We start from the raw sequence: 106,816 nt of genomic DNA, 5'->3' as shown, positions 1-106,816 counted from the left end.
CTCGGGGGGTTACCGAGTTGCCGTCCCAGTCCCAGAGGGCTCGGACCCCCGCAGGATTTGGCCACGGCCCCCGCCCCCATCCCGCCCCGCCTCGGGGATGCCCGGCTCGGCCCCGCTGCGGGCGGAGAGGCCGGCGGTCCCTTTAAGAAAGTCGAAGCCCGAAAGTTCATCAAAGTTGAGAAAGTTTTTCGTGGAAAGGAGAGAGGGAAAAGAAAAAAAAATAAAATAATTGAAATAACTCGAGCCCAACAACAACAACAAAAAAGCAAGCCCCGCACCCCCGGGGGGCCGGGCCGGGCCGGGATTGGCGCGGGCGGCGCGGGGGCGGCCCCGGGCGGGCGGGGCGGGGGCGGGCGGGTCCCGGCCCCGCTGCTCGGTGCGCGGCGGCGGCGGCGGCACCGGGAGCGGCGGGGGCTGGGGCTGGGGCTGGGGCACGTCGGCCCCGCAGCTGCGGCTCGTTGAGCTCCGCTCCGCCCGGCCCGGCCTGGCCCGGCCCGGCCCTTAACAGCGGCGCGGTCCCGGGCCACCGCATGTGAGAGCCGGGAGGGCAACGCCGCCCTGCACCGCCCTGCACTGCCCCCGCGCACCGGCCCCGCCGAGCTCCGGAGCAGCCGGCACCACCTTCCGTCCTTCCCCACCCTCCTCCACCCCTTCCCAGCCCCCTCTGTCCCGGCACCCCACCATGAGCAACCTCAACAAGGACACCGAGCACACCAACGGCAGCGGCAACGTCGAGGAGGAGGTGGGCGACCGGGGCGTCAGGGAACCGGGGATGGAGCGCGGCGGCGTCGGGGAACCGAGGATGGGGCGTCGAGGATGGAGCGCCCGGGGTGTCAGGAACCGGGGATGGGGGACTGGGGCGTCGGGGGACCCAGGATGGAGCGCAGCGGCGTCGGGGAACCGGGGACGGGGCGGTGGGGACGGAGGACCGGGGCGTCGGGAGAGCGGGGCCGGAGCGCGGCGCGGTGGTCGGGGAACCGAGAACGCGGCGTCGAGGCTGGACCCTCGGGTCGTTTAGGGGACCGGGATACAGGCGGGAGCCGGGGTACAGAGCTGTTGGGGCCGGAGCCGCCCGGGCTGGGAGAGGCTCTCGGGGCTGGAGCCCCGCGGGTTGTCCCGGGATTGTGGCTGGGGGCCGGGTAGGGTGAGCCCATGCTACCAACTGGGAGTCCCCTCGTCAGCCCAGTGTCTCCTGTGTAGGGCAGGGGACTGGGAGGTCCCCACTCCCTCCAGCCTGGCCGTGGGGAGGGTGCCCTGTCCCCAAGCTGCTGTGGCTGGAGGGCACCAGGCTCCTACCCCCCGCAAGGCTCTGCCCACGCAGGCTACTGGGGCCGTGCTTGGCCCAGGGCAGTGGAGACCTTGCCCCGTTCCCTGTGTGCCGGTCAGCAGCCTGGCTGGGGCTGGAGGGCTGCGAGCTGCCCTGCCAGCCATCCCCTTCCCCTGGATGGCCAGCCAGAGCCCGGGTGCCACTGGACCCTGCGCTACAAGGGTTGTTTGCCCGTAGCTCCAAGCCGAAGCTGAGCTCACAGCTCTGCACGCTTGCCCTCCGGCTGCTGGAGCCACTGGCCGGGTGCTAGCATCGCTGCTGGTGTAGCGCCTCTCTCATCATACCCCTCAAGCAGGCGTTGGCGCAGTGGGTCACCAACCGCCCTCCATCTTGGAGAGGGCGTTGGAAAATGCCTGGCCTCAGTAGTGTTTTGCTGCAGTCCTCCGTGCTTGGCCCTTGGGACTGGGGAGGTGCTCTGCCCCCCTCCCCTTACTCTCCTCCAAAGCGCTGCCGTGCGCTCGCGCCGCCGCAACATGGCGCCTGGCTTGTTCCACCACCCACCGGGGCTGGACAGTCCCCGTGCACCAGCTGTCTGGGGGCCATCGCGCCCACTGGTCTTCAACCCTGGCGTGTGGGAACCCGGGTAATGGGGTGGAATGGATTGGCAGGCGGTGGCCATAGCGTTTCTTTCCTCTGACTGGAACAGGGCTTCAGTGATGCAATGGGACTTGGATGTGATGCTGCTGGTGACACTTCCCAGCCTCACTGGGTGGCACTGGTGTAGGTGGGTAGAGAGATGGAGCACCTGAGGCCCCCGTGCCGCTTCCCCAGTGCAGGGAGGCTCGGTACCAGGGGGTTTCATGGGCTGTGCACGCATGCGCAGAAGACTCAATGCGGCTCCTTGATCCAATTATTCACTGGCCTGCAAAGCTCCCAGAGGTCGATGCCGCTTGATGCATCCCAGCGGTGTTGCTCTGGCTGGTCTGGTGCTTGACTGGTGGTGGCCGGATGAGCCCTTGGTGCTGGGGCAGAGCTGGCCTGTTCCCTGCTGCTGGGTGGTGGTTTGGTGAAGTGGGTGCTGGAAGCTGTTGCTTTTTGGGAGCCTGGAAATCCTCGCCCTTTGGGGAAGCTGGTCTTCCCTGGAGTGATGCTGGGTGGCTGGAAAATCGAGTTTAAAGATTGGGTCCCTCGGGACCAGGGCAGGGATTGAACAGCAGCAGCCCCATCGTGAACAGCAGCAGCCTCCATCGTGCTGCCTCTGGGTGTGTGTGGGGAAGGGGATGGCATGGCCCACCCTGCTAGGTGGTCTGCAGCATTATAGGGTGTGTTTGTCACTCTGCACCCAGGGGTGCAGCAGAGGACCCACCACCATGGAGGTGGCTGAGGATGCTTGGGAGGTGGTGGGCTGGGACTGGTTGGGGGGGTGTCCCCATCCCTGGTGGAGCTGCTGTTGGAAAGCCCTCTCTGTGCCAGGATCCATCACAAATAACGCTACGGGTGGTGACCTGCTGGTTGGGCTCTGTGGTGGCTGTGCTGAGCTTGCGGGAGCCCTCGGGATGCTTGTTTTTCCTGTCTGTCCTCCTGGCTGACCAGGATCTGTTCCTCACTGCAGGAGAAGCTGATGGTGGCACAAGGAGCGACCTTGCGTTCAGGGTCCCGGCATGGTCTGGGGTCTTGATTCCCACATCCCACCCAAATTCTTGCCCTTGATATAGAGTGATAAATAAGTTCAGTGCAAAGTGGAATCCTTCAGTCCCAAAGCACGCGGGAGGCTGTGCTGGAATATCTTCCCACACTGCGTGGATAACGCCGCCAGATCCTGGCGCAGCGGACACTCCTCCATTTTCCACCCCCCTCCGTGAGTTTCCTTCGCTGCCTCCCCGAGCGTTTGCAGAAGGGTGCTGTGTGCCCCAGATACAGCGGGGCGAAGCTCCCAAATTCAGCCTTTCCCTTTATCTTATCTGCAAGCCCCTGGATCTCGCAGCCCCTTCCTGCCTGGTGACATGCGGAGGACAGGAATGCCTCTCGCTCCTCTCGAGGTCGTTAAGGGGAATGTTAAACAAACAGGGCCTAATGTCAGTCCCTGCTGTTCCTCACCAGACACCTCCCCAAACCCGATCCCTCCCCGCTTGCTGCTATCTTCTGTTTAGTTTTCCAGGCAGCTGCCAATCTGCATGACAGCATATGTCCCGGTGCTCCTGAGGGGTGGTGCGGGGCGGGCAGCTGCCTAGGTGCTGCGCACCCCCGTCGCGGGCAGAGCTTTTTCCGGCAGCCAGAGGAACTTGCTTACCGTCAACACTGTGTGTTGTGTTCGTGGCTGTATTGCAATAAGGAACCCGTGCGCTCACCCCGCTGTCTTCGGTGTCTGATGCAGAAGTGTTACTTGTACTCTGGAAGTCCATCCTTGCTCTCCTAGAAGGTCACTGGGAAGTTGTAGGTCCGTGGGGAGCGGGAGGAGATCTGGAGCTGGCTGTTTAGGTCCCCCAAGCAGGTGTCTGAAGTTGTGGTTATCCCGTGTGTCCTCTTGGCCCCTTCACTCTAGATGACAGCGACCGGTCTCAAAGGCTTGCTTGCAGCTCCATGGGTGGTGGCTACTGCTGTCGTGGTAGAGCTTGGATGTCGTGGACTGCTGAACATGGAAAGATTCAAATGTGAGGCTGTGCTGGCTGGGCAGAGCCCAGATGAGGACCAGGAGAAGCTACGTGGCAAAGCTCTGCTTGGAGAGGATCATCCTCCCTGTTGGGCCATGGCAAGGCTGCAGTATTGCACATTAGGGTTAGAAAATCCCTGTCAGGGGTGTGGAAGGCTCTCTGCCCCCAGCCAGCCTCCCCGATAGCCAGTGCTTCATCCCTGGCCATTCTTAGCTGCTGCACGCCAGGGCTGCCAGAACCACCCGGGAATGCCGCTGGTGAGCAGCCTGTGTTACGTGCTGGGTGCCTGTAGCACTTCATGGACTAGTGCCAGGCATCTCTTGACTTCTGTAATCTCTGCTTGAGTAGACCTAGATACCTCTTGCATGCATGGATTTTAGCTCTCTGACTTGAAACAAATAAGGTTAGTGTAATTGCTGAAGTCAAATGACTCTGCGGTGCTGCTCTTTGTAACAAAGAACTTGAGGGTGTAGTAGTTACGGTCACCACTTGCTAATCTTCTTGTACTTGGTCTGGCTGAACCAGGACGGTGCTTCAGAGCTGGTTTTATGTGTCATAAAAGTCCCCTCGATGTTAGATGCAGCTTTCTGTGAGCAGATACCCTGAAGTCACCACGCACACAGAGGTTCTGGGAACTGGTGTGTTCCCAGACCTCCTCTTGGTCTAGCAATGAATTGCTGTTACTGGGGGAGGGATGTGGGAATCTCCCCATTATCTCCTCATGTCCTGGTGCCTTTGTAAATACCCTGTAAAGGACCTTCCTTCTTTCTTGCTCTTTCAAAGCTACGTTTCCTAGACATGAGTCTAAGTTGCTTTGAGCATAAATATCCCAACTACTCCCCGTGATGGGGTAACTGTTCTTCCTCCTGCTACCTGACTCTGTAGCTGGTCTAGGAAATGAGACCCAGCTTCAGAAATCAGTCTTCCTCCTTGGCTAATCTGAGGAGTTGCTGGGCAGAGCTTTCCCTACTTGGCCTCAAAATGAAGGGCTTTCTGGTGGTGTCTGCAGATGTTATAAGAGGCCAAACCCAAAGGCTCCCTTGCTAGCAATGGATGCTGCTTTCCCCTTGTCCAAGTAGGAAGGATGCCCTTGGAGATGTCTGGAAGGTAGCTAGAGTGGTTTGGGCGCTGCTGTCCTTCCTCATGCCTCTGCTAGGTGAACTGGCACTGTGGGAAGTCAGCTATGAGTCTTGTTGGAACTGGTACGGAAGACTTTTGGAGCAAAAAGATCCTTTGGGCTTGCTGGTCTTGGCCATGCCAAGTCATGAAGACTTTGCTACTTGGATTACGGAGCAACGCTTCTGCCTGTCTTCTGGCTGCAACGACAGCCACCATTACATGAGGACAGCTCATGCGGCAGAGGCTGTAAGCCCAACTGTTGTTCTGTGGTAGGGCAGGGTGGCAGAGCATAGATATGAGATCCTGCCTTCAGCCAGCCCAGCGGCTGATGGGCTGGGTTTCTCTAGAGGACAGTTGCATGGGACTGCATGTGCTGGCCTTCACATTGCTGTCCTTGATCACTGAGCCCAAGCTTACCTGTCTGCAGGCTGTGGTTGTTGGAAACCCAAGGACCTAGTAGGGCAGTCTTGCCCATGTGGGGGATCTCCAGCCCCACTGCATAGTCCAGAAGAGAGTATGGAAATGTTGCACCTCTTAGTTTTGAGTGCTACGTTCCCTCTTGTGCTGCAAAGGACGTGGTGATGGGTTCTTGCATTAGTGTGGGGTTGGGTCTTGCTACATGGCCATGTGTCAGAAGCTCTTGGGAGGGACATGCATCCCCAGGCCATCTGCTTTCAAGGGCAGGAGGCCAGCATTTGTCTGAAAGTGAGACTCCTCTGGCTCACCTGTAGCAGTGGCTTGAAGTGCAGAGCAAGCTATGGACTTGGAGGGAACACTCAGCTCCTCTGGAGGTATTGGAGAAGGGAAGGAAACTTCACCTCCTGGGGTTTCCCTGCTCACAGTAGGATGCTATGGACATGTGTCTGGGACACAACCTGTTTCTAGTGGGGGGCTTAAAACCTGGGCTGTGTGTCGTATCTGTTCTTGCTACGCACTCTGCCCTGCTCCCCATGCTCTCCTTCTGGATTGGTGGTCTTGTGGGGAGAGTGCCCTGTGGTGCAGAGGGAGGTCAGGGCATGATGCTGGTTAGGGTTGGCATTTCTGGTCCATTTTTGCGTAGTGCAGCCCCTCCCCACTGCCCAGTGGACCTGTCTCGCCAAGAGCTGGACTGATGAAATGGTTCTAAGTCCTGTGTCCCCAGAAAGGTCTCCCTGTGATTGGGAAGATGCTCCAATAAGCACTGTCAACAGTGGAGAGCTGCTGCAAACTTTCAGCTCACCATCACTGGGGTTTTGTGGAAGACGTGCTTGCTGTTGGGCCATGGAGAGAGCAGGTGTGCTCCATGGGGCTGTGGCATGGCCGTTAGTGTGCTGGCCCAAATCGGGTTGATTTGAGGAGACATGCATGTGCCTCTTTGGATGTGTCCTGGCCCTGTGGGAAGAGGAGGCATAGGACAGGAAAGTGCTTAGGAATCACCTTGTGATGGGATGAAGCAGAGACAAATGTAGTTGCTTAAGGACCTGAGGTGAGGATGTACCTTATGAGGGTCCTGCATCCAGGCCAATGTCCCCTGCCTGGGGCAGAGGCTGGCAGGAACTCGCCTTGCTTCTGTGTCTCGTGCCAGGAGAACAAATGCCTGAGTGCAGCCAGGAGGAGCTGGTCTGCAGCAGGTTCACCTGGTGTGAAAGCTGTCCCCATGGGCAAGGTCCATGGCTCCAGCTGCTGGTTAAAGATGTCTGTAGGTCCCTGAACATCAGAGGGTGGTGACAGATGTGCTGCTGGGTCTCTGGAGCCGGAGGCTTAGTGCAGTGGGCTGGGTAATGCAAGCATGGATGCGAGAATCCTTTGGCATGTTGGCTGTGATGTTTGAGTGTCTCCTCTAGCTTAGCAGACCTCCTGGCAAGGTGGAAGGCTGTGCTGGCATCCTGAGGGTGCTCAACCAGAATCTCCCTGCTTTGGGCTGGCCTCCCCAAATGTTTCAACAGCTTTGAGCTGCTGCTGTGGCCCAAGCCCTGCTGGGTGCCATCCTTTCCATGAGGTCCTGCAGAGGCACGGGGGACTCGATAGCAGGGAACAGGATGGACTCTCCATTGCAGAGCTGTACCAGCAGCGCTTCCTCCGTTGGGGCCACGGACTATTCTTGGGTGCTGCCCCGTTGTGCCTGGACTTATCGGCTCCCATGTGCTTCCTGCTCCCCCAGGGCAGGGGCTGGTGCCTCTCCCCATTTCCCCCTCGCTCGAACGCCTTCCTGCCCCGATCGCAGACGTGGCCGAGCCCCGTTGGCATCCCCCTGCCTGACACGGGGCAGGAGCGATGCTGGGGGGGCTGATCCAGCTATAAGCTGTATCAAGTGTGAAACGCCCCAGCCCTGGGGAGAAAATGCTCATGCACTTGGGCTTGTGGTCAGCCTGCCTTCCTCCTTTCTGGGGGAGCAGGATGTTGGTTCTTGGGTGCCTTTTGTGCAAAAGGCTGATTTTGGAGGGAAATTCCTGAAGCCCTCCTTGTTTCAAGTGCTGGGGGAGGCTCAAGGCCCCTTTTCCCTTCTGGGGATGGGTGAACATCTTTCTGATGGGGGGGGATGCCCTGTGGCTGCTTGGGACTTCCTGGCTGGAGCAGCTCCTGGTCTGATCCTGCGCTGGGGCTCAGCGCTACCCTGCCTGCCGGCCCTGTGAGCTGCACAAGGACGTCGGAGCTCTGCCAGTGCTGGAGTCACAAGCAGGCAGCCAGCTCCTGCAGCTTCTCGGGATGGAGGGGAAACTGAGGCATGGAGCAGGGAAGGAGCCTGTTAGCAAGCCTCTTCCCCTTGAGACGCACACTCCATGGCATGGAGGCTGCCCTGCTTCCTGCCGAGCTGTCCCTAGCACAAACCAGTCATCTCTCTCCCCCAGTTTTCCCCTCCCCTATGTTTTCCGGGGATTTGATGTGCTAAGGAGCAAAACTACCCAGGGCTGGGTCCACCTGGCGCGGTGGTGGAACCCTGCAGCCCCACATCCCATCCGGGGCAGTGAGATGAGGGTGCTGTCCTGTTTTCAAGCCCTGCGGCTGGGTGCCTGAGTGTTCCCCTCCCCGCAGCCCTGTTTTGTAAGCTCGCCTCCCTGCCTTTTGCTGCCGTGCCTTATAAGTCCTGGCTCTCAGGGCAGCCGGCAGCCTTGCTGCATTCCAGCGGCCTTGCGTCAAGTGGCCCTGGTTGCATCATGGTGGCCAAGACCGGGGCTATGTATCCCCCCCGCAGCTCTGCCAGCAGCCCTGGGTGCCTGAGAGGCACCGCACTCGGATGCTGTCCAATGGGAAGAGCTGTAGCCCATGTGCCTGAGCTGCTGGGACCTCGGGGTGGCTGCCTGGAGCAGGGAATTGCCTTTGGGATGCTGCGGCAGAGCTTGTCCCTGTCCTCGGCAGGATGGTGTGGAGCTTGCCCACGTCGTTCAGCATGCCCGCCTTCCACTGGTGGCACGGGAAGAAGGCTTGGTGGATGTACTGGTGTGAACAAGTGCGACATGGCTTGGCTCCAGGAGAGAACAGTGTGTAGCTGGAGGTGACCTCATGGAGAAGAGGGATGACCAGTGGCATGGTGTGGATGAGGCACTAGAGCACGTTCCTGCTGTAACTGTCCTCAGGTATCTCCTAACCACTGGTGGTACAGGCCTGTGCACTCCAGGAGCTGGGAGCGTGGCCCCGGGACCTGGACAGTTTCTCAGGGCTGGAGTGGCTGTGCAAAAGCAGGGCTGTGGGCAGTGGTCAGCCTAGCTGGCTGCTGGGGGGATCCGGCCAGTTTCAACAAAAACCCAGCGCTGGACACCTACCAGAGTGGCCTCACTGGAGATGGGTACTGGTGCCCTTGCGTCCAACGTTTCTGACATAGCGTGACCCTTGCTAGTCTGGCTCAGCTTGGACTCCCTTTTGGAGCTCTTAGTTAAAAGCAGACATGGCCAGGAGACGTGGATGCTGTAAGACCTGTGCTGCCCTCCTGGCAGTGCTGGAGCTGTGGTAGGAAGAGGCAGGTATTGCTGCTTGACTTCTTTAAAGCCTTGGGGCTGAGTACCTGGCCGTGCTTACACTGGATGTGTCTCTTCTGGGAGACGCAGCTGTGTAAGGGCCGCTTTAGAGCCACTGAGGACATAAGCGCTAAATGGATTTGTCCTTGTCCCTCCCTCCTCCTGTGTGGGAAGCTATGCTGGGATCCTCCCTCTCCATGAGATGGCCTAGATGGTCTTGTCCCTCCTGGCACAAATCCTGTTTTCCATGGCTCTCCTCCATCTCTGCCGGGTGTTTGGACTGGGGACATCCCCAGAGGGGGCAGGGATGGGAAAAGGAAAGCGATTTCTTCAGGGCCTCCAGCAGCATGACCCCGCTGGGCTGTCCGAGGCGAGAGCTGCTCCCTGCATCGCTTCTCTATGTGTGTGTGTGTCCAGTTAAGATCAGTCATCCTGGGTGAGATGGGGTTGCTCTCACCTGGTGTCTCATCTTGAGGGGCTGGTAGCGGAGTCCGAGCTTGGTTTTTTTTTAGTTTTGTTTTGTTGTGGTGTGTTTGTTTTTTTTTTTTTTTTTTTTTTCCTTGTGGCTCTTCCAGCTGCTCTGTGGGGAGGCTGAACATCTAGATAGATCTGGTGTCTGGTGGCAGGGAGTTGAAGCAGGGCAAATACATTTAAGCAGAAGCCCACCCTCTCTTGGCATGTTGAGTGCAAGGGCTGGAAGCCTGGATTCATCAGCCCTGGGTGGTCCTAGTGGCCCCTTGGAGCCCGTGGGACTTGGGTTGCAAAGGGGTGACTGGAGAGTCCCAGTTTTGTTAATCCACTGGAAGATGCTTGTCCAGACTCTTGTCCTCATAGACAGTTTCCTCTTTTTGGGAACAGGTGAGGAGGCTAGACCTCAGGGCTGCACGTGATGCTCAGACTGGCAAGTTACCTCCTGCTTTTCTCCTGTGGGATAACCCAGATCTTTGCTTTTTAATTGCTGCTGATCCCATGTCAACACCTGGTCTCAGAAGCAATCTCCCTCTGACTTACCTCACTCTGTCCCTCGAATGTATTGCTTGGGTCTCTCACCACCCTTGCCCTCCCTTCCTGAATTACTTGGTCTCACTTTCCCCTTACCCTTGTCTAGATCTCCTGTGGATGTGCTGAATTGCAGAGATCTCAGAAAACCAGCCACTTGGTCTCGTCGCTTCTAACAAGCTCTTGTGGGCAGGGACCTTCCTTAGTCTGTCTTGAGACCCCTGGTTGGACATGTTAGCTGGTGGCATTTGGGATTTTCTTTGGGGCGATGCCAGTTCTTGGTGGATGCTGTGGGTTGGCTGGGATCCCCCTTCCAATGCCGTGTATGGTGACAGACTGGACCTGGAGGCCAAGGAAAGCTTTTGGCCTGCGAGAGAAGGTCTCCTGCCATCCTTGGCAGCAACTTATGAGGCTGGCATTAGGAGCTTGTTACCTCTGACAAAGAGCTTTCCTAGGCACCTGCCTTGCTCTGCTCAGGCTGTTGTAAGGGCTCTCAGTAGCTGGCTTCCCCTTCCCTGAGCAACTGCACATCTTCCATTCTGTCACGCCTGTCGCAAGGACTTACCGAGCGATACATCACGGGACCACTTAGAGACCCAGCAGGGATGCAGATTTCTATCTGCTTGGAAGAAACATCCATTCTGGGGTCTGAGCACATTCAGATCCTGAAATATTGAAAAGGGATGGTGCTTTCACATGGCTGAGGCACATGTGAGCCACCATGCTCTGCACAGTGCAAGAGATGGCCGTGCATCTTCTGGGAATGCACCGCAAGCGCTTCATGTTGCTCATGCTGAAGTGCAAGCGCCAACGTCTTCAAGGCAGCCAGTGAGCCGAGAGGCAGTGCTGTCACCCGCTCTGCCTGGGCATGAAGTGACCCTGGAGTGATGCATCAAATGAGGGGCTGGGCAGGGTGGGGAGACTGTAGGACTGCGCTTGGGCGTGGAAAGCATTTCTGGAGTGCTCCTGCTTCCCTAGACAGGGCAAAGCAAAAGCTGGGGTGTGCGGTAGGGCCATCTGTACAGTGGGATCAGGGGAGAGGATGGGAAGGACACCAGTGTTGGAGGGAGGGATGCTTGGTGGTTGCATTCTGCAGCAGTCTGGAGCTACACCAGGCTGGAGAAGGGCTCTGCACACTAATGGGGGGTGGTAGCAGCAGCCCACTGGGGTGTTCACAGGCTGGTGTCAGCATGCGTGGAGAGCAAGAGGAGCAGAGGACCCCAGGACTTTCATGATCACTGTCCATCCTGGAGGGCTTAAGCTGCCCCCTGAGTTGATATGAAGGGTATCTCTCTGCCCTGGCATGCCTGTCTTGGGTGCATGAGAAGGAGGTGTGTGTTTCCCTCTGTAAATAGGAGAAACTTCCCTGCTTGGAGGAGTCTAAATCTGGCTGCCCCTAAAGAGTTACAGGGTGCAGAGGTTCTGCTGCATGCTCCTGCTTTTTCAGGTGTCTCCAGCTCAGGAGCAGGGCAAGTGTGTGCTGCTTGCTTTGGTGGCAAAAGAGGCTTAACGAGGTATCAGATACACAACCCACTTTGTCTGGGGAGGGGGAAATGGCTGAGCAAAAACTAAAATGTGGGAGTAGAGTGCTTCTTTCCTGCAAACATAATGGAGTCACTCCAGACTGGAAACAGGCCAGGAGATGGGCTCTGGCTTAAATCTCCTGGTCCTGATGTGTGTTTTGCAGCTCAAAAGCATCTGGCACTGTTTGGTGCCCTTCTGAGCATTTGGGCATCAGTGCTGTCCCATGACCTTCTCATGGCTTGTTTGGGACTGGCTCAGTGGGTGGCATCCCTAAGCAATGAAAGGCAGGGAACACAGAGCTCCGTCTCATTCCCGTAGTCTTCTGTCTTCCCTTGCCTATCTGCCAGTGCTGACTGAGCTGTGCTTGTGGTCTCCTGGCCCTTCTTAATGATGACCAGTGTCTTGGTGACCTCTGTGCATAACATCCTTTTCCAGCTCTGTGCTGGTTTACAAAAAGTCTTGGCAGCTTCATCATGCTGCTTCGTATGGAAATAGGCTGCTGACCAGCATCTCCCAGTGCAGGGAGAAGGTCTGACCATTGAGCAGCGTTCTCCGAGGCCATGAGCCTTCAGCACTGCTGCTTCTTCCTAGCTATTCACGTGAACTATTACAGATAATTTCAACACTGTCTACTGAAATCTTCCTCTGGCACTATATTTTTGCTTATTCATGCTGAGTGCATTTGGGTTTGGTATGCGACTTCTACAGCTTGGAAAGAGCAGCAGCCTCCATGGACGTGGTGCAGCACAGCAGGGCACAATAGAACACACACTGCAAGAGCTGCTTTGGGAGCAGCTTCTGAAGGGTCTGATGTGTGTTGATGGAAGTAGCTGGGATGGACCCAAAAATCACCTTCCCAGTTGATGTTTTGGGACTTTTGCAAAAGATGTCAAAAGATGCGAGTGTAGCAGTGAGGTATTTTTCAAAATTGAGGGCTGTCTTGAGTCGGTGGCTGGAGTAAAATACCAGGATAAGCTAAGGAAAGGAGATCTTGTGTATGATTTCCAGAAAGAGCTAGCTAGAACTGGGGTTTGTGCTGGTCTCTTCTGGGCCTTTGATATGAGTCAAACTCTGTTAGTGCTTTTGGCAGAATATGGTCTTTAGCAGTCTTTTCAGGTTTGTCATCAAGGTTGAGTCAGACTGTGGGACTGGTGTTCATGACCTAGTCAGCCCAGACTATTCTGCTAGAGACTGAATTTTTGTAAAGGCCCAAATCCTTTGCACAAGGAGGAAAGGACTAGGTGTATTTTACCCTGGACAATGCTCTCTAATGTAGGGAAGGGTTAGTGCCTGCAAGGCTATCTCTGGTGCAAGGTGTCCTACTCTTATTCCACCTAGCTTCTGAACTGTGCTCTGTACTCCTGCTTTGGCACTAAGCTTCTCCTTTCAGTAGACCTTGTTGACCTCTCTTCTAGGTACGGACACTGTTTGTCAGTGGCCTTCCTGTGGATATCAAGCCCAGAGAGCTCTACCTACTCTTCCGACCATTCAAGGTAAGAAAGTCTTCATATTTGGTCTTTGGGAAAGACCATAAAATCATATCATAGAATGGCTTGGGTTGGAAAGGACCTTAAAGATAATCTAGTTCCAACCTCCCTGCCCTGGGCATGCTGTCTTGTGGCCTACCTTGCAGCAAAGATCTCTGTCAGAGGGGAAGCAAGGATGAAATGGGAAGGTAGGCCTTCTGTGACAGCTTGGGGAACCTGGTATGAAACTGGTATGGTATCCCATGGCTAGCACTCAGCTGGGTAACCTCTCCTGGAGCCTGTTGTTGAAATCATGCTGTCTCCAATCTTGATGAAGGCTGCTTGGTCAGCCCTGCTGCCCCACTGGACCAGCCATTCTTTAAGGATGTGTCCTGATCCCCTGACTGCCCATCCTGCACTAGATCACCACATGGACTGTCCTTTGGGGAAATGGGGTTCCCTTGCTTGCACTCTTCTAGCACAGGGTGCTCTGTGCTCTCTAGGCACTAGCCAGTCAGGGTGCTTGTCTTAACAGCTTGATGAAGAGCTAGGAAATGGGATTTCTTCCCAAAGGTCTAGAATGGACCAGCTAAGATACCTTCTCTGCCGTTAGTCTAGTCTGTCTTTTCCTTTCATGGGAAAGATGAGAAGTGTTGATGTACCTACTCCTGCTGCAAACCCTGCCTTAGGAAGGGTTTGGTGCTACAGGAACTCTTGGAGCTGGTGCGTCATGTCTTGACTATAGCTTGGCTTCTTCAGGAACCTGACACTGACTTGCTTTCTTCCTGTCTGCAGGGTTATGAAGGGTCACTGATCAAGCTAACTTCAAAGCAGGTACCTCCTCCTTCCAGTGTGGGCATTTTTAGCTTTTGCTAGAAAAACAGATGTGCCAGGAGGGGAGGGGGGGCAGATACCACTTCACTATGTAAAGCATTATCTGTGTTAGCACCATGTATCCAGCCCACCTCCCTGTCCTGGTGGCCCCAAGCTCTTGGCATGTGCTGAATGGCTCAGTATCTTCTACTGCTGCCCAGAGCCATGGGGGCTGGGTGAGATCTGATGCTTCAGCCTCAAACCCTGTGCTGCCAGAAACCTGCCCCAGTCCCATCCTAATTAAGACAATAGTTCTGCTTGTGGGCAAGGGGTACCCTTGCTGGGGGCTACCAGGGTGAGCAGTGCTCCCACCTGTAGGAATAGCAAAGCATTTTGGTGTGGTGGGAGCAGATACAGAGCATGAATCTTGGGCTGATGACACAAGACCCTTCAAGCTCTGCTTGAAGGCTCTCTGCAGCTTTAGGTGGTCTCCTCTGCTTGCTGTAAGCTGCCTGTGGCAGAGGGGATGGCAGGGTGCTATGAGGAGCTGGAAGAGGCTTCCAAACTGAAATCAGCATTATTTCTTTTAGCCAGTTGGTTTTGTGACCTTTGACAGCCGGGCTGGTGCTGAAGCAGCAAAGAACGCCTTGAATGTGAGTACCTGATGTGCTGGGAGGGCTGAGGGCCACACACCCTGCTTTAGCTAGACCTGGAGCTGCTGGCCAGAGTGATGCTTTGCTTGTCCATAGCATAGGAAGGGTCAGGCTGTCTCCATTTGTGCCCTTGAGTATGGAAGCTAAATGGTCCTGCAGCATCCCACCAGGGAAGCAGGAAAGCTGTTTAAGGCTGACACCAGCCTGAGCAAATGAATGCACACTGTCCCACATGTAGTGTAGGTGTAGGTTCTGACCACTGGAAGACTGCTCTAGGGCCTCTGAAGGTCTCGGGGAAGAACAGCTACTTCTTTTCTTGAGTCGGCATGCAGCTCCTTTCTCTGCAGTTGGCCTCTAAGAGGATCCAGGCCGTGAATCCTGTTCTTTATCCGTTAAGTGCTCACCCCTGTATGGGGAAGAGCTGTGGGCTGGGAGACTCCCCCTTGTTCAAATGAGTGTGGATTACTGATGTGCGTCGATATGCAGCCAGAACTACTTACTCTTCAAGGAGCTCTTCTTCCTGCTGTCCGCACTGAGGTGGGGGCTCATCCTACCTTGACTTGAGCTTGGCTTGGAGTACCTGAAGCAGGCAGGTCTCCTCTGGGGAGCCAACCTGTAGTAAACAGAGAAGAGAGGTGTTGGGGGCATAGGTGGTTTCCAAGCTTATACAGGCATAGGACAATACCCAGTTGACACCTTGCAATGCTTTGAGGCATGTGGAGCTCAACTTGAGTTTAGCATTAGCTGGTTGAGGTCACCAGGGTATGTGTGTAGTGAAGCAGGCTCATTGCGAAGCTACTCTCATGTGGCTGTAGGATTTGCTTGGTGCTAGCGGCTTTGTTTAAGCCTCACTTACCAAATGCCCGATGAAAGCTCTGTGGCAATTCAATGGAGTGTGTCCTTGTCTGGGACTCTGGCCTGCCAGGACTTCTGCAGCCGGGAGGTACTTGCTTCAGAAAGGAAGGAAACCAGCCTTCCTATGCTGGTGTTTCTATGGCAGGGCACGAGGCAGGACCAAAGCTGTCTGGTACGCACTCCTTGGCACGTTCATAGCACTTCCAAACTGCTGCAACTCAAAGGAAAGACTTGAGGATGGCCAACATGGCAGGCACACCCAAAATTACCTCCATCCCATGTAGGCCTGCAGAAGTTAGTGAGGCTGTCAGAAGGCAGCAAGAGATGCTGACCTGGTTCTGCTCTTGCGTTGGGCACTGGGACATGTGCTAGTGTCTCTGCCTGGGCTGGCAGTAGATGCAGTAGCATCGCAGATAGGAGCTCCAGTATAGGTGGGGTTATCCCAGCTCCAGCAGACAGACCTTTCCTGACTGGTGTTGGTAGCCAACACTGCTGTGCTGGTTGGTGAACAGCATGTAAGGAGCAAAACTGTGTCCCTTGTGCTGGAAGCAGTGGTCGTAGGCCAGCTTGAGTGTTGCAGTGAGGTGACAAAGATCTGGGCATGTGACTGTGGCATGATGGCCTTGGTTCCTGGGTTGGGCTTTACTCCATGAATAGACACAGCCTGTGCTTGGACTGGAAGCTTCGCCTCTAAGATTCCTGTGCTTTCTTCTGTGACAGGGCATCCGCTTTGACCCAGAGAACCCCCAGACCTTACGGTTAGAGTTTGCTAAAGCCAACACAAAGATGGCCAAGAGCAAGCTGATGGCCACGCCAAACCCCACCAACATCCACCCTGCCTTGGGCGCACACTTCATTGCACGGGACCCCTGTGAGTATGCTGGGAGGGACTTTTGAGATGGTGGCTGATCCGACCTTAGAGATGCTCAACCCTGGGAACACTGTCAGGGTGGAAAAGAATCCGTACTCATGTATGCTCTGGCTGAGATCTTCCTGGTGCAGGAAGGCCAGCGTGTTAGGGTTGCAGGAGACTAATGGGCATCTGGCAAGGTTTCTGGACAGCACTAGAAGTGTGGGGAGAGCAGAGCTGGTTTTGGTAGCTCAAGTGGCCATGAGTCCTTTAAACCATCCCTAAGTGCGAAGCAGAAAGGACAAGTCCTGTGTCCTGCACCTTCTACATAGCCTGGTGGGGCAAGCAGCCCTGCTGAGGCTCACTGGGCAGCCTGTGATGCGGAGAGGAGAGCCCTGTCTCCTGTCTCACCATTCTATGGCACCAGCCCTGTGCTGTCTGTGTCAACCAGCCTGCCCAAATTGGGGGGAACATTAGGCAGTGAGGGAGTGTGTTCCTGGCCTCTCTTGGCAAGGCTGGAGCAGCTGGTCACAGAGGTGCTGCGGGGGTGCTGTATTTTATACCTCACAGATGGCAGCACAAAGCTTTAGTCTGGGGTTGGAAATCCAGAGCCTGTCCCTGAAGCAGGCTGTTGGGCCCAGCAACTGAGATCCTGTCGCCTTGTCTCCTCCTGCCTAGATGACCTGACTGGAGCGGCTCTTATTCCAGCGTCCCCAGAAGCATGGGCTCCCTACCCACTGTACACCACGGAGCTAACCCCTGCCATCCCCCACGCTGCCTTCACGTACCCGGCAGCTGCCGCAGCGGCGGCTGCTCTTCACGCTCAGGTGAGTCTCTGCTCGTGTCCCGTGCCAGGACCCGGGCTCTCGTCTCTCCCCTGCCCCGGTGCTCGCTCCTCTAGGTCTCTGCTTGGCTGGTTCGACCCTGGCCTCTGCACCTTGGCTCCTGGGCAAAGCCTCCTCCTGGCTGAAGTGCATGGGGGGGGCCCCCAGCCCTGAGCAAACTGCAGGGGAGAGGTCTACGTGGCCGAGAGCAGTTGGAGCTAGGTGGTGATTTCTGACCCTGCAGGTCCAGCCTGCGTCCCTGTGAGAGGCAGGCAGATGGGAGAAAGTCAGGGCTCCATTTCTGGCTGGCTTTGTTGGTCCCCAAGGCTGGAGAACAGTGTTAGCTCAGTGCTGAGGCTGAGGGGCTTAGCTGGAACCCTCTTGGGCCAAGCGACAAAAATAATTCTGAAGCTGGAGGGAGGTCTCCTGCAGGAGATGAGAGATCGGAACCTTGCTGCAGCAAGGAACTGTGATAGGATGCAGGCTAGAGAGGGCCACTCCATACAAGCCTATGGAAATGCTGGTGGTGGTGCAGCCAGCTGCCTGGTGTCCCAGGGTACGCTCGCAGGCAGCTGGAGGTGTAGGAATGCCTGTACTGGTCTGAAACTGGAATGCTTCAATGTGCTGAGACCAACAGCTCTGCTGAGCGTGAAGTTCCTGAAACCATGGAAATACAAAGAGCCAAAACAGGGAAGTGTCCTAATTCCAGGTTAAAGTGCTTGGTTAGGAGTACCTGGAGCCCCTGTCCCTGCCCTGCTTGGTGTTACCAGCCAGCTGTGCTCTGCCTGCTTTGGTCCCTGCTCCTGTACTAGTGCCATGGGGGCCCAGGGCAATGGGGGCCTGGGGCTTAGACCCCAGAGCATCGGGGCTTGACCTCTGCTCTTTCTGCCCTGCCAAGCAGGGTGTTTTGCTCTACTCTTCCTTGCTTAAATTGGAAGGAAGAGCAGCTGTGTCCCTTCACCTTGTCTACCTGCCCATTGATCGGCTCAGTTGGCCCTTTGGCATCCTCTTGCAAATGTCTTGACTGTAACTGCCCGGCTTCAACCCAAGCTTGTTTCCCAGATGCAGTATGGAGGAACTGGATGGATGCAAGCTCCTGGCCTATGTAGGCTTGTCCATCCTGCCCCTCACACGTTTGCAGGCCTCTGCTGCTTTTGCCCTTCTATTGGTGAGATAGTGTTGGGCTGAAGCTCTTGCAGAGTAAGCAAAAAGTATGTGGGACCCAGGTCAGGATCATGCACTGACTTATTCTTCCAAGGGCCCCCAGAGCCAGGCTGGTCCTTCACTGGGAGGGTTGTGCTCCCTGATGTTCTCCAAAAGTTATTGATGGTGCCCACAGCTACAGGAGCATCTGAGTGTGCTCTGGTCCTGGGCAGCCCAGGAGAGCAGATTTCTTTCCTTTCCTGCCCCTTGCATGGAGGATGGTGGAGCCAAGGGCTGTTGTCATTTGAATTGCCCCTGTCAGGGAGGACCAGGAAATAAAACCCCTCTGACGTGGCTGAGGGAGCCAAAGCCATTACTGCAGGTCCTTCAAAGATGATCACCAGTGACTGTATGGGGACCCTGACTGTAAGGGTTAAACACCAAAACTTTATGGTTTATGGTGGGGGAGAAAAACTCTGCTGTCCTAAAGCAGAAGGTATCAAGGAGGCCTTCAGCCTCTTCTACCCCTGGGGTCTTAGTTCCTGCCCTCCAGTTGGGAAGTGACTTGTTCTGTGCAGACAGCTTAGCTTTCAAAGAGGTCTTTTGGTCTGAAGAATGACCCTGAGGCTCCAGGGAGCTCCGTGTACAGGCAGAACTCCCTCCCCAAGGAGGTCCACAAGTGGTGACATGCCCCTATTTCTTAGAGAACCAGTGTAGCCCCTCCACGTTGTGGCCGTGGCCAGACCCAGCCCTCTTCTGAAGAAGAGCAGCCAGGCTGGCTGAGAAGTTACAGCTGCTCCTTGCTACATCATGCTTGAGTCGGTGCTGACCTCGCAGAGAGACATTCTGGCATGGTATATGTTACCAATAAAGTTTTATGGAGTTAAACATTACTCAGGCTGGCAGCTCTGAGCTGCCTGGCCTCTATGCTGGAGCCCTTTCCCTTGCAGAGCTGAGGCAGGGTGGAGCTGAGCCAGTGAGATGACTTTTGCTCACAAACTGGCCTAAAAGCTGCAACCTTGGTCTTGGTGTGCTGAGCCCTCTGCTCTTTCTGGTAGGGGCTGGCTCACCTTGCTGGTGGTGTGGTGGGCATGTGGGTTATTCTCCAGGACAGCTGCAGTTCTCCCTCCTGAGACTGGCGCTGGGCTGGAGGACGTTCATGGGGATGGCTGGAGCTGTAGCAGCTAAACTGAGAGCTTGTTGCAAAAGACTTAAACCTGAAGTGCTCATCCTCTTGCAGCTCTGTGTTCAAGACTGGTAGTGAGTGGAGGTGGCTGTCCTCTGCGATGCACCTTTGCAACCTCCTGAGGGGCTGGCAGGAGATGGCACAAGGCTGGCCTGGCCTCAGCTCGTGTGTTGGGAGCCATTGGTAAGCTGCTTGCAGACGAGACTGATGGCCGCTGCTCCTGGCACTGCCGAGCCATGGTGATGGTCCTGGCAGGCACCAGGCTGCTGTAGATGAGACCATGGCCTGACCCTGTGCTGTGAAGAGCCTCTACCTATGGGGACACCACTGACTTAAAGATTGTCCCATCTGCCTTTCCTCCCTCCCACCCTCTCTCAAATCCCTCCTTTGATGTCCCTAGTGAACTCCAGCCATGATGCCAGCGCAGGCTAGCCCTGAAGCTCAGAGCTGTCCCTGGAGATGGGACACCCTAGTGATGCCTTATTGCAGCTAGTGGAGTGGCTGTACTACAGCTCCATTCCTAGAAGTGTTAAGCATGATGGCAGCCACGTCTGGAAAGACTGGTAAGGTAACCATCTCTCCTCCAAGGTGCACCATGGAATTTGCAAGCTTCTGCCCATCTCTGTAGCCCATATCTCCTTGGCAACCCAGTGCATGGGCCTCACGCTACCCACCCACCAGAGCCTGGGGAATGAGATACCAGGCCTTCTTTCTAACCCACATCTCCAACTTGGCAGCACATGACATGGCGCACACAGCATGGCACCATCTTACATCAACTCCTCCCAGCTGAGCCAGGCTCAGCCAGGTCCTGCCGGTGGGAGGGGAGCAGCCCGGTTGAGCCGGGGCAGAGACAACCCTGCCACTTGGCGTGAAAGAAACCTGGTTTCTCCCCAACCACAACCCTTCGAGGGCAACCAGAAATACACCTTGACCTCACTCCTGGCACACGGTGGGGGAGGTGAGTGACGTGATAGCGATAGCACACAACTAAATTCTAGTGGGCACGTTAGACAACAGCACTTGCCGGTCACTTTGTTCCAGAATTGCATACCGGGACAGACCCTGCCCTTAATCATGGGTCTAATCTCACCTCTTTCCTCTCCAGTTACTGGAAATGGAGCAAGTTCCTACCTGGAGCTTGGCTTCTCTCTTGCAGCCTGAAATCACAGGCAGAACACAAGTCTTGTGAGCCGTAATGAAGGCAATCGGCAGCCTGGGAGAGATGGGAGCGGCGCAGGAAACTGGGAGCTTGGGAAGAGGGAAGATGGCCTGGCCTGGGGCTGGCTGGCAGGGAGGGTGGTTGCTGTGGTCAGCTCTAACTGAAGGAACTGAGTCCTGGCACGCTTCTTGCAGTGATTCTGAGCTGACCTGTTTTTTCCCTCTGTGCGGTAGTGATATTGAGGAAAGACGTCATCAAAGATGGGGACTCAGGTCTGCCTTTGCCCTCAGAAGACCGAGGTGCAAAGATGTGCAAAGTTGGTCTCCTGGGAAGGTGGGAAGAGCTTGACACAAGCACAAAGGCAATGATACGCCTTCTCTTGTTCTGCTTGGACCTGGTGAACAGTTTCATCTATTGCCTGTGTGATGGGGTGGAGCTGCATTGCGTCTCTGATGTGAAACCACTTGTTTTGGAGTGCCTCTAAGCAGGCTCTGAGTGGGTGGTAGGAGACACCAGGGGCTATCGATGCTCCTGGAGCTGTTCTGGCAAGAGAACAGCTTCCAGCTGTGGCAGCACTCCTGAGGGCAGGACTTGCCCTGGAAAGCAGGGGCTGGGTGCATGACATGGTTGAATGGTCGTGGTGGTGTTAGGTTGATGGTTGGACTTGATGATCTTTAAGTTTGAAAAGACCTCCAAGATTCTGTGATTCTAACATGGGTGAGGCTGGTGGTGGATCATCCCCCCCTGTATGTGGTGCTGGTGAGGCCGCACCTCAAGTATTGTGTTCAGTTTTGGGCCCCTCACTACAAGAAAGACATTGAAGCCCTGGAATGTGTCCAGAGAAGGGCAACAAAGCTGGTGAGGGGTCTGGAGCACAAGTCTTATGAGGAACAGCTGAGAGAGTTGAGATTCTTTAGTCTGGAGAAGAGGAGGCCCAGGGGAGATCTCATTGCACTCTATAGCTTCCTGAAGGCAGGTTGTGATGAGCAGGGGTTTGGCCTCTTCTCCCAGGCAACAAGCAGGACCCGAGGAAATGGCCACAAGTTGTACCAGAGGAGATTTAGATTGGATGTGAGGAAAAACTTTTTCTCCCAAAGAGTGGTCAGGCACTGGAATGGCCTGCCCAGGGAGGTGGTGGAGTCGCCGTCCCTGGCAGTGTTCAAGAGGCGGCTTGATGAGGAGCTACAAGATACAATTTAGTAGCTGCGATGGCAATGGTAGTGGGGAAAACAGTTGGACTAGATGATCTTACAGGTCCCATCCAACCATGTGATTCAATGATTCTGTGGATACCACATGGTGCTTGTAGGAGACTAGGCTGATGTGCTGGGTACCCAGAGTCCAGGAGACTGTCTGTGGTCTCTCTGAAGCTGAGACCTGTCCAAGCAAGTAGTGGGTGGAAGGAGCAGTTCTGGCTATGTGGTGGTGGTGCAAGAGCCCAGCAGGACCCTGAGGCTTCCCAGCATTGAGCTGAGGCAGAGCCCATTGATGGAAGGGGAGGTCAGTGCTTCAAAAAAAAAAAAAAAACCTTTGCCTCTTGTTTGCTGCCTGGGCTAGCTCAAACAAGCTGGATCTCTTGAGCGGTGGCTGCAGTTGTGGATGGACATGAGGCAGATCCCAGGGGCTGTGTCCTAGAGAACTGAGGATGTGGGAGGATCTGCTGGGGTGGGCTCAGGTGCTGTGCTCCTCCTGAAATACTGTCTCCTGTTGGGATGCTGCTGTTCGTTTGGGTGCGTCACCACCTGGGTGCCACCAGCCTGGGTGAGCCCTGGATCGCTGAGCAGTGACCAGTATGGAGATCTGCTAGATTGGGGAATCCTGCCTTTGTGCACCACTGACCCCTGGACGGACTTCATGGTCCCATCTTCAAAATCTCCTGGACTTCATGTTGTGGCAGCTGAGCTCTGATAGACCCTCCCTGGGATGGGAGGCTGGGGACAATGATGGATTTTCTGTCCCTAGTATCCTGTTGCCTGTTCATTGGGGTTGTTGTGTAGGACTTGCCAGGATTAATTTTTTCTGGGCAACCTCCAGACTTCCTGGAGGTGTGAAGCACTAAAGACCTTCATGGCTATGATGTTTTCCTGAACTCTAGTGACTTGTTGCTGGCACAGGCTGCCCAAGCAGCCCTAGCGAGCTCTCCCCAAACCAGTAATTTCCTTCTAGCCAGAAGGAAGCAGGCAGGAGATGCTTTTAGCTCTTCCAGGTACCTGCTGAGCAGCGATTCTTGCTAAATCACCCTTGATGAGTGAACTGGACCGAGATGATGCCAAAAGTGACTTCCCGACCTATGGCTGGCACTTGCTTTCCTTGACTAGCTCAAGCCAAATAAAAGCAGCACAATTCACTCTGGGAAAAGGAGAAATGCTTGGTTGTGGAGGTTTGTGAGATGGGTATGTCTCCACAAGCTGTAGCACAGGCTGCCTCAAGGCCCAGGGGGGTACAAGGCAAAGGATGGATGCCTGTTGAAATGCCCCTTCCAAGCAACAGGATGGATCGGTGCCTGTCATCTTCTGTGTGCTCATCGTACCATCGTGTGGTACGATGCGTTCATCCTCCAGCTCTCCCTCACCGTAGCTGCCTGGGGAGAGATGTGCTGCAGCAAGGGGAAGGTTCTTAACTTCTAGATGTTTCACCTGACTTCTGGAAGGTGACAGGCAGAGGCAAAAATTTCTCTTCTCCAGCTGTTTTGTGGGACAGATGTTGAATGCAGCAGCACAAGGCTGTAGTCAGCTGGCGGTGTCTGTCTCGTCTCTGTGGGCAGGCGAGCAGGAGATGTTTGCAGTGGTGTGGCCAGACTCCTTTCCAACTGTGAGCTAATGCTGCTCCAGAAACAACTGCGTCTCTTCCAGTAAAAGGCTCCCTTGCTCTGCTTTCTGTGCCCAGTGTTGCATGTGTTCATTCACTCTTTCTCAGCTTCCTCCTCGACAGATCTCGTATTTTGAGAGAGAACTGATCTTCCAAAAGCCCTCGGAGAAATTTGCTCCCTGAAGGGAAGTACTCTGACTTGGGCTGCTGGGTTGTGATCCCCTTGGGACAGCCCTATGCAGCCTCTTGCGGTGCTGGTCTCCTCTTCCAGATGGCTCTGGAAGCCCCTGTTTGCAGAGCCTCTCTGCCCCCTGGCCAAAGCAAGGTGCTGGAGATGCTCTGAGGGATGTGAAGAGAGAACTGCCTTGGCATGTGCCACTGTCCTAAAGAGCGCATCCTCTTGCCCACCTACTGCCTCTGATCTGGTTCTTCCAATGCTTTCTGCTGGTTTCAGAAACACTCCCCCGGTGAGGGGGTGTTCCTGCCTCATCCCATCATGCCCTTTAGTTCTTCTGTGGGCTGCAAGAACTGGGAGGTCATTCCCTCAGCATGGCAGAGCCTTGGCCTGTACCCAGGATCACAGCATCTGCGGGAGCTCCTGCAGGGCTGTGCGGCTGGCAGATGGGGCCACCACGAGCCAGGCTGGTCAGGTCTGTGCGTACGAGCATCGGAGACCTACAGGAGGAAGGCAAGGAGTGGCGGTCCATCAGAACGCGAGGTTTATTAGTGCCAGAGCTATGAACAGTGTACGTTTATGGAGAAAAGCAAGATTTGTTGAAACTGGAGGTGCTGGAGGCTCTGGGATGGGGTGAACGTGTGGGGCAGAAGCTGGCTCAGGCCCCTGAGGACGGGATGAAGAGCCACCAGGCTTGGGGAGCGAGCTGGGGGATGGCAGTCCTGCATGTGTGCAGCTGCCAGGCCTGTGCTTGTGTCCAGCCCGGGGTGGGATGGAGCAGCCCTTGGGGTTAAGCGCTCGCAGCCTTGTGAACGCAGGGGGAGTTTCCTGTTGCTGCTGGGCAGGAGGAAACTGCTTCCAGCTGTCGAGGGGAGGGGTGCTGGAGTGGGAGTCCCTGGCCAGGGAGGAGGACAGCTGGCTGCTGAGATGTGGCTCTGCTGAGCCAGCACCTCCCGGTGACAGGGCTGGCGGGGAGCACATAACCCTGCTTCTTACACTGGCAGCTGCTGTGGTGGCCCCGTAAGGTGTTGGCAATGCTGCTGCCGGGGCCGCAAGCCTTCCTGGCCCGCGTCACTGCAGGGAGACAGCCATGCTGCAGAGCAGTGTGGTGGCCCCAGGCTGGGGAACGAGGGCACACTGAGGATGCACCTGGCTCGGAATATAATCCAGGGGATGTCACTGAGACTCCATGTGTCCCAGTCTTCAGCTCTGTCTCTTCTGAAGACCTTTGTGCAGCTTCTGGAGGTCTCATGCAGCTGGGGCTGGGGACACAGGTCTGTATCTCCGCTCCTGGATAACTGACTCTGGTAGAGCCCTGTTAAAGAGGCTTGCAGAATTACCCTTGCTGGGCATAGTCGTGCAGGGTTCAGATGAGCTGTAAAGCCTCTGCCAAACCAGCCGCTTTGGCTGTGGCTGCAGCTCTTTGCCCAGCTGGGACCTTGCTTGGAGAAAGTGCACCTGTCCTCAACCAAGGGTTCCTGTAAGTGGGAGAGTGTGGTGTACAGGGGTTGGAGCTGGCCTGGGAAGCTAGTTGAGGTTTTTTTTTTTGTGTGTGTGCTTTGTGGGTTTTTGGTTTTTTTTGGTGTGGTGTTTTTCTTTCCCTTCTGCTTCTAGAGTGGTGCATGTGCTTGGGAGGGCAGCATCTAGCCAGACTTCTTCAGGAAAGGAGACATCCTTGCCAGGATGGTCTGGCAAGGGGAGCAGTTCACACTGGGCTCTAAGGGGTTTCCTGCCTCTCTTACACCCATCTTAAAGCAAAGCCCATCGCTCTTCTGGTACCCAGAGCCCTGAACATACCTGCTGCTCTTGATGCCTGTCCATGCTGAGGCTGTGCTCTCCTCCCACCAGCTGGGGAGGGAGGAGAAGGGAGATGGCTGCTGTGCATCAGCTCCCTTTGCCGACAGCAGCAGCATGGAGCTGCACTGGCTGCTCCCGCTGCTGGATCTGCGCTCAGTCGAGCGGCACAGACTCACCTCCCGCTGCTCTCAGGCATGGAGCCACTAACTTGGCCCAGCCTGACGTACTGGTCTTGCGGACCAAACGGGAGCATCTGGATGTCTGATGCCACTCTACTGGATGTTGCCAGCTTACTCCATCTACTGAGAGACTGGAAAGTGTCAGTTTAGGTATTGTTCTCATGCCTGCTTGTTGGGTCCACATCCAGCAGTCCTTGCTCAGCAAGGAGCAGGCATGAGCAGTAGATGTGGCAGCAACAACCTGCCAGGGAAGCCTCCAAATCTTGCTGGTTTGCAGCTCTACTGAGTTCTTTCCATGTTGTGGTCTGCCTGGAGCCTCTTCTGGGCTGTGGCTTAGAAAACTTCATGGGTCTCTTCTGTGGTGGATGAGCCAGTTCTTACCCCATGCTTGTCATGTAGAGGTTGTCTGGTTTAAATGTGTGGTCTTGAGATTCCTCCTTCTGCTGGCTGAGGGCAAAGCGGCCACCACCTTGGGGTGCCGCATGCTTAAAGTGAACCAAACCTGCTCTTCCCTGTCTGAGCCTGAAGGAAGGGTGTAAACTTGGGATGTGTGGGGGAGTGGGAGTGTGCTGGAGGGGGAATAGCCCCTCCTTGTGCACACTTCTGCAGTGGTGAACTTCATAGCTTGGAGGTGAGGAGCTTTCCTGGTTTGAAAGGTGGTGTTCTGTGTGTTGTAGTGAGCTGGGGCCAGGCATGGGGGTGAATTTGGGGGGCTGTCTTGTGGTTATACCAATATGTAGAAAGTACTTGAGATGCTGAGGCAAGCCCTGAGATGGGGTGCTACCTTCGTTCTTGGATGTATGAGATCCTGCTGTGCTCCTTAGGGAGGACCTGGCTGGGTCCCAGTGCCTGGTGAGCCTGAGCCTCTCCTTGCACGAGCTGGCCAATGCAGGGCTGGCACGCAGGGTAGCACCGGCACTGTGCAGCTGCAGGTTGGGATGCTACTCAAGTAGTACTTGGGGCTTACCCTGAAGCCTCCTTTCCCATGCTGGAGACATCTTTACTCAGTGGACCTTGTACATGGCCTGAAGGAGCTGGAGGTTTGGGCTCTGGCTGAGATAATCCTGGATCACAGACCTCTGGCGTGGCTTTCTTTTCCAGATGCGCTGGTATCCTCCCTCCGAAGCTACCCAGCAAGGATGGAAGTCTCGTCAGTTTTGTTAGTTCGTTAGTAAGTAATTCCTCTTGGAGCTGGGTCTTTGTCTTGCTTGTCCTTGGAGTCTTGTGGGGAGGAGGGATGGGAGCTTGGGCTCAGGCCCCCACATCCACCTAAGGATGTGGTTGGGTTACGCTGATGGATGATGGGGCCAAATCCACCCTGATGGGAGCAGGGAGACCCACCAAGCCCCGGGGTGGGGAAAGAGCTGCGGGTGCCGCTCAGGGAGCGAATCCAGCCAGCCCTGCTCACTGCTGCTCCTCTCCTGCAGTGTCTCTCCTCGGCTTGTGTTCCTCCTCCCTGCCTCTCCGCGGAGGGATGTGCCAGGGACGATCGCTCAGACTCCTCTCAGTTTGGTTTGTGGCCAGCGGACAAAGCGCCTGGCCCCAGCGTGCTCCCCCCGGGCTGCCAGCATCCCCCCTTCCCGGACTGTGAAGCTGCCGCGGCCCCCCGCCGCAGGCCGTGCGCCGCCTCCATCCCTCCCTCCCTCCATCCCCAGGACATCCTCCCCGACTGAGCTTTGCCATCTGGCTGTGCCGAAACCCAGCCGGGGGGGCTTGGTCCTGGGCTTCCCCGGGCTCGCCCTGCCCCGGCGGCTCGGCTGAAGGAAACGAAAGGCAATGGGTTTTGCATGTTTTCTGGCATGAATTAAAACACTTAACTTGTGTATGTGTGAGTGTAAGTTTGTTTGTTCTAGCGTTTGTGTAACCGTTAGCAACAGGTCTTGGCCCAACGGATTGATCCATCAAGGTTTTCATCTTGCTTCGGTGAAGACTTGGCTTTGAGAAATACTAACTGTCCTTGTCTCACCCCTTCTCCCACCTCCGCCCTCCCCTTCCCAGTATGACCAGAAAAATTTGAAAAATGCTTGGTTTTTTGTTTTGTTTTTTTTTTTTTTTCTTTTCCAAGTACGATGCACTGGGTTTCTGTTCTCATCCATTCTTTAGTTTTAAAGTCAGGGTCGTTATACTTTTTTTTTTCCTTCTTCAGACTTCTATATATAGAAAGGCTGTAAAATATCTAACCACTTTTTTTTTTGTCCACATCCTTCTGATTGGAGAGCATCCAGTCCTGCCAAATAATCAGCCATCCTTATGGGAATACCGAACAAAAAAAAAGTACGAGTATTTTTGTACCATGTGTAATAAGGAAATATTTATGCATCATAAAGAATTTCTTGTGTGTTTGTGTGCAATTAATTATTATTATTATTATTATTAAAGAGAAATTGTAATCCTGTAAGATAAGTTAATGTTTAGTTAAAAGCTTGAAAGAGAAGGGTTTTCTTCTGTAACAATGATTCAGTCAGGCATAGTAAACAAGAAATTGTGCAATTTTTGTTTTAGCATCTTATTGCTTGGTATTGAAGTGCTTTAAGTATTATACGACCATGGCTGTCTCGCTTGTATTAAAAGAGTTGAGAATAAGTTGCTATATAATTGCTGATCCTATGAGAATGTGAAACTGGATAATATATGAAATGCAACAAAAAAAAAATATACTCAGAGGCTGCTGTGACTCTCTTTCTGTGGTCTGTTTGTGTTTTCTTCTGGGGCTGGCTTGGGGTGCTGTGGGTGCAGTGTTACCTGTACCCCTTCCCCTCTCTGCCCTGAGTGGTGGGCTACTCTGGGATGCTGCTGAAGACCATGGATGGGGCTGGGGCATCTTCCCCCCCATAGGAGAAGAGCAAGTCCTTGCCTGCACAGGCATGGGTTGGAGGGGCAGGGGCTGTTGATGCTGAGCTCTTCTGAGAGGGCAACCGTGAGCTCTTTGGGGTGTTTTTGTTTCCCCCCCTCCCAGTGCCTGTGGAGGTTGAGGGCCTCTGGTCCCTGCCAGCGCTGTTCCTCCCAACAGCGGAGCAGCAAGGAGAGATGTCCATAGAAGGCAAACGTCCTCCGCAACTGCAGCATCGCCTCGCGCCTGCCCAGCTCCTCCTCTGGGGCTGCTGCCTCTTTTTGTGGCCTTATCTGTACCTGTTAGAGCAGGCGTGGGAACCACAGCCCTGGGATGGCGTGGCTGTGCTGGCGGGGTGGATGCTACAGCAGGAGCTGTGTGCGAGGCAGTGTCCCTACATCCCAGTGGGGTGGCCTGGGGGCTCTCCCCGCTTTGGCAAAGGGGTCTCTGGGGCTCGGCGCAGTGAGTCCCTGCCATGGGGTGCTCCTAGAGCCCTCCCACGCAGCTTCCCACCCCAGGGATCTGTGTTTTCCTCTCTTCCCCAGAGCTTCGAGGGCAGCACTGAGTGAAGGCGAGGAGGAGGAGAAAAAAAACTAAAAGAAAAAGCAAAATACAGGTCTAAAAATAGCCCAGCTGGCCACCGTGCATGGGAACGGGCTCGGCTGAGCTCTGCTGCTCCGGGAAGTGACTCGCTGCGGGGCCGAGGGCTGCCCCAGTCGGAGCAGCGCTGCCAGCCCCTTCCCCATGGGACCCCCCCCACCCGCGGTCCAAGCAAAGCTCGCTCCTGCCCAAATCCAGCTTCTGCCGAGCCAGATCTGCCCACACTTCGCAGCTCTGCTCACCTAAGCGGAAACATCCCGGAGAACAGTCGGGGCCCGGTGATGGGAGCGTGCAAGGCTTTAAATTATAGAGGAGATTTTTTTTAAAAAAAAAAAAAGCCTTTAGCACATGCATTAACATGGTCAGGCAATGAATAATTTACGCCCGACTCTATTAAGCTTTTACACTGGGACCCACGCAACGCGGCTTGCCTCGGAGCTAAAGTAGGTCATGCTTGCTCTGAGGGTCCCCGGGTGTCCCCCTCCCCGGCCGCTGCCAGCATGGCACAGGCGTGCACACACGTGTGCGCTTGCTGCCACGCTCCGCCCATGTCTGCTCGTGTGTGGGTGCAACGCCCCGGCCCTGGTGCATTTAAGGGGGTGGGAAGCTGTAGCTGTGGTTTTTACCCTGCCCCCCCCCCCCCCCCCTTCCAGGCTGCTCCCACTTGTGTCCCACTCAAGGGGCCACACTCTGGGCAGTGATGTGGGGACAGGGAATGGCCCCAGTCTGTGCGTGGGACGAAGCTCCAGGCTGCAGAGCAGCTCTGGATGTGGCACAGCCTGATGGTATCACCAGGAAAAAGAGCACAGGTTGCCGGCACCCAGGTCCTTCGGTCCCTTGTGCTGCCCAGACCTCTCGGGCAGTGGCTGTAGGAGAAAGCGGCCAGAGAAGAGGTGAGCGCACTGGGGCTGGGAAAAGAAGAAATAGAGGAAAAGGCTGGGTTTGGCACACTTTCATTCTACATTTTACTGGAAACCACCCCACTTCTTTTCCTCATTTTGAAGGTGGGACAATAAATCAATCGATCTGGGAGCTTTCAAACCATTTTCTCCTGAAAATGTTGTGCTCTGCCACACCGTGTGGCCCAGGTGCTGCAGCAAGGAGCACTTTGGAAACAGAAAATCCAGCTGCTCTGATGATAAAAGGCCTCTCCGCACAGCCGTGCTGGACAAGCTGGCTTGGGCCCCCATTTGAGCCGATTAGACACGCTTGCAGCTGGCCAGGGCATCTTCAGGGAGGCCGGTGGGAAGCCCAGATGCAAAACTCAGTCCCTGCTTGAAACCAGAGATGTAGGGAAGGAGACAGAGCATCTGACATCTGCATTCATCCAGGGACCACAGAGCTCCTGTCTCCGAGGTCAGGAGTGCCTAGCAGCGCTGATGCTCTCCTCATGGTCCCACATACCTGTGCTGATGGCTAAGGGTACCCAGATGCATTTCAGTCATGCAGGATGCACAATCTGGTGCCTTCAGCCTATTTGTGTGGCAAATGTGGATGAAGAGTGACTCAAACGGCTTCCGCAAAGGATCAAAATGGCTCCTGCAAACCCCAGCATCTTCCATCTGCTGGTCTGCACCGGCAGCGCAGAGAGAAGAGCCTCTGTCACTGTCTCCTTTCCCCTGCCTCTTTGCTCGGGCTGAAGCCTTTCGTGGTTGAAGAGCATTTTGACCTCAGGCTGGAGGACAACTCTCATGAGTCTCCAAGGACAGAAGCAGGGGTGTCTCCAAACCTGAGCTCTGCCTTCCGTGCTATTTCTCCATCTTTATTTCACGTCCTGTTGGTGGTCTCCTTCTGGCAGTTAAACTCCACTCAGCTGGTCAGAAAGCCAAACTCCATGGGACCACTGATGTCCTCCCAGTTGTTCACACGTTTGGCAGACATTAACAGCCACAACCACGTGGAGACATCTCAGATGGCCCCAGATCCAGGCTGCATCAGGAACTGCCAAAATTTCTGGCTTTAGCAGCTACTGCTCCCAGCTGACTTCCAAGAAGCTGCAGCTCATGTGATGCTGCTGGGATTTCCCTGGCAAATGTGTCTGCCCCCACCTCGTGGGGATGAGGGGCAAGTCTGCTGCAGCCAGGGAGCATCACACACTGGCTCTGTGGAGCCCCAGCCCGGCCACGGCACATGGCCAAATAAAATGAGTGGCCAAGCTGCTTGATTATGGATGAACTCGGTAGTGCATCTCTGGAAGAGGCCGGCTTGGCTGGCGGGTGTATGAGCAGACTTACCCAGGCCAGAAATGTCACTGCGAGGGCAGAAAGAGCTAGGAAATGATGGAGAAGAAGCAGGGAGGAGAGAGCACACTGTCTGCTCCTTATCTTGGGTTTCCTTACCACACAGTGCCCCCTCTCATGAGTTGTGCTCACCTGCCAGGCTCAGACATTGCCACATCGTCTTACAGCTCCAAAAATACCTTTGCTGTCCCCCTGCCAACCACCCACTTAAATTATTCCCCAACCCAGCAAGAAGTCTGTAGAGACTTGGAAGCAGCATCCCAAAACGCCAGCACGGAGACGCGGGTGATATGTAAGAGACTGCACGGGGGTTGTTGGGACAAAACACACCCTGCACAATACCTGCTGGTGAAAGGCAAGAGGGACCCAGCCCCAAATGATGGATCACAGCCCAGAGGGGCTTTGGGAGTCAAGGTGCTGCAGTGATGAGAGCACAAAAGACTGTAATATAGTAACGGTGAGTGGGCGGCTGGAGAGTTTTTGGTTAGAGGAGTTACCTCCATCCTGATTCAAAAATACGTGAGATCGGGTCAGCTCCTCAAAGAATCAAAGCTGCTCTGAACCAGCAAGGTTTTGCATGGCTTTGTTATTTCTGACAGTGTGATGGGAAAGGTCCTCCCGCTCTGCGTGGAGTCACAGCCCGTTAATGGAGATGCACAGTGCAGTGGGAGAGCCAGGAGGTGGCACACGAGACCTGAGCAGATGAAACCCAAGCAGGAGCTTAACAGGAGGCTGCAGCTGGGGACCGTGGAGAAAAGGTGCAAGGATTTCTGTCCTGCACCTCCCTCTCCCCCTTGGGCTGGTGTAGTATTTTAGACAAAGAATTTCCATATTATGTTAATACAGGAAAATATTTTTACTTTTCTGGTCAGCTATAGCACTGTTACAAAAAAACCCACTGAATCTCAGTGGGCTTGCTGGGGAGAGGGTGTCCATAGCCCAGCCTGGCTGTGGTGGGACGGTCACCAGCACTAAGTCAGGGCAGTGGTGGCTTGGTCCAGCTGAGCCTGGAGAACTCCCTCTTCTGGGTGGCTCTGCCAATGCATGGCTTCTGGTGCTACTCATTTAACTAAAAAAGAAGAAAACAGAACAGTCTTATCTGATGACACAGCGCTGAGACATTCAGCTCTTCATTGGGCATGGGGCAGAGGGACCACCAGGGCTTGGCAGTGGGTGGCTTGGTCCAGCTCTTCTTTTGGCTAGTGAGGTTGAGGATTGAGATGCTCAGGAGCATCACCACCACCCTCCAACAGTGTGGGGCCAGACAGCAGATGGCAATAGGAGATTAGCTCAGGAAGGACTGAGCAAGCCAGGATGCCTGGAGGGAACAGAGGCCACCGCTGGCCTGGCAGATCTCAGCCGGGCAGGGACTGTAGAGCTGCTGGGCAGGAGACCAAGAAGAAGGAAACAGCTGCAGCAACCCAGGCCCCTGGGACAAGGGAAAGCAGGGAAACACCAACCACTGCTAAAAACCTAGAAGTGTCTCCAAACACATCCGAAATATCCAGCTCCCTTGATCTGGGGCACTCAAAACAGAAGAAATTTCAGCTTTTCCTCTGTGATACAGATGGACTGGAATCTCCAGGGGGTTTGTCCTGCTACAGAAATCCACAGGTCTCCCCTTCCCAAGCTGTCTAGGCACAGCAGCCCATGCACACTTTGTCTGCTGGGCTTCATATGCTGGGCTTCATTGTGATTGACACACTCCTTTCATCCTCATCTGAGTCACAGGAGTGAGTGGGATCTCCTGAACATCTCTTGGGGGGCCAAATCTCCACGCTGCTCACCCAAAAGTTTCAACAGGCAAAGGGAGGATGCTAGCCTGTGCCAGCATGTCAAATCAAATTGCTGGTGCAGCAATTACTGACTTTCAGGACATGCTGGTACCATGACGAAGATATTTTCATTTGCCCTTTGACTTCTTGCTGTCCTTGGCATCCTGCTGAGGGCTGGGTTGGTTGCTGGGGGTCTGTTGGTGACAGCATGGGCTCCTTCCTGCTCTCTTGGCGAGGTAGGTACCTGCTGTCCTCCACAGAGGGAAACTTCTCTGCTGGCAAAGACAGCAAAGACAGTCTTCTGTCCACCACCAAGGGTGGGCTGAGCTCACACAGGGCGTGCTGGAGTTTCTCAGGAGATCTACCAGCTCCACCAGAAAGCAGACAGGGTCTGATCCAAGAGGTTCTCATGGAACCTGCCAGTGTTAGGGACTGGTGCTTGGGGGTCATGAACAAGGCCTCAGGCCATGCTACTGCCTGTTGAATGTTTCCAGCTTGAAAACCATGGATACTGATGACAAGCACTGGAAGTCCTCCTGCAACTGGCTTTTCTGGGTGTTTCCCCAAGGCAGCAGGGGAAAAGCTGTGCAGAGATCTGGACTGCAGTACTGGAGGTGGTACAGGGTTGACCTGCATGGAGAAAGCACTTACATCCTAGGGCTGTTATTGACTTTCAGGTTACTGTGTGTTCTCAGCACCAGCGGCAGTGGCCACGACTTGCATATGGCCTTCTGGGGCAGAAAGCTGAAGGGGACGAGTGAGCTTAGAGGGATTTTGGCAGAAGAGCCTGGACCTTGCAAACAGCTGGGAGAGGCTGCCAGCTCTGCTCTGTCCACAGCATCCCTGGTTCCAACCTGAGCTGGATCATGCCCTGCTTCCCCCAGCAACAAGCATCGTTGCTACCCAACTCCAGGAAGACCAAGCAGCTGCCACCTCCTCCCTGCCAGGGGCCAGGGGCTGGTGCATCTCTGCTGATGCCCCTAGAAGGACTCTGCGCTGGTGAGTGGCCATGAGTGGCATTTTACAAGGTGCCTGCTGGCACAGGTGGGTGCCAACTGATTCATGGGAACAGGTTCTGCTAATGCAGACAGTCTGAGCCATGGGTGTCTTTGTTGGCCAAAGTCAACAGCGTTCAGCACTGCTTCCGCGTGCTTGGCTCGATAGGGCGCCTGATGGGTTGATAGACAGACATTCTCGCATTGCAGGAAGCTTTGTGCCTTCATCTGCCTTCCTGCCAGTCACCTGCAGTCAGTGTTTTTGCTTTCCAAACCCAGACCTGACTGCCATGAGGAAATACGGCTTCTGTGCCAGAGCAACACTTCCTGAAAAACAGGGGTGAACAGTAGGCAGTGGGACCTGGGTGGAAAGGGCTCCCTGGGATTGGTCTTCCTTTCCAAGATGTGTGAGCATGTGTCCCTTGTGTTGTTTAGGAGATGCCCATGGGTTTGGGATGCAGGTGTCACCCCCAGCATCACCTCCACCTGCAGAAATGCACTCAGGCTCCCTGACTGGCTGTTGGGAACCCATCACCCCTGCATCTCCACTGCTTTGTTTGCAAGGCCAGACCACCTGATTAAAAAAACCCCTTTTGATTCTCATCCTCACTCTTGGATGACTGAAGACCAGTCATGATGAGGGCTTCACAGACGAAGCAGTTGATACCTTTAGGAACGGGAATCGCTACCTGGCCTAATTGCCAGCTGCTGTGCTCTCAGAAACACATCCCAGCCTCAGAAAGGGTCTGGATGCCACAATTTCAATAACTGACCATGCTGCTGCAGCTATAATGGTTTGGTGTGATTTTGGTTTTTTTCCCAGCTATGCTAACTGGTCTATTTGCATTTACCCACAAATGTATGTCTTTGAAAACAGAACAAGTTATTCCTCTAGAAATGAATGCTTTTATTAGCCTCACCACCACCAACCCCCCACGCCTCGCAGCTCAGTCTTTACAGGGATATTAATTAAGAAGAGCACCTCTGATCCCAGGGGCTCGTTTCTGCAAGAAAACCACTCCCGAACAAACCACTGACCGCAAGTCATGACTATCCTGCTCCTGAACCAGCCCCAGCATCTCTGTCCTGAGCACATCAAAATGCTGATGAGGACCAAATAGGGGAAAATTTGATTAAAGTTTAATTAAATATCCACATTTTTGGATTACCCCTCTGGTATAGGCACTCAGATGTGGGCTGAGTATCAGTAAGGAAATACAGCTTTTCCATAGAAGTTGCCACCTGTAAGTGTGTTGCCTCTTCCGGGGTGGTTTGGGGGAACTGGAGGGAAATAACTTCTCTTTTGTGGAGCTGCCTGGCTGTGCCAGTATCTTTCTGAAATGCAGTAACTGGATTTCAACAGATGCATCTTAAAATGACCCTTTCTTGGCTTGAACTGAGCACTTTGACATGGACCAAAAAAGGTGTACCTGGAAAACCCGGGGACCACTGGGCCTGTTGTCTTGGTTTCTTTTCTCAAAAACATGCTGGTTCTGAAAAATTTGCCCTTGTTACAGATTGAAAGGTTACAAGGGCATCCCTTGGGAAGATATGCTGAGTTCATGTGACGGATCTGGCTTTATTAAACAGACACAGGAAAGCTTCTATCCAATATATGTAACAATTTTGGTGGTGGAACCTTAAAAACTATTTTAGTATTTAACTAAGGCTAAAAATCCTTTCTGACCATTTAACAGTTTAAAATGATTATTTTTTACTTCTGATGGAGAGGTCCTGTGGCTGGGGAACAACCAACCAACCACCCTCCTTGGGAAAGGGGTGAATTCCAGTCAGATACAAGGGAAAAAGCCATCACATCCAATGCTTTTTGCCCTGGACTGTGGAAAATAATATTGTTATAACTACTTCCATGTAAATTCATCTTTCTTCCTCCCAGTATAACCTTCTTGCATGGACAAGGCAGGATGTGAGGCAGCATTTTGGGACAGTTACAGGAGAAAATCCAAGTGACAGAGCACTGCCAAGAACTAGCGAGGAACATCATCTCCGGAGCCTGCGATGAAGGAGAGCAGCTAGGAGAAAAGACATCGACCTTCCTGAGATAACGGAGCATGGATGCATGCCCTTCCTTGGACAAGATGGTCCATAAAACTGTCCCAGAAAGAACAGAGGAAACAACTGGGGGAAACCAGCTTCATATCAACCCAGCAAGCTATACGTAGCCTGGTTTTCACTTGATAACAGAACTCAAGGGCAGACACTGCTCAGAAATGCAACTGGCGTCAAGAAAGCATTTGACAGTCTTTGCTTCTCCTTACAGAGACGTACCTTGAGGAGTCCTGACTTGCCCACAGAAATCTCACTGCTGCTTAAAGCAGAGCCTTAGAGTAAACATGGGCAAACCCAATCTGTGAAGATTATGGGGCTAGAGAAATGTGCGCATTCATCTCCAGCACCTGAAAGTCCTGTTATGTGTCCCTTCCTCTGAACTTCTCCCTCCCATGGATTTTGGATAGATTTCCATACACCTTCCCTCTGTCAGCTGCATCCCACTCTTTTGTTCTTCTTCTAGGATCTCCTGCTACTGTGGATATTTCTGGTCACTATTAAAATGTGTATTAACTCTTTGCGGGGAAAACAGTGAGCTATTTTAAATAATTTTGAAAATGTTCTTTTAGGAAAAAGCAAATAGATACTTTATACCAGCACTGATGCTTGTGTGACTGAAGCCATTAGGAGCAAAGCTTGGTTAAAAAATGACAAAGTAAGTGTTGTGCAGGAAAACATGTATTTTGGCAGGGAAATGCTACAGGGACAATTTGGTTCTAAATAAGGTCATTGAAAATAATCTTATAAGAAGATGAATATAGAAAAGTAAAAACAAATACACAGAATGTATTTTCCTCATTTTAGGACAAAAACTCTTCTCTGTGCCATTGTGTGTTTAAATCAAACTCCTCTTAATAACTGCACAAAGATCTCCAGCGGAGAGCAGAAGCTGAGCTGGTGAGTCAGGCACTTGGCACAGGACCTAGGTCATGCTCAACTTAACGGAAGTGGCCACTTTAGATATTTTCCAGTGTAAAAAAAATTACAAAACTAAAGGACTGGGTTTCATTTGCCACAGCTGATCACTCTCAGGCTGCTGTGGGCACTTCAGTAGGTCTCTGTGACTCATACTGTTCTTGCCTTGCCCTCATTGCTCCTTGCTTGGCCCAGCAGATCAGAACCAACCCTTCTGGGTGAGCCTCAAGCACCAGAGTGAAAGCTCTGCCCTGGAGATGCTGATCTCGGTGCCAACGGTGGCAACCTGCAGGAGCAGGAGGTTTTAGAAGAGCTGTAGAGAGTAGAGGAGGTGGGATCTGACAGAGGCTGAGAGCTTGGATGGTGATGTGGAACAGCAGGTACTTGCTAGGTTGGTGCTGCCTCCCAGCCACTGCCTTGCCTGTTAGGTGGCTCAAAGCAACATTTCTGCTTCAGTCCAATGAAAACAACAGGCAACTCGGCTCAGCTCACAGTAGCAACAAAAAAATACCTCTGCTGCCTTCTTGGAGGGGAGCACCCTCCTCCACCCATGGAGCCACACAATGCCTTTCCCCTTGAGTCATCCTTGCCCGCAGCAAGACTGCGATCCTCTTGTCTTTCTCAGCCCAAGTCTTTTGGAGTATTGCAGCAGTGAGGGAGGACCCTGGCCTGATTCACAGATATAAGAAGCCTTCTTCTTCCAACCAGCAACTCTTCTGCATCCTGAGGTTCTTCACAGCCTTGCTCCTCCAAGACCACATGGTTCTCTTTCCCCATTGGCTGTTCCCCAGCTAAGAAACACCATCCTGGCTATGTCCATGTCAATGTGGACTTGATCTTTCACAGAGCTGCAGCTGCAGTGATGGGACAGGAGCTACCATGGGTGTCAGCAGTGCTTCCATGCTGCACCTGGGGCATGGAGTCTCCACATGTGCTAAGCACTCTAATCCTGCAGGAATTCTTGCTGGAGAAGTTGGTACAGCAGTAAATATCCAGTTCAAACAAACCGAAATTGCTCGTTTAACCGCTCTTGAAAAACCTGACAACCATAATGACAAAAATGTCAGAAAAATAAATTCTCTCCCTCTGAATTGTTGGCAGAGGCTGTCATGGCCAACATCATAAGAATACCTATGTGCAGCAATGAGCAGGTCTTGGGAAGGAGTGGAGTGGCCCTGCCAAAACGGGTTGGTGATGCAAACTGTAGGCAAAAGCTGAAGTCCTCTGTCAAGTTAGTTTTGCAGAGTAAGTGGTGAGCAGGTAAACAAAGACATCCAGCAGCTCAGCCTTTGCGTCAGCAGCCAACGTGTTAGCGATGATTAGCTTTTTAACAGCTGCGTCCACAAATATGCATGTGAGAAACAGGTAATGACTGCTAGTTGCTTTGCTGGGATATGCAGATGCGATGGCGATAAGCAGAAGCGATGGACTCAGCCGCAGGAGTGCACAATTTTGCAAGAGATGGGCTTACTCTTCAATTAGAAAACAGCTTCTCTGATAGGACCAGCAACTTCCAACTCAATCACTGCTTTGTAAGAGAAGAAAAGACAGGAGTGAGTCAACTCTGAAATCTCATGTGTAAGCCAACTGGTATGTTGGAAAGAAGAAGGGGATGAACAGCCTGTACTCAGCATCCTAAAGACCAATAAATTATCTATATCCTGCAAGTTAGGGCCAGACTTGACATCTTCCTCGCCTCTTTCCATCTTAGCTCAGGGATGTAAAGGATGGCCATCTGCCAAGGGTTAAAAGAGCAGCTGCCGTCCTGTGTCACCAATCCACCAAACAAGTCTGATGTAGCCTTTATGGGGTTTCTCAAGGCATCATCCTGTTTCTTTCTCGGCCCCAGGCTTCTACTTCTTGCCAGGGCGTGTTGCAACCCTGAGTCACCCAAACCCTTGTCATGCATCTCAGATTTCCCAACACCCCACAGAGAACGCTAGCCTAACAAATCCAGATATAAACTAGAATAGATCACTCTTCAGCTAAAGGGAACTCAAAGTAGCAAGGCTTGACTAGAAAACCAGTAAGTTTATAAAAATTTTCCTCCTGCATTGTGTCCTTACAGGTGTCCTGCTTGGGGCTTTGAGTTCAAGTCTACACGAGGCCATTGGTCCTTTCCCATCACCCCAGTGCCTGCTCTGTGTTCCTCCTTGCAGCTTCTTCTGAAGATGCAGCTTCTCATCTCCTTGTTGTGTGGATATTACTCCTGGGCTTTCTCCCCAGCCGGCTCTGCTGCTCCCCAGGGAAGGAGCCAACCAGTCACTGTTTTCCAAAAGGAACATAATGTGCAAAATTAGAACAAGCAAATTGCACAGGTTTGAGAGTTATTTGGGGGAAGCCTTGCAGATGAGCTGTTTGACTGCTCTCCAAAGCAAGTTTCAGAGTAGAATCTATCACCACGCATGTGCAGGTCAGTTCAGCCATGCAGCAGCCGAAAAGTTACAGCCCATGAGTGTCTTTTGCTACTGGTAGAAAGTCTGTAGCCCATATGCTGAAAAAAAGCTGAGTATTGATCAGTCGCACTCCCACCGGTCTTCAGGCAGGTGCAGAAGAGCCACCTTGTATTCCAGCTGGCAGCCCAACATCTGGCTTGCAGCTCAACAGGCTCCAGCCCACTCCCAGCGTTGGCAAGCTAGGCTTTCTCCCTAGCTCAACTCAAGCCAGCTTTCCATGCTCAGCTTCCTCCTTCAGTGGTTGCTTTTCCATTGCATTTCTGAAGAAATTAATTTTTATGTGGACAGTGGGCTGGTCATGCCAAGCCCAGCGTGCCTTTCCAAACACACCCAGCTTGTAGTTATTTGGCCCCAAAATGATGCTCCAGATCATTCCTGCTGCTCACAGTGTGAGGGTGAGTATGCAAATCCTACATACCTTTCGTAAAAGTAATGCACAGTCTCCTCTACCTCCTAATACAACACCTTATAAAAAAGTCAGCATTAGATGAAACAAATGCATAACAAAGCCAGTACGTGAGAGTTCAGCAGCTTCTCACCCCCAGAGGTGTCCAGAGAAGAACGTGGGAGCACTAGGAACGTCAGAACATCTCATCATGGTGGTTTCCAGACACTGGAGATACTCCAAGGCTATCTGAAATTACACCATTGAACAACTCTTGGATGGAGAAAATTTAATCAATGGTCCCTACAGACTGATAAAGTACCACCCAAGACTGAAACACTGTTGAGTAGCAGAAGAGCATAAAACTGGGGACTACCCTCCTCTTGCAGAGGAAACAGGAAGCCTGCCCAATGTCTGTAAGCGGCAAGACCAGGAGGAACCAAAAGGACAAGCCAAAGGAGACATCTGGCAGGAGTGGGGAGTGAAGGAGTGGGTGATTGCAAGGAGAGATGTTTACTGTGAGGGTGTTAGCCTTGAGCGCAAGGAACAGGGCTGCGTGTGACTCTGCACGAGACCCCAAAGGGGCCAAAGAGTTGAGAGGAAAGAGAAAAGGAGGCCTTGCAGGAGAAGAGGAGATTGCCAAGAAGGACATTTGGGGTTGACTGGAAAGGGGAAGAACTTCTCCAAGGGTGACATCTGGAAGGGTAGGATGTTCCTAGTGTTCCCACATTCTTCTATGGACACCTCTGGAGGTGAGAAATTGCTGAACTCTCACATACTGGCTTTGTTATGCACTTGTTCATTCTAATGCCAACTTTTTTTTTTTTTTTTAGGATGATTGCATTAGAAGGTGGCTGAGACTATACATTACTTTTACGAAAGGTATGTAGGACAGGCCATTCCTGTCCTTAGGATAGAATCCCAGGCTTATAAATGGGAATGGCCATTTAGCAATAGACAAGGCAGGGACTGAATGGGAACTGTGTTTCCTCTGTGGCTGAAGATTTCAGGGCGGGCAGTGATTTTGCGATGTCCCTTGGCAGCGGTGCCCCTCAAGCAGTCAGCAGTTTGGTCAGCAAGCAAGAACCATGTAAACATCTGTTATTAGAAGATCCATAGCCTTTGGAAAGGAGGAGTTTATTTGGCCCCAAATCCTGCTATTCTCATCAGTAAGAGAGGTTTCTCCGAGTCCTTCTGGTGTTTCGAGAACTGGAGTTTTGTGCAGCAATCATTGCGGCACCAGGGTTTGTCTATGTTTGTTTAATTTTAAAGTAATCTCTGGTTACTTTCTGCAGAAATTACGTCATTAAGCTCTCTTTGCCCTTGACATCCATCTGGCTTGGAGCACAGACTAGCATTGCCACAATCTACCCAGCTTGTTATTGTAGATGACATCTGGTTAATCTTTTCCCTCCTTGGGAGGAGAGCAGAGAAGGACAAGAGTGTCACACCTGTATGTACTTAGGATGTGTTTACAAGGAGGAAAACCCTCTTGGGTGACTTCACTGCTAGGCTTTCCATGTTTTTGGAAAGACCACTGAACAGGGGACTGCTGTGCTCTCTGAGGCCTTTTTGGTGACATTGGGAAAGCTCTCCAGGTGTCTGCTGGTGCCAGAAGAAGAAGCCTGGATGCTGCAGCTCCCCAGATTATCACTGGACTCACAACATGTCTTCTGCCTGTCTTTGGGTTTTAGTCTCCAACTAGTGCTCCTGCTGTCTGGGTAGATTTTTAGGTCAGTGGCACCCTAGCCTGCTAAAGTCCAAGACCCAGGAAGCAATCAAGAGCCTGTCCTTGCTCCTGGTGTATCCAAGTCCCTGCTCCTGGGGATAGGGATGTTCACAGCATCAACCACTTGCATTCTGCTCATGGTGCACAGCTTGTTTCTTCTCTCAGCATCTTCCCCCTGGACATTTATCCAGATACCCTAGATCATTTTTGTTAAAGTCTCAACCTCGTTTGCCTATAGGAGCTATTACCGCTACCCAAGGGCCGAGATAGGGAAATTCCACTGGGGCCAATACTTGGCCTCCTGCTCACACCTCTCTCAGCAATGGGGTCCGCGCCGCACTAGAAACAAAAGCTTCACCCTCTGCGAAGAGGAAGTTACCCAGTCCCCTGTGAGATCTAGCATTAATTTCTAGCCCTTGGGTGGTTGAATTTCCTGTAAATAGGTCACCTTGTTTAACAAGAAAGAACGTCAACACATTTTTAATAACTTCCCAAACAAACCTTGATGGGTAGGGCAACAAACTAGTACCTAGCTTCCTTGCTGCACTCGATGTTTTTGTTCCCCTGTGTTTCCTCGTCTGTCGAAGGAGTGTGGTTTGTGATTGACTCCATAGTGCTTAGTTACTTGAGATGTGTTTAAAGATGTGTGGGTTTTGGTTGTGGTTTTTTTTTTATAGTATTCCTTCATACTGCTGGCGTTGAACTTAGTGGTAGATGGTGCGGGTACGGATTAGATATGGCTACAAGCCAAAGCAAACAACTGCCTCCAGCCCTGTGCTGCTGGTGCTAAAAAAGGCCAGGCTCTTCCAGGAAACATACCCTGGGGAATGACCCAGCACAAGAGAGAGAGAAAGCGCAAAAATCTCCTATCACCCAGAGCCTATCTTGGAGTATTGATCCCTGCTGAGAAGTAGCTGGACATTCCGCATAGCCTGATTCCTGTGCTGAGAGTGCAGCAGTTTCCTGACGCATAATGCAAGCTCTGCGCTGCTCCTCATTACCCTCCCTGTCTCCATCACGCTGTGGTCCAGGGTCCCCTCTCTGCCTTCAAGCCTCCTTGCAGCTAATCCTTCTCCAGTTACTCTCAGCAAGCCCCGCTTGTTTTGTGCTCTGTTGTCCCGTTTCTCTGCTTCACTCACAAGGAGCTTTCTGCTCTTTCAGCCGGTGCCCCAGGTATGAAACTGCTGCCCCAAAACTGGCCTCACCTCTCTCACATCGATCTGCAAAGGCACAGCTGCCTTCAAGCCTCTTGGGTGACTCATGCTGCTGTGTATGTGGGCTCGGGATATTCCAGGGAAGGACACACCAAAAAAACAGGTGGACACATGCCCCAGCACCAGCCACACAACACACATCGCAGGTCCCTGGCTGCCATTGGGAGAAAGCTTGTTTGCAAAAGAGGTTGCTTGTAAGCACAATATTTCGGAGAATAAGGAAGCTGTGCAGACGGGCTGTTCAGACACTGGACCTCTGGTCCTGCCTCAGGCCTGGGGACAGGACAGACCCAGGTGGTTGACGTGCAGGGTACAGCCACCTCGTCCAGGAAGGAAGAATGCACATGCCTTCACGCTCTTAAAAAGCTGACACGTGATCACTAAACAATTGTCTCACAAGGACATTTCAAATGATTCCCTGAGCTGTACTCTTTGGGGAAAAATTACCTTAAATATTAATTGATGGGATGACATGAAGTATGAAGTCTTTTCAGCACACAAGGATGCAAACAGGTGTGGACAAGGAAGTCAGCGGCTGAGGCTGGCTTCTGTGGAAAGGATAAATCCGAGCTATGCAAATAACTGTGTGTTTAGGAAATATCTGGCTGATCAAATCGTGGCATCCATAGAAAAGACCAAGTGAGTGGTGGCATTTACGTGCAGGGATGGCTGAAGGTCTTGACCCAGAACAGAACAATGCTGTAAAAATGTATAACCAGAGCCACAAAAGTTCCCAGGATCTTCTCCTGCCCTTAACCAGCTGGCTTGGTGGTTGGAAATGTTGGATCCCAATATATTCATCTATCTATAGTCCCAGTGGAGCATCTTGTGAAGTGCTCAGAGGACAAAGAGCAGGGGCAAGCTCTGTGGTGGTGCACTCAAAAATCCAAGCGAGTAAACAAACTTTTTTTGGGAGGATAATAAATATTTAAAAATAAGGACTGCTGATAGGTATTTTGAGCTACAGCCCTGTTGGCATGTTCAACTCTGGGTTTTTTTGGAACAAATTCTCTCAAATTTTCTCTTCCCAGAAAGGTGGTGGGTGCCCCGTACCTGGAAACACTCAAGGCCAGGTTGGATGACACTCTGAGCAACCTGATCTGGTTGGAGATGTCCCTGCTCCTTGCCAGGGGGTTGGACTAGATGGCCTTTGAAGGTCCCTTCCCCACCCAAACTATTCTGTGATTCTAAGATAAAATTATCCGAGGGCTTGCCTCTGCAGGCAGTTAATATCTAAAAATACAACCTGGCTTTATTTCAGAATATAATTGGAGCTATTCCATACGATTATTGACCTTCATATACAGACTTAATCTGAACCTAGGTTCAGTGGCTGTGACCTACCATACGCAGCCCTAACAGTTGTGCTCACTTTGATTCATGTGCAGGTAAGGCTGTCACAAGATGGTGGCTTTATGGCTGAGGTGCCATTACATTTTGGACCAGGCAGAGGCTTGTACTGATATCTGATGCTTACAGCAGATATTTGCCTGCTCCACAACAGGGTCCCCAAGCCAACGCTTACACCCCAGGCTGCCCCACCACGTGGGGCTGCTGAAGGATCGCTGTAAGGAGCCTGGGGTCCAAAACACTGTCCTCATCCTCCATGGGGAACCAGCGAGTGTGTGACCCGTGACGCTGCCCTCTTCCAGGATGCGGAAATGAGTCCTCCTCATGTCATCTCACCCCTCTCCTCACCCAAGATGGTCCAGTGGGGTGTTTCCCAACTTGCAAACAAGGAAAATACACGCTGAGTTTGACTGCTATAAGTGGACTGAGTTGTAGTCATGTCAATAAAGCACCTACCTTCCTACCCAGCGAGGCAACAAGGATCCTGGTCATTGACTGAAAACGCAAATATATTTTTGCGGAGCTAACAAGAAGTGAAACTGATCTGGCAATAAAGATTGTTTTGCAAGGTCAAGTTATGATTATGACACAATTTTTATAGCACCGCTATTGTGTGCTTGAAGGACTGTGAATGACCTGGTCAGTAAAATCTGGATGCTGGTAAGTGAAAAAAAAAATGAATGTGCAACTAACTCTTAAGTGTGTTTTCTTTAGAGCTTTCTTTGGTTGGCAGTCAAAAAAGCTTGCCAGACAGTGTTGAAGGCAAACAAAGAGAAATGGACCATGGTAAGAGCTTCAGAATTTCTTTTAAATGAGGATCTTGGAGGACGTGTAGTGGCTGGCAAAGTCCTCATGATCTTGAAGCAAGAGCAGACCCAGTCTGCACACTAGAGCTAGCTGCCAGGCAGCAAATACTGGCAGAGAAAACACAGATGGAAAATGTGAAGTGGAGCTGATCCAGAAAGAAAGAGGGAAAGAGGAGGGAAGGAAACTGAAGACACAATGCTGACAGTCATGGCAGGGAGGAGTAGAGGAGCTCAAGGAATTCGTCCTCTTGCCCCAACAAAAAGCCACCTGTCTGCCCAAACGCTGGCAAGGAACCACCTTCCTCCCCATCTTGCTGCAGGGCAGGAGCAGAGGCTGTCTGGCCACATGTTGGCCAAGAGCATCACTGTGCCTTGAGAAGAAAAGCCAGCACCATCAGCTCCTCCGGGGAGAGAAGACGACAGAACCAAAGCACGTTAAATCTGCCACCCCACCCTATTGAGGCAGTGACACCCTGGGCACAGCAGCAGCCAGAGGCTAGGTTCTTCAAAGTACTCCCTGGTGTGCAAAAGCAGATCAAAGCTACTTTCAGAAGCCACTTTCACAGCAAGACAAAGCCCCTGGCAACTGAAACACACACTTTTTTGCCCCACACACCTGCCATTGGCCTGGTCTGTTTGATGCACACACAGAGAAAAATCTCGGTGTGTGCTGCAGCACTGCTTTTGCAACTGCAGCCTGCAACAGTAGCCCAGGGAACAGCGGTTGTTTTGAATGAAGAGAAATTATCTGGGGCAAACATTGAGCCTATGAGAAATTTCTCTTGAGAAAAGGAGGGGTAAGGCTGCATGGGAATCACCAGCTTCCCAGGCATCCCCAGATATGCTTAATTCTGGGCAACTCCACTTATTCAGGGTTATGTCTGAAAATTAGCAGTATTGGGGAAGAGAGTCCATCAGGAGAGTGAGATTTAGTGTTGTGGGAGCTGAAAACAACTCCTGTGACCCAAAGGACTTGTATTGTAGCAGGTGCCTCAGGTTCTCCTCTGAGCCCCAAGTACGTGCCTCCAGCGTTTCTTCAGATTTACGGAGCCAAAGGGCCAGGCTGCATGTTGCTGGTAGAGCTGTGGGATTTCACTGCAACTCCCAAGCTGGGATGCAGACAGAACAACGCAGACAATTTGCACAGTGTTTGGAGATTAGCTGCAAATATGTCCCAAAAAGGAGAGGTGCAAATGGGTGCCCTAAGAAAACGAGCGTGCCTAGGAAGAGACGGCTGTTCCTCACCTTTCCGTCATTTGCAGAAATGTAAATATTCCTGCTTCATCCACCGAAGCAGCGGATGCAGCAGGAATTGCATTGCTGTGTAAACACTACGGCGTTTTGTCATAGCTTCTCTTGCGCGCGCACTCCTTCCCCTGCCTTCAGAGCAACCACAGGGGCGGCTCACGGCCACTCATTTCATGCTTACTGACTCAGACAAACATTACGGGGAATGACACTGATAGGGAGAAAAGAAATGCAGCAGCCCTCCTCTGCGTCGAAGGTGAAACATTTTTTTTTGCAAGAAGGAAAGCAAATTCACAGATACTCCCATTCATGCAAGCAGGAGGAAGCAATTGATATCAGAAGTGCAGGCTATTTTTAGCTAGTTCTGGCAACTTTGCATGATATGTCCTGAACATTTTCTGTTTTTCCAAGGAAGTTAAGCTCAGAAAGCTTTCAGCTTCAGACTGCTCTTAGGCAGCGCTGGAGAGGATCACCTTCTTGAGATCTTTGCCAACTCCATCAGCCAAGGACCGTAGGCAGAGAACACCTTACCCCTGAAACCCAGAATCCCCATAATCTCAAGTTTTTTCCCAATAAGCCGTTCTCCCAGCTGAGATATCCACAGTCCAATGATGCTTGCAAGCACACGGGCCAGCGTTTTCCTGAATTTTAGCCAAAGCGCGCAGCGCCGCGTTGACGCCAGCTTCGCGCCAGTGGTGTGGGATGAACCAAGCCACTCCAATTACCACAGGAGCAGCAGGCACCTGGGCGGGCACGACGTGAGAGGGGACAGGGCCCGCTGGCACCCGGTTCCGCTCTGAAACACCGGGACCGCTGCACCTCTGCCCGCGCTGCCTCCAGCCGGGGCGGGGGTGCAGGGAGGGCGGCCAGCGGGCCCCCAGCTGAAGCTGCTCCCCAGGAGCTGCCGACCGAGGGGAGTCTGCAAGGCTGAGGAGGGGGCCCGGGCGCCCGCTGGGGGAGGCCCAGCCAGGCCGGGGCCGGGGTGTGGGGCGTGGGGCCTCCGCCTGGGGCCGGGGCCCGGACCTGTGGCCGGGCCTGCCCGCTCCGTTCCGCGGGGGCGGCGCCGGGCCTGGCGCGGAGAGCCGCCGGGGGCAGAGGGGCGGCCCCACGGCGGGAGGCCGCGCCGCCGGCCCTTGGACCCGGGCGCCGCGCCTTGCTCAGCCGCGCCGCTCCGAGCCGAGCTATGGCAGCGCCGGGGCAGAACCTGGCCGTGGTGGTGCACCGAGCCGGGGACCTGCGCCTGGTACGGGCCGGGGGGAGCGGGCTGCCCCGGGACCGCCGCGGCTTGGCTCGGCAGGGCCCGGGCAGGGCTGGCCGGGAGCACGGCGGCGCTCGGCGGCGCTGCGGGCCCGGGGCGGCCGGGCCGGATGGCGGCGGGGGCGGCCCCGCAGCCGGGCCCGGGCGGGGTGTGGGGGAGCCGAGCCGGGCCGGTCTGAGCCGCCCTGCAGCGGCGGCAGGCAGGTCCCACGGGGCCGGGGGGCTGAGCCCCTGGCACCGCGGGGTGGGGAGGGGGCCGCGTCCTTTCCCCCCGAACCCCCGACTGGTGCCGGGTCGGTGAGCTGAACTGGCCCCAGGCTGAGAGTGGGGAAGGGCAGCGAGCTTCCCCCGTCATCGGGGGAAAAAAGCCCAAAGTGTGGGGCTGCCCCATGGCTAAGGGCCGCCTGAGCCCCTCGTTTGGTCGCACGGGGGGACGGGGGGCAGGAGGGGACGGGGAGCGGGTGCTGTTCAGTAGACAGATCCGTGAAAAAAGCGTTCACAGAAAGCAGAGATGGAGGGTGAGGCGATGCTTGGTCAGGCTGCTGAGAGCCGAAGTGAGCAGCAGGAAGGAGGGTTCAAAGGGAGCAGCCCCATGGGTCACGCCTGTGCGGGTACCCTCGAGCAGAGCGGGGCCTTGATCTGTTTTCCGTCGGTGCTTCAAACGGGTTCTGCTTCTCTGGCTGCGGACGCTTGGATGTCCCAGGGTGCTGAATCGTTGCGGTGCTGCTGGAGATTTGTGTTTGCCAGTTTGGGGAGAGAATATTTACATGGGCAAACATTGACAGGCCGTTTTCTGTACAAACAGTTCTGGCAGGAGGGTTTAGGAACACACAGACTTTGAATACCTGCAGCAGCTCCTTTTGGGCGATGATTATCAGGGAAACAGTTGATTTTTTACCATTCCTGCACAGCTCAAGTGGCACGTGCCAAAGCCTAAGCGGTGTTGGTCTGCGTAATTCCTGTGTGGCTCCCAGCTGCCTTTGATACAGCTGCAGTTGCACTAGAGGCATGTGCAGCCTGACTTCTAGAATAAAATACCATTGCCACAGTGGGTGAGGATTGAAGTGGTCCCTCTGGTTCAAGAACGAGTTTCCAAAACCATGTGATTTAGAAAGATGTCTGAGACTTATGAGGGTGGATGCTGGCTCCATCCCATCTATGTTGCTAGTCTCTAAACTGGCTTACACCCAGGTGCACGAGTTTTCCTTGGCATGTTCATACTGATGTAGATATTGGAGGTGGTCATCAGTGCTCTCCTGGGTGTGATCCTCCCAGGCTCCTCTAAAATTTCTTTGCCACGATGTAACTGGCACTCATTACATTGCCCCACTGATCACATAAGGAGTCTAGTCAGTGAACTCTGAACTTGTTATCTGTGTTATTGATACCTTATTATAAAGCTAGGTGAGATCATCTTTCCCGTAATTCCCACACCTTCTTGATTCTTATGGACGTGCTGCCTGTGGGGAGAGTCACCGTGACTTCAATAGCTGACCTGCGTTATGTGAAAATGTGTTGGCTTCATTTTTGTTGACTCTCCTGTTGGATTTAGAGGGTTGACACAGGCTCACATTTTCTGCCACTTGAGGATGTATTGGTTTTTATGTATGTACCATGTCCTCTCTTTATATGTCTCCTTTCACAGAAAACATTTGCTGCATTTCCTTCCCATCCTCAGTTAACCAGTTGCTGTGTCTGGGCTTCTCAGTGATCGATGGCCAGTGAGCAGAACACACGTCCTGAAATTAGCTAAATGTCAAAACAGTGCTCCTTAAAGGCAGGAGGGGATACCCCACTTTCTCAGCAGTAGGGCAGCAGGAAATCTCACGTTCCTTGTTGTGTAGCAGCTTTTAACTGGTGCCACTAACATGTGGAGGACTGCTATAAAGCAATTGTTCATCTTTGAAATCCAGGGATCAATTTTCTTGCTAACTAGATACTGGAGATGCTTTTGCAAGGAGAAATAACTGACCATGGGCTCAGTAATGTATGTGTACCAAATCTTTGAAGAGGAACTGTGTGTGTAGGAGGTCTGCTCAAAGATCTTGTGCCCAGTTTTGGGTTGTAGGTAAAGGGGTCTAAGATGCATGAACGCTTGAGCACCAGATGGATTCTGGAGAGTTCCTTGTTGGCACTAACTACTATGGTGGGATCTTTCTTGCAGAGATCGTCCTAGAGGGGGGTGCTGGTTGGGTATCCTACTGTCCCGATATTGTATAATCCAACAAAATTATTCCTTTATCTTTTGAGGCAGCTGAGGCAGTTCAGTGAAGGCAAAGGCCTGCAGACTTGGGGCCAAGTGACTACTTTTATAATTCTGGTTGTATTGTTCATCCCATAAAGAGGTGTCATGCCAGTTCCAAGAAAATGTGACTTCACATGTGGTTTACAGTAATGTTTACAATTGATTTATACATGAAGTTATTATTAAGTGGTAAAAATATTTCCTGTTGTTTATAATAAGCAATATAAACACTGCAGTATTAGCACTTTATAGAAATAGGTGGTTCAGAATCTTCCTGGTTATAGAAGGTGAATTTTTTTTTGTCAGCCACTGGAATGAAGGATTCAGCTGAAACCTGAGGCTTTTCTGGGGCAGGAAAGTTTAGTATGTGGCTCTTGTCTGGGCAGGGAAGGGGAAATTACTGCAAAATAATTGGGAGAGTGGATTTACAAGCTGGCTGTGTGCTCACTCGTAACAGATGCCCGCATTACTCCACTATGCAAGCAAAATGAGGTGAGCTTAGGGAGGAAATGTGGACTGTGCGTTTATATCCCTCCGCGTTGCACAGCAGTGTCTTATTGAGCAGACAGAATCAAAAACCTGATCTGCTTACAGATTAAGCTGAGCTACCCTTGACTGACTTTCCATGAGATATTCCCATGGCTACGCACAAGCAATTGAATGCTGTTTTTTGGTTTTCTTTTTGTCCGTAGGAGAACCGTCCGATCCCAGAACCAGGTCCCAATGGTAAGTCTAGAGATGACTAGAGATGACTTCTCCTGTCTGCGTTCTTTACTAATGTCTTTCTTTTCTTGTTCTCACTTGTCACTCCTTGATATTATAAAGAGATAAAGTATTTCTGAGAAAGTGTAAAATAATCCAAAAAAGAATGTGTAACTGAAACAGATAATGCTGTGTTTCCACTTCAAAAGAAGAGCTGGAGCAGTGTCAGATACACCCCTTTATCTGGCTTTTTCTGCTTCCTGTTTCATCAGTTCATATATTTCACGTTAAACAGCTCTTGGGACATGTAAGATGATCTTATTGCAGGACTAAATATTAATAGGCTAGGCATATGGGCTGGTAGGAATTTGATTAACTAACTCTCCAGGGCTGAAATCGTAGCTTAGGGAGAAGGAAAGATTAAATGGTCTTGCTCTTTTATTCTTGCTCCAGTGATAGTCACACCCCCTCTTAGACTGTATTGACTTTTGTTGGCAGGAGTCTTACCATATTTTAAGCTTTCCTGATTTGTGAATCCTTGTATAGTTCTGTGTTTCAGCAGGTGTCTCATGAATATGCCAACCATCCTAATGTGTGCATGTGCGGTTCTGGTACATTTATTTAATGCCAGTAAATTCAGGTGTTCCAATGCTGGCTTGGCCTTTATTGTGGGGCACAGGGACAGCACACGTGTCACTCTCCCAGTGCCTGAGAAGGTAAGTTTTTCTACAAGGAACCTTTCTTCCTTTTCTGGCAGAGGTTCTCCTGCGGATGCATTCTGTTGGGATCTGCGGGTCTGACGTCCACTACTGGCAGCATGGTCGAATCGGGGATTTTGTCGTGAAGGCCCCCATGGTGTTAGGGCACGAATCTTCCGGGACTGTCGTCAAAGTGGGATCAGGAGTGACTCATCTGAAACCAGGTATTGGAATCAAAACTGTTTTCCTGCTAATCAGTTCCTGAGAATGTGTTGATAACAGGCAGTACTTTTTTGTTAGGTATATTTATCTGATGTTCTGAGCTGTGAATTGCACAGTGTGACCTTCTTCAAAGAGTGTCACTGTGCTGCTATTAATCACCCAGCTTGGCCACTGCAGTTCATGGTATTTTTTAGGTAGGCTTTATCCTGAGATATCTTGAATTTGTCTGACTTTATTTTAATTCAGAGCAAAGTGTATGGAGGTACAAGGCGTCTTTTGAAGAAGCTAGACAAAGCTTCAGAAACCATGTACATCACTCTTGCCAACAACCTGCTGTTCATGTTTCTTCACTGTGTGTGTTCTTGAGGGAGCAAATGGCCTCCTGCAATGGAGAGAGGTCACTGCAGCAACTGCACCAGGCCCCATGGTGTGACCTGTACGGTTTGCTATGCTCATGAATGCCTTAGCAAATGGGCTGAGCAGTGAATTTTGCAAAGTTTGCTGGTGATAGCGACTTAGGCAGGGTGAGAGGACTTGGGAGAGCTAGCAAGAGCTACAGAGAGACAAGGGTGCCTGGACGATGAGATGTAGATGAAATTCAATGCAGATAAACATAAAGTGGTTTCCACGGCAGAATAAACAAAACAAGCTTCATATCTAAAATGATGGGTTGACCATTACTGCTGTGGAGTGAGGCCTTTGGCTCTGACACAGTTCATGGGAATGTTGACTCAGTAATGCTGAAATATGTGTATCAGTGTTGGGAAAGGGACAGAGAGTCAGAGGACATCATTGCACATCTGGAGCTCTGCTTGCAGTTCTGTTCTCCTCCTTTCCAAGGAGATATAAAAGAAGTGAAGAAGTTTCAGAGGAGGACAAGGAGATGACAAGACATGTAGCAGTGTCTCTATGACTGAGCTAGGAACTTGAGCTAGAAGCTGGAGAGACAGCTCAAGGACATGTGACACAGGTTTGAAGACTCATGGAGTGCAGGGAGAGGGCACATAGAGGTTGCCTGGTTCTCTGGTTCCTCCAATACAAGAGCGAGGGACAGTGCGAGCCAGGTGCAGCATTCACCTAAGATGTAGCTTATCCGCAGGCCTCCTTGGCAGAGGATGATGTGGATGCTAAAGGTTTACATTGTGGAAGGTGGACGAGAAATTTTCGAGGGTTACTAAATACAAAGAAACCACATGCAGCTTATGAGGCCCCACAGCTGAACATAGTGAGAGGCTGGGAGAACATTCAGCATGTGCTTCTCCTGCTCCTCTCACCCGCAGACATCCCCTGTGGGCTGTATCGCAGGTGGTGTTGTGGGCTAGACAGCTCTTTATTTCCATCCGTGCTCGTGCTTGTCACTGTCTGACTGAAAGCCTGTTGGTGGAGATCTTCGTGAGAGATTTGGCTTTGATTGGTTTCCTCTGCCCAGTAAAAAGGGCTATCTTGTGTCCCTTGTGCACTTGCAAGTTGTACTGTGATCACACAGTTGTTTTCTTTAGTTCATCCTGCCTCGTGATGGCAAGTAAATAATTACTTTTTGTCCTGCAGCATGTGTCCTTCCAGCAGTCTGGGCTACTCCATCATAGCATCAAGATGTCTCTGTTCCCTGACAAGTCCTGCCCCGCTCCTGGCTGTGCTTGTGCACTGTGAGCTCCCTTCCCAAGGAACAGCACTTTTCATCTGGCAGCGCAGTGGCCAGCAGAGCTCACCTGCTTTGCCCTGATTATTTCCTCTTCCAGTTACTACAGATTCTGAAAAAAAAAATCTGTTCACCTTGCAATTGCCTGAGGTGAGGCTTGCCTTTTCATCTGCTGAGGCTGAGTGCAAGGCAGCTGGAGGGAAGTTTGGATGTGACTGAGGTTCCATCTGCTCTGCGTCTGTGCCTCTGAAACACTGGCTCTGAGGATCTTGGTGATGAGGCTGCCAGGAAGGAAGCGTTAGGAGCTTGCCTGGTGTGTGCAGTGTGATCCTTCTCAGTTAGCAGATGTCCCTCATGCCTCTCTTGTGCCAGGGTTTCATGCTGTCCTCTGTGGTTGTTTGGTGCTACTCATACCTGCATGCCCACCTTCTTCCTGAGTAACAGTCTGCTTTCACCCTGGCAGGTGATCGCGTGGCCATCGAGCCCGGCGTCCCAAGAGAAGTGGATGAATTCTGCAAAAGTGGCCGCTATAACCTGTCTCCAACCATCTTCTTCTGCGCCACGCCTCCTGATGATGGGAACTTGTGCCGCTACTACAAACACAGTGCCAGCTACTGCTACAAGTGAGTCGGTGCTCCCTCTGCAGAGAAATATATACTCCCTGGGGGGGATTAGCTGAAGCAATTGCCTCTTGGCCCTTTTGAGTATTGCAGTGAGCACTCTTTACTTGAACACAACAGGTTTTATTGCTTTCTGATCCGTAAATAACATGCATAGGGCTTGGATGGCAGCCACTTTGCAAAGGGTTTGTCAGGCAGGTGTATTTTATCCCCTCTGGTGCCAAATGTTTCTTGTACACTTCCTGAGATGTCACTGCTGCTTTACCCTTTAATTATTTTCCTTTTCCCGTTTTCTCCCTGCTCTTGGTTTCTTTTCTGCTGTCTCTTTTATATCCTTGCCTTCTTAGGATGGTGCCTGAAGGTCTTTGTCTGATTCTTTGAGCTGAGCTAGCTTTACTGCTGCTTTTCAGGAAGCACCACATCGACTGCTGACACCTTGCTCTGTCATTGAAACAAAGTCATCCTGCTTAGGGCAGAACAGGAACACAAAGCAGTATGCCTGCTAAGCTGCTTTTTTATATGGCCCCACTAAGCTGCCAGCATTACACATCTGTTTTCGTATCCAGTTCAGCAAACTTGAGTATTTCTTCTCACTCAGAAACTTCTTAATTGTGGCAGGACTGACACATTTGCTTAAAAGCAAGTCTGTGCTTCAGTATTCTGGCAAATAGGCTAGAAACCCAAATAAACCCCTGCAATGTTATACCCACATAAATGCATTTACACAAGAAGTTAAAAATAGTCTAAGGTAGCGGCTCCCTGAGAGCGGTCTACCTGTGGAGCTTGTCCTTTCTCAGTCTATGTGGAGCTGGTACTTCCTGGTAAGCAGGAATGTCCTCAGGATTTATCTTTGGTGTCTGCAGAGGAAGCGTTCGGGATCAGATCAGTCTGGAGGAGACACTTGAATGCTCTTCTCATGAGACTCCTCAGGAAGGAAGCTCCGTTTAAAGCGAATCCCAAGCAGCTGCTGTCAGGACGAGATGCTGGTCTGGATGGGACTGACTGCTCACTGTGCAGACCCGCTGTCGCTGATTTCCCCTGTGTTGTTAAAATAACATTTTCTGACAACATCACAAGTTTTTGCTTGGGAGGAAGCAACTGGTTTGTAGCTGTCTTCTTGCAGGGAGAGATTCTGCTTTTTTCTCTAATTTGAGTAAATATTACTTCAGCTAAATTTGTTTTTTCTTAAGCTGTGAAATGCAAAGCCTGGATCTGGTGTTTCCGGCTTGAAACCAGCAATGCCGTGGCTGTCTCATGCAGAGCAGTTTCCCTGCCATGAAGTCACTCTGCCAGCACAGATTTGCTAAGAGAAGATGATGGCTGAGCTCAGTGGGTTCTTGCATATTTGGGCAGGCAAACAGACTCTGTGTTGGGTACTCCAAGTAATTTGATGGAGATGGGATCATGCTGCAAAGCTGCCCTCCCTGTTGGCAAGGCAGCACCCAGACCCAATAGGAGCAAATATAACGCCAAACTCTCAGGCGACCGAACTTTTAGCGTCAGCCCTTCAGTGCCTCCTGGAGATAAGGGACATACAGACATCTTGCAGCTGCCTTTCCACAACTGTCGTTTCTATTGCATTTTCTCAGTGTTGGCCTGGCGGAGATCTGACCTCATGCTTCCCAGGGCTATCAGAAAGACTTGTCTCGCATACTTGGCTCCCAGCACCCGCTGTGCGAGAGCCCATGCTGGTGGCTTTCAGGAGGGCTGCATTGTGGGGCTGGATTTATTTCTCTCAGCAGTTCAGAAGGGTTTTGCCCTCCTCTGCTTTTTCTGTCACTTAAGCTAGCTGCACTACGGTGCTGTTCCTGTCCAAAAGGTGTTCAATACCCACTGTGCTCGTTGTCCCTGACTTCTGGGAGGGTGCGTGCTAGGACCAGTCCACTGGTTGAAGCACTTGGTGCGTCAGGGGAGGACATTCAGGGTGTGATGGGGAGACCTGCATCTGGCTGCCTTTGCTTTATGTGGTGTCACCACTGGCAGCAAGCTGTTTTCTGAAAGCATGGAATTGAATGACTCAGCCCAGATGAGGGGTCTGGGAGCTGATGGGTCCCAGCCATAGGGCAGCCTTCGAGGTGGTATATATGCAACTGTGGGGTTTATCCCAAAGGGAATGAGCGGCAAAGAGTTTTAGGGTTGACTCACCAAGTACTGGAGAGATGGTGTGGGGAAGTTTGTGGATCCCTGTGTTTGTTGCTTAGGCAAACCTCACTGGTAAACGGTTTAGGTGTAGTTGATGCTTCTTCAGAGGAGGGAAGGAGGCAACAAAACCTCTTGAAATGCCTTGCAGCCCTGCATTTCTCAGACCAAGGGTGAAAGTGTGTTTGCTACTGTGATTTAGACCCATGTTTGCTTTTCGGGTGTCATGGCTTTCCTCAGCAGCCTCATAAACCTGTTTGGTGACTGTTGCTTGTGCCTGGTTTTTGCAGGCTTCCAGATAATGTCACCTTTGAAGAAGGAGCCCTTATCGAGCCACTTTCGGTGGGAATCCACGCCTGCAAAAGGGCAGGAGTCACTCTGGGAAGCAAAGTCTTTGTGTCCGGCTCTGGTATGGTGAACATATTCAGTCCTTGCGTTCTCTGCCATGGAGGGGGCTGGACAGGGTGCAAGCTGTGCTTCTAGGCTCTGCTGTAAGCGTGGGCCGTGCCAGAGTTACAGGGATGCCAAGGGGGGCCTTGAGGCTGTCCTTGCCCGTGCTGCGCTACAGTGCTGCATTTTGAGCAGCCCAAAGTACCGTGTGTGGGCGTGCTGAGCCTACCAGCTTGAGGGAGTAGAGGAGCGGCTGGTGTTTTCCTTGGGGAGTCTCTTGTGTAGCAATAGCTGCTCTCTCAGCAGCTGATCTCACTGCGCTGGGATCACAATGATCCTGTCATCCCAGAGCTGCCCATCTGGAAACAGAGTTGAAGCCTACTTTAGCCTAGGAACATGCTGAGCTCTGGGCACATTCAGAGCCTGGCAGTCATATATGTTCTCTTTCTCCCCTTTGTACCCAGGACCAATTGGCCTTGTTAACGTACTTGTTGCTAAGATGATGGGTGCAGCAGCTGTGGTAATTACAGGTAAGTCCTTTTAACCCTTAAAAGTGTGCCTGTTTCCCGCAACACTTTGACTAGTTCTACGTTATTCTTTCACGGTAACTGCTGGGGGAGCACGATGGAAATTCTGTTCACGAATGGAGTAGTAGCTTGCCTGTCTGCAGGGAATCCTATTAAACACCTCGTTCTCAGGACAAGACTTTGATCTCTGCACTAATTGGGATCTGCAGGAAAGTGCAGGTTGCAGCTGGTGCTTCTCCGCTGGGTTAGCGGACTAGGGTAATAACTTCTGCTTTCCAGCACAGACTTTCTTTTTTTTCCATTTTGAGCTCTTCTGACCTCAGCTTTGTATATTCCCTTTGGCTCCCAGACCAAGCCTTGAGGATCAGGTTTCATCTTCCCTGTAGTGCTTATAGACCTTGATTATATCTGCTTCTAGTCTTTGCCTAGGCATGCAGACCAGGCAACACAGCATATTTTATACTCTGTTTGGAGCTATTCTTGGAGGTTTGCTCTGAGTAGGTTTTTTTTTCTTCCTCTTGTAGTGCTAGGTGATGACCTGGACACATGTTTTCACAGTCCTTTCTGTGTTTGGCCACATTGTCCCTCTCTAGTTCTCTTTTGCTGCCATTATTTCTGCAGTCCTGCTGGGGGGTTCCGTTTCCTCTGATTATCTGCAGCAACTGAAATGACCTTTTCAGGGTCCCTGCATTTCAGAAATGATCCTTCCTTGCATAACTGTGTCCTGGAGGTTTCTAGTCCACTGCTGCTTGCAGCCATGTTTTTGAGTAGCTGCGCCTGAAAAACTGCTGAGGATGGACATCACGCCTTTCTGGGTACCTGCTCCAGGATTGCACCACCTCCTAATGAAGAAGCTTTTTCTGGGGTCCACTCACAAACTGGCACTTGTGGGTGTTTCCTGCTACATTGTCTGCAACAGCTGAAATGAGTCTGTGTCGTCTTTGCGGCTGCCGTGCTGATTGTTCCAGACTGCTGTTCGATCCCCCCTTCTCTTTGCCCTGCTAACGCAGCCCAGCTTCTTGCGTCTCCTCAAAGGTCAGGCTCTTCTCTGTATAGCTTGCCCAGAAGAACTGAGAGCTGGAGTAACCTCAGGAGGTTGCCTGGTTGAAATTTCCACCTGGGGTTTTGACAGGGCATGTAAGTGGTGTTTCCACTGCTCTTTCGTCCCTCTGAGCAGTGGTGGATGGGAGGAGCGGTTGGTTACAGGTACAGCTAGACAACCAGCACACATTGCTGCAGCATTTTGTGGCCGAAGACCCACCATGCACCTTTCAGAAGGCTGTTACTCCACCTCCCACGCTTTGGGCTATATGTATTTTTGACCTCTCTGTTACTGTGTTTCTGTCTTTGGGTTGAGAGAGAAAATTAAGGTCCCACCCTCTTGCTTTTCCGGAAACATTCTTCAGTACTAGCTCATGTCAAAACCTAAGGTAGATTATTGCCTTCTCCTCCCTAAATCTTCTTGCTGCCAAGTCCAGGGCACTTTTTACTCTGCTGACCCCACCCTGCAGGTGTGTGCTTGGTGGACGTGATCAGTCCAGGCCTTAGATTTTGCAGAGTGGTGTCATTTGAGGATGCTGGTTGCTATAGCAGGAAAAGCAACTCTGCCTCATGAATCATGTCTGAGGAACCTTGTTGCCAAGCTCAGCTGGTGCAGGGGCTGGTGGGTGACCCGATCCTTGGGTGGGGAAGGGCTTGGTGATCTGGCAGGGGCTGGTGAGGCTGAGGCAGCTGGTTCAGCCTGCCACCTCATCCCAGGTCCTGCCTGAGTGTATTCTTCCGTGTGACCCTGGGAGCTGCCTGAAGGATACTCCTGGGGACCTTTGGCAAGCAGGTCTGTATAGCATGTGCCATAGGGCTTCAGATGGCCATAGGAAGTTCTTGGTGCCTGGTTTGTAGGATCAGCAAGCTCAGCTACATGGAATTTAACCCCTTCTTATCTTTACACCTTGGCCTAGGTAACGATCCTGACTGGTAGACATCTTCCACCTGAGAGGTGTTTGGCTGAGATGCTCAGAGACACTCATGGAGATGCTGTCCCTACTCAAATATTTGTACCTGACATGAACTGGGGAATGGGTTTAGTTTGGCTTGTTACCACTGGGGGTTTTGCTGCTCTCCTCAAGGAACTATTTTTTGTGTTGGCTTTAGGTACCAACAGCGCCTGTGAGGTGACTATCAGCCCAAAAAGGCCCTCTTGTACTTTGCTACCGGATGTTTTGAATTCATTGCCTGGAGTTTTTATGATGTGTTTGTCTGTGAAGAGCTTTGTCTGCACAGCACTTAAGGCTTTAAATGTTTGTGTTTGTTTTGACAAGCTGCACACACATACAGAAATACCTAGAAGAGCTTTTGCCTGACCTGGGGAGAACTCGCCTCCTACAGCTTCTGTAGTGAGTATCTTTGGCACATCTGGAGTGAACAAATTTTGGAAAGTCTCTGCCACAGGGTTGAGTCCCTTCTCTGGGACTCCCACAGAGGAGCAGGCACTGTAGTTAGAGTTGAGTGCACACTGTTGTGTGAGCCAAAACTTGCCTTTCCTCCCAAATAGCTTGCCTGCTAAAACGTATTGGTGCTTCTGGTAACCTTTGCTCTTCTCCCTGAACTGCTTTATTCCTGGCAGACCAGTGTTCTCCCTTTTGTGGAGGGCTGTTTGATGTGTTTAAAGAACTGCAGTTGCGTGCAGAAGATCGGTTTGTTTCATGCATCCTCATCTACTTTCCCTAAGGTCTGTGGCTTTCTCCCTTCTGCTGCTGAGTGAATGTGATCGGGATTTATGGGCAACCTTCTGTCCTTCTGCCTTGCTGTGGACATTGCTGTTGCTCTGAAAAACTGCTTTTCTGCTTAGAGGCATATAAAACAGCAGCCTTATTCCCCAGCAAGTGAAGTGACAGTTTGGGTGTTCATGTGGGAGTGTTGGGCTGCCTTGCCTTACTCTGTCTGTCACTAAAGGGACACTTAGTAATTCCTACTTAAGAGAAACTATTCCACCTCTGCTATCTAAATGTGAAGTCCTGGGTGTTGGTGCCTTCAGAAACCCTGGAAGTCAAGGTCAGGGAAGATGAATAACTGGACAGAGTTCAACTCCTTTGTGAAAGAAGATCAACACAGGAGGTGTGAGAACTTCAAGAATACTTACTTGCCTGTTAAGTTAGCTCATAAACATTCATGAGAAGCTTAAATATAATTTGATAACTTCCGTGGGAGTAGAAATACAAGAACAGGTTACTCTTAGTCTGGCAGCCAAAACTTTAATTACCTCCAACAGCCGGGAAGTGAAAACAAATTTCTGACTAGAGGCAAGATGCAACTCCTTAGTTGTATTAGTTGACCAGTTTCCCAAGAGCTGTGTGGGGTTCAGCCTCAGTAAGGTTTAAAATCTGAACAACTTGGTCCTGCTCAAGACTCACAAGTGTCTGAAGCTCTAAACAATATGACAGCCTTCTCATTTGATAACTTACAGATCTGTCGACTTTAGTACATGCTTAGTGGTGGTTCACTTAGGCCACATGTACCAAGATGTTGTCGCAGCCCTGACATGTCTGACAGTATTGCTGCTGCATCCTGTATCCCTCCGCAAAGTGAGGACTTCCTTCCCGAGCAGGTCAGCAAACCAGAGGGCAGCTATAGGAGAGGTGTGGGGTTTTGCTGCCCAAGGGAGACTTTAGTGGCCACTTTGAAATGCATTGGCTGACAGGACAGCCTGTTTCTCCTGTTGCTCCAGGATGCTGCCTCTGGATGTATTTCTACCAAAGAGACAGATCAAATAGATCAGTGAGTGGGCAGACACAACAAACAGGTGAGTCCAGCTGGATCTGCTGCGCACTCATGTTTTGAGCAGGGCACTTTGTGGCGAGTTTGGGCCATTGCTGGGAGGGCTGTTGAGCCCCCGTGGTCTCCTTGCTGTACATTGAGATTTGGAAGACACTAGCCATGCCAGGCAGAAGTACTTCTTAGCTCTTCAGGTGCCTCAAAAATAGTGGCTCTTGCCGTTTGGGAGGTCTCTTGAGCACAGCTCTGCTATCAGAGGGTCAAGCATGACCGTACCTGTGGCCCAAGGCCCAACAGTCGGAGCTTGGGAGGGACAGATTTGCCTCATGCCTCCTGCAGCCACAGAAAGGAGAGCCCATGTCGAGGCTTCCAGAGTGATGCTGCCCTTACTTTTCAGCCTTGGTTTTTCCTCCTTCGTTTGCATTTTATTACTCTTTGTTCTCGCTTCTTGGAACTCCCTTCCCAGATCTCCTGGGTGCTCATCTAGGTGGGTGTGCCTGCACCTGGCATCCCAAGCCCTCCTGCTGCTGGTGGGGGCATGCCCATCGCCTGCCCTGGCAGTAACTAACATCACATTCGCTGCATGGTGGGCAGGGCAGATCCTCTGGCCTGGCTTCCTCCCAGCACTGGGGCTGAGTCAGAGCGGCTTAGGTCAGAGCAGTGGCCTCATCGTCCTCTTTTCCCTTAATATTTCCCTTGTACCCCCATCTTTGACTTCTCTGAAGACAGCATCCTGTTGAGAGCAGTGTTTTCTTCTTTGTCAGGAGTAAGCTATGTGTGCTGGAGATGAGTGTGTCCCTGGCAAAGGCATGATTTTCTGAGTCTTCAAGCCTAGGTCCTCTGGCAGGAGACATTGCCCACCCCTCAATCTTGAGTCTAGGAAATCTTGGCTGTTAAATCCTTGTTCGATCCGGACGTATTTTCCAGTGTCAGGCCTCTGTAGACACTGCTTCAGTGCAAGGCAGAGAGGCTGTTTCTGCCTGGGGAGTGCCACTCTGCTGTCCACCTCCTCATCTCCAGAGATGTCCTGGTCACCAGTGGTGCCTGGAGGGGGGTGGGTGACTTCCTTCCAGGGGACTGGAGACACAAACAGGGCCCCACCAAGGCAGCTCGTTCCGTGGTACAAACCATTGTATGGATATTCAAAAGATATTTATAGCACTGTCCAGAGGTACTGGAATACAGCCTCACAGACGTTTTATCACCACCAGCTTTGTTGCTCTGTGTTGATAGGGTATCCAAGGTCCACCATATTATCAGCTCCACTCCCTTTTTCTTACAGGCTTGCCTGCTAATTCATCTGTGGTGGAACCTGCCTTCAGAGATGCTCGGCAGCTTCCAGTGCTGTTACAAGGAGGGTGAAAGGGTGGGAGAGGTCTGTAACAGCAGGGACGCACTTAGTGTTGCCAACTAATGCATTCTGCAGTGTGCTTGGCTGAAAGCATCTGCTGGTGGTCCATTGAGGAAACCCTCAGAGAGCTCATGATTGGCTCTTACCTGGTACCGTTAGAAGTGAAATGGCCGTGTTTATGATCCTCTGAGCCAAAAGTCTCCTTTCAGAAAGGCTTCTTGGTGCTGTGCTGTCCATAGCCAGGTGATTTCTGAGCCACTGGGGTGCAAGGTCAGAGCAACCTTGCCTGTGCCTGGTGCACTTTGAGAGATATCCTTGAGGGTGTAGCAATAGCAAATCATCCTGAGAGCCAGGGAAGGAAAATGCAAAAGCGAGTGGTGGTTTTTTCCCTCATTGTAGGCTCCTCCCTAGAATAAGTCCCTGAATGTGTGTATAATGTGTTTTTTTTCACAGTCCTTTTTCACTAGCAGAAGCCTTTGGCATCTCCTGAGTCTTCAAGTTGTCCCTATTGCTTGCCCTTCTCTGCCTGCCTAAAAAAGTGAGCACGTCTCCTCGCTGCCTCCTGGCTGCAGGCTACATGAATTTGAGAGAGGGAGCGTAGACCCTGTCCTCTCCGGGTTGTGTGCTACCTTGTGCATGCATGTTGAGACCCCAGATGAGTGTGCTTCCATCAGGTGGCCTACTTACATCCGGAGTGGGAAGCCTTTTGGTCTGAGTGGTCTACATAAATTCTTGAGAAGGTACTAGCGGGCTGGAGCTTTCCATCTTCTCCCACTATGTAACAAATACTCTTCTCTCCTGAGATAGTTGACAGCTGGTCACCAAAGAAGGTGGCTCTGTTGAGACATCACATGGGGGTAGGAAGCAGATTGCAGGCTCAAGTTCTTGCTCTCCTTCTGCTTCGTATAATGCTCCAATTCTTGATTTGTTTTGTCTTTCCCCAGATTTATCTGCCTCTCGCCTGCAAAAAGCCAAGGAGGTGGGGGCAGATTTCACCATTCAGGTAAAGGATGAGACCCCACAGGAGGTGGCCTCCAAAGTGGAAAGTCTGCTTGGCTGCATGCCCGAGATAACCGTGGAGTGTACGGGAGTGGAGGCCTGCATCCAGGCTGGCATTTATGTGAGTACCACTTGTCCCCAGGGTAAAGCAGTGATGGCATTGGCTTTCCTCTTCTGGGGATGACAGTTATTTCGCTCCCATAGTGTTTAATTTGGATGGGCTTGGTGTGAGGGAGAGAAGGTGCTCGTTAGACCACAAACTAAGAGGGACAATTAAAGAGCTGACATCTTTGCAGACAGCGTGGAGATAATTGTCTGGTTTGATGCTCAGGTGCTTTAGCAGTTACCAAAGAGACTACGGGCTCCTGACAGCATCCTGCCTCTCCCCTGGCTTCTCTGCTATGCCCTGGACAGTCCATTACAGCTACAAAGTGCGGCTTTATTTTTTTTTACAGACTTCTGTGTAGGCTCTGGTGACTGTTTTTTGCAAAATGTAACATATTTGTGGGTGTGTTCTCCAGGCCACTCGTTCTGGTGGGACCTTGATGCTGGTGGGGCTGGGGCCTGAGATGGTCACTGTGCCCATCTTGAATGCTGCCGTGCGGGAGGTGGATATCCGGGGGATCTTCCGCTACTGCAACACGTGAGTCTTGTGCAGGGTGGGCTGATGTTTCTCCAAGTCTATCTTAAGAAATTCTTGCTTTCCACAAGGAGAGAGACTGTGGAAAAGGCTGTTTTTCCGTACAGCTGGTTAAACCTCATGTCATTGAAATACCAGCACTGCAGTGCAGACAGTGTGACTGACGCGTCTTGCACTTTTTGCCTTGGTTCCTGGAAAAGCCCTATGCAGCAAACCTGACCACAACAAAGCAGCCCAGTTGGATTATCCCACTGTCCTATTTCCTGCAGCATTTGGTGCAAAGAAGGGAAAAGACCCAACAAATCCTTACTCTGCTGTAAGCAAGCAGGCCAAAATGAAAAAAAAAAAAAAACAAAAACCAAAACCAAAAACCTTAACATTTGTGCCTTCGGCTCGTGCCCTGTAGGAAGGGAAGGCCAGGTGCTGGGGGTGTTTTGGAGGAGACTGGCTTGTCCACAAGTGTGCTGACTCATGGCACGGCAGGGGAGAACACACAGCTTTTAGCTGCTTCAGCCCTTTGTGCTGGGAGATGTCTAAGCAGCAGCTTGGCCTGGCGCTGACCCCCGCCCCCACCACTGCTTTGTGAAAAGCTGTCTGCCTCCTGGCATCCACCTTCCTAACTGTTATGGTGTCAGTTTTCAGGTAGTTTTGGTTTTCTTTCGATGTGTAGTTGTTTCCTGTGATTTTCGCTTACTCAGCCTCTGGAGGGTGAAGCACCGCCAGCTGTCTGTGCACAGCAGGGCCTGCCTTCTCAGTGCTCAAAAGCCCAAAGCAGTTGGCAGTTGGCTTGTCCCATCTCCCGTGCCTGATGTGTGATGTTCCACCTCCGGAAGATTGTTTGTGGGCAAAACTCCTCTTGGTTGTCTGGGCTGAGGAAATTACTGTCATTAAACCGGTCTCCTCTGTGCTCTTCCCTTGGGGCTGCAAACTGGTGACTGTTGTCATCTACTGCTCTCCATGTCCCTTGCAGGTGGCCTGTGGCAATTTCTCTGCTCGCATCCAAGCAGATCAACGTCAAGCCCTTGGTTACGCACCGCTTCCCCCTGGAAAAGGCTCTTGAGGCATTCGAGATCACCAAGAGGGGCGAGGGGGTAAAAGTCATGTTGAAGTGTGACCCCACTGACCACAACCCCTGAGATGCCACGGTGCCCGGCCCGCTCCCCCTTTACACCGTCTCCCTGAGATGCGAAGCATGAGGCCATGGGTGGCTGATGTTTGGCTGTTGCACGGTTACACAGTCACCTTCTGCAGGCACTGCTTTGTAATAGAGCAAAAAAATCAAATGATAATGAGGGTGAATGGCACTGAGGGATGCACCATTAGAGTGTTAACAGGTCACTACAAATGAATCAAATGCTGCTGTTTCGTTAGAGACAACGGTTCGCACAGTTGGCTCTTCTCCAGCAGACCCCACACGCAGAAGAGCCTGAGTCTCTGCACATATCAGGCAGAGCTGCCCGACCAGCCGCGGAGTTTGTCTGTGGGGATGCACAGCGGGAGGGTGTCACCAGCCACGTGGGTGAAGTGAGGACACAGATGCCAGCGCTCCACCTTTCTGCCTCAGCACTGCCTTGGGGCTGTGCTTGCTGCGGCTCTTGCCCCAGATGAAGGAAAGCGGTACGTGAATACTCCACTTCCCAGCCATACCTTCCCCTGGGGACGCTCAGGGACCGTAACAGCCTGTGGAACAAAGCCTGGCCAGCCCGTCTCCATGGAAGACATCTGCACATTCAGGTCATTCTCTCCATGCTCTTTGCAAATAGCAAACTGGAGGCCCAAAGCCCAGAGCCTGGGGCTTTGTTGGAGAAGGTAGTTTGGAGGCCAGCTGGGACCGTATCTGCTGTGTAATCCCACCCCAGTAGCTCCCTGTGGGGCAGAGAGGACAGATGCCAAGCAGGCTGGAGTGTGTTTGCAGGTAAACTGCCCTGTCTCCAGCTGGAACTGTAGAGAGCCCTGGCCTTACGTGGCTCCAAGAGGGGCTGCAGTTGTGGGACATAGCTCACTTTTAGCATGGAGGGGAGCGCAGGTGAGAAGTAAGGGGACAGCATCCCTCAAAAGGTTTTACCAGTGCGAATGAATTTTAACTTTTTTGGGAGTGTCAGGCCTTCCTGCTGAGTTTATGAGCCATGAACGAGGTACTAGCGAGGTAGCAGGTTGCAGATAACAAAATCTAATCTTTAATTACAGTCATGTTAATTTTAATACTGGGAGATCAGTCCCTTTCTTGGGCCGGTACTGACCTTTCCTCAATAAATGCTACCTACCTGATGTCTCTGTGTCCGTTACAGTGTTGGGTGGGTGCTCTGAAGGGGGTCTCTGGGACTGTGCAGACCCCTGGGCGGTTGCACTGCTCGCTCACTGGGTTGCCCGCGAGCTCAGTGCTGGCAGGACCATGAAACCTGAAGTGACCCCACTGCTTGCAGGTCAAAGCTTGTGTTGTTGCAGTGGTGGTGAAGTTAATCGTGGCAGAGGTAGAAGCCCTTGCTGTGTTTTACAGGTTGAAGACATAACCCAGCGGAACTTCCCGTAGCCAGAGGGAGAAGCAGTCAAGAGTACTGCTCAGAGTAAACGGGGTTGTTAATGTGACAGTCTGAGCAGGTAACACCTACCCGGGAGCCTGGCCCCATAGTCAGGTGTGGCACTAACAGAGTCAGTCCAGGAATTGCTGGAGGGTGTGTGGTGGCCAGGGACACAGCCTATGGGGCTGTGCCTGGGCTCAAATCTGTATTCCCCCGCTCCACCCGGTGTACATCACCAGTGCAGGGGAAACTCACTCCTGTTTAACCCATTTCCCAGTGGGCTGGCGTAAATACTCTGTAACAGGGGCAAGGCCGGCACTGTGCCATACGTAGTGCAAGTCTCTGGGTGACTGAGACCCAACTGCAGGAGGCAAAAAGATGTTTTAAAACCCCAATCAGCTTTATTTAAGCTCAATCACAGCCTGCGAGAGCAGCAGCCCAGCGATGCACAGCCAGGCATTAGTTAAACAAGCACAAATGATCCCTGATCAAAGGATGGTGAAGCTGCTGAAAGAAGCCAATGCAAACACAGCTAAGGCCCTGTGCAAACCTAGGGAGGGCTCAGAGCGCTAAGGAGCGGGCACAAATGAGGGTGTTAGGAAAGCTGACCCTGCTTCAAGGAGAGGGATAGTGGGAAACTCTCTGGCTCCTCATCCCAAGTGCATGCCACCCAGGTCTTGGGGTGACGTGCTGGGTATTCAGGTTGTGCAGGCACCAAGCTGTTCCCCAAAGCTGTTCAGAGCCGTTCCCTGTGCAACCCAGCAGCACATGGGCTCTTCCTTGTGGATTTCAGGTGGCAAAGCCGGGCTTGACTCAAACACTGGATTTTCTGGATTGGGACACGCCAGCCTGACCCTGGGTAGGGCTGCAGGAGTGCGTGGATGGTAGCAGGATGCCCTGGACTCAGGGATTCACACCAGCGCTGTGTGGGGAGATGCTGGGATGGCAACGCTTTGCTGGTGCACCGCGTGCTGGTCTCAGCTCTGTGGGTTTCAGCATCCGTGCTCTCGGCCACAGGTGGCTTTCTCCTGCAGCTAGTGGCGAGTGGCAGCCCAGGGCTGTGACCACCCGAAGCATCACCACACGGGCGCTGGGGTTGAACACACGTTTCCAATGAAGATGGCAGCCTGAGGGTGAAACGTCATGCGGTAGGGTCAGAAATTCTCATAGTGATGCGCAAAGTAGGTCTGGTCCTTCTTGTTCAGCTGCCGACAGGCCTTTTCCACACTCTTTGTCATCCCGGGTGGGCCACAGCTGAACACCCCAATCTTCTGCACCTGGGAAAGGAAGGAGCCAAAGGGGTAAAACACAGCAGCACAAGCTCTCCCCTCAGCCCAGCCCTCCTTGGTCCCTTGCCCTCCAGCAGCTTTGGGCACAGACACCAGCCAAGCAGTCTGTCCCAGCCTGAGGAGGCTTTTGAGGAGGCGTTGTCACCTCCCTTTGGACCCACTGGGGCTGTGGAGGAATGACGGGATCCCCTGGGGCCTTTGGCAGTGGCTGGAGCTGGAGTCTCACCATAGCAGGGCATTGGTGACCCTCATGCAGGCTCCGGAGGGAAAGTGGGGTTTATGCCCTTTCTGCCCTCCTCTTGGTGTGGATGCCACCAAGGTCTTCAGGACCTTGGGGAAAGGCTGGGACTAGTCCTCCACACCGCCCAGTGGGTGTCCACTCCTGACCCAAGCCAGGCACTGACCTCAGGGTGCACCTCCTGCAATGAGTTGAAGAAGGGTACGAAGGGAGGGCGCCCGAAATGGGTGATGGAGCGCAGCCCCGTGAACAGGCTCTTGTTCAGCACCTTCTGGAAGTGCCGCTCACAAATGTACTGGAAGAGAGATCATTGCACATCAAATGGCCTAGCATGGCCCAGCACAGCATGGCATCCTCCCCGGCGAGTGGCCAGGCTCACCAGCATGGTGGTGCGCAGGTCGAACTTCTCGGCCAGCTGTGTGATGTAGATGTGCACGGACACCAGGTCATTCCCGTCTGCCTCCTCCACCTCACGGATGATGTCTGCCAGCCACTCAAACTGATGCTGCGTGCGTGTCACCCAGATGAAGTAGATCTGTGGCACACGGGGATGAGGCTTGGCATGGGGCTCCTTCCCAGTCAGGTTGGGGGGGATTTTGCCCCCAAAGAGGCCACCAGCAGCAGGAGGCAACTCAGGAGGGCTCTTGTCCTCCAGATGCTTCCTTTTACCTTCTTACACAGCAGCTTGGAGCTGATGGATGACTTGAAGACCAGGTCCTTGAGGATGGATGCGAAGGGCGTCACCCCAATGCCTCCTCCCACCAGCACCGACACCTCGAACTTGTTCCACTCCTGGTGGCCCTCCCCAAAGGGCCCGTCCAGATAGAGCTGGAAGGGAGCCAGCCATCAGCAGATCCATCTCCCTCCTCCACTTGCCCAGGGCTTGGCCGCCTCCAAGGCTAGAGAAGTGCCTCAGGCTAAGCTCAACCGATGGCCAAGGTGTTCTTGGGCTCGGATGTCCCTGTCTCCAGAGAAGCAGTGTGGGGCTCACCTTGGGCAGCTTGCCAATGAGGGCCAGGCTCTTGGGGGAGTAGAGCTCCCGCAGGCGGGTGGTCCAGGGCCCCACGGCCCGGATATGCAGGCTCAGCGTGTCCTCGTGCGGCGCTGAGGTCAGGGTGAAGGGGTGGTACTCGGTGGTGCCCAGGGCCACGCAGGCGATGCGCACCCACTGCCCGGACTTGTAGTCAAAGTCCTGCGGCCGCTGGAACCGGAGGTGGGTGACACCTGGCGGGGGACAGGGATGGGGACTTTGTTAAAGTCACCCATTGAGCACTGGAGTGGAAAAGTTGGGGGAAATGAGTGGGCTCAGGAAAAGATGGAGCATTAGAGCTGTGTGCAGGGTGGGTGGGAAGGGACTTGGGGACAAGCTGTGGAGCCAGGCACAGGGCTCAGGATGCTGGAGAGGCTGTGTCAGCCCTGGGGCCAAGCAGTTCCTCTTGGATAAAAAACTGACCCCAGGGTGTGATGGCCCAAGCTGTGTGCCTCAGTTTCCCTGCCTGTGTGAGGGCGGCACAGGAGACCCTTGCCATGCAGGGGTGCTGCAAAGGCATCAGGCAACCCGTGTCATGGGATGCAGGTAACTCTTGGGGGTGCCAGCCTGAGCCACCAGCACATGTGACAGCCAGCGGGACATTTCCTGCGGCCAAAGGCACCTATGTACCACCTGGGTTGAGAACTGCTGCCGTCTCAGTGCTGGTAGCTGCATTTCTTCCATCACTGTAGCCCTGGATGCATGGCCGAGGAGGATGTGGTACCTGAGGGCAGGAGCTCTGCTTTCACCACGCTGATCTCCACCTTCTTTCTGCTCAGGCTGAGCAGCTTGTCCGCACCGTAGATGAGAGCTGGGATGATGAAGTAGATGTGGAAGCGGGGCTGCTGGATCAGAGCGTAGCTGCCGTGGATGATGACCTGGGCAGGGAGCAGCCCCCATCAGCACGGGACTCAGCACAGCAAGCCATTGTCCCATGTCTGATTTCATGGCAGCTCAGCCAGGTCTGTGGCCACCAGCTCCCTTGGGACCTTCCCAGCTATTTCACCTTGTCAACCAGGCTGACCCATGGGCTTGTGATGCATCGGTACCACTCCACCCTCCCAGTCCAAATGCTTTACCAGGATATAGAGCAGCACATAGAGGTGGTGGGTGATCCAGAAGCCCTGGAAGCTGACACGTCGGAAGTGGTGGGTGGCGAATACATACATCACAGCCAGGATCACGAGCAGCAACACTCCTGTCATGCCTGTGAGAAAAGGGGTTGAGCGGTCCCAGGGAGGGGATCAGGGCAGCCCCACAGAATCTCCACTTGAGCTGGGCAGAAGGCTGCCCATCCTGGACATCCCTCACCTGGAATAGTCTGGAAGAACCACCAGTAATACTTCTGTGGGAGCTGTGAGCTGGAGACAGAGAGGAGATGCATCATGGAGTGGCCAGAGCAGACTCCTGGTCTCCACTTTCATTCCTGTCCATGCCCAGGACACTCTGTCTGGGCTGTACTTTAAATTTCACCTACCCATCGTCCATAAAGACACTGGAAAAGAGGCAGGACAACACGCTGAGAGGCATGACTGAGAAGATGTAGACATTCACTACATGACCTGCAGTGTGGAGCACTGTAAGAGACAGAAACCAGGACAGAAAAGCATCACTGTTGCTGTGGATGGAGATGCAGCAGACCCCGCTGATGTGCCCAGGGGCCCAGCGATTCCTCCTCTTCTCTGGTGCAAAGCTCCCATGTCTCTGCAGGCTCTATAGAGGTCTTCAAGCTCCTCCTGTGCCATGATGGGCTGGTCCTCCTGCTTCAGCTCAGTTTCTTGGGCAGCACATCCCCCAGCAGCCCACCTACCTGAGAAAATCAGGGCAGCCATGGCAACCCAGCGGTGGAAGTCCACGGCGGCGTCGAAGGGGATGTAGTGATTGAGGAAGGTCTCCCGCAGGACGGTGATGAGGTTGCGGCACATGGTGAGCAGGATGTAGGAGTACATGAAGGAGATGCAGGCAGCCGACCCCCGGGAGATGATGATCCCCACAAAGGTGGTCTGTGCGATTCCAGTGCTGGGGGATGCAAAGGCATAGTCTGGGGAGAGAGAGCAGAGGGGGCATCAACATGCCTGGTGCTGAGTGCCATGACCCTTCCTGCAACAAGGGGACAGCCGCCTGCGTGGCTCCAGCAAGAAAAGGTCACTAGAGATGGGGCTGTGTGGGGACAGGGGCACGATCCTCCTTGTCAGACCCCCACTCCCCCCAGAGCTACTGGGTGGCAGTGTCAAGGGGGTGGATTGTCCTCCTCTGCCAGGTGCTGTGAAACTCCATCTTGGTACTGTGTCCTCAGTTGGGGACCCCAATATGAGAGGTGTCATCAAACTGGAATGAGCTCAATGGAGGCCACTAGGATGGGTGGGAGCTGGAGGACGTCACGTAGGGAAAAGGCTGAGGGAAATGTTCTTGTTCAGGCTGGAGGAGATGGTTCAGGGATGATCTTGTGGCTGTCTGCAACCACTTAATGGGTGTTACAGAGGGGAGAGAGCCAAAACTCAAGAGATGCACAGTGAAAGGATGAGAGGCAACAGCATGAGTTTCACTGAAGGAAATACGTATTTGATGCAAAATAAAAACTTTTCACAGGGAGGATGGTAAAAAACTAGCACAGGTCCAATGAGGTGGTGGGATCTCCAACTTGGAGCTCTTCAAACCTTCTCTGGACAAGGCCTTTGTCAGCCTGATTCAGCTTTGAAATTGGCTTTGCTCTGAGCAGGGCGTTGGACCAGACCCCTCCAGAGGTCCCTTCCAACCCCAGTAATCCTTTGGACCACCATTATTGCTCAAGGCTATGCCAGGACCTTTCACACCCCAGGAAGCCCCATGCAACCAGCAGCTTTGAGGAGCCAAGCCCACGCACCCCTCCACATCTGGGGCAGTAAGGCTGGATGGGCACTCACAGTAGGCTCTCTCCACGAACACACCAGCAGTGATGGCAGAGAAGAGGACCACACAGATGATATGGCGCCGGTAATTCTCAACGAAGCGCTTGAACTCCTGGATCTTCTGCTGAACTTTGTTCCGCTCATATTTCTTCCGTCGCGCTTCAGTGTATAAATGCAGCTGGTACTGATTCACCCTGGCAAATACAAGAGGGCTGATGTCATTTTGAGGTTTAGGTGGCAAGGTATGACTCTGGGCCATGCTGTCCAGATCTGGGTCCTCCTCCTTGTGCAGCACTGCAACCACCTCTGCACACCAGTGACCCACAGGGCATAGTGTTGGCGGTTCATCGCAGGTCATCCTGCAGTCTGCATGCTTTTGAAAGCTGATAACAAATGTGATAGTGACTCCTAAGTGAAACAGGAGATAAGAACTGTAAAGATAATTTACATAATAATAATCAAACCTCCAAACCAATCCCGGGGTAGAGGGAGGTGACTGGAGCTATTAGGGCAAATGAGGATATTCCAGCCATGAGTAACAACCGCTTAACTTCTTCCTTGCAAAAATATTTGCTGCTGCCACAGCAGTGAGGAGCTGACTCTCTCCTGCAACTCTTGCAGGCAGCCCATGGGTGAACCAGCAGCGTCCCAAGGGGCAGAGCAGTGCGGGCAGGACCTGCCAGGCAAAGCCTCTCTCTGTGGGCAAGGCATACGCTCTACAAACCGCTGTCCAAGGGGGCTCTGGAGTTGGCCATTTCATTTTTTTTCAATAGAGGTGCATCAACCAGACTCAGCTACGACACCATCCCCACCAAGACGGGGCTGTTCCCCCCACCCCTCGGCCAGTGTGATGTGCCTGAGGGGCTGGGGCATCTCCTGTGGGGACAGTCTCACGTCCCCTCCATACATTGCACCACCATCACGGGGGAGCTGGCTCCTTGCAGCAGTGCAAGGACCAGAGGACTACCTGGTCTGACACAAAGATGTGAGAAACAGCAAACGGGTTGAACCCAAGCCTGAGGAGCACACCTGGCAAGGAGAGGGCATACTCACTTTCTGCCTGGTCTCTTCCTCAGCTCTTGCCCTTCTCGCTCTGTATAGTGCCTCATGGTGTCCGAGTTTGGGTCTTTCTCCTCCTCTGAGATGGTTCTGTTGGAAATAAAGCTCCAAAGGTGTACTTGCAGAAAGGGCTTGCCAAAATTTTCCGCATTTCTCCACTTGGGATCTCAGGCTCAGCTGAGAAGGTGTCTGGCTCTTTCCTGCAAGCCTGCTTGCATTTACTTTAATTGCATGGTACGTGGGCTGGATTCACTCTAAGACAACACACCCTTCTGAAGAGCAAGGTAGGACTCCCATCCCCATGTAGGGGATGCAATGGGGGCTCTGCAGGAGGCAGTTCCTCCCCTCTGCCTGCCTGGGTGCCACGGAAGGAGGATTGCAGCCCCACCACAGCATCTGGCCTGCTCACGGCGACAGTCGCCCTCCCTTCCCCAGCGTTGGGCGTGCAAATACCCGGTGGGAGCATTTGTTGCAGAGGCTGAGGTGAAGGATGGATGTGCATCAGGGCAGAAAGAGAAGAAGAAAGCAGAAATAGCAGTAGCAACAAGACTAAGGAGGAGAGCTTACCCTTTTGGCTCTTTCTTTTTTATGAAGGAGACACGGTTGTGTATGTTTTGCTTGAGCACCTCGGGGACACCTTTGAGGAGCCAAAAGGACAAACAGCCATTCAGAGTGTGCGAGATGTGGTGTACAAGGGCTAGGCACCTTCCATGGGCAGGAGTGTGGTTGGGAGAGGCTCTGAGCTGACCCAAATGTGTTGCACATGGAGCGACAGCTGATGCCCCGTTACTGTAGTTGGGTTGGAAAGATCGATGGGACAAGATTTGGGAGCTACTTGTTGGATGCTGCCCATTGCCTCCAGCCCTGCAGGGCCCAGGGTGACTCAGTGCTCCTGTCCGCTGACCTTTGATGCAGAGCTGGGTGAGACGAAGCTCACTGTCGTGGTCCCGCAGCATGTAGTGGAAATCCTCCCATGTCAGCTCATCCCTGTCCTGAAACCCTGAGGCCCGGAACATGGACTCAGTCACCTGCTCTGCCTGGTCTCTTGACAGGCAGTTGTTGGAGATCTCGATGAAGGACCTGGAGCAAGGAAGGGAGATGGGAACTTCAGAGGACCACAGCTTGAGTCCTTCAGATAACAGAGGGCAGAGCCTTAGACCAGTTTCATGGGAGAAATGGGCTCTTGGTTGTGAGTGTTGAGCCTATGGGCTCTCATGTAGCACCCTTGAGGAGTGAAGCACAGAAACTGGGAGCTGCTTTTGAGGACATCTATGTTTACAGACATTGTGAAAACATCTAGAGGGATGAGGAGAAGTACCTGAGCATCCTCAGAAACTCCTCCTTGGAGAGGAACCCGTTCTCATCAATGTCATACATCCTGAACATCACCTTGGATTTCTCCTCTGGGGACCCTGGTGGGGAGGAAGAGAGGTGAAGAACAAGATTCTATTTTCATCAACAAAGATGCTTTCAAACGTTGTCTTTGAGAGGCTGGACTTGCAGCAGTGAAGCCTCACCTAGCTCTGAAAAGACTGAAAGCCACACTGCTGATCACAGCTTGAATAATGACTGACTGTAAATAGGGTGCCGCCTTTCCACTTGACTTTCTCAAGTGCAAGGTGAAAAATCGAGTAGATGCACGTTCTTTCTTGTGCAGTATTTTGCAAACTCAAAATGTGCTCTTGCACAGCAATGATTTTTCTGGGAGCTGCTGTGACTGAATCTGGCATTCACCACCTCCCTCTATGAATTCACCTTTCCAGTGGTTATTTAGGGAGGATCAGGTATGATATCAGATACAGTTATCATTTCTCAAGGACAGGATGCATGGTCCGTTCAGGAGACAGAGCATACTGGTCTATGGTGGCGAAAGATAGCTCTCCTCATGAATAGTCTTTCTCAAAACAGAATTACATTGTCACTGCCCCATAACTCAAGCTGAAGCTGTCCTAAGTGAAGGGAATTTTAATCTGTAGGATCATCTACAGATTGACCTGCTGGATGGATCTTGTCCTTCACTCTACTGGTGGCATTGCCAGAGCCTAGAAACAGGACTGAGGGGAACAGGTGAAGACACTAACCAGCTCCAGCTCTCACCTTTCATGAAGACCACCAAGATGTCCAGGAATTCCCGGAAGGAGATGTAACCGTTGCCGTCTTTGTCGGCCAGGGAGAACATGGAGTCCACAAACATGGAGTGGGCTTTGAGCCCCAGGGCCTCGGCAAACTCAGCCCTGCTCAGCTCACACGTCAGAGACTCCTTTGCCTTCTGTGAAGATTCGAAGTCAAGCTCGCCAGCATCAGACCTGTCGATTTCCAGCACCTGCAGGTTGTGTTCCACAAAAGAAACCTCATGAGTGCTGGCAGAGCAGAAGGCTGGAGTTCACTTGCCTGACCTATTGCACAAAGGCTGGTGGTTCCCCTGGCACAAAACTCATGGCAGATACCATGGGGAAGTCCTGTGTCTCTCCCACACAACATGACTTTCACTCTAAAGACCTCTGACCATTATGGAGACCTCAGTTACACCACCCAAAAGCCTCTTTGCAACTTTAGACATTTGTATCACCACAGCAGAACTCCCTTTGTCTTCTGCAAGGGAAAATGTCCCTTGGTCCTGGAAGTATTGGCAGCTTCCTTGTGTGTGGCTTACCAGGTCTTTCAGAGAGCAACAGCAGCAACATTCATTGCTTAATCAATACAGAAATATCTTCCTTCATGCATCAGAGCCTGCCACACCTCTACACACCTGAGCAAACAGGTGCCTGAAGAAAGTCTCCAGAATTTGTTTTCTCTGCTCCTTGGTGACTGCCCGTTTCATCAGGCTCTGCTCCTTCATCTCAGACATACGCAAGTCTAGGCCACTCTCCTCCAAGTAGCCTCGCAACTTCCCCATGAAGCTGCTCCTCTCTGCCTCCTCGCTGAAAAGCAGCACCTGCAAAAGACCTCACCGAATGGCTGTGAGCTGCAGAGGCTTAGTTGGGGTGCGAGTGCTACTGCTCTTCACCACAGTGGTCGCTCCATGGTATGAGCTGAACCTGGTGGTTCTCAGGAGGCCATAGCCACCCTTCAGGGACCTACTTCGCTCCCAGTGCCCAGGACTGAGTGGTACAGGGTGTATGTGACCAGCAGCAGAGGACTTGGGAGGGTCCAGGGGAAGGTATCATACCCCAGGCATCATGGTACTCACCAGGTCGTACTCCTTGGGGCTCTTCAGGAGCAGAGCTCTGTTCCCTTTGTTGCTGGAAAGGATCACCTCCACCCTCTGAAGGGCTTTCAGGCTGATGCTCCGAAGCACAGACCCTCTCTCATCCAGCACTTTGAGCACTTTGTCAGCTTGGAGCTGAATGTAGATGGGAGAGCTGTCTGTCTTGGGACCGTGCCACTCCATGGCTGATGGGAGAGAGCACAGGACTCAGTTGGAAAGGCTTATCTGGGCTCCTATTCATCCCAACATCTCCTTTACCCAGATGCCATTTGGGAGTGATTGCCTGACCAGATACATGTTAAGGGAAAAATTATGATCTCCCAACTGCAGAGCTGAAGCACATGGATACAGGAGCAGAACAAACCATGGAGCAGGAAGGCAGGACTTTTCCAGTGTCCAGAGCAAGGAGATACAGTCCTTGTCCTGGAGCTACTGGTGCAATTACTCTACATAGGTTTCCTTCAAGTGAGGTGTGATCTGGAGAGGGTTGCAATTAGAGGGTTATAGGATGACTCAAGTTGGAAGGGTCTCTCACCCAACCTCCTGCCCAAAGTAGGACCAGCTACAGGGTCAGGCCAATCTATTCAAGGCTTTATCTGGTTAGATCTCATAGAGGATGGAGTCTGCACAACCCCTCTGGGCTGCCTGCTCTGCTGCTTGACTGTCCTCTTGGGGATACAGTTTCTCCTTACATCCAGTCTGGATATAAGCTCCAAGCCCAGCCCTGCCTCGGTTGTGCCCTGACTTCAGCAACATCACCATACACCGTCGTAGGATTGATAGTGCCACCTCACCCTGTATCTCCTCTCCGGTCACCTCCCTCCGCACACTGGAGGACTGCTTCTTCTGCAGCTTCTGGAAATCTCTCCTGCGGAAAACGGCCACAATCCAGGCAACAAACAGAGTCACTGGGGACATATGGGAGAAGGAGGCATGAGATACCACAAAGGTCCTTCCCACTTTGGCAGCATCACCTGTGCGACTGGGGCAGATGGGTTTATTTCTTCCCCATCCCCCCCAGTTCAATGCTGTTTGGATTTATTTCATGCAGGGCTGCTCCATGAAAGCCCTGCTTCCTCCTAGTGTCCAAGGACCCTACCACCTCAAGGGCCTCAGAAGTGACCAAGACTCAGCAGCTTCTGCTGGGAGGTGCTTGGTCCATGGGCACTCAGCCCCGTTCTCTGGTAGCAGAGGAGATGGGTAAAGAAATGGAGCAGCAAACCTAAAGGCAGACAGCAGAGCACAACGATGATGATCCCAAAGCCTGTGCCACTGCCTTCGAAGTAGTCCAGTACCATCATGGGTGTGCAGTTGGCCAGGTGTTCAGCTGTCAGCTGCTGGGGCTGGGGGCATGGGTCCCCTGTGTGGGGGGAAACAGGCTGTGAGTGTCATAGAATCACAGAAAAGTTTGGAAGGGACATTTAAAGGCCATCCAGTCCAACCTCCCCGCAAGGAGCAGGGACATCTTCAACCAGATCAGGTTGCTCAGAGCCCTGTCCAACCTGGCCTTCAACATTTCTGGGGATGGGACCCTGTCATGGACCTTTTAGCCATTTCACCTCCATCGTTCCCAGGAACCTCTGCCTTAAGATGCTGAGAGGGTTCTTGCTGAGTTTTAACCCCAGCACGACCTTCCAGGGCATCAATTGCATTTTTGTACCCAGAGATCCTTCCAGGACTCATGCAATGTCCATGCCTGAACTTCATCCACTTTCAACACCTTGCTACCCCCCTTACTTACAAGCAACCCTTGCATTTTGCATACATTTTGCTGGCATAGGAGCACAGCAGGTGTCAGGCTTGAGAAACTGCCAGCCCGATGCTTTCCCTGTGTCACTGAGTCACCGGCTGTGTTGTTGAGATGGGTCTGCTTTCCTCCCTAATTTGCTGGTGCCATTTGCTCCCTGCACCCTGCCGTTGCACGGAGCACTCACCCTCGCTCCAGATGAACACCTGGGGCTGGAAGGCTGTAGGTTCTGCGTTGGTGATGGCAGCCAGGACATCGTGGAAGGTGGTGTTACGGATCTCCCTGCTTTCCTCTTCTGTGAACAGCCTGGGGAAAAAGACATGGGGCCAAGTGGTGGCCCTGGGTGTCAGTGGCTGGCAGCAGGAGGGATTCACTCCCTCCACCATTTTAGGAACCAAGGAAGCTGGAGGATATTTTTTCCTCCAGCCCCAGTTTTTGTGTGTTGTTACTTGGTCTTGTAGAGCAGTGGGCAACCTGCCAGATCGGGAAGAGGTATTTACCCATTCTTGGTGTTTTCAAACCAAAACCTGTCACCATCACGCAGCCGCACAAACTGGTCCAGGATGATGGCACTGAAGAGGGAGCCATCAGCCTCCAGCATGCCTCCAGGGAGCAGCTCCAGCCCAGCCGTGTTGTTGGCATACAGGGCAGCAACCTTCTCCAGGACCTGTCCAGAAACCCCCACCATGCATATGTGAGCAGAAGGAATTCTGCCTGGACTGCCCCAATGTCCTTTGACCCACACACTTTCCGTGCCCAGAACTGCTCCCTCTTACCTGTTGCTCCAGGTGTGGGGTCAGGTCTGACCAGTTCTCGAGAGGCTCCAGCCCAAATCGCTCCCGGGCTTGGTTATAGGTGGGCAGGCCAAGGTCTCGCCCTCGCTGAAGCCAACTGGCCACATAGTCGGTGCGGGAGTACTTCAGGGGTCCATACCAGTAATCTGTGGGTGGATTGGAAGCCATGGTGATGGCAAGGCAGAGCTGGAGGGACAACCCCAGTTGCCATAGCTGCTGGGCTGGCCTCGTCCCTCTGCCATGGGCCATGTTAAAAGTGGAGATCATCTCCATGCCCCTGCCAGGACAGTCGCACGAATATGCTTAACATGCCCTTCTCTGCACTTGCATTAACAAGGATGAAGCTCATCTGAGTGTGTGGTTGAGTGCTGATGGTAGGGATGGGACCTGCACAGCCCCAGGAGAGAGGGTCCCCCACCGAGCAGCGCAGGGGAGTGCAGACCTTGGAGATCTTCCACTACAATGTTGTCTTCCCGCTCTGCGATCTGTGAGCTCATCCCCAGCAGGAGGTTGTCCACGTCCTGTGGCCTGGTACTCTGAGGGGAGATGGGAAGAGCAGGTGATTCCTCGCAGGACTGAGGACATGGGGCAGCCCAGCACCCCTGAACTAGTGCCCATAGGGATATAGACTCTGAGAATAGGGGAACCAGCATCTTCTTCCAGGCTTATTTTCTCCATGTTGGCTCAACCTTGAGGTCTGAGCCTGCCACCGCTGAAGGCAGCATCTGGGGATGTCTGGATGGGGAGGATCTCACACCCTTTGGTTGGCTGTCATGCTCTGCATCTGATTTATTTTTCAGATCACTGTGGGGTCTTCCATAATGCAAAGCAAAGAATGAACCTCTCCCCCCACCCCGCCTATCATGTCCTTAAGACCCCCATGCTCCCTTACTCATACCTCTCTGCTCCAGTAGCTGTTGCAGAGCCGCACTGCTGGGAATGAGCCACCAGGGCCAGGCACTTTCTGGAAGTTGCACATGGAGTCTCTGGAACAGCAGAGGAGGGCTGGACCCACAGCCCCCAGCTGGGGTTGCCCCGAGCTTACAGGGCTTGGTTATCCCAGTGAGGGGCAGGATGCAGAGAAGGGACAGGGACCATCCCCGGCTGGGGCATCCCCTTTCCTGGCACAGGCACCACTCTCCCTCTGCCTCGCTGGGCTGTTCCTACCTCTTGTAAACGCCTGGTGGCACCATGGTAGCCAGGAATTGCCCTGCAGCCACTACAAACTCCGGCGAGAGGCTGGGGTCCAGGTGCTGCTGGTAACCTGCAGGGCAGCAGCCACAGTCCAGCAGCCAGGCTGGAGGGAAAGGGGGCCAAGCTCCCTCTCCTGCCCCATCCCCTGGCTCCTCTGCTCCCCAGACAACCCCTGCTCCCCACACAACATCGCCCACCATGCCCTTCACCTTTGTACTCCGGGACGGGTCTCCCCAGCAGGGCTGGCAGCCACTCATGCAGCACGATGCTCTAGAGCACAGTGGAGCCAGGTCAGGGCCAGCACCAGGGAGGATGTCAAGGGTCCCAGCAGAGCTGGGAGGTCCCATCCCTCACCTGGAATGTGGCGATGACCCGCTTGCGAGCATGCTGGAAGAGGTCCTCATCAGACCAGGTGGGGTGTGCCTGGGCAAGCTTTGTGGCCAGGTGGTTGTGGTACCGAAACCAGGCGATGCTCTCAGCCTGCAGGAAGCTGTTCTCATTCCCCCAGGCGCTGCCCAGGTCTGCAAGAACCACCAGGACCATCAGTGGGGGATGCTGCCACTGGATCTAGCTTTGCCCGTGGCTGGAGGAGCACCTCCAGCAGACCCGCATCCCCTTGTCCCCTTGCCCTTCCTTCCTCCCCAGGGAGACAAGCAGCCTGAGCGAGTGAGAAGCAGCATCACACCCCCAGCATGGACAAAAGTTTGGGCAAGTGAGAAATTCAAAGCAAGCTGAGCAGGTTTTTATCAGCGGCAGCTGCTTTTCTCAGAGGAGATCACCTCGGATCAGAGGGACCAGCACCCGCCAGTCTCTGCAAGTTGGCTGGGAAATGCCCTGTTGTCTCCTGGAGATGTGGCACCTTAAGTCCACAGTGTGTCTTTGCTGAGAGGCCTTCAATGGGGCACACATCTTCCTCCCCCTCAGACTGGGAAACTGCCTACTTTCCCATGGGATTTCTGACCCACGTGTCCCAGCTCACTGCACCCCCTGCCCTTTCCCATACTCCCCTCTGTGTGTAGCTCCAGGGACCTCCTACTCCCCCTGCTCATGGTCAGAGATGGAGCCAAGCAGGTGAAAACCCATTGAAGATGCCACCATTACCGTAGATCCCCTGGGGACCGCCCTGTCCCGTGGATGGATCGAGAGCCTTCCACATGGGGATCCTCCCGTCCGTCTCTCTCGGGAGGCGCCCGCCAGGCCCCGATGCCAGGTGTCCCCCCGAGAAGCTCCTCAGAACATCGCTCCAGGAGTGCGAAGGGCCGTAGATGGAGCTGCCGTCCAGCCAGCCTGTCACCTCGTTGGTCTAGGGCAGGCACAGGGAACAGGCATTAACAGGAGCTGGGGTCTCGGCAGAAAGGTGCAAAAAAAATTAAAAATTAAAAAAAAAAGGTCTGAAAAGCCCCTACCCGGCCCTTCTGTTCTTGCAACGCAGTCACCCCATCCCGTATTTGTTAACAAGAGCTATTAGGATGCAAATACACACAGCGACAATCTCTATGCAAACTGCAGGAATTAGTGCCAGGTACAGGAAAAGACCAGGTACAGGTTTTTCAAAAGTAAATTTTAGATTTTTTTTTTCCCCAATTGTTTTTAGCTATGCCGAGAAGCAAACATCTGTGAATCCCTACCTAGGCAAGACCAAGCTGGAAGGGGACTAAACCCATCTCTGGGGAAACTGGAAACACTGGAGCTCCCCTCCAGGGAGCCCTGTCCTCGCAAGCAGGGAGTCCCACTGCCCTGGCAGCAGGTTGAATAACTCTACTGCCCAATATTTGCATGAAAACATCCTTTTTAGTCCAAAAATATGCTGGAGTTTTCATTTTCCTAAGGTTTGAAAAACTGCGAAAAACATGTCTTGCTAATCTGGTCTCATCATGGTTTGTCATGTGAAAGGTTCAGGAGGATATTTTGCTTCGGCGATTTTGATTGGGAAGCTTTCCAGCATGAAGGAACAAGCATATGGGCTTGGGAACACATCCAGCCTCAGCACAGCAAAATACGGAGAAACTGGGGGAAATCTGGGGTTTTTTTTCCACAATGACGGAAGTTCGGAAGTTCAGAGAAGTTTTACAACTTTATGACAGTACTGGCTCAGTTTAGTGATATGTTATTAAAAATAAGAGTTGGTGCCTGAAAAAATGTGTCATAATTACAGACCTAGAGCAGCACAAGTCTATAAATTGCTCAGGGAAGTTCATTACACTTGTACTACAAAAGTTCCAGTTATCGCTTGCTTCCCCCGATACAGACAGCCCTACCTTTGCTTGTTTTGACTGAGGTGATAAAACTTTGGCAGCCAAGGAAGACTGCGAATTGCTCCTGCTTTATCCTTTCCTCTTCTGCCCTCCACAGACCATGCAAGATACTCAAATTTATGTTTAAATAGATTACACAGGCAGATCTAGAGTAATTACGTTTTATTTGATCAATACAAGCACCGACCTTGATGAAGCACAAACATCACCCCATATGAACCAGTACCTTGGAGGTTGTGCTTTGGGTTCACTTGCAAATGGTTGGAACACTTGAGAGATGTATATTTTTAAGCAAACAGTGGTGCTCTCCTTCTATTTCTGCAAACACGATCTTGGCTGCTACAGCCTCCAATGTTGGGTGAAGAGGAATTTAGCCAAAAGGCAGAGATCAAAGAAAACACTACCTACCTGTTCCCGGGGGCTGTTGGGGCTCTGTCCCGTCTCCATTGCCCACTGGATGCGCTGGAAGGGCAAGACCACATCTCCAGTGCCTGCGGGGTCAAAAACGAGGTCTCCGGATGGGATGTGGATGTTCAGGAATTCAGCAGGGCAGCCAGGTTTCTCGGTCCCCAGGATGTCCGAGAGCACGTGGAAACCTGCCAGAGACCCAAGCATGATCAGCAGCTGGGAAGACTGCCACTAGCACCTGGAGTAGGATGTGATGGTGGGCAGCTGAGCCATAGGTGGGCTGATGGGACCACCCTGAGTGGCTTCCTTCCTGCCTTCACTGCTGGTTTGCTCCATGACTTTGAAAAAGACACTTTGGGCTGAATCCCAGATGTGCTGATCTCCAGTCCACAAGAACAGGGCTCCAGGTGCCCCTGGTCAGACGTCATGTGTAGGGTAGGGTCATTCCGAGACCAGGGTGAAGAAACTCAGCCAGTGTATGTTCAGAGACCACTGGCAGTGGGACCATCTGCTGGCCACCACTTCACCAGGAACAAGGCTCTGCATTTTGCCACTATTTCCCTGAGCTTCTCCTTGTCTGTGGCCTTCAAGGCCCAGGGCTGCAGCTGATGCTGAGCCCAGTGGCTGCTGTTGCTGTTGGCCCATTTAAGCTTTGATGTGATGGGAAAAATGGCCTCCAGGGAGAGGCTAAACAGTGTCTGCCCCTGCTGTGGCCCATCTTGGAGCAGAGCATCCCTGGCTTGGGTGTCTGGGGACTTGTATGAACCTTAAGCTGTATGTGGAGCTAATTGTCTCAACATCTTTGACAATCTCAGCCTGTTTTCTCAATGAGCTGAGAGTATTTCCCAGAGACAGGCATCCCTGGCCTTGGAGATCCAGGACCCCATTGAGCTCCTCAGCCACAGCCAACTTGCAGTGATTCTGCCCAGCAATCATTCACCGTGTAGCTCTTATCGCATCTGTAAGACGTTTTACAAGGAGGTAACTGTACTGCTAAAAGAAATAAGGAAGTTCCCAAATAACAAATATCAGCTTTTGGGATAACTGCCAAAGGTCAACGAAAATTCACGCAAACTCTCTTGGCTGGATAGTACTTTGGTATGGCAATACCCAAGGCTTTATCGTTTGGGTGTGGGTCTGCTCTGAAGCAGTGGGTGAGGAGTGCTCTGACGCACTGCCTTGGGGTATGAGAAACCAACATTTTTCCACCCAAACCAAAAATTTCCAGGCCTCAGCTCTTACCAAAGAAGACGGCCAGCACGGTTGTGTTCCTACGGGATGGCAGACCGGAGGGTCCCCGCGCCACCGCATTGCTGAGCTGGCGAGCGTTGGGCACACGGGGCTCCTGTAGTGCCTGGTAGACACCGTCCGCGTAGTTGGCTGGCAGGAGACGCAGCAGCCTGGCACCTGCGGCACCAAAGCAACACAGTGTGGGTCTGCCAACACCCAGCCGCTGGGAGATGCAGCAATAGTGGGGTACACTGGCGTGTGCAAGGGTCCCAGAAGAGAGCAAGAGGATGGCATAGACACTGACAGTGGCCAAGAACATGTAAGTTTTGGTACCAACACCCAAAAGTTCTTACAACACTGGGATCAGTCCTCTTAAAACTAGGAGAGATCCTCCATGGGTGTGTTCCCTTCCAGTTGTACTTCTGTAGTCCATGTGCATCCCCATTGCCTCCTGGAGGTCTGGGGTGGTGTGCTCCAGTGGGTAACTGGAGTGGTGTTAAGCTGCCCATGCTGGCTATGCAATCCTGCATAAACATGGTGATTGCTAGCACCGTAGGAAACAGGAGAGGGACCAGCCAAGGAGACAGGGAGACTCGGGAGAAAGTGAGAGAAACGCTTCGACTTTGCACCTGCTGCCTGTCCTGTAACTGAAAAGCTGGGAGGTGGGAGTTCATTTCTTGGTGGCGAGCAAGCTCGTTTTGAAAGGCTCTTCACCAGTGTGATGGGCTTCATTTGCTGGAGCTCCCCAGAGCTGGGGGAAATCCTGAATTCCTGGCTTAGTTTTGGGTTTAGTTTCCATAGGTTTGTCTCCAAATGTTAAAGTCTGATCTGTCTGCTCTGGAAGAGGGAGATCTTACCTGCCAGGGACCTGCTGGATCTCCCTGACAGACTTTGGTGTAACCAAAGGATTGATGACACAAATGTCATGTTGGAGAGCCATTTGGACTCAGAAGAAGCTGTGTACTTGCCACCACACCTTGTGTCACCGTGTAGTTGACTGATCTGGGCTGCAGGAAATAGGAGGATTCATAATCTTTAGTATTTTCAATAAGATCCTGCCTGCTCTGCCCTGCCTACTGGCTCAGGGACATCTCCTAGAGGTGGGCCCATGGGCTGGTTGTAGGCATGAGAAAGCAGCTCACCACTGACAGCACATCCCACACGCCTGTCCCAGTACAGACCAGGACACGCTGCACAGCAGCTCAACAGTGCAATATCTGTCCTGTGCAGAGCAGAAAAGGAGTAGAGCCAGCATGTCTGGAGCACAAACTCTTCTGTCTCTGGCCTTGCATTGAGTGCTGCAAACTGCAACCTGATTTTGGCTAAAGATGCCTTTTCCCAGCTCTGGGATCCCTGATCACCACTGAAACACCTGCTGGGAAGAGCTGGGTCCTCCCTACCTTGAATATTTTGAATGGCCCAGCAAAGGCACACCTCTGCAGCGCGACCTGCAGCTGGTGCCTGGGCAGCAGGTGGAAAGTGGCAAGGCAAGGACATGGGAGACAAAGCTGGGTTGCTTGGCCCCTCCAGGCTGCCCTAACGGGGCTCTTATGTACATCTAGGGACCTACTTTGCGTGCAAAGAGCCACCTCTTGGGGCCACGGGAGCTGGCATTGCCTGGTCACCTGCCTGCTTCAGGCTCAAGTCAGAAAGGGTTTCTCTCTCAGTCATGAAGCAAGCCAGATGCCAAAGTGCCAGCTCGCCCCGTCCTGCCATCCCCAGGCCTGGCACTCACCCACCGAGCCGCGGCTGTGGTGCAGCAGGTTGTTGTACCAGCCATCGTAGCGCTGGACCTCCCAGGAGATGCTCTCCTGGGCTCCTGGAAGAGACCGGACCCACTTTGTGAGCAGCAAAAGAAATGCATGAAACTAGCATCTCCATTACAGAATTCTATTTATATTGTGATATTTTCCCATATTCTTTTTGAAACTTCCTATACAAACAGTTTTTTAGACAAATTTTGCACTCTTTTTGAGCCATAAGCAATATCTAAAATTAGAAATTCCTGCTTGTGATCCTGATGTCCCCAAATTGATTTCTGGCCCCTACCAGCCTACTCCCAAAGGATCTTCGTTTTCTCCTTCTCTCTCAGCGTATCAGAAGTCTCTCCTTACTTCTGACCCCGACAATGTCCATGTGAGTCAAACAAAGGCCTTGACACTGGAGTTGTGCTCTCCTCCATGTCTTGTATATCAGCATCAGCCTTTGTCAACAAATATATATTTTGTTTACTTCTTGTTATTTTTTATTGCTTTGTTGACTTAGTGTTAATTATTATTGCTTTTATTATAATATTAGCGAGAGGTTCCAGTTCCTGGTAACAAGTTGTATACACATACAAACAGCAGTAGATGAGTCCCAACATGCAGGCTTTGCAGGTCCAGCATTTTGCTCCATTTTTTTCTTATCACAAACTCAGTCATCCCCATCTCTGATATGATGCCCCATGAGTTAAAGGAAATTCCTCCAAGGGGCAGAAACTATCCAGGATCTCCCCTTGAGTCCCCTTCCCTGAAACCATACTTACTCCCCAAGGTCCTGGTCACCAGCAGAACTACAGTCAACTTCAGCATCATCTCCATGGGTTGCATCCGCCAGTGGGTCTTTGGAAGCAGCAACCTGAAAAGGGAGAGGAGGGAGCTGGAGCTGGGCTGCTCCCGGAGGCCGGGAATATGCACAGACCATAACCTCAGCTCCCTCTTGTGGGAGCTGCCATCATCGACCACCAGCAGTATCTCCCGATTCGGGCTGTGGGAAGGTGGCAGGGGGCACGCGAGACCCCATCACCCTAGGAAAGCTCTGTCAGGAGGCGCCAACTGGCCTGAGAAGACCTTTCAGCTGGAGCAGGACCAGTACCCCTGCCTTGGGGTACCTTAGCTGCAGGTTCATAACTCATCATCCATGGCAGGAAGATGCTAAGCTGTGCCAGCTCCATGGAAACACACTATTCGTTACAGAAAAAAAAACCCACGTTTCAGCTGGCAATTTCTCTGTGCACGCATTGTCCAATCCAAGCAAAATCCAGCTGTGAACACGATGGGAAAAGCCTCACCATGCAGTCAGGTGCCCCAAAGCGTGCTAATGCTGCAGACCAAGACCTCATAATCACCTCTGCGCTAACTCGACAGCATTTTCTCATGACCAGCCTTTCTCATAACACTTTACCAGCTCACTTTCCACAAAGGCCTTGGATCCACAGCAAATATCACCAGCAGGACCCAAAGCTTTAAAACCCCAGCCAACACCTGACCGAAGAGAGGGATTTCCAGCCATGAAGGCTACGTTTTTCAGTCATAAATGATACAATGCTGTTCCACTGGCTTTCCATGCGCAGGAATACCAATATAGGGTTTTCCACTAAAAACGGCTCTTTGTCCCTTGTTCCAGCACTGTGGGTCAGCACAGTGACCAGCACCCCTGGTCACCCAGAACACCTCTGTGGAAGAGGCCCAAGTGGTCTTTCATCCCACACCCCTCTGCTGTGCGTGGTCTTGTGGACATGAGATCTAGGTTGTCCAGACGGTGGGAACCAGAGGCTCCATGAACCCCATCCCATAGGAAGAACACAAAAGTCTGGCCAGTGAGTGAAGCATGGAGATGCCTATGACCTCTGCCAGGAGCAGCAGTGCCCAGTCGCTGTCACCACATGGGACTCTCCTGCCAGAAAGCTCTCTTAATTGAAACAGTTCTCTCCTGAAACAAATGCAGAGGGCTGTGTGGCTGGAGATACCCTGAGCAACCTGCAGTGGTTGTGGTTTGCTTGTGCGCAGAGGTCCCACGTGACCTCCTGCACTGTAGGAATGGAGTCCCCATAGACTTATCTGGATTTTTTTGCTGCTGACTCAAAATGCACAGAGTTGCAAACCCCATCTAGAGCTGAGGCCTGAAAGTGCTGCAGAAGTTTTACCAAAGTCACTCAGGAACCATGGGGCAAAGCCAAGGCTCAAAGCACATCACCCACAGTGTAGCATGTGTACCCCTTCCCCGTGGGTCTTCTTGCAGGGCTCCAGCAGAAAATGTGTTTTAAAATTCCTTCTGCCACTGAGGAAAACTTCCATCTCCTCAGATATGGGAATAGCTCTTGACCCACTCTTGACTCAAACCATGAGATGACATGCCAGTTCTCATGCACTTTTCATCTCTCCATGGCCCAGCACTGAAACACCACTTATTGCCTACTCAATCCAAGACTGAGGGGGGGTCTCTGGAGGCCTTCCAGCCTCGACCATGGCCAGCATGATACAGTGACAGTGGTTGTCTTTCTCCAAGCAGCAGGTTGAACCACAGACTTCTGAGGGCCTTTCCCACCATCCATGCCTTTACATTGCCCTTATGTCTTCCTACAAGTTGCAGGGCACATCAGCAGTTTGTCTCTCGCAACCAAACCTCAAGAATCTTTTCCCTTCCCCAGGAACAGCTCTCCCTGGCTGAACTTGATCTGTAAAGGCATTAGGAGACATTGACACCATGTCTCCCCTGCCTATCAAAACTTCTCCAGCTATTGCTGGGAATGTCCTCACAGGCAAGGCTAACTCACAGCAGTCCTTACAGGATGCACTTAAGAAGAGGAACATGCAGATTTGAGCTAGGGACCTCATGCCCAAGGACAATGGGCATCTCATGAGTGACACTCAGCTGTCCCACAAGCTCCTTTCCCATGCTTCAGCTGAGAGCTCCAGCTCCCCAGTGTGCTCTCCCATGTGACAAAGATCAGTTGCCAGGCTTCTCCAGAAAGAGCACCCTGCTCTCACACCCACCTCCCAAATCTTGCAAACCAGCCAGGGGGTTCCTTGACATAATGAAACCAGACTGACCTTGGAAGCCTATGGTGCAGCTTGCTGAGGGAAAGTTTTGCAAGCCTGGATGGGTTCCACAGACTTGTCAAGCATTCCAGGAATTTTGTAAGGTCTGATGAGCCCTCCAATCTCTGCTTTTCCACAGATTCCCTGTGCCACATTTGGAAAGTCATTCCCTCCCTCTGCACTTGGTGAAATCAAGCACTCACTTCCCCAGCCTTGTCTTCTCCCATCAGAGAGGATCCCTGTGCCCTATCAAGGCCTGAAGTTTCACACTCCTCCAAAAACCGTGCTGCACAGAGTGCAAACACATGGCTTCCCACAGAGCAAGGATCTCCTGCTCCACTTGATCTCAGCAGATTTGACTCCCCTAAAGTTAGGGCTTCAGTCTCCAGATGTCACCTGAGCTCTCCCCAGAGCCGTATGTCAGCTGAGACTGTGGGACACATTGCATCCTGAGAGAGGAGCAGCCTCACTGCAGAACTTAGTGTGGCCATACAAGTAGAGGAGAGCAGTTTCAAGGCATTTGAGAAGCCTGGAGCCTGATCCGTGTGGTCCTTGTTAGTCACAGCTTATTTCTAGCTCTCCCCAGTGCTGGTGGGACAGAGTTGGGGGACTGCTGCCTTCCCCCACCAGCCAGCCCTGGGGTTTCATAACAGGCTGCATCTCCCTAGCCTTGGGTGTCATCCAGAAAATCCCAAGCCTGTGCACATGCTATGGACAGCACACACACGGGAACCAGCAGCTTCTCCAGCTTTCCCACCTGGGGACACCCGTGGGGTCAGATGCCCCAGTGTCACCACAGTGCACAGCAGGGAATCCCTCCCCTGGGGGGACAGAAGGGGTCCCTGCCTGTCCCCACGGTGTCCTGTGCCCATGCAGGCAGGGACACGCATGTTCCCAACCCGCTCTGTCCTGTGCCCCTGCTCCCTCACAGGCGGGGATGTGCGTGGCTCCATCGCACCCTGCAGGTAGGGACGTGCGTGACCCCATCCCATCCTGTCCTCAAACACGACCCAGACCCCCCAGTCCTCCATGCAGGCAGGGACAGGAGTGGTCCCAATCTCCTAGTGCCCCATGCAGGTTTGTGTGCCCCGCGCAGGCAGGGACACCAGTGGCCCTGACGCCTTTGTCCCCCATGCAGAAGGGGATGTGTACCCCCATCTCACCCAGCACCCTGTCCCCCACGCAGGTGGGGACACCTATAGTCCAGCACCTTGGTTCCCATGCGGGGGGGGGGGGGGGGGGGGGGCACATGGTCCATCACACAGGAAAGAAACATGCGGCCTGATCCCCTCCATCCCCCCACGCATGACCACACCCCAACCTGTCCCTCAAGCAGCAGGAGACGGGAGAAAGCACGACCCCCTGCCCCCTCCACAGGCGACAACGCGCGTAGCCCGACCCCCCGCAGGTAGCAGCGTGCACGGCCCTGGCTCCCGGTCCCCCACGCGAAGGGGACGAGGAACACGCGTGACCTCGATCCCCTAGAACCTTCCCCCCCCCCCCCCCCCAACTTTCCCCGCAGGTGGGGACACGCGTGTTCGCGGCCCCCGGTCGCGGCGCTCACCTGCGCGGCGGCGCAGCGGGCAGTGCGGCGGGGCGGGCCGCGCCGGCATTTACATAGGGCTCCGCGCCCGCCGCCGCCTATAAAAGCGCGGTGCGGGACGGTGCCGCCCGAGCCGCGCCAACATCACCGCCGGCAGGCAGGCAGGTAGGTGGGTAGATAGGCTGGGAAAGGGCCACCGCACCGCACCGCACCGCACCGCCGCCGCCCGCCCGCCGCCCCCCTGGGCGGGGCGCCCTGCTCCTGTCCCGGCCCTTGGCGCGCTCCGGGGAGCAGCCTCCGGACGCTGCCTAACCTGCTGGAGGGGTCCCGGCTAGGCAAGGGTGAGGAGGAGAGGATGAATCCCCATCCTGAGTTAACCCGGCGGTTTTTCCTATCCCGATTTGACCCTCTTAGAAGGGCAGGAAAAAGCAGGGAGTCTCCCCCATCCCTGAATTGTAGCTCTGATTATTCAGTTTCCAGGGGAGAGAATTTCCCTTGTTTCAATGGAAAATACCAGTCTGCAGCCCTGAGCAACCCAGCCTGGGATTGCTGTTGGCTCTGCTGTGAGGAGGTTTTAGCTAGGCAGTTGTGAAAGGTCTGTTCCAGCTTGATTCATTCTGGGGCAAGAAAATGGGGTTTCTGCAAGGCAGACACCGCGGAGATTTGGTAAAAACTTTCTGCCTCCTTTGCCTTTCTCCTCAGCCAGTGCACAATATTTTAAACAAAAGCTAAGTTGTCAATTTCTGCTAAATTACTGATCTTTCCTTGAAGATGTCTGTTTTCTTTTCCATCTCCGTACTGTGTGACAGAGGAAATCACAGGGGGTCTATGGCCGCAGCTGTGCTTCTGCACGGAGGATGTTTTCCAAGGTTGTAACAACTTCAGTTTCCGCTGCCCTGAGCTGCAGGCACCAGTTTTCCACTTCAAAGCTGCAAAAATGCCAAGGAGCTGGTCTTCTGTGCAGGGTAATCAAGTGAGAAAGATTGGGCAGACAGCAGGGCTCTATAAAACTATTCCCAGCAGCTGCAAAGTGGGGAGGAAATGCAAACATCCCTTGAAATTGTTTGAAAGTTAAATTTAGATTTTAAAAGGCAACATTTTCCATGTTACGTTCTGCGTTTTCAATTGTTATGTGTTGTTGATCTGTTTTAAGCTGTGAAGAGTCGCTTTTCAGTGAATACAGATGTGGAAATCACTCCTTCCCTCATTGCATCTCATATGAAATTTGGGCAAAGATATAATGAAACCAGTGGAATTCAGGCAATTAAGATTTAACTTGCTTATGCTAAACTGTTTGTTTATTTCTTCTCTCACAGCCGCTCACGCTGTTTGTGGGCACGTTTGCTGGGCTGAGGACCCCATCGCTGGACTTCAGTCCAACATTGTAGCGTTGGGAATCAATTACGGCTCCTGCTTGCCAGGTAATCATAGCAGGAATGCTGCTTGAAGGCTGCCCTTCTCTGGGCTTGATTTTCTAGGAGAACAGCCCAAAACAGTTACGGCAAAATAGCCCGAAACAAGATTTGAAAGTACCGACGGCTCTGTTAGTCTGGAGCAGAGAATGAAGATAAGGTCAGGTGTAGATCAGCTGTGAGCCAGCTGTAAAAACCCCGTCGCTGTTAAATGTTGGCTGTAATGATCTGCGTTACCGGACAGAGAATTATTCTGAAAACCAAATATTGCTTTACGCATTGAAAAGTTACTTCAACCGCCCAGGTAAACTGTTTTATGGTACTTATTGTAATCCCCACCCACTTCTGGGGATTTGGGACTCCCTTCTTTTTTTTTGTGGCTGAATTGCTCTGGATTGGATCTTACCTAAAAATATAGTTAATCCTGTTTTCAGAAAATAAGAATAAATTCAACTCCTCCATGCAGGACAGAATGAAATGAGTCATATTAGCTCTGGCATTCGCTGACTTTAGAAGACTTCCTGGGGTAGTTACATGCAGAGATGTTATTAAATTAGAAAAATAAAAGGACTAAGCGTGTAATCAGTTTTGGTAGAAAAGTTCTAACCCAGGAATGGGGGAAGCTCTGTAATTGCTAGAACTACAGTGTTGGTGGGAGTTCAAAGCTGTCTATGGGAATTATGCACTTCGTCGTCTCGTGTAACTTAGTTACCTTCAGCCTTGAGATGTGCTCTTGATGTTGATGTGCTCCTTGGACCCCCATCCCAACTCCAGGAGTTGCTTCTGGCCCCTCTGGACCAAGTGCAGGAACAGTCCTCCCTCCCCAGATTGGACTTTGCAGCTCCTCAGGAAAAACCCCTTTGAGGAAAGGGGGTGCAAATGGGGGTGGTGGGCTTTGTTCTGCCTGGCTGGAGATAATTTTGCTACTGCTAAATTGATATCCTCAGTGCTTCCTTGTCATTTTGGAGGAAGGTTGCATCTGCCAGCAGCCACCAGCTGGTGGACTTCATCTAAGGGCGCGTCACAAAGCGGAAAGCCCTGGTTGTATCTGCTGGAGGGAAAGACTCTGCTCTATCTGAGGAGGAGCTGCTCGACAGGTTTCTGGGCTTGGGCTGTTCCTCAAGCTGCAGCAGGACAGTGGCTCGTGGTTCTCCAGGCTGCCACAAACCCCCCAGGCTGGTGGAGCCCTGCCCCAGGCACCTCCTCTCCTCCACTGAGGGCTTTTGGGTGGTGTGTTTCTCTGCTAGGAAATATTTCACCCCACCTGTTTCCTTGCCGCATCACATTTCCTTGTCCCTTTGAGGAGTTTTGGGGTGGACTTCGCGCAGCTGGTTATTCCAGAGCTGAGCTGGAGCTGGCCACCACAGGCTCGAAGAACCCAGGCAGGGCAGTGCAGGGTCCCCAGTGTGACCACCTCTCTCCCACAGGCTGCTGGAGGTGCAGGATGACTCTCTTTGACGGCGTCTACCCCTTCTACCCGCAGCAGAGGAAGGTCTCCGTGTTCGACGTCAGCACCATCATAGTGATCGTGGTCTTCCTAACGTTTGCTTGCAGCTTCCTGCTCATCATCCCAGGCATTCGTGGACGGGCGGTGCGTGACCCCTCTCCCTGGGGATAAACATCTGCTCCCCACGTTTTGGATGCTGGGACACTGCATCTGCTCCCCACGTTTTGGATGCTGGGGTGAGGTGAGAGGACAGCCAGGGCTGTTCCTCACTGCCTGATGTCCCACCTCTCCCCCTGCAGAGGCTGTACTGGATGCTCCGGGTTCTCCTCAGCCTCGTGGTGGGAGCAGTGATCATCGGTAAGTGCTGCATCGCCCTCCGAGGGTGGAGCAAGGCAAGAGGAGATGAAGGAGAGGATTTGATTTAGTAGAAACCAGGAAGTCTTCTGTGATAAATGGGACTGGTGGTGGAAACCAGGTGGGATTTCCAACTCGGACAGGGCAAAAGGATGTGTAAGCAAAAGATGCACTGAGGGGATAGAAGATGCCAGACAGGGAAAGCAACCAGCCCTGACCCTAAATCAAAGAAACTCTCCTGCTGTGAAGGACAGGGTAGATTACAAGACTGCTTGGAGAGGGATGATGAAGCACAACCCACAATTTGACCAGACAGTAGATGTAGATAGCCAGGCTGTCATCAGCTGTGGGACTCTGGAGATGCATGGGCCACTCCAGATGCAGTTGTCACCCTCTGCCTGAGGATGTCCAGGTGCTGGGAGATGCCACCAGAGCTGCCCGGGAACACGGGGGCAGGCTGGAGATGGCAGAGGGGTGGAGGTCAGGGCTGGCTCCACAGCCTTAACCAGCTCAGCCCCGGAGAGCCATCCAGTGCCACCGTCGTTACAAGGATGCAGCTGGGTGCTGCTTGGTCACACAGGAGGAATTAATTGTTTTAAAGCCAGCACCGGGGTTTTTGTCTGGCAGCAGCAGGGCACACTTGACCCTGCAACTAGAAAAGGTTCCTGCAGAGCTGCTTCTGGATCAGTGCCCTCACAAGTTGATTCAGCAGTTGAACTTATTTTCTGGCAGGTTTTCTCACTCAGCCTGAGCTTAAATCATCACCTTCATTTTCAGCCCATTTCAGTGCTGGAAAATTGAGCTCACTGCAAAGTGAAAGTGTTTCATAAAAGGATAATATGTTCAAAAAAACCAAATTATATCGGAAATGCTTCACATTTTTCTTTTTCCCCCAGCTGAAATGACTGTGAGAGTTGTGATGGCATTTGCCACCCCTCTGCCCTGCCTCCGTTTGGCAGCGATCTTCACTATTCACTGACAGGGAGATTAATATTTGGGATGAAACTCACCTCTGTTCCTGAGGCTGAGGAACAGGCTCATTTCCGAGCCCTGTCCCCGGGTGCTGTGGTGGGGAGCTTGCAAGGAAGTCCCGGAGAGGATGTCCAAGAAGGAATCAGGTTCATGGGCTTCGTCCCTAGGGATCTGAGCTTCCCCGCTCCTGGATCGAGGGAGTGGATGCTCAGTGAGAGGAGGACGTGAGCTCTACCAGGGCGTGGGAGCTGGTTGAGGCATGTCCTGGTGGCTTAGTCAGCTCTCCTGGCCTCCTTACACTTCCTTGCAGTGCCATGATGGGAACGCCTGTGATCCCCCTTGAGCACAGCAAAGCCTGAGACCAGCCCCTCTTTAACCCCAGCTTTGCTTCTCCTGGCAGCTGTCCAGTTCACAGGAGACTGGGAGACTGGCTGGGTGAAGGCAAACACCTCCTACAAGTCCTTCAGCCGTGCCCTGGTGAACGCAGACATCGGGCTGCACGTCGGCCTGTCGGGGGTGAACGTCACGCTCATGGGTGAGTCTGATGTCCCCATCTGCAGCTCTGGAGAGACCATGGCCCCAGGAAATCTCCAAGAGCTCTGTGGGTGGCCCTGGTCTACATGGAGGCTCCTTGGACTCTGCTGTCCCTGGAGTGCCCGTGCTCCTGCCTGGCAGTGCCCAGGCTGCTGGGACATAGCAGGACCTCAGTCTTCTCCCTCTGGCAGGAAACCCAGTGAATCAGGTCAATGAGACCATCAACTACAATGAACACTTTGCCTGGAGCTTTGATGCAGACTACGACCACAGCTACAGCGAAGGGCTGGAGAGGGGGCTGCCCAGCCCCATCCTCTATGTGGCGGAGAAGTTCACCACGCAAAGCCCCTGCGGTGTGCACAGGCAGTACCGCATCTCTGGCCACTACGCATCGGCCACTCTCTGGTGAGCCTTTCTCTCCTGGTGCAGGCAGGGGAGATGCAAGGATGTGGGAAGGGCTCTGCTGCCTTGTCCATAGGCCTCTGAGATGGGTGGTGATCACATGGTGCCAGGAGGAAAGCCATGCGCATGGAGGGGCCTCTGCAAGGTCTACAGTCAAACCCATGGCCCTGTAGGCACCTTGGGGTCAGCAGATAGGAAGTCCTGGTTCTCTCTGCTTGTCAGCTCCACCAGGACTGGGCACAGGAGAGAGGAACACGGTGCAGAGCCTTGCCATGATATGGTGATGATGTCAGGGATCCATCCCCATGGAGGGAGTTGGAGCTGCTGTCCTTGGTTTCCCAGAGAGGCCCATGGGGATGTGCATAACTCTCCCATCCCCATTTGTGAGGGAATTTAATGTCTGGGAGCAGGACTAGATGAGGAAAATATGATGATGTTGTTATTGTGGGGTCTATCTCAATTCTTTAGCAGGATCTGCTGGGCAGTGACATGTTGCTGCTCACTTGGGCTGAGGGAGAGCTGGTCCACAGCTGTCAGGAGATGGCCCTGATGGGTTGTGGAGGGCGAGGGTCATTGCAGTGCTGTTCCCTCTGCTCTGGGATTGACAGGAGAGATGCAGAAGCTAGGAAAGGGGCATGGCAATGCCATGGAGGATGAGCTCCTGGCCGACAGCTGAAGGCTTCCCCTGTCACCCAGCACCTCAGCCAAGTTCAGTGGCTGCAACGGACTTGTGCCTACTTCTGCAATTATCCCAGTTCTGTGTGCTGCTCTCTGGGGTCTGCACTGCCACACATGGAAGAGCAGGGAGTAGAGATGGTCTAGAAATGCTGAGTGGGCTGCCATGGCCTCCTTGAGGCTGGTATGGTCTGTGGGCTGAGCAATGGGAAGAGGAAATCCAGGCTTCTGCCTTCTGGATATAGCAGTGTGAGCATTGCACGTCTGCTTGCTCAGCCTGGGAGGCTGGGGATCACTCCAGCCTGCCCACAGAGCTTCTTGGCCTCATGAAATGCAACCAGCTTCCTCATCCAATGTGGAAATCCTCACATAGAGCATCCTAGTCCATGGCACTTGCACAACTCATCCATTGGTCTTCTTTTGTCCAGGGTGGCCTTTTGCACTTGGCTCATCTCCAACATCCTCTTCTCCATGCCTGTCCTAGTCTATGGAGGCTACATGCTCCTGGTCACAGGGACCTTCGTGATCTTTTCTTTGCTGTCATTCTCCACTGTGAGGAACTCCCTGATGTGCCCGATCCAGTTTGGGATTGCAACCCTGCACACAGGCTATGGGGGATCTTTCTGGCTCACGCTGGCGATTGGTAAGGACACCAAGCTACATCACGGCACAACACCTTGTCCCTCTGGGCGTGCAAGAGTCCCAGTGCTTTCTACCCAGAAATGGAGGTGAGCGAGCTTGGGCAGTGCAGCCCACCAGAGCCCCAGCCTGTGCCTTGGCAAAGCAGATCCTGGCAGAGATGTGGAGAGGGCTGGTGGAACGGGGACCACCATCCCCATCTCAGGGCTGGAGGAGTGAGTTCTAGTCCCTGAGATGTGTCAATGCAAGGAGATGGGGACCACTTGCCCGGGTTTTAAGACCCATGCCTGTGTTTTATGATGCTCAGCACAACAGCTGAAGCCACCTCGTAGAGCAGAAGGCCATTTTCCATAGGAGAAGCCATTGTCCCCTGGCAGGGGGGCCATCAAGAGGAAGGACGTGGGGTGGAAAGTGTGCTAGTGTCTATAGGAATGCCCTCAGAGAGCATATTGTCTTCCAGGCTTGCTCTGTTTTGTGGCTGGGATTACAGTTGTCGCACTGCACTACTTCAACTTGGACCTACTGAAAACTTTCTTTGATCTCCGCGAGGACAAAGCAGAGGAGTACCAGGAGATGACTGAAGTGTATGTCAACCCTCATGTTGTGAGCGAAGGACTGTCGTCTTCTCAGCCTTCCAAACTCAACCCCAACAGCATCTAGAAGGAAATTGTTCTCACTCCTTCCCTGAAGGCAGGCCCAAAAGGGCAGAGCACAAGCCCTTCTTGATGTTCCCAGAGACCCACCTCCCCCTCCAGCTGCCTTTGAAGAATGCACAAGTCCACACTGGGATGGGTACTTGCTGGGAAGTACCTTTGCAAACTGTATCTCCCTGACCATGCCCTCTGGAAAAGGGCAAGCTTTGCAGGAAGCCAGCAGGCTGCAATCGGAGCAGCTTGTGGAACTTGAGCTGGACACTCACCTGGGGATCTCTGTCCCAGGAGAAATGCTGTTCCTGCTCCATGCCCTGGCACAGCTTGGTGCCGTGCGTCTCCGGTGGCCAGTTCCCGCATCAGAAACTGAGCTCGCTGGTAAGATTTCTCACAGGGAGGACCCGTGACTGCAAAAGCTGATGATTAAACCTGCTCATTTCTTTCACAGGCACTGATGTTTAGTGTAGACCTTCAGGCATACCTAGGAAAGCCAGGCACAGACCCAAATTCCTTCAGGCTGGATGCTGCACGAGCTAGAGTGAAAAAAGCTTCTCCAGAAATAAAAGCTGAGTAAAATTATGATAGAGTTTGGAGGTGGATGTGGTGATGCGATTATTTTCACTTTCAAACTTGGGCTTTATTAGATAAGACTTGTAGCCTAGCATAGGCTAAAAAGATGCCACAGGAAAAGAAAGAGGGAAGAATGAAGGTACCTGCATCCAGCTGGAGCACGCTTGGCCTGGCTGGGCTCATCACAAAACACAAGCCCGAGGCCAGGAGTCAGACCTGAGATTGTGAAGTCCGCCAAGTTGTGGACAAAACAGATGATGGGCTCTGGCACGAAACCCACCAGCCTGATGAAGTCTCCACGGGCTGGCACAAGGAGATCACTGTATCTGAATGCTGGAGACCTAGGTGGCTTCAGTGCCATTAATTCTATAGGACATATTTTCAGTATTTTGGCTCTTTTCTTTCTGAGAAAAGACCCTGACTGTTAAGTTACTTCTTTCTTTTGCATGATATTTGTGTTGCACTAATGTGTTTTGTTATGGACAAGAATTATTATTTTCAATAAAACTTTATTAAAAACCCTCTTCTTGGAAAATCTTTGGGCGTTTTTGAGGGCTAGTTTCTTAAGAGGGGGCTGTGGGGCATGTCTGCAGGCAACTGCTTGCGAGCCCCCAGCAGCAGCATCCTTCCCGTGGGGGAAGCTGCCCTGGCAGAGGTGCCCCCAAGGGAGGATGAGGCTCCTTGGCACGTGTCAAGGTGAGCCCCTGGGAAACCCTTGTTGTGGAGACCAGCACGCTGTAGGGATGCAGGAGAGCCTCAGAAGGACTTTAACTGGCTGAGCGGCAGGACAAAAGCCATAAGATTAAATCAGCAAAACTCCCTCAGGAAAAGGAGGATCCTTTCTTGAGTCTTTCTTGTGTCCAGGCATGTCAGGTCTGGAGGCATCATGGGAAGAAACTACAGCCAGCCACAAGTTATTGAGGCTGGTGTGGGACAGATCCCGTGCCCTGGAAGCACAGGAGGCTGGGAGGTTTCCCATCCTTTATGCCACCACATCTGGCACTGCCCAGCCTTGTCACTCGCTTTTAGGCATTATTGCCCCCAACAGCATCCTCACCAGAGGAAAAGCTTTGGCCTTTTGCATCAGACATACAGGGACAGGAACCCAAATAAACAAAATATAAACAAAATCCAATCTATTTGAAACACAGAAACACCAGCTCTCTGTGTGTCTCGCCTGCTTCCTCACAAACACGGGACAGCTGGGGTTTCTGCAGCGGGGCTTGTGTGAGGCCAGCTGAGCAGCAGCAAGGACGCAATGGGGGATGCAGAGACAGCTTCACACGTCGTGTCTCGTGCAGGGCAGGGAGTCAGGACAACAGGGGCTAGCTGTGTCACGAGGGCTGGCCACCAGCAAGGAGATTTGCAGGTGGAGGACTTCTTCCCTTGCCACCACAGGGAGGTGGACACATGAGGGCCATTGCTCAGGGGTGATTATTTTATCTCCCTACATGTTGTCATAGCAGCTGATTCATGCGCATTACAAGAGCATGATACAGCCTCTGGGTTGTGCTGCTGCAGGTCCTACCTCCTTTGTCTACCACAGATCTTGGCTCAGTTCCTGGCCGGACTGAGCCATTGTTGAACAACAAGAAGTAAAATAATTGCCATTAAATCCCTGGCCCTCGTCCCACACTGCCCGGGGAATCTGGCGTCCAACCAGAGAGTCCGTGCCAGCAATGCAGCAAACACAGAGAGAGCACAGCCTGGGACTCTGCACGGGCTGTGGTCCCCATGCCTGGAGACACCGATTGCACCAGGGCATGCAGCCACCATGTCATCTAGCAAGCAGCAGAGCTGCCCACTCCCCTGCCTCCCAGGCTGGGCTGGAAGGGGGAACACACCAGGGAAAGGTAGAGGTTTGCAAAGGCTGCATCTCAATTCACATAATAAAAGGGTTTTGTTGCACCTTGGATCTGGTCCATCTGTGGGCTGAAATGTGTCCTGGTAGATGGTTCTGGGATTGTCCTGGCTGAGGTCTCCCAAGCCCAAGGAGTTCAGCTCCAACCTATTTTTAAATGCCTGTTGGGTCCTCTAAGTCCTTATTGAAGGTTCTTCCATCCAGAGTGGGACAGGGCAGGCTGCCGTGCCTGAGTACTCTGTCCCCAGAGGGCCTGCCCCAGGTGGTCCCTCTGCAAACCTCTCTGCTTGGCTGGAGATTGTTCCCATTGAAGCCTCCTCATGCCCAAGGTCACTCCAGGAGGTAAAGGCCTCCCATATTCCCCCTGCTCGTTTGCTTGGGCATCCTCCAATAACCTTTTTGCTGTGCGTTGACTCGCCCCTATGGCCCTGCGCTGAGTGGCCGTGATCGGATGTCCCTGTGGGGCCACAAAAGGGCTCTGCTTTTGCTGTCTTCCATTCCCTATGGCTGCCATGTCACAGCAACAGAGCATCCCCAGCCTGCCTGCCCTCAGAGGGATGCCTCTGTGGACAGACAAGAGAAGACCAGGTCCAACTTACTTTATTGAGACAGAGAGGGGAAATAAGTGACCACAAAACAGAGGGAAAAGGTGTTGCAAAACCTGCACAGAGTTAAAGGGGTGAAAACCAGAAACATCCTCTCTCTCCTTCCTTGCATGAGCAAGGTATCTCTAGCTGTCGGCAGCCAGGAGTGGGTGGCTGCATCCACCTTGGGCATGTAGGATTTCGGCGTCACGTGCCCCATGACATGCGTATTTCCATGGTTGAGCAGGAGGAAACCAAGCCTCCCAGACTGTGTGTGGTGTTCACCTCTTGCTAATTGATTACAGCTGCTCTCTGGGGCACTGTAGCACCTCCATTCCCATCTCCTCCTCTGCTTCCCTCCCACCAAAATGTTTTGTCTTCCTTTCAGAGAGCTGTGAGAGCACTGATAACCCACAGGCTCGCGGCTGTGGTTTGGGATATTTATCAGCACTGTAAGAAGCAGAGGCCAACAACCCATCTCCCTGACTGTGCTGTCTCCAGCCCGCCGTACAGCCCAGAACATCTCAGACCCACATCAGACCTGAGCTATGGGGCACCAGGATGGGTCTGAAATCCAGGAGGCCTCCAAGATCTGGTACCACCAACATCCCACTAAATCGTGGGCCTGCTTGCCCACCTGCTCTTCACTCCAGACCGAGAGGAGGTGCTGGATACAGGACTCTTTGATGACCACAGTTCCACTTGCTCTTTCTGACCGCTGATAGGAAGAGCATCCCTGGGCAGAGTGGGCTTCTTGGGGGCCCTCAGGGTGGGGATGTTGTTGAGGGGGCTCTGCTTCTCCTCTGGTTCATATCCATGCTTCTGCATTTATTTGATTTCTCTCTGGTTTGTTCTGGTTTAGTCTCTACATCTTAGGGAGGGCTCTTAGGGCTTGTTGGGGGTGGACTAAGGGGAAGGGAAGTAGCCCAGTGCCTGTAACTAGACAGTCAAAGCTCGGGCATGGGTTCTCCTCACCCCAAAAGCTCTTCCAGCTGCTGGTGAGTACAACAATAGCAAAAAGAAATAGGGGCAAACTGTCATATTTGAGACATCTTTCCAGACTTGGACATTCTTGTCACCCAGGTCCTGTCATGTCTCTTCCCACCTGGGCTTCTGCAGGGGTTGGACTGTGTGAATTCAGGAGGGATGTCCTTGGGCTTTGCATTGCCTCTGCCCAGTGCCTTACAGCTGGGTGGTTGTCACCTCGCAAAGCTCGCCCAAGGGGACCATCAGCACGTCCTGAGCAGAGGAGCTGGGCTCGGCTGGCAGGTAGGACTTGTCCCACACCTCGTCTTCTTCTCCCTTTCCCTCATCCAAGTTAAAGACAAGCCTCAGCTTCTCTGGCTGCACAGAGTTCAGGATGATGACGCCCAGCCCCAGCAACAGGCACAGCAGCCCTGCAACGCACAGTGTGAAGAGAAATGTTGGCACCTCCTGCCTGCTGTGTCCCAGCTCCAGCCAGACCTGGATCTAGGGTTGCAGACCAACGGCACATGGCATCACCCAGGAGGTCAAGGGAAGGTGTTATTTCCCTCTCCACATTCTGGACTCTGCCATCAGTTTGGGCTCCCCAGTACAAAAGAGAAGTCAATGAACTGGGGTAGATGGCCAAGAGAGTTGAGGCTGGAGCTCTGCATGTATGGGAAAAGGCTAGAGGAACTGGGCTTGTTTAGCCTGAAAAAGAGTCTTCAGGGGGACCTAATTGCCATCTTCTGTTACTAAAAAAGAACCAGTCTCTTCTTACAGGTGTGGAGTTGCAGCAGGGGAAATTCTGGTTTGATAAAAGGAAAAAAAACCAGCTGCCTGTGAGTGGGACAGCTGTGGGGCAGGTCCTGAAGGGGAACTCTAGCCACAGGGATGCCCACCACCAGACTGAACAAGGCCCTGATGTGGCTTTGAAGTTAGCCCTGCTCTGGGCAAGGGCTGGGTGAGAGGCTCTCAAGGGTCCTTGCAGACCAGGACTTTCTCTGACTCTGCAATTCATTACTTTCATGGTGCTCCTCTGGGCACACCTCCACACAGATGACTTTGGCCGTTCAGATCTCTTGGCTGCTTAGCTTTTTCCCTCAGTCTCGATGATGCTATCCTAAGCTCTTGTACGCCATTTAAAAAAAAAAAAATAATAATTTTCTGTGACCAGCCATGGAGACAGAAGTGATGAGGCCCCGTTGGGGCATTACTGAGCATCATTGCTGCAGGGATGGAGAATAAAAGCCCTGGGAGCAAGCTGAGCACTCACCTGTCACTAATGTCAGCCAAAAGGATCCACCATAGTCTGTTTTCAAGGAGACTGGGCCAAACTGGATGGGGCACTTTGATGCGTTCCTCGCAGTGAAGAAGAAGAGTAGTGAGAAGAGCATCAGAGCGGCTGTGAGCAGGAGCATGTAGCCACCGTAGAGCAGGATGGGCATGGAGAACAACAGGATGGAAAGGAGCCACGTGCAGAAGGCCATCCTGTGAAAGGACCACAAAACCAAGCAGAAACTGTTATGGTTGGAGCCTCTTCTCAGGGTCTTCTCTCCACATCCCAGTGGAAAGATACAGCCCTGGGCAACCTACTCCAGCTGGCTTTGCTTGAGTAGGTGGGCTGGACAAGCTTATCTAAGGAGGTTCCTTCCAACTCAAACGATTCTGTAACTGCATGAATGGGGGAACTCCCACAGTTGTGGAGAGAGATCTCCATGCCTAGGGACATTCAGTGTTGAACTTCACGAAGCCCTGAGCACCTTGATATGGCTTTGATGTCAGCCCTGATCTGGGCAGGGAGTAGAAACCTCTGGAGGTGCCTCCAAATCAACTCTTTCTCTGATTCTTGTGATTCTCCACAACTGGCTGCCCCCAGGCAGTTCCCGCCCATTCAAAGGGAGAATGGCAACAACAGAGACCTTTGTTTGAGGAATAGCACAATGAGCCGTGCCCACATCTGATTCAGCACCTGGAGTGAGCCCAGCTGCCAGCCCTGCCCTGTGTGTGGGGTTTGGGTTTAGCTCGCTGGGGAGGTGAGCCTAACAAATTGTTCTGATTCCAAGGATAATAACAAAAAATAAGTTTACAGCAACATCCATGCCTTGAAATACTCCTTCTGAACAGCAGGAAGGTTTGGGCAGGGCTAGTTATTTTTCCTGAAAATAAAAAAAGAAGATGTAGACAGGAATCTGGAGCCTATGTCCATAGCAGGACTCGCAAGACTCACTGTTCCCTGCAGTGCGTTTCCCACAACCTGTGAGATGCGTGGCGATGCTCTGAGACTCCACGATCACAACACACACAATGTCTCTCAGCTTTACACCACAAGACAGTCTCTGAGCACCCTCTACGGTCCCTCCTGCTCTCCACCAGCAGGTCTCATGACCTCTTGGACATGCAAGAGGAACCTCCCCACAGCTGGTCTTACCAGGGCTCTGCATCTTGCTTGGGTGAGGACCATGCACCATAAGCCCTATAGAGTTGCATGTGATTTCCTTTAAATGAAGAATAATTTTTCTCCATCTGCAATTTTGCACATCAGGGCAGAGGACACAGAAGAGGACTCTGGGGACATGGGCAGGCCAGGAAGCATGAGCATCCCTGGTTCTGCAGAAGGGCGGGTGCCAGAGACCAGCCAAGGCTTTGGCATGGCCTTACAGGGGAGATGGTGGCTCCATCAAGCTCCCTCTGCTCTACTTGGTTCTTTCCACCTCCCCACTGAGCAGCGGTAGGGCTAAACTCTTGCTCTAACTTACCACAGTGTGAGGGATGCATAGTGGCCAGAGATGCGGTACTGCCTGTGCACGCTGCAGGGGCTTTGCGTGGTGAACTTTTCCGCCATGTAGAGGATGGGGCTGGGCAGCCCCCTCTCCAGCCCTTTGCTGTAGCTGTGGTCGTAGTCTGCATTGAAGCTCCAGGCAAAGTGCTCATTGTAGTTGATGGTCTCATTGGCCTGATTCACTGGGTTTCCTGCCAGATGATGTGGACTAAGGACCTTTCTCAGCCTTGGAGGCAGCTCCAACACTTCCTCATCTAGGAGCTCAAGGGCCCACAGCCCCAGTACCCAGATGCATGGCTGCTAAACTTGCACTCAGTCCCCTTCTGTTGTGATATGCACTTACCCACTAGTGTGATGTTCACTCCTGCCAGGCCAATGTGCAGCCCAATGTCCGCATTCACCAGGGCACAGCTGAAGGACTTGTAGGAGGTATTTGCTGTCACCCAGCCAGTCTCCCAGTCCCTGGTGAACTGTATGGCTGTGAAGACTTCAAAGGTTAGTCATGGCCTGGTGGCAAGACATCTAGTACTGGAAGCACCTGCCATGATGGTCAACATGGCCTGAGCACTATCTACCCCATTCTAAGGGCAAGGCCTGAGTTGTGAGCCCCAAGGAGCAGAAGCCTTGCATGTCCTTCCCCAACACCAACCCTGACCCTTGACCTTAAGAACCCCATCTAGGTTGGTTTCTCCCTAGCCCTAGATGAGCCCTAGCAATGAGCTGATGGGTGGGCACTGTCTAGGCACTGGTCCTCATCTAAGTACCTGCCAATCTGAGTCCCCTGGCAGTTGGTGGTGGGCTTTCGGCAGCTGTCCTGGAGGTAGTCTGCACATATGACTGCCAGCCTTCGGACAGGAGACAGATGGGTGCTTGCACCTCCCACCACTTGCTAGAGCCAGGTCCCAGAAACAGATGGGCATCGGTCTTCCCCATAAACTTATCATGTGGGCTGGACTTGGTGCTTGGCTACTCAGTTGACCTCCCTCACCTTGCTCCTCCATCTCCCATGTCTTGGGCACCCTTGAGCTTCCCCCCTAAGACCCTGGTACTCACTGAGGACCACTGCTCCCACGAAGAGGCCCATCACCATCCTCAGGAACCAGAAGAGTCGCTGCAAGGGGTCAGCAGGGAGGGGAACAAGTCATTTTGCCATGGGGACCTCAGCACCAAGCTTGTCATTTAGAAATGCCAGCCAGTGAGAAACAGGCCTGTCCCTCCTCTGGGGAGTCACCCCATGGGCTCTACATGTAGGTGGCACAGAGGGGACACGTGGCTGGGGCATCCCTGTTGTGTGGTGAGGGAGGCAGCAGGGAGATCTGGGAAGAGCAACAAGGTCAAAACAGCCCATTTGGGGAAGCTGTGCCATCCTCTTTCTGAGAAGGAGGACGGAGACACTCCCTTTAATAGTCCTGAGCTGGGATTTTGACACTTCGCCAAATCTCACGTGTTTGGACATGTTGGCAGCTGGCCACAGCTGGAGACAAAAGCAGCGGCCCGGCGTTCGCAGTGTGTTCCCCTTGCGGCCAGCCCCGCTGCAAAGCCGGGCACATGGGAAGTGCACGGCATGCGAGTGGTGGGCTGGCAGCGGGGTGTGCTGGCCATGCAGAGCCCTGCGAGCAGTGCTGGGGCACGCACAGTGCACACCTCCTTCTGGTATTGGGGTTTTGGGGAAGGTGGGGTGAGGTCTTTGAGCCTCGCCCTGTTTTTCCACTCCTGTGAAATCACTCGGGCTTGCTCACAGTGAAATCCAGCCAAGCTCTGATCTGGGTGCCTTGTAAATTTGAGATGGTGGAGTCTGGTATCTCCAGCATGGGAGTACACGCTGGGATGGGCTGGACCTTATCCCCATGACTCGCTAGAGATTCCAGGGCCCTGGCCATGAACCTATTGTTATGTTTCCTGGGAAGGAGGATGCATGTGGGATGCGCAGGGCAGGAATCAGAGGGCTGAGCCTCCCCTGCTCCTCCACTTACCCCCCTGCCCCGGATGCCTGGCAGGATGATGATTAAAGTGGCCAACATGGAGAGGAAGACGGAGACAATGACTGCCTGGGTGGTGTCGAAGGGGAAGCACGTATTGACGATGGGATAGAAGGGGAAGGAGCCATTCCACAGCGTCATCCTGCTGCCAGGAGGGCTGGAAATTGACATCGAGAGAGACACTGGGGAGAAGATCACTTCCACACTTCCACCCTCCCAGACTTCTCCACAGAGCAATCTCCTGCCCGCTTGCCAACATGCTTCTTGTCCCGGGCATGGCTGTGCGTGCATCCCCAGTGCCGGTGCACGTTGCAGTTCCACATCTGGGCATATGCTTAGGCATCTCCCACGGAAGCCCTCCATCTCCCCAGGGTACATCCCAGAGCAAAGCAGGTTTGGAACCACCATTGGGCTGCTCCTCACTGAGCCCTGGACAGAGGTAACTCCTCACCATTCAAGGAAACAGGAATAACCCAGAGGGGACAGAGAAGCTGCCTGTCCCTGGCAGCAGGTTGCCACCCACCACCTGCCAACACTGTCCCAAGAGCCAGCTGGAGGCAACGCCGTGCTGCGGCAGGCTAAGGGATGTTGCTCAGGAAGCTGGCTGTGGTTTTTGCCACCGCACTTGGCCAAGGCACTTCCCTGCTAGGAAAGGGCTGCTCAACCCTTTCGGGGCGGAACAGGGACTGTCCCAGCAGCAGCTGCAGAAACACCCGTGCCCGCTTCCCTGCACCAAGCCTACCTCTGCTGAGGCTGATCCCGAGGGATGGCTGCTGCGCGGAGCTGTGGCATGTTCCAGGATGCTGCCTGCCTGCCCGTGCTGCCTCCCAGGGCTGTGGGCGAGAAGCCAGCCCGGTGTGTCACGCTTGTGTTTCTCCCAGCGTTTTTTTTATGGTGCCCGCCTCCAGAGGTGGCTGGATCGTGCAGCCTTACCCACAGCGGATCGGCCCCCTCCGGCACCCCCGCTGAGTCCCAGAGCAGACGAGGGAGCTACGGGCTGGCACGGTGCCGTGCGGCGTTGCAGAGGTGAATGATCCCGGAGAGGCTTTGCCTTCTTTTCCTCGACTTTTCCCGTGGAGCGGTGAAAAGTCCAGCTGTTCCTTATGGCACGAAGACCCTGGGGCTGCCAGGCTCCTTGGGAGCCTACTGAGAAGAGCAGCAGAAGGCTTTAAAGCCCTCACCCGCATTGCCCAGTGAAGCATCCCAGCTGGGGTCATCTAGCACGGGTTGTGGCTCCACGGTCTCCTGGTTGACCCTGCTCCTGGCTCCATTCCCCAAGGGAGGTTCCCCGGGAAGGTCCTGGCTGAACTGCTGGTCAATAGGCAAGGTGACACAGTGGCTGGCAAGGGGAACCAGCAGAGAGGCACAGATCTAGAAGGGCTCCCAGCCCTGTTATGAAGAAGATGCTCAGTTTACTAACCTGGGCGTAGTGTGGAGAGCATGGAAATTAAAGCTTTGGGGGTTTGCTCTCATTCTTTGGCATCTTGGTTGGCTGAAGCAGGTTGCACTGATGTGAAGAGATCCCAGCATGGCAGAAATGCTCTCCTGACCCCTGTCTGGGGGCTTCTCTCC

General features: G+C 52.8%; 5 protein-coding genes across 6 annotated transcripts; 3 read left to right on the top strand and 2 right to left on the bottom strand.

Moving 5' to 3' along the window:
* The first annotated feature begins 381 nt into the window (after positions 1-381).
* Positions 382-28,082, top strand: RBPMS2 (RNA binding protein, mRNA processing factor 2). 2 transcript variants are annotated; one of them, XM_086757630.1, is made up of 8 exons: positions 383-742; positions 12,908-12,985; positions 13,754-13,792; positions 14,362-14,424; positions 16,000-16,150; positions 16,808-16,956; positions 26,505-26,574; positions 26,831-28,082. In XM_086757630.1, the coding sequence occupies exons 1-7, from the start codon at positions 683-685 to the stop codon at positions 26,565-26,567; spliced, it is 603 nt and encodes a 200-aa protein (XP_086613756.1). In that variant the 5' UTR covers positions 383-682; the 3' UTR covers positions 26,568-26,574; positions 26,831-28,082. The 2 variants fall into 2 exon arrangements, with proteins under 2 accessions (XP_086613757.1, XP_086613756.1); XM_086757631.1 differs by lacking the exons at positions 13,754-13,792; positions 14,362-14,424 and having other exon boundaries at positions 382-742.
* Positions 28,083-47,132: 19,050 nt separating this feature from the next.
* SORD (sorbitol dehydrogenase) lies at positions 47,133-65,484 on the top strand. Its single transcript, XM_086757196.1, has 9 exons — positions 47,133-47,259; positions 50,211-50,244; positions 50,978-51,142; positions 53,243-53,402; positions 55,829-55,947; positions 56,393-56,458; positions 62,522-62,697; positions 63,098-63,219; positions 64,187-65,484. The coding sequence occupies exons 1-9, from the start codon at positions 47,200-47,202 to the stop codon at positions 64,350-64,352; spliced, it is 1,068 nt and encodes a 355-aa protein (XP_086613322.1). The 5' UTR covers positions 47,133-47,199; the 3' UTR covers positions 64,353-65,484.
* Positions 65,485-66,169: 685 nt separating this feature from the next.
* On the bottom strand, positions 66,170-89,844 carry DUOX2 (dual oxidase 2). The gene is made up of 34 exons (XM_086757195.1): positions 89,734-89,844; positions 85,603-85,694; positions 84,811-84,894; positions 83,088-83,252; positions 81,846-82,033; positions 80,284-80,485; positions 79,537-79,703; positions 79,392-79,452; positions 79,156-79,252; positions 78,887-78,974; positions 78,431-78,524; positions 77,971-78,134; positions 77,695-77,861; positions 77,382-77,500; positions 76,670-76,807; positions 76,242-76,355; positions 75,430-75,632; positions 74,989-75,174; positions 74,337-74,562; positions 73,558-73,651; positions 73,144-73,319; positions 72,807-72,876; positions 72,234-72,329; positions 71,196-71,374; positions 70,103-70,333; positions 69,770-69,869; positions 69,604-69,653; positions 69,372-69,499; positions 69,017-69,170; positions 68,254-68,486; positions 67,932-68,090; positions 67,642-67,797; positions 67,429-67,557; positions 66,170-67,012 (listed from the first exon to the last, which is right to left on the bottom strand). Exons 2-34 carry the CDS (start codon positions 85,664-85,666, stop codon positions 66,890-66,892), a joined length of 4,605 nt encoding a protein of 1,534 aa, XP_086613321.1. The 5' UTR covers positions 85,667-85,694; positions 89,734-89,844; the 3' UTR covers positions 66,170-66,889.
* On the top strand, positions 89,499-96,562 carry DUOXA2 (dual oxidase maturation factor 2). The gene is made up of 8 exons (XM_086757197.1): positions 89,499-89,585; positions 90,737-90,841; positions 92,260-92,423; positions 92,579-92,636; positions 94,006-94,140; positions 94,331-94,544; positions 95,645-95,859; positions 96,316-96,562. Exons 3-8 carry the CDS (start codon positions 92,277-92,279, stop codon positions 96,513-96,515), a joined length of 969 nt encoding a protein of 322 aa, XP_086613323.1. The 5' UTR covers positions 89,499-89,585; positions 90,737-90,841; positions 92,260-92,276; the 3' UTR covers positions 96,516-96,562.
* A 4,140-nt stretch (positions 96,563-100,702) lies between these two features.
* On the bottom strand, positions 100,703-105,391 carry DUOXA1 (dual oxidase maturation factor 1). The gene is made up of 6 exons (XM_010130072.2): positions 105,239-105,391; positions 104,319-104,376; positions 103,609-103,743; positions 103,243-103,456; positions 101,760-101,974; positions 100,703-100,917 (listed from the first exon to the last, which is right to left on the bottom strand). The coding sequence occupies exons 1-6, from the start codon at positions 105,383-105,385 to the stop codon at positions 100,703-100,705; spliced, it is 984 nt and encodes a 327-aa protein (XP_010128374.2). The 5' UTR covers positions 105,386-105,391.
* Positions 105,392-106,816: the final 1,425 nt, after the last annotated feature.

Source organism: Chlamydotis macqueenii, chromosome 12 (genome assembly GCF_036417535.1).
Source record: "Chlamydotis macqueenii isolate bChlMac1 chromosome 12, bChlMac1.mat, whole genome shotgun sequence".
Classification (NCBI taxonomy): domain Eukaryota; kingdom Metazoa; phylum Chordata; class Aves; order Otidiformes; family Otididae; genus Chlamydotis; species Chlamydotis macqueenii.
This window is presented reverse-complemented; position numbering and strand designations above follow the sequence as displayed.

Bases quoted from the DNA above. Each gene is read 5' to 3' on its own strand.
- SORD (XM_086757196.1), top strand. From the start codon at position 47,200: ATGGCAGCGCCGGGGCAGAACCTGGCCGTGGTGGTGCACCGAGCCGGG. The intron at 53,403-55,828 runs GTGAGTCGGTGC...TGGTTTTTGCAG, and splicing joins AGTGCCAGCTACTGCTACAA to GCTTCCAGATAATGTCACCT. The intron at 63,220-64,186 runs GTGAGTCTTGTG...TGTCCCTTGCAG, and splicing joins ATCTTCCGCTACTGCAACAC to GTGGCCTGTGGCAATTTCTC.
- DUOXA2 (XM_086757197.1), top strand. From the start codon at position 92,277: ATGACTCTCTTTGACGGCGTCTACCCCTTCTACCCGCAGCAGAGGAAG. The intron at 92,424-92,578 runs GTGCGTGACCCC...CTCCCCCTGCAG, and splicing joins CAGGCATTCGTGGACGGGCG to AGGCTGTACTGGATGCTCCG. The intron at 94,545-95,644 runs GTGAGCCTTTCT...TCTTTTGTCCAG, and splicing joins TACGCATCGGCCACTCTCTG to GGTGGCCTTTTGCACTTGGC.
- DUOXA1 (XM_010130072.2), bottom strand. From the start codon at position 105,385: ATGACGCTGTGGAATGGCTCCTTCCCCTTCTATCCCATCGTCAATACG. The intron at 101,975-103,242 runs GTAAGTTAGAGC...GTCCTTTCACAG, and splicing joins TATGCATCCCTCACACTGTG to GATGGCCTTCTGCACGTGGC. The intron at 100,918-101,759 runs GTGAGTGCTCAG...TGTGCGTTGCAG, and splicing joins TTGGCTGACATTAGTGACAG to GGCTGCTGTGCCTGTTGCTG.
- DUOX2 (XM_086757195.1), bottom strand. From the start codon at position 85,666: ATGCAACCCATGGAGATGATGCTGAAGTTGACTGTAGTTCTGCTGGTG. The intron at 69,654-69,769 runs GTAGGTGAAATT...CTCTGTCTCCAG, and splicing joins AGTGTCTTTATGGACGATGG to CTCACAGCTCCCACAGAAGT. The intron at 69,171-69,371 runs GTAAAGCATTTG...CTCCCTGCCCAG, and splicing joins ATGTGCTGCTCTATATCCTG to GTCATCATCCACGGCAGCTA.
- RBPMS2 (XM_086757630.1), top strand. From the start codon at position 683: ATGAGCAACCTCAACAAGGACACCGAGCACACCAACGGCAGCGGCAAC. The intron at 13,793-14,361 runs GTACCTCCTCCT...TATTTCTTTTAG, and splicing joins TCAAGCTAACTTCAAAGCAG to CCAGTTGGTTTTGTGACCTT. The intron at 16,151-16,807 runs GTGAGTATGCTG...CCTCCTGCCTAG, and splicing joins CTTCATTGCACGGGACCCCT to ATGACCTGACTGGAGCGGCT.